Source organism: Schistocerca piceifrons, chromosome 3 (assembly GCF_021461385.2).
Source record: "Schistocerca piceifrons isolate TAMUIC-IGC-003096 chromosome 3, iqSchPice1.1, whole genome shotgun sequence".
Lineage (NCBI taxonomy): Eukaryota > Metazoa > Arthropoda > Insecta > Orthoptera > Acrididae > Schistocerca > Schistocerca piceifrons.
The window spans coordinates 735,200,850-735,345,028 of record NC_060140.1 but is presented as its reverse complement, the minus strand read 5'-3'; the positions used below and the strand labels follow the sequence as shown (position 1 = coordinate 735,345,028).

Below are 144,179 nucleotides of genomic sequence, written 5' to 3'. Positions count from 1 at the left end.
AAAAAAAGTCAAGCCATAAGTTTAAAATGCATTCAACAATATAACATAATCAGCTTTCAAGGAACTCTTCAACAGAATGGAGTGACCCATGAGGAAACTCTTCAGTTTCGATTTGAAAGGCGTGGGTTACTGCTAAGATTTTTGAATTCTTGTAGTAGCTTACTGAAAATGGATGCAGCAGTATACTGCACAGCTTTCTGCACAAGAGTTAAGGAAGGCCGATCCAAATGCAGGTAGGATTTATACAGAGTGTTAACTGAGTGAAAGCTGATAATTCTTGGGAATAAGCTCGCATTGTTAACAAGAAATGACAGTAGAGAATACAGATATTGAGAGGCCAATGTCAAAATACCCAGACTAATGAACAGGGGTCAACAAGAGATTTGTGAACGTATGCTACTTATTGCCTGAACTATCCATTTCTGAGGCACAGATATTTTTCTTGAATGGGAAGAATTACCCCGAAGTATAACACCATATGACATAAGCAAATGAAAATAAGCAAAGCAGACTAATTTTCATGTCAAATGATCACTTATGTCAAATACTGTTGTAACAGTAAAAATGGGAGCATTAAGTCCTCGAATAAGATCCTGAATGTTGGCTTTCCGTGACAGTTTACTTTCTATCTGAATACCTAGAAATTTGAACTGTTCGTTGTCGTCATCATATGCCCATTCTGTGAAATTAAAACATTGTGTTTTATTGAATTGTGTGTCAGAAACTGTAAAAAATGAGTCTTACTGTGATTTGCTGTTTATTTTCTATACACCATGAGCCTATGTCACGAGCTGCACTATTTGAAACAGAGCCATTGTTGCACACAGCATCCATCACTACCAAGCTAGTGTCATCAGGAAACAGAAATATTTTAGAATTACCCATAATTCTAGAGGGCATATCATTTATATAAATAAGGAACAAGAGTGGCCCCAGCACTGATCCCTGGGGCACCTCTCATTTGACCATACCCTACACAGACACCACATCACAGCCATTCTCATTCATTGTGAATAATGAACTTTTGCTGTCTGTTGTTAAAGTAAGAGGTGAATCAGTTGTGAGCTACTCCACGTATTCCGTAATGGCCCAACTTCTGGAGCAATACTTTGCAATCAAGCCTTAGTTAAATCAAAAAATATGATTAGTGTTCAAAACTTTTGGTTAATCCATCCAGTACCTCCCATAGAAAAGAGAATGTAGCATTTTCAGTTGTTAAACGACCTCTAAAGCCAAACTGTGCATTTGACAGCAAATTATGTGATATAAAATGATCAATTATCCTTACACACACAGCCTCTTCCCTGTAGAAACTAAATTATTTAATTCATGAGCAATGCCCCGAAGATGACTGTTAAATACTGTACATATATCTGACTGACAAGTAACAGAAATATTTTTACTAGGAAGAGACTATATTGTTGACCTTGTGCTACTGACCAGATATTCCTTCACAACTGACCATATGGTTTTAATTTTATCCTACGAATTAGCTATTCTCTTTGTGTACCACATACTCTTTGCCTTCCTTATAACATTTTTAAGCACCTTACGATACTGTTTGTAATGTGCCACTGGAGTTTGATTGTGACTACTAATATTTTGATGTAATGCCTGCTTTGTTCTACACAATATTCTTATCCCACGAGTCAGCCATCTAGGGTGCATCTTACTGCTGATACCCTGTTTAGAATGTTCTAATGGAAAGCAACTCTCAAAGAGCATGAGAAATGTGTTAAGGAAAGCATTATATTTGTCGTCTATGTTATTGGCACTATAAATATCCTGCCACTCTTGTTCCTTAACGAGATTTAATAAACTCTCTATTGCTGTTGCCTTAGATTTCCTATGTAGTTTGTAATTATATTTGTGTGCAAAAGCCTTTCAGTGTTAAAACTTGTGCATCATGGGCTGAAAGGCCATTCACCTTTTTACTAACAGAACGCATATTTAGTCATAAAGAATGAATAAAAATATTGTCTGTGGCTGTGCTGCTGTTCCCCTGCACCCTAGTTGGAGAAACAGTCTGCATCAGATCATATGAGTTTAGGAGATCTACCAACATCCTTTTTCTTGCACAATTATATACAAAATTTACATTGAAGTCACCACATATAACTAATTTCTGGTACTTCCTATAAAGTGAACCAAGAACCCGCTCTAGCTTGAGCAGAAATTATCTGAAGTCAAGAGTTAGGGGACCTATAAATGAGAACAATTAGAAGTTTCACTAAATTCAACTGTCTCTGCACAACATTCAAACACCTGTCCAGTGCAGTGCCATGGTACGCCTATGGACTCAAGCAGAATACTGTTTTTTATGTACATAGCTACTCCCCCACATTGCAAGGAACTCCTTGAAAAACAGCCAGCTATTCTGTATCCTGGTAAAGGAAGCCTCTGAAATGTGAAATTATTTAAGTGATGCTCCGATATACCAGTAATGTCAGTCATTGTCTATAAGCAGTTCACCAGAAGAAATACGTTCATTGCTTCTCTTCTTGGATACCTGATAAAGAGAATCCAGGAATTTTAACAGGTCAGCCTCATCATAAGTCTGTACGGCAAAGGTGTGCTCAATGTATCTAAACCAAACCAGGGACTGAAGACAATGATCCCAGGAAAACCCCCTACAAGCAACCCATGAAAAGGTTGGCGTAGGAAGGAGACATTCTGGTTCCCATGGCCATACCCCTGATCTGTTTGTATGTATGCCCCTCAAAGGTGAAGTAATTGTTGGTAAGTATAAAGTTGAGGTGAGCTAGAAGGATATCATAGGCTTGGAATCAGGTTGGCATTGACTGAGGAAATGTTCAGCAGCAGAAAAACCTTGTACATGGGGGCTGTTGGTATAGAGGGGGTGGCATCAGTGATATGTGGTGGGAGTGGGACAGGCACAGATTTTAGATGATCTATGAAATGGCTGGTATCTATAGTACAGGAAGTATGTCTCTGTCCCCCCCCCCCCCCCCCCCTGCGGGTTTGGGGGTTAGAATAGGCCTGTGGTGTTCCTGTCTGTCCATATTTCAAAATTCTTCTGAAGAGCGAGCCAATTGGGGAAGGGCGCCTTACATGGTGCATTGTGTCTATCATGCATTGAAACCTTTAGCCAGCTTTCTCGTAGTCACATTGCAGTCATGCTCATTCTCCATCTCTTGGACGAGTGTGATTTCCACCATGCACTGTGCAGTGTTTCTTTCTGCGGAGACAACGACCATGGACTACTTGCCACCTAATATCCAGCACGGTAGCCGGTCCGTTGTGGTAGGGCCACCATGTACCCTGTTGGTTGTAGGCCCCTGACAACACAGGAATCGCTCTACTGATGCCTGTGCTGTTTTCCCCATGTATGCCAATGAGTAGATGCCTATCTCCTTGGGGCATCAGGACTCCCGGCAATGGCCATCCTGCCAGGTGGCCCTTGCTGTGGCTGGATGGTGCCTGTGGGGAGGGCCCTTGGTCGGAGTGGGTGGCATCAGGCCGGATGACCTGCAATGAAGCGTGGTACATCATCTCTTGCTGGTGGCCAGCTGCATTCTCGAGCTCAATTCAACGCTCAGAAATACAATCCAAAATCGTACCCCTCCCTGACCACACCGTGGGAGGAGTGTAAAGGTCAGGATGGCAGTGACACCTATTCTCCCCAGTTCCTAGTTTGTACAAGAGCTGATGGAGAGTCTTTCATGGCAACGAAGCCTCAGTTCTTTGTAGAGCATTTAGAGGACAAGTTTGGGGAGGTGGAAGGCTTGTCCAAAATGCGCTCAGGGTCAGTATTGATAAAAATGGCATCCTCTGCCCAGTCACGAAGGTCACTCGCTTGTGACAAGTTGGGGTATGTTTGTTACCATCACGTCCCATAAGAGTTTAAATATGGTCCAGGGTATTATTTTCCATAGGGACCTTCATTTGCATTCTGATGACGAGCTGTGCGCCAATTTAGAGCAGCGAGGTGTTCATTTCATCCAGCGCATTCATCGGGGTCCGAGGTTGCCACCAGTGCCTTCATCTTGGCCTTCAAGGGTGATACATTACTTGAGAAGGTCAAGGTGATGGTCTACCGCTGTGACGTCGAGTCCTATGTCCCTCCCCCAAATGCGGTGCTTTAAGTGCTGGAAGTTCGGCCATATGTCTTCCTGCTGTACTTCCAGCCTCACATGTCATGATTGCTGACACCCATCACATCCCAATACTCCATGTGCCCCGCCTCTCATCTCAGCCAACTGCAGAGAGCATCATTCACCTTGCTTGCCAGACTGCAGGATACTCAGGAAAGAGTGGAAAATTATGGAATATAAGACCCTGTACTGACTGCCCTACTCTGAGGCTAAGTGGAAGTTTGAACGCCTCCATCCTGTTCGCATGGCTACTAATTACCCCGCCACTACTGCTGTTCTAGCCCCATCAGCTCCACCTCCAGCAGTCGCCTCTCAGAGCCAGAAGTCTACACCTACCCCCCCCCCCCCCCCCCCTCCGATCGTGGTGGGCAGTGCCCTCCCTGTTGCTCCCCGTACCACCTACCTCGGGAGCAGCACCCCCCCCCCCCTTTCCCCCCCAACCATCGGGGACACTGGTCCCCACTTCTAAGCCGGAGAAGTGCAAGTCTTCTTCGACTTCTATCGCTAGGAAGGGATCCCTTGGATCACTCCCTTCCCAGGTTCCTTCTCACGACACAGCAGACACCCGCCAGTGGCTGAAGAAGCCACAGGTCGTTGGTCATAGGGCTTTGCGGTTCTCTTCAGTCCCAGAGACTGAACCAAAAAATCCCTCCTAGCAAGGGCAACCAAAGGAACAGCGTGAGAAATTGAAACTAAAGACCCCTAAAACCAAAGAAATTGCGATGGCACCCACTCTGCCACTTCATACAAGCTCTGCATCTGAGGATGAGGTAGAGTTTCTGGCATCCGCTGAGGACCTAGATCTGCCCAGTCCCTCAGATGTGTTGCCACTCCCATCGGTACTCAGTTGGTGGCAGCAGCTGACCCATCGCCGTAAACTGCCTCCTCGGTCCCTTCATTCCTTCGTTGCCCATGGACAATGTCATCCCCCAGTGGAACTGCAGTGGGCTGGTGTCCCTCCGTGGCTATTGGGGTTACATTGTAAGAACCGGGCAACTTATGAGAGGGTATCTGGTGGCGTCTGCATCTACGTCCTTCACTCTCTTTACAGTGAGTGTCTCCCTCTACAAAAACCTTTAGAGGCTGTCGCTGTTCGGGTGTGATGCTTCAGGCTGTTACTGTCTGCAGTCTGTATCTTCCACCAGATGGTGAAGTCCCACAGCATGTTCTGGCTGTGCTGATAGCCCAATTGCCACCACCTTTTCTGTTACTGGGCAAATTCTACTCCCATAACCCTCTGTGGGGTGGATCAGTGGCAACAGGCCAAGGCAGCATCATTGAGCAAGTGTTGGCACAGCTCAACCTTTCTCTTTTAAATAATGATGCCTTCACACATTTCAGTGTGTTGCCTGGCACATACTCAGCCACCGGTCTTTCGATATGCAGCCGTAGCCTATTACCATCTGTCCAATGGAGTGTGCATAACGACTTGTGTGGTACTGACCACTTTCTGTCACGGCCACATCGTCACTCTTTTGGGCGCCCCTGTCGATGGGCTATGAATAAGGCTGTTCACCTCCATTGCCACTAAGGAGCCTCTTTCCAGTTACGCCATTGATACGGTGGTTCACTCGGTTACCACCGGCATTATTACTGCCGCAGAATCTGCCATTCCCTGTTCTTCTGGGTCCCCTCAGCAGCGGACTGTGCCTTGGTGGTCGCCCGAGATCGCTGAGGCAATTAAAGATCACAGGCGAGCCCTCCAGCATCACAAGCAGCATCCCTCATTGGAACACCTCATAGCCTTTAAACGGCACCTTGCATGAGCCAATCAGCTCATTCGCCGATGCAAGCAGGAGTGCTGATAAAGGTATGTCTCCACCATTGGCCTCCGTACCTCTCCATCACTGGTTTGGGCCAAGATTAGGCGACTCTATGGCTATCGGACCTCTGTCAGTGTCCCTGCGCTATCACAGTCTGTACTGACTCTGACACAATTGCAAACCATTTAGAGGAGCATTTTGCTAAGAGTTCCGCTTCTGCGAATTACCCGCTGGCCTTCTGCTCCCTGAAAGAGCGGTTGGAATGTTGGAGCCTTTCATTTCACATGTGCCACCCTCAATCGTACAATGCTCCATTCAGTGAGTGGGAATTCCAAAGTGCCCTAGCTGCTTGCCCTGATATGGCGCCCGGGCCAGATCGCATCCACTGCCAGATGCTCAAACACCTCTCAGTGGACTGCCTCCTAGACCTTTTCAACTGTATCTGGGTTGAGGGTGAGTTCCCGTCGCAATGGCGAGAAAGCATCATAATCTCTGTGTTGAAACCTGGCAAGAACCCACTGGAGGTGGACAGCTACCGCCCCATTAGCCTCACCAACGTTCTTAGCGAGTTGCTCAAACGCATGGTGAGCCGGAGGTTGAGTTGGCTACTTGAGTCTTAGGGCCTTCTGGCTCCATCTCAGGGTGGGTTCTGTAAGAGCTGCTCTGCCGCCGATACTCTGGTGTGCCTGGAGTCTGCCATCCATATGGCCTTTGCCTGCTGTCAGCCGTCTTTTATCGGCATGCGTAAGGCATACGATACAACATGGCAACACCACGTCTACTCCATGCTTCATGGTTGGGTCTTCGGGGTCCACTTCCGATTTTCATACAAAATTTTCTGTCGCTTCACTCCTTCCACGTGCAAGTTGCTGCCTCTCATAGTTCCTCCCGAGTTCAGGAGAATGGTGTACCGCAAGGATCTGTCTTAAGTGTCTGCTTGGTTTTAATTGCTATTAATCGGCTCGTTGCAGCTGTGGGAACATCTGTCTCAGCTTCCTTGTATGCTGATGACTTCGGCCTTTACTATAGCTCCACTGGCATTGCAGCTACTGAACTGCAGCTGCAGGGCGCTATCCTCAAGGTGCAGCCTTGGACTGTAGTGCATGGCTTTCAGTTTTTGGCTACCAAGACCTGCATTATGCATTTCTGCCGGCGTTGTACTGTTCACCCTTAGCCACTGCTCTATCTTGACGGCAAACCTCTTGCAGTGGTGGAGATGCATCAGTTTTTCGGTTTCGGTTTTTGATACCCGGTTGACTTTGCTCCCTCATATTCAGCAGCTTAAACGAAGGTGGCACCTTAATGCTGTTCGTTGGTTGAGTCAGACCAGCTGGGGTGCCGATCGGTCTACCCTGTTATGGCGGTACCAGGCATTAATTCAGTCCCTTCTGTATAAATGGAAACCTGGCTTATGGTTCGGCATCCTCTTCAGCGTTGTGGTTGCTTGACCTCATCTTTCACAGTGGAATCCGACTCGCCACTGGAGCCTTCCACACCAGCCCTGTCACCAGCATACTTGTGGGGGCTGGTGTCCCTCCATTGCGGATCCGGCGCCAACGATTACTGGCCACTTATGCTATGGATGTTTGTGGCTCACCCGGGCATCCCAATTACTGTCTGCTGTTCCCGAACTCAGTCGTCCATCTTCCGGAATGGCAGCCCTGGTCAGGGTGTAAGATCGCGGTTCACGTCAGGGTCTTCTCTCTGGGCTTGAAGTTTTCCCTCTTCTGCCTCTTTTCTGGCCCCCTGTACATATACCCCCATGGTGTGTGCCCCACCCATGCTTTAGACTCGATCTGGCACAGGGTCCGAAGGACTCAGTCCCTCCTGAGGCCCTCTGCCGTCACTTTCTTTCAATACTTGCCTTGTTTCGAGGATCTGATGTGGTCTATACCAAAGGTTTGATGGTTGCTGGTTGCTTGGGTTATGCTCTTACTCTGGGAGAACATTATGCACAGCACTTATTGCCAGCTGGCTGCAGTGTTTTCACTGCTGAGCTGGTCGCCATCTCTCGCGCCCTAGCGCATATCCGCTCCTGTTCAGGTGAGTCCTTTGTTATCTGTAGAGACTCCCTGAGTGGTTTATGAGCTATCGACCAGTGTTTCCCTCGCTCACATCTGGTGATGGCTATCCAGGAGTCCATCAATACCCTTGCCCATTGCGGCCACTATGTGGTCTTTGTGTGGACACTGGGTCATGTCGGCATCCCAGGAAATGAATGTGTTGACACACTGACCAAACAGGCTGTTGGTGTGCCGGCCTTGGAGATTGGCTTTTCAGTGAGTGACATCAGGTCAATTTTGCAGCAGAAGGTACTTTGCACCTGGGGTGAAGAATGGCGCACCCTGCCTTCATCCAACAAACTTTGGGCTGTCAAGGAGACTACTGGTGCGTGGCGCGCCTCTTTGCATGCCTCCCACAAGGAGTCAGTTGTTCTCTGTCGGTTATGCATTGGCCACACCTGGCTGACGCATGGTCACCTCTTGCGCTATGAGGACCCACCTCTCTGTCACTGTGGAGCAGAGTTGACAATGGTCCACATCTTGTTGGCCTGTCCATTTGTAAATGCATTCAGGCAGATGTTTGCACTGCCTGATATGCTCCCTGCACTTTTATTGGATGGCGCTGCAATGGCAAACCTAGTTTTGAGTTTTATTCATGCAGGGGGCTTTTATCGCTTGATCTAAGGGTTTGTGTCTTTTGTGTTGATTCTGGCCTTTGGCCTACGGTTTTAGATTCTGGTTTTTAGTGTGTTTCTTGGTGGTTGGCTTTTCCTTTCTTGTTTTCATGGTCAGAGAACCACTGTAAATCTCTATGTGCTTTTATTTCCTTGTTTTCTGGTCTTTGTCTGCGTCTTTCTTGTTCTTACGCCTTGTAAGTTTTTATGGTCATGGAACAAGGGGACCAATGGCCATTGTAGTCTGGACCACTTGACCACCACAAACCAACCAACCATAAGTCTCTGTACTATGGGTTGCATGTGTTGATCAACTAAGGCAGATATCTGTTTGGTGGGTGCTCTAAAGTCACTAACAATAGTACGACCAGGGTGATTTGGTTTGTGGATCTTAGGAAGAAGGTAAAAGGGGGGGGGGGGGTGCGTGGTTTGGGTGGGGTAAGAAGTTCTATGGATTGAGGTGTAAGTCCATGTGTTGGGCCTGAGGTCTTTAGAAGGGACTACAGGTCAGTTTGAATAACAGGGACGGGATTTGGGTGGCAGATGCTGTATGTAGAGGTGTCAAACAGCTATCATACACCTTCACTTACATACTCTTGTCGGTCAAGTACCACAGTGGTAGATCCTTTGTCTGCTGGGAGGATAATGATGGAGTCATGAGCTTTTGGGGAACCTAGAATTCTGCAGAGGACAGGTTAGGGTCTTGTTGTACGAACCTTAGGAAAGATTGTGAAGCAATGCTGGGTGTGAGGAATTCTTGGAAGGCTTGTAGGGGATGATTCTGAGGTAGTGGTGGTGGATAAAGTTGGGATCGTGGACATAGCTGTTCAGGGCAGGGTTCAATGTCAGATTTTCTGTTGGAAAGGTTTGGGGATTGGGTTACAAAGTGATATTTCCAGTTGGCTTTACATGTAAAGGAAAGTATGTCCTTCACCAAAGTAGCAAATACAGGTTTAGGGCTTCAAGTGAGACCCTTGGATAATACACATAATTCAGGGGGGAGAGTGCTTTGGGCGAGAGGTTGAGAACATGTTATGGTTGTGACTGGTTCTTGTGATTACGAGATGTTACTGGTTTGGAAGGCAGTGGTGAAGGCTGTAGGATGTTAAGGAAGTTGGCCAAGCTAGGTTTGTAGGGGAGGAGTGGTGGTTGATGATGTGGCTGTTTGGGGAGCAGCAGAGGGACAGGAGATAGCTTAGGAGAAGGTGGTATAGCTTTTTGAGATGAAGCCAGGAATGTTGTTGCAGTCTGAAGTTGGCTTGGCAGATAACATCCAGGGAAACATAAGAGGCAGATAAGTGCATGATCTTGTAGAAGCAGAGAAATCTGGTGGAGTGGAAATTGGCAGATGAGGCATATAGATCACAGATTAGTTGGGTAAGTGCAAGAGATGGCTGTATTTGATACTGTAAAAGAGGATGGTGTAGAGTAGGATTGCATCTAGAAACAGAGACTTTGGGAGTAATTCCAAGAGACAAGCAGATTTCGAGAAACAGAATGTGGGACCTTAATTTGGATAGTGTGAAGCCATGTTTTTGAAGAGAACGGATTCATCATGGCAAGAGAGGACAGTTTGGAGCATTACAAACGGTGGAAGTGGCACAACGAGAGGCAGAGGCTGGAAAAAGATAGAACAGAAGAAAAGCAGGGGAAAATTTGGAAAAATCAGAAAAATTCGCACGAAAATCTTGGGAACAGACAATGATTAACAAGAGGCAATGAATGGACAAGAACTTCTCGCCACAAGAATGGTTTACATGATACAAAAAAGTGATTGTAAACAAAAAAACAAAAACAGATAGGCAAAGTTATGAAAGGAGACGAAATTTTAAAAAGTGGCCAGACAGAAAGAGGAAGTCGCAGGAGATAATGTAAATTATTTCGCTTGGCAAATGAAGTAATGTTGGAGATGGCAGCAGAAGTCGATCAGAGCGGTTAGGCGAAAAGCAAACGCACAAAAACGTGAAAGAACTGCATATAAATAGGGTGGGAAAGAAAATAGCTGTATATGTAAATTCGCAAATAACACTGGGCCCATCTATGTGCACGAAAACTGGTACTAGAAAAGATGTGTGGGCAAAGTGTTAATTTGTGTGGTGCAGGTAAATAAATATTCGGAATACTAGCACAAAAGGTAGAAAACAGACGATAGTTTGAACAAGACAGACAAGAACAAAGACTGATAAGTTGGTTACGTAAGAAGGAATGATGGCCACAAGGGCTAATATAACAACGAAAATAATCAGTTATTGACAATATAGTTTATATGGACAGATCTACCCACCAAGCGGCTGCAGGGGAACACAGATACAAAAGGATTTAACTTTCACAAGCTTTCGGAGCCAGTGGTGGCTCCTTTTGGCAGAAGAGTTGAAGGGGAAGGAAGAGGGGTGAAAGAAAAGGACTGGAGGTATTTAGGGAAATGGGTACAGTTTAGAAAAATCACCCAGTAATCCGGGTCAGGGGAGAGGGTTTTCAGATCTCGTCCAGTGCAGCCCCCCACAATCAGTCTTTCCTTCTCATCCTGTCCACTAATTCTCCCCTGACCCGGGGTTCTGGGTGATTTCTAAACTGTACCCCTTTTCCCTAAACCTCTGTAGTCCTTTTTTTTTCACCCCTCTTCCTTCCTCTTCAGCTCTTCTGACAGAACAAGGAACTACTGGCTCCGAAAGCTTGTGTAAGCTAAATCCTTTTGTGTACGTTTTCCCCTGCCCCGCTTGGTGAGTAGATTTTTTAAAATGTTTTGTGTGTAACAAGTGTGGGCATAAAATGTATCAATGTCGAGAAAAGCCTCAAAGGCCATGCGGGGAAAGAAAGAGAAACTAACAGGGTTGGACATAAAGCAGTCACATTACCATGGCAAAATGGGCAAAAATTAATCATAGATAGTGAAGCAAAGAACAAAATTATGACGGCCTATTGCTATGAGTTAAGAAAAAAATTATTGTTATTAATGGATACTAGGGCGCATATAAGCTTCATAAAAGAAGAGAGACTCATGAGGAAGTTTGTAATTAACAGGAAAAATATCCATAGACTGAAGAGTGTGTTACAACGTACAGTAGACACATTGGGAACTGCAGAGTACCAGAGTGCCAGTGAAGCTCGAATACCATGCCATAAGAGGATCAGAGATTCCATATGTTGGAGGAAGGGACTTTCTGAGGAAATGCGTGGTTTTGATTAATTACAATGAGGAGGTAATTAGAATATATGGGTAGATTATATAGTGCCGAGGTTTCACACGCGTGCGGATCGCTTCCTTCTGATGTCACACGTCCCCCACTACCACACCAGCTGACTGCGCACGTATGCGCGGAACTACGAACACGCCGCACGCGACAGTGCATTCGCGTAAAAAACACCGCCCTGCTAGCATGTGGCTTAGTTTCTTATTACGACATTTGATAATATTAAGCTCTGTGCAACACATCATGTTGAGCAATACTGAATCTTTGTTGGCTGTTTGTACACCTACAGAAAAATAACAATAACGCTGGGTTTGAAACTGCATTACACCAACAATATCATGCTTCTCACATCGTCACTCGTAAAATTCTTACAACATTTAAGCTGAGATATAGAAACAGACTTGAAAGTAGTCTACAGCATGCAGTATGATTTGGAATAAGTGATTCCAACTACATGTGTAACAAGCAAATTTTATATTCTGGAACTACTGTACAAAATTTGCAATAACTACAATTCTCAACAAAACATAGGACAAATACAACAAAATTATCACCATTAATTTAATTATTTTTGGTTCACTGTAGACATAATAAAGTACATATCCGGCACAAACTGACGGTACACGGACAAACGCAAACAGTTTCTCATATTTTCGTCACTCAGATTGCCACGTAATCCTGACTCATTTAGTTTCATAATCGAAATAAACCTTTCGCACACGTATGCCGATCCAAACACTGATATAACTTTTGCAGCCTCATTGTGGAGACGGGGATACTCTTCCCGAGAAAAACCTTCGTAAAATTCCTGGACATTTAAATGGGAATTACACTGCAGATTGATCAATTCCATTTGCAAATGCACTGGAGTTCTTTCAACTGAAACGGCAAAGGGTCTAGAAAATTGTTCCAAAAACAGATATCAGACTAGCAGTGTCCTGAAAACGTTTAGAAAATTGTGCCTGTAGTTCCTCCAACACAGAAACGAATTTGTCAGAAGTTGCGTTCTCTCTGACTTCAGAGAGCATAGCGCAATGGGCGGTATTCATTTTCAAGAGATGTTCCTACCACAATGCGAGTTTCTTATTAAATGCATCCACTTTTTTCATCAGATCAGAAATAAGCTGCTACTCACCTTGCAAAGTCTTATTGAGAGCGTTCAAGTGTGCAGTCAGATCAACTAAACGGACGAGGTCTGCAATCCATTTTGGATCTTCTAATTTTGGCTCTGCCTTTCCTTTTTCCTTCGGGAACTCAACAATAGCGAGTCTTAAATTGAAAAATCTTTCGAGGTATGATCCTCAACTTAACCAACGTATTTCCCAGTGGTAAATAACATCCCCATACTCTTCGTTCAGTTCCATAAGAAACTGTTGAAAGTGACGGTGTACTAAGCCATGCGACTTCAAAAAATGTACTATGGTGACCAACTTCATCACGTGCTCCAAATTTGCATACTTAGCACAAAGAGCTTCTTGGTGTACAAAACAATGAATTCCGTACAAATATTCTGTCAATCGTCCTAGTTTTTTATGCAACAATGCTACAAGCCCATTTTGAACACCTCGAATTGCTGGCGCTCCATCCGTGGTAACTGAAACTAACATTTTCCAATTCAGGCCAACGGCTTCAACTGCCTCTTCAACTGCTTTTAGCAAGTCAGTACCCCTCGTTGTGTCTTTCATTGGTACTAAATCTAATAGTTCTTCCGTCATGTGCACATTTGTGTCGACTCCACCAACATAAATCGCTAGTTGTGCTGTGTCCAAAGTGTCGGTCGACTCGTCCAAAGCAATCGAGAATGCAATAAACTTGCAAGCACTATCAATTAACTGCCTGTAGACATCTGCTGCTATACCAGCTATGCGGCGAGCTATTGTCTGTCTGGAAAGACTAATTTCACTAAACATCTTTACTTCCAGTGGCGTCAAGAGTTCCGCCACCTCAACAATACACTCGTTGATGAAATCACCATCACTGAAAGGCTTATTCGCTCTTGCAATTTTGATCGCTATTTTGTAGCTTGCTCTTAAAGACAGGTCGCTACGTTCGGTTGCAGGCTAAAAAAAGGAAACAAAAATTGAGTGAACTCTAAATTCGAATTCTAAGGACAAATATGTACAAATACAAACATCAGAAACTCAAAGATTTGTAAGTGGTACTCGCGTTTGGTCCGTCTCGCTGCATAACACTACATCTTCTTAAATCCGCCAACTTGTTTGATCTATCAACCCAACTAAATCATTAAGTCCTTTGTGTGTGGTGTTATAATGCCGTTCTATTGCAAATTTGCGGTGCCCGGAAAGTATGCGACTGCATAATAGACATTGAGAATTTTCATCCTTCTCTCCAAAAAAATATTGCAATTCCCATTCAGCTCTGAAGGCTCGTGACGTTGTCACTACCCTGCCTCTTTGTGAGCGTGTGTTCCATTGCAACAACCACTGTACAGTACTTATAAACTTCCTACGAATCGCTAACAAATAATGAGGAATAAACATGGCTGCCACTACGAATCAACTAATGCACACTATGCCGGATGGGAAGATGTTGCATCGCACAGCTAGTCTAATGTCGCGCCATGCCGCGAAAGACCGAGGAAAGCCGAGTAGTGGCAAGGTAGACCGAGCCCTGGATGGCACGCGTGCAGCACATCTGTACATGCGTGCAGTTTGGCACGCCGTGGCCGTCCCTGGGGTAGAGTATTCCTTTGTTGGCTGCCAGAACATGAGGCAACAAAGAGACAAATGGGATCACAAAACGTAACAAGACAGAGGGACGCACATTGGAAAATAAGGACACAATAAGGCAAATTGTGAAAGGAGACAATGTGATAGTCCATACTGAGAAGATTTAAAGGGACAGGGTACTATTGGTGAAAGAAACAAGCTGAGATCGAATGAGGTGACGCACAGTCAGGAAAGTGAAAGTAGCTACAAAAGTGGAATCATCAGACCAAGAGAGGAGAAAGTTATGAGAATTAGAATAGAAAGACACAAGACGATTTCAGAATAATGAGAGATTATAGTGCTGAAACAATAAGCAATATAAGGCATATTTGTTCGTGAAGTATAAGTACAACACATGTAAGGAGAGTGCATTATTAGTGTATTAAATACCAGAGAGAAAGAGTGTGACTTGAGCTCCATACAATGAGCAATTGAAACGCTATGCAATGAAGCTACAGTGTGAAGGGTACTAGAGGAACCAGAACAGGCGTAGAAGTATAAGAACGTCATCACTCAAGTTTGGGGAAACTTGCAAACATGAATTGCAGAAGTTGTGCAATGAATATTGTGATGCACTTCATTTGGAAGGGGACAGGTTGTCATTTACAGAAACTGTAAAGCGTACCCTTCCAGCACTACTGGAGCACAAAGGCAAGGTTTCAGTGTTGGACCCTAAAGACACAAACAGAGATTATGGGAACAAATGGAGCAAATGCTGGCTGATGATGTAATTGTGGAGAGTCAAGATGCTTGGATCGCCTGGTTCTTCTAATTCCAAAGGGAATTGGTGTCACTTGGCAAATAAAGTATAGATTGGTAACAGATTACAGAAAAGTAAATGAGATTTCCGTAGGGGAATCCCAAACATATCAGAGATACTGGGCCAGTTAGGGAAGGGCCAAGTATTTTTCCACATTGGACTTACCAAGTAGCTACCATCGCATATTAATAGGATCCCAGGATGGAGAAAATAGTTTTCAGCGTGTAAAGGGACACAATCCTACAGCAATTAAACATTTGTAAATGGTATTTAGCTAACACATTTCGTATTGTTTACTAGTTACATAGACGCGATGTAGGCCTAAATTTTCTGAGTTATAAAGTCTAAAAACCTGACCAAACACTCTTGATAATGTCAATTCTCTAAAAGCAAAGTAATTACAAATTCATTCTTCTGTCATTGTATTTCTACTTCAGTACAAAAACAGCAACCACCGCACATGAGACCTTTGTGTCGTTTTTTGTTTACACACAGCCAATCTCGCATCCTTGACAAATTTAAAACATTCCTTAAACTTAATTATTCTTTCGAAACTGACTATGAGTGACAAATGTGGGAGCTGTTATAGGGTCGTGAGTAGAGGGATTTGTTGCCAACCTTGTAGGAAGTATTTTCACTGGGGGGGGGGGGGGGGGGGAGGGGGGATGCATTGGGGAGAATGTTGGTAGAACAGAGGAGACTCTCTCCTGGAACTGCAAAGTATGCAGTAGGAACATTTTGATTGGGGAACAGGAAAGGAAAATATGTGTCCTTCAGGCACAGCTGGAGGAAGCAAGGAAGGAACTGATAAGGATCAAGGGAGACAGGAGGAGGAGGGTGGTTGGAAACTGGCAGCGGGTAGGAGAATAGGAAGAAAGAGAATGTGATCTGATAGTTTTATCAACACCAAAAACAGGTATCTACAACTGCCAGAGTTAAGTGGAGGAGAGTCTCAGCTAGAACGAGGAGCAGCACACTTCAACTAAGGCCAAGAATCCTAGGAATGTACAAAGTGTTAAGAAGAAGAAAGTGCTGGTGCTAGGTAGTAGCCATAGGTGAGGTGTAGGCTCGCAGTTCCAGGAAAGTTCAGTGGCAGCGTACGAGGCCACCAGTATCTTCAAGCCAAATGCAGTGCTAAGTCATATGATAGAGGACTTAGGGTCTTTATGTAAGGACTTTACAAAAGAGGACCCTGTACTGATAGTGGGTGGAGTGGGAAACTGTATGGACAGGGATGGGGCTATTGGCATAAGTGGTGACCAGGGCAGGATAGCTTCCCTGACTCATGGCACCAATGGCTGTTCGTTGAGCTATTCTGACATCATGATCGACCCTACCTTGATGGAGCTGTGAGGTGAATCAATGTGGGGTTAGGGATGACTCTGAGGACAACCAATGTTGCTCTGGTGCCTGTTGGGACTGTCAACAGATGTAGTTTCATTAGGAATGACCTACACCTAAGCAAGACTGGGAAGGGAAGATTGGTACAGCTGATTCATGAAAGTATAGGGGGGGGGGGGGGGGTGGATGTCGGACAACACATAGTCAAATTCCTGTTGTCATGGGTAGGAAAAGTAGGTCTTTTTCAGGATAAATCCAGACAACAGGTTCCCCTGCCTAAAGAGTATCTACAGCAGTTTAAAAAATACTGAAACAATCACTCACAAGACAGATTTTAACACTTCAAATATCACACATACTAGATATCACGAAGAAAAACAAACCATTGGAAAGAGTAACATGGGGCATTACACAGACTTTACAATCCTCCATCAAAACATGTAATCAATAAAAAATAAAATACAACTATTAGAAGTTGAGCTCCAATCTTTGACCTGCACAGTAGTTTGTGTTACTGAGCACTAGCGTAGAGACACAGAAATTCAACATGTAGTGTTATCATTGCATGAAAGCGCAAACTCTTACTGCAGAACTGCTTCAAGGGGTGAAGGATCATGCATTTATATCAGAGAGGGAACACAGCTCAAATCGGGACATGACCTCAGTATAGTAAGTGAAGACAAACACTTTGAAATAGCAGCCATTGAATTAACAGGATTAGATATCACCAAGAAATTAACCATTTTGCGCATGTATAGATCTCCCAGTGTAGTGTGGACACTTTTTTCAATAAATTAGCAGAAGTTAGAGATAAAGTGTCAAGTACAAAGGTCAACATAATTCCGTGTGTTGACATTAACATCAACACTAATATCATAAATATCCTTCAAAATTTTGGCATGTCCCTATTTGTCAATAGTGAAAGAAGGGTTACTGCAATGACTGCATCAATAATTAACCATGTAAGCAGGGAAAAATGTGTTGTAGCTGTAAAAGATCTTGGACTATCAGGTCATCTCTTTCAAATAACAACAAAGCTGGGATTACTGTATAAGGAAACCAATGTGAATATGAAATTCTCTAAATTCTCCACATTTCCAAAAGTATACATCTCTGTATCAACATCTCTCAAAAACAGATGGATAACAGTAGGTATTAAGAAGGCCTCGCAAACACTTAAGAACCTCAGTTCCACGAAAAAGATTTGCAATGACCCAGAATTATTAAAATTCTATCATAGATACAAAAAGATCTATAGAGGGTGCTGATTGCTGGAAATAGTCATTTAATGACAAAATAATATATAATACAGAGAATAAAAGCAAATCAGTATAGGAGAGGCAAACAAATTCAGAATAACATACTGCTGAGGGAGGGGGTAAGGTAATAAATGATCCACAACACTTAACAAACTACGTAAATGAGCATTTTTCAAGTATTGCAGTGAAGTTACAGCAAAAATTCCCCAAAACAAATACAACACCTGTAAATAATGTTGCACTAAATACAATGATGTTACTTCCAACCACAGAGAATGAAATCAATAAAACTGTTCAAAAACTAAAAAATAAAAAGTGAGTAGGCTTAGATGAAGCGCCAATGTCTGTACTGAAATACTGCATAAGGATTATACAAAGCCCCTTAATAAGTAATAAATAAATGACTCCTTCACATCAGGGATATTTCCAGAGCTGTTAAGACAGGCAAGAGTTGTACCTTTGCTTAAGAAAGGTAATGCAGAAGACAGAAAATTCCCAGCCCATTTTCCTGCTGTCACCATTCTCAAAAATAATTGAAGCAATTACAAAAGACAGTGTGATGAATTACTTGAATAAATGCAGTCTTTTAAGTGAATCACAGTTTGGTTTTCAAAGTGGCAAAAATATGAAGTCAGCCACAGTAGAATTCACAGAAGTTGTACTTGATGCTCTTATGAAGATGAGGCTGTCACAGGCATATTTTTGGATCTTTCTAAGGCCTTTGATACAGTCAGCCACAAGATTCTATTAAACAAATAAGAAATGTTAGGAGTAAGAGGGGTAGCTAATAACCGTTTTCGATCATACGTAGCAGATAGAGTACAAAGAGTAAAAATAACACATACTTCAAATAGATTTAAACATTTAGTAAACCACTTATCAGAACCAAAATACGTTAATATAGGGGTTCTGCAAGATAGCATATTAGGACCAATACTATTCCTGATATACATCAATGACTTTCTCAGTAGTGTTACTCATGGTGAAAAAATTCTCTTTGCTGATGACAGCAATATTATAGTCACTGAGAAACCAAGAGGACTCCTTGCAGGGAAAGCAAATGAAACTCTCAAGGAAGTTTATGATTGGTCAATAAGCAATAAAGTGACATTGAACATAAAGAAAACTGATGCCATTAATTTCAGTTTGGAGAGGGAAAAATGACAATATTAAATTAAATGTAGATGGCACCTTTATAGACTGTGTAACAAATGCAAAATTTTTAGGAATGAATACTGATCCTCAGTTGAAGTGGTGTGAACGCACAAAGGTACTTGCAAACAGAATGTCATCAGCTTGTTATGCCCTTAGAATTGTATCATCAGTGTGTAACATGCAGTGTCTTTTAGTTGCATATTATTCATATGTACACTCAATTCTTAGCTATAGTATTCTTTTTAGGGAACAAATACACAAAATATGAACACAATTTTCAGACTCCAGAAAAGAGCCATAAAAATAATAACCAAAAATACTACTCAAGCTCATTGTAAAGATCTGCTCAAAACACTGGGGATTTTAACAGCTCCAGTCAGTTCTATACATCAAAAATAACATTGGTAATTGCTGCACAAATAGCTCTGTCCATGACCATGCAACAAGAGCTAGATTTAACTTAACATTTACCAAGAAGAAATAAATATAAAACTCAAAATATCATTTTCTACCAAGGAATAAAAATATACAATAAATTATCTAAAGAGATTAAAGACATTGCAAAAATACACTTATTTGAGAAGGCAGCTAAAAAGTACCTGTTATGCAATACATTTTATACATTGAAGGATTACTTAGATAAAACAGTTGGGGGTTTGATAAAAAAGATATACAAATAAATAATACTGATGATTATAAAACATCCACTATTCCACTCAGCACCTTCACATTATTTTTTCCTTCTTTTTTCCTTTGTAGAAATACTTACAATACTTACCCCCAAGCTATGCATAGCCTCTTCCTCTTTCTGAGCTCAACATCTCACACATTATAGAGGAATTCTGACTCAGTTTTTTTGTTTTTTTTTGTTTGTTTGTGTGTGTGTGTGTGTGTGTGTGTGTGTGTGTGTGTGTGTAAATACTTTGACATGCTCTTCATCCTTGTAAAAAGAGATCTACGGATGAATAAAGCTCCTCCTACTACCACCACCACCACCACCACCACCACCACCACCACCTTTTTTTAATGGAAATAAACGATGCCAAAAAGTATTATCGAGTCTTATATAGGTTAAAATTATCTCAGCTGTTTAACTAAAAAGAATTTCATATGATTTTGTATACAATGCATTATAATTCAGGCTAAAATATACAAAAAGAAATGAATTTATTACAATCTATATGTGTTAACTCTGTATATACAGTTAGAATTTCTCTTATTTTAGAAACATTCGAAATTATGAAATATCTGGCACACTTAAAATTCCTATTATTACTTTACACAATCTGAAGATATTTATTAAATTTTTTTTCTGGATTCATTTACAAAATAATGATATAACATGGTGAAGGTTATTCTTTTGTCAAGAAAGTTTGTAAACCATTTCGTTTTGTAAACCATTTAGTTTTGTAAACTCTTTGGAATACAGTTAATACTGCAGGAGTGGTGGGCATTCCTCTGATGGAATCAAATGTGTCTTTATGTTTGGCAATAACAATTTAAATTTCTGTTTTATGGAAATGGAGATTCTAAAGTCAGTATGATATAGAAGACTGTGACATAATAAAAAACAAGTGCAAACAGAAGCATGCAACAGGCTTACTTAAAAGTTATGTAGTCATCTGAAACGCAAAAAAGTTAAAAAAAATTTCAGCCTGAAGAATCTATCCCTAGATGTAACAAATTGCAACCAACAATGAGAAAAGTAAGAAATTTATTTGTATAAGTAAATCTTATGCCTCTTGATGCTTTTGAAACAAATCAGTTTTTATGAAGAGATTGAAAATGTGTTGGCTATGTGTGGGAGGGTAAGATTGCAATTGTGGGCATCGTCTGGGATCAGTTGACTGCTAATGAAGTTTTGTGTGTTACAGAAGAAGAAGGGACAGTGATTTGTGTCATTTGCAGTTTACATATAAATGAAGTCACGAACATGTGAAGAAAGAAGACTGAGGACTGCCCAACGACATTGTATCAACCGTGACAAGACACTACCATCAATGACGGACTCGATCAATTGAAAGAGGACTTTACAATTAGACAAGTGACATCAAAAATAAAAGAAAACATAAGTACAAACAGTTTGTGAAATTAATTTTTTTTTTGGTGGACTGGTATGATTGGTAGGAACACGAATAGATGAGGGTAGTAGTGATGTAGAAGTGAAAGACGTAGGACCCAACAAGGACATGTTTGGACCAAGTGAAAGTGTAGTCAGCAAAGAAACAGTAAAAACCAATATTTTGCAGTTAATTTTGGCAAAACTCGAGGAAATGAACACAGATAACAGCAAATTTAGTCAAGTTAATGAGCAGTTAACTTTAATAAGAATGGACAATGCTGGCAACTTCATTCACAATTAAATGATATAAAAACTGAAAAAATAATAAAATGAACAGGGTGCAACACCAAATTGTCCAACTAAGTAATCATGTTCTGGAGCTAGAAAAATGGTTTTTCAGGTGGATTAAAAAGTGTGAATCAAAAAGTCAATTTTTAGAAAATAAATTATTTTGGAAAAGAGCTAGTTGCATAATCCGCAAATCAGGATAAGAATGTTAATGACATCAGAGTTGAACAAAGAATGTTAATGACATCAGAGTTGAACAAAAGACTGTAGTGGAAAGAATGGAACAGAACTTTAGTATTTTAGATCAAAAAAACTTAAAAATTTTGAAGACAGTATGCAGACTAATGTAAATGTTCTAGATAAAAAAAAATCAGAAGTTCAGGAAAATTGTGTTCATAAAAGTCTGTATTCAAACAATGGTATTGCATGGTCCAACATTCCAATCAAAAGTTCTCCATCAGACAATTTACATCCTGTGGTTTTTCTCCACCACTGTAGAGATAGTTTTGTGTTGGGCATGAGTGACAGTCATAAAATTAAATTTGTTAAAAGATGTCTTGAAGGCGAAGCTCTGTCTTGTGTCTTGGGTAAATTTAAATTTAAGTCAGTGGGAAACGTATCAAAGTTTTGAAAAAAGTTTTTTTTTAAACTAAGTTTTGGTCAGAAGCTGAACAGGGGAGAATTAAAAGTGAATTTCTGATTCATCCTAATTATAGGGATTGGGATGGTACTCTGAAAGAGCTTTGTAAGAATCATGTTAAGAAACTAATACGCCTTGACAAGCCATTTGATGAAATAAAATTGATTGATGCACTCAAATTGAGATTACCAGAGAGATTGCAGTGGTATTTAGTGCATGGGCCTGATGATTGTCTTGAACGGTATGTTGACAGGCCGGATAGAGCAGTAGAAAGAAGCATGTACCATAATAATTGAAATGATAGAGATCACAATGGTAATAACTACAGAAACAGAGACAGTGGTAACTTCTATCAGGGTCAAAATGGTAATAGAGACAGAAATTTTGAACATCAGCAGAATAGGAATAATGGGGATAAGTATGGGCAGTTTAATAGGCAAAATAATCATGGAGGTAACTATTCAGGAAATGGCAGTGCACTTAAATGAAGGTCCACAGTTTTGGAGTGAGGAAACAAGTACCGGACCCCCAATTTGCACTTGCAATTAGACAACAATAACAGTGTTAATAATGTGGCACATTTATCTGAGGCTGAACAGAAGGAATATCAGGTTTCTCATTTATGTTTTGATCAAAAGTTTTGAGGTATTATGCTTAATTATGGTGATGTAGGTATTAATGACAAACCGGAATGTGAGAATAATGAGAATTTTGATGTAACATGCATGAATGATTTCTTCTCTTGGTCAGAAAACAATGCTACTGATGCGTGTAAAACAGATGATGACTGTATTGGACCTGAATTTTTTGATGTAGGTGTGAATGAGAGCTGTGAAGTAACTGACGTTGGTAAGTCTGAGACTAGTAGCTCATTGCAAATGAATGTAAATGAAGTGTGTGACTTTGATGGTGATGAGACTTGCAGTGTTGATTATGTTGTTGATAAAGTAATTTTGGAAAAAATATGAAGATGCTGGTGAGTATCGGGTATTGTGTAGTTTAAGAATAATGATGTTTCAGTTATATGTGAATGCAGTTAAGGTAAGTGATGTACTGATGATTTAAGTGAGAGTCATGTAATACCAGTCCAGTCAAGAAGTTTTTCATTGATGTCATGCAGAGTAATGATACATACAGTAAAGGTGAGTTATCTGTAAGCCTAGAGAATAAAGGTAAAAAAGTTTTTTGAAGTTTGTTTTGGACCAGATTGATGATAACATAGATAAATGTGCATTCTGGAGAAAGTTAGCTGTACTTCATAAAAATTTGTATCCAAATTGGTGGAATGAAGTGAAATAAGATCTTAACAGGAAGTGTACTTTTGACAGTAATATATTTTGTGTTCCTGTGTAATATGTGATGTTAGTTGTGCTATAGAACCCATTCAGTGTGTTCAATCTTTACCTGAGAACATGAGTAACCAAAGTAATGCTATGATACTAATAAAGTTGATAAAACCCTGCAAAAACAGTGTGGATGTAGCATTTGATGAAATACTAAGGGATCTTTTACCTGGAGTGTCTAATAACAGAGGAAATGATTCAGATTTTGGGTGTTCTTAAAGTAAGATTGAGATTTACCAATTGGAAGCAAACTGTTTGATTGATACAAGTAGCATATATGAAAAATTTAGGGGCAAATTCCAGTATAGTAAGAATTTTGTGAAATTGCCCATCGTAGGTGTAAAGATAAGAGGAGCTACCGGTAAACAAAGCAACTATGTAAAATGTCAAGTACTGTTAACATTTAGTGTGAAGGACAAGACCTTTCAACATGGCTGCATAATGATCCCAAGTCTAGCAGAAAATATGCAGTGTCTGTAGATTTATAAAACCATGTAATTCTGTTTTGTTTGCCATGAATGCAGTATGTAAGATGTAATTTTTAAAGTTCTATCTTATCTATTGAATGAGTTAAAATATGTCATACACTATATTATTATGTTTTGTAATACATTTGTGCTTTTGAATTTGATTCATATATAGCATGAGACTAAATGAGTAGACTGAAATGGCACATTGTTCATAATATGTACTGTAAAAATTAGGAGTAGTATCTTAGCATATCTGTGTGTAATATCTTATTAGTCCATTTCTTTTTATTGTATTTAATCCTGTTTATCAACATTTCATATGTGAACAATTTTTAACCGGACATGACATATATCCCACATATCTGATTGGAAAATGAATGTGGAGGGCATATTTTATATGATGTGAAGAAGGTATTGAACAGCATGTTTAGTACATAAAACAATGTGTCAGGATATGATGTGAATGCTAGACAGAAAGTTACCTATCCATTGAAGCACATGATGATAACTCTGGGGAGGAAACTTCCCACAGTGCTGTATGGCTGTGCCCTGCTGGACCAGTCGATTTACAAGAGATTATAGCTGCTGGGTTATGTACTCAAGCATCTGTCAACTATATCTGTGTTGTGACTGAGATGTGTAAATTGTTAGCAAAGATTGCTAAAGACAGTGTTATTTCACAGAAATGTATGTTTTTTCATGTAGGAGGATTGACTTCCCAATACATTATGTAACTTTAAATTAGTATGTATTTTTTTCATCAGTTGTAAATGAATCTTCTAGGTCTCCATGTACATAGGTTAGTTTTATGCACAATTAGCAAATAGCGTAGAAAACATCTACTAGTATAGACAATATAACAAGCTGTAGACATGTCTGCTTTCATACACTGATTTTGGTTTTTAAGCTACTCTATTATGTCATGTTTACCTGTATTTATCCCCAGTATTGCAATATTGTATCTGATTGGAACTTGCGTTCTGGGCAGATTCATGCTTAACTCTGTTTTGGGTATCTGTGGTTACTGACTCACTGACTGGCTCTCTCTCTCTCTCTCTCTCTCTCTCTCTCTCTCTCTCTCTCTGTCTGTCTGTCTGTCTCTCTGTGTGTGTGTGTGCGCCTGCGTGCGTGCTCAAGGTGAGCATACAACCATTGATTAATGCTAGACGCTTCCTATAATTACTCTTTATGTATGATTGAACTTATTGATAAATGATGGTGAAGTTTATTAATTTTGTTGAGTCAAAACATTTTTGCTGGTCTGTATCTGGTGTGGTTTTGATTCATGAGTCGGTCCCCACATTGTAAGCTTAGGCACTAATATTTTTTCAATGTTTTCTACTTTCATAAGTCATCATATCCTTAAATACTCTAGTTTATGTGGCTGATTGATTTTGTGTTACATTTCTATTCATGATTGAGTATATTTTACTGGTCTGTTGATTAGATTAGTTTTTCGTTCCATAGGTCCGTGCTGAGGAGATCCTCGTGGATGTGGAACATGTCAATTTTTCTTAAGCTGAAATAACAATACTAATAGTATGAATATATACAATAGATCATTTGTTTCTATTAAAAAAATCATCAATGGAGTAGAAGGAGTTGGCCACTAGTAAGTCTTTCAGGCTCCTTTTAAACTGATCTTTATTTGTAACATAAATTTTTTATGTTTGCTGGCAAATTATTGAAGATGAGTGTTCCTGAGTAGTGGACCCCTTTTTGAACTAAAGTAAGTGCTTTTAAGTCCTTGCGCAGATCATATTTGTTCCTGGTATTATATGTATGAACTGAGCTGTTGGTTGGAAAAGAGATATGTCATTCATTAAGGAGTAAATGTACTGAGAGGCAGTAGTTAGTATACCCAGTTCTTTGAAGAGGTTTCTACAGGACGTCTGTGAATTTACTCCACAAATAATACATACTGCACACTTTTGGACTCTGAAAACTTTTGTTTGACTTGAAGAGTTACGCCAAAATGTTATACCATATGACATTATGGAATGAAAGTAGGCAAAGTATGCAAGCTTTTTCATTTTTATGTCGTCTATGTTTGCTAACACTCGAATCGCAAATACAGATTTGTTAAGGCGTTTCTGCAGTTCTGTGGTGTCCTCCTTCCAACTGCATTTATTATCAAGTTGTAATCCCAGGAATTTAAGACTGTCAACCTCTTCTATCTGCTCTTCTTCATACTTTATGCATATGCTGGTAGGAAACCTCTTACAGGTTCTGAATTGCATATAGTGAGTCTTTTCGAAGTTTAACGTCAGTGAGTTGGCTTTAAACCATTTATTAATATCCATGAAAATATCATTAGCACATCTTTCTAGAACTACACTCGACATACTATTTATTGCAATACTTGTGCCATCTGCAAACAGAACGAACTCTGCTTCTGGCAGTGTAACTGGTGAGAGATCATTAATGTACACAAGAAAAAGCAATGGCCCTAAGATCGATCCTTGTGGGACACCACATGTAATTTCTTTCCATTCTGATGACGACTGATCACTTAATTCACTATTCCCTTGCAGTGACACCCTTTGTTCCCGGTTAGCGAGGTATGACTTGAACCATTTTGCAGCACTGCCCATGGCACTATAGAAGATTTATTTAAAAGGATGTTGTGGTCCAAACAATTGAATGCCTTTGACAAATGACAGAAAATACCTGCTGCTTGCAACTTGTTATTTAATGAATTACGTACATTTTCATTGTAGGTGTAAATAGCCTTCTCGATATCAGAACCCTTCAGAAATCCAAACTGTGTTCTTGATAATATGTTATTTGTGGTCATATGTTGAGAAGCTGTCTTTACATTACTTTTTCTAAAATTTTTGAGAATGCTGGCAAAAGTGAAATCGGTCTGTAGTTCTTGGTCGACAGATAGATTGTAAATTGTAGAGTAGATCTTTTTCTTATGTTTTCTGTAATATGTATCAGATACTTCTACACTTCTGTCTTCTAATTTTTGGCATCATTTTATACACCATTTGGAAAATCTTATAGTCTATCACAAAATATTGTAAACGCAGTTTCCAAATTTTGTAAGGGGGATACTGTAAAGGGTCACCATCCTATAGCATTAACTCTTTTTAACAGAAATAATCGATACCAAAAGGTAGTTTCGGATCTTGTCAAGGTTAAAATTATCTCAGCTGTTTAACTTAAGGAATTTCATATGATTGTGTGTACGATGCATTATTCAGGCTAAAATGTATAAAAAGAAATTAATTTATTACAGTTGATATGTATTAACTCCGTATGTAGACTTAAAATTACTCTTCTTTTAGAAACATTTGAAATTACGAAATATCTGGCACACTTAAAATTCCTATTATTAATTTACACAATCTGACGGTATTTATTAAATTCATTTCTGGATTCATTTACAAAATAATGATATAACTTGGTGGAGATTCTTTTTTTGTCAAAAAAGTTTGTTAACTCTTTTGTTTTGTAAACTCCTTTGAATGTAGTTAGTACTTCAGAAGGAGTAGTGGGCATGCCTCTGATGGAATTGGACATGCTTTTGTGTTTTGGAAATAACAATGTAAATTTCTGTTTTATGGAAGTGGAGATCATAAAGTCAGTGTGATATAGAAGAATGTGACATAGTAAAAAAAAGTGCAAACAGAAGTCATGCAACAGACTTACTTAAAATTTATCTGATCATCTCAAACCCATAAAATTTCAGGCTGAAGAATCCAACCCTAGACGTGATGAACTGCAGCCAACAATGAGAAAATGAAGGTAGGTAAAAAAGTTATTTGGACATCTTATGCCTCTCGATGCTTTCGAAACAAATCAGTTTTTATGAATGGACTGAAAATGTGCTGTTGATATGTGGGAGGGTAAGATTACAAGTGCCAACTGTCAGCATTACAAATGCAAGAGAATGACGGTTGGTTTGAAAGGGACACCCAGTACATTTCAATGAGTGATGAACATTTCATTAAAAGGGTTACAAGGCACGAAATGTTCAGTATATTTAGATGATGTTATCTGCTGTGAAAGTTCCATGATAGAGCATAATGAGAAATTGCGAGAAATTTTGATAGACCAAGGGAACACCAACTGAAGTCGCAACCATACAAATGCAAATTTCTATGAAAGGAAGTGATGTTTTTGGGCATACAATAACACAGTGGGGTGGGGCTGGATGAGCAGAATGTAGAAAAGATTTCCAGTGCCAAGAACTGGAACTGAGGTGGAAAGCTATGTCCAGTTAGTAGGATACGATCACACTTTTATAAAAGGCTTTAGCAAGATTGAAGCACCCTTGCATAAACTCTTAAAGTCAATGAAAGTTGTAAGTGGGGAGGCCAACAGCAGAATGCATTTTAACAATTGTGAGAGACATTAATTTATTCCTCCACATTGTAGAATCTGAGTTTTGAATAACCTTTCATTATACCCATGGACTCAAGTGGTGGGGCCATTGGGACAGTACTGTCACAAGGAAAAATTGGAAGAGATGTACCAATAGTTAATGCGTTGAGATTCCTAAATAAAGTGAACAAGAATTATTTAGCCATAGAGTTAGTGTGTATGGCATTAGATTGGGCTAGAAAGCAATTTTGACCATATGTATATGGAAGAATATTCACAATTGTGGCAGATCAGGAGCCTTTAACTTGGATTTTTAGTTGGAAGGACATGTCCTCACAGTTTTTAAAATAGAGACTAAAACTTGAGGAGAATTCATATGAGATTATATAAGCCAGGTAGATTGAACAGCAATACAGATGCATTTAGTGAATGCAGAAATTGACAAAGAAGCGTAAAGAGAGGAGATTCCAGAACAAAAAAGAACAATAACAGAACAAAGAATTAGATGAGAATATGGTAGTAACTGAGTGACGAGCAGAAAGCAGTGATTATGAAACAAATACATGATGATCCATTGGGTGGTCACCAAGGGGTACACTGCTGGAGCATTTAAAAGAATATAGCACATGGAAGGGAATGTACAGGGGCATCGAAGAGTACACCAGAACAAATGAAAAATGGCAACACAATAAGATACTCAGTGTGAAACAAAAATGCCATTGACAATTGCAGATATGGCCACAACTGTTATAATGGACAACTGTTCTTGGCAAATGCAATGTTGATATAATCAGCACATTTGATGTAATGTCGTAGGGCAACAGATATATCCTAACCTTCCAGGATGATCTGAATAAGTTTCCAGTAACCACTTCACTAGAGAAGCAAGATGCGGATACAATAGCAGATAAATTCATTGAGATGATTATTTTATTGTATGGCATTCCTTCAGTAGTATTGATGCACCAAAGATTGAACTTTCTGAGTAAAGTGTTTAAGAGATTGAGTAAATTAATAAGAATTACAACTTCTTTCCACTCCCAGATGAATGGAGCATTAGAAAGGAAACATCAAACAATAATGAAATATTTGATACACGAGGATCACAGCAACTAGGATATGTGAATCCCTTACAGTATTTTTGTTTTTAACACTGCACCACATACCAGCACAGGGTATATCTTCTTTGAGTTGATGTTCGAAAGAACAGCAAATGTACGAAGGTCATTACAGAAAGAGAGCCACAATGGGGTACAAGTATGACAGTTACATAAATCAGTTCAAAGCCAGAATGCATGAAGCACATAGAAGAGTGAGAGAGGAAAGAAGAGGCCAAAGAAGCAAGCAAGGCTCATTATAAGACAGAGCATCCAAGGACATTTCAGATAGGTGACCAAGTGTCACTACACAATGAGACAGTACAACATAAATCAAAGAAGTTAGATTCCCATTTCAGAGGAGCATATGAGGCGGTCAAAGTAGAACTGCCAAACGCAGTATTAAAGACGAATAAGAATCAATGGTTAAAGGTGTGTGAATATATTGTCATCATGAAGGTGAAGTCAAAATCACTAGTACAACTTGGAAACTGGTAACCTATGTTAATCTTAAGACATTGGATTGGGAATTTCAGCAGTATCAATATATACTATACTGTCTGTATCAAAATACATATACAACAGCTTTTCCTAGCTTATCTAACATATCATACAATGTGAGTCTTGCATTTGATATTGTGAATGCTGCTATAAAATTATTTTAACGTTGCCATTTTCCTTGAAATTGTATTTCAGCTGGACCATATTATCAATAACAAAATTTATATCTATATTATCTAATCAATCATCCAATCAAAAATTGTGGTAAATCTTCCACATACTCAGTTTTACTCATATTTTGCTGCTGTCCAAATTTTCCCTATAATGAATTCAGGCATACCTTTTCCTGGGTTTACTTTTATTTTCTTTAGATCTAAAGTTAATACCTATTTTTTCTTTTACATATTTTATATATATCTTATTTGTTTTAAACTTACATTTACTTGTTTCCAATTTTATTTTCATAAAGCCTTTCACATAATTTTTAAACATGTTGCTTTTATTTCTATTATTCCACATATGCGAATCAGGTCACTTAGCTCCCGTAATAACCTGAACACCACTTGTATGAAACTCATATTTATTCTAACTGCACAATTACACATATACACACATAAACAACCCTCGCGACCGTCACCGGTCGAAACGTAAACACAATTGCACAAAGGCGCGCGCAGAGTTGGCCGTCCTTGTCAATCTAAGTGATAACTGCCGCCTCCTCTGCGCCCGTTGGTACTGCAAACGTGCGTAGGAGTGTAACCTGTGTGGCTGAATCGTCCAATGTGTGGGGGAAACGTGCAGGACGAACAGTGTCCCATCTCATAGATGCAGAGACAGGTCCTCAACCAGAAAAGGTGACACGTCGACGTGGAAAACGGCGATGCTGGTGTCGTCGGTCTGTGTTGGCCGGTCGACGGAAACACTAAGGTGAGGGGAGGGAGGGGTGAAACCTTCACACACGACCTTTCCTGCAGCCTCTGAGCTGGGGGGAGAACACGAACCACTGGTGTCACACGCATCATCACACGCATTGTCACACGTGTCCCGGGTACCAGAGAGTGGGTTCCGTGCGTTTGAGGTATTAGAGATGAAAGGTGGCATGAGAGTATGGTCGGGGTGGAAGTTGTATTCAGAAGTTGCCTCGTTGTTGAGGCGCCAAGCTGGTTTAAGGAATGAGATGGACACTGTTTGTATTTCACCATTGCACAGAATGTCAAAAGTCTGCAGCAAGCGGTTATCACTTTGTGTGGGCCTGAGTGGGGTGCATGTAGTGCGGGTCGTACCGTATCATCGCGCAGTATCACATAATCGCAAATGTATAGGTCTTTGTGCACGAAGACACGAGAGACCGTGTGTGCTCATATGGGCGGGGGGCATACATTCGCGGCAAAGTGTCAGACGCATTCTATAAGTGTTGGAAGTTCTGACTGGGGGGGAGGATCGGAACCCTCGACGAACTGTGCTGGGAGGACGAGGGGTTCCCCATACAACAATTCCGCTAGGGAGGCTTGCAAATCGACTTTGTAAGCTGAACGGACACCAAGTAGTATCCAGGGGAGGGCTTTGGACCAAGATCTGTTGTGGTACATCAACGTTGTTTTTAATGTGCGGTGCCAGCACTTGACCAACCCATTGCTTTGCGGGTGGTAGGCGGTTGTACGTAATTTGTTTGCACCACATAGATCACATAATTTGCCAAAGAGCACAGCTTCAAATTGTTGTCCTTGGTCTGTCATGACCGAAGATGGGGGGGCAACAGAACTGCACGATCCAGGAGGTGATGAAGGCCCATGCGACGGAGTCGGTGGTAATGACTTGTTATTGGAATCGCCTCCACCCACCGACTAACACGGTCAATGATAGATAAAATGTATCGGGAAACCTCGGAAGGAGGGAGCGGTCTGACCAGGTCAAGATGGACGTGACGGAACCTGCCTTTCAGTACCTCAAACAAGCCCAGTGGTGGGTATGCGTGACAGCCGACCTTAGCGCGTTGGCAAGGTATGCATGCCCGTGTCCAGTTTTTGCAGTCTGCTCTAACCCCAGTCCATACGAATCGCTCTGAGATGTGTGGTAGCCCGAATACTGGGATGTGCTAGGTCATGGATAGTGGCAAATAACTTACGGCGCAAGGAAGCCGGTACTAGGGGGCAGGCAGTACCTGTGGAGATGTCAAAGAGGACTGGTAAGGCCGAACCTGGAATTCGGCGGGGCACAATTGAGAGCGAGGTGGACTCGCTATTCAGTAACTGTTGAATGTTGTCATCCGCTTGTTGCTGGGCAGCTAGGTCATTGAAGTCCCAAGAAAAGGAGATCGTACTGACCCGTGACATGTAGTCAGCAACGACGTTGTCCGCACCCCTGATATAATGGACGTCTGTTGTGAATTGACATATTAGGTCCACGTGTCTGAAATTGCGGGGGGGAAGGTTGATTGTGGGATTATGCACAGCGTCCGCCAACGGTTTGTGGTCTGTATATATGGTCACTGACCTACTCTCAATGTCCTCTCAGAAATGCTGAACTGCCTCGTAAATAGCAAAGAGTTCTCGGTCGGAAGTGGACCACTTATGCTGGGAGGCTGACAACTTCTGCGAGAAGAAATGTAGCGGTTGTGCAGAGCCTGCCACCTTCTGCAGGAGCACAGTGCCAATAGCAGTGTTTCTTGCGTCAGCTGTGATTGATATTGGAGCATCAGATATCGGGTGCGCGAGCATTACAGCGTTCGCTAGTGCCATTTTTATTGTGTCGAACATGCGTCGCATGTCATCCCCCCACGGGACCTTGCGGAGCCCTGAAGTATTCTTTTTGATGAGTGTGTTGGTCAACAGAGCGTGTAGGGCTGCGGCGTGTGGGATGTACTGCCGGAAAAAATTTATCATCCCTAAAAAACGATGTACGTTGCGGTAAGTCTCGGGCAGGGGGAGGTCACATATAAATGCGACTCTGTCTGACGTGGGACGGGTCTCTTCTGCGGAAACAGTATAGCCCAAAAATGTCACACTAGCCGACCGCAATTGAGATTTATCGTCGTTGATTTGGCCTCCATTCTCGGTGAGAACACTAAGGACTGTTGATAGGTGCTGTTCATGGTCCTCAAGGGTAGTTGATGAAATGAGGATGTTGTCTAAATATTCGTAACAGTATGGGAGTGAGAAAAGTATGGAGTCGATAAACCGTTGCCAAGTCTGTGCGGCGTTTTTGAGGCTGTACAGCATGTAACAGTATTCATACAGTCTGAAAGGGGTGATAATTGCTGTTTTAGGGATGTCGTACTGGTACATGGGGATCTGATGGTACGCTTTTCAGCAATCAAGTACACTGAAAACGCGTGCACCATGGAGTTCTTGGGCGAAATCTTGTATGTTTTGTATAGTGTAGTTGTCTAAAATCGTTCTGGCGTTCAACTGTCGGTAGTCGCCAAACAAACGAAATGAACCGTCCTTCTTGGGCACTAGATGGATAGGCGAGGACCAATTGCTGTTGGATGGACAGACAATACCTGAATCTAACAGCTCCTGTACAGCGATTTTTGCATGCTGTAAATTGGGGCATTAAGGCGTCGAGCCTTGTTGCGTACTGGGGGGCCTTCCGTGGTGTTCAAATGGTGGCAGGTACCATTAGTAATCGCACCTATCACATGCAGGACACCCTGGGGAACCACACTGGGAATAGGTGGGGTAACACACACTACATTAGAGGTAGGAAGTCACTGACCTGCGGGAAAATGCATTTTTGCGGAGGTATCTGCGCCTCGGTGGAGTTCTTGTGGGTGTATCCCCATGGTGTGGAAGTGTCCCCTGCTGCCTCCCGTGTGCATGACAGTTCGGCTGATGTGGCGGTTTTCAGCTGTTGCAGGCGCGCGTTTTCAGCACGAAGGTCGGTGATCTTGAGGCGCTGGGTTGTCAGGTGCGACCAGGCGGCGGAGAGCTCTGTTGTGAGATGGGTGCGTTTGGCTGTCATGGTGGGCAAGGTATCACAGTGTGTGGCAGGGGGCGGGGGAAGGTGGCGAAAATCCCTGGTATCCTGTTGCCGGAAGCGTGATGCAGGAGGGCTGCTGCCTCGAGGTCTGGCGAGAGCCCGAAGTTATGCACGAAATCCATACTGATAATGGGGCAGTCGACATCCGCGATGCAAAAGTCCAGGTGCAGTGTAAATCAGGCGAGAGATTTATTTGGAGTTCGGCTGAACCATGGATGTGAATTGCGGAATTGTTGGCTGCTCACAGTGGCACAGCGGGCATCAATGTCGAAGATGGGGCGCTTGACTTAGGAATGACGGTAGCATCAGCACCCATGTCCACGAGGAAGTAGAGTGTGCTCATCCTGTCGTGGATGTACAGTCTGTCGGCATGGTGGGCAGCCGGGGTGGTCAGTTGATAATGTGTTTGGCGCACTAGACTGCCATTGCGAGCCATGGTGCCTATTCTGACTAGCGCTGCCCGTTTGGGTAGTTGCAGGGTGCGTGACAAGAATGTGCAGCATCGCCGAACGTGATATGATACCAGCATAGTGGGTATGCTGGGTGTTGTGCCTGAGCCAGCGAGCCGGCAACGTCACGTGGCGTATTCAGTTGCACCCGCGTGGAGGTGGGTGGGGCAACCAGTTGAGGAACCGTAACAAGTATGGCCATCTTGCCACCAGGGGCCGTTGCTGCGAGCTAAGTGCCTGGCCTCTGCCAGCCGGCTGGTGAAATGTAGTAGACATCACGGCAATGTTGCCAACATTCGGAGTGTCAAAAAAACAGGAGGACGCGGTCTGGCGATGTTTGATAATGGAATATGCCTGGTCCGCCTGTCGTAGTTTTCCACCAGAGCGACGTTTTGAAATGCCAACAGGTGTAGTTGGAGGTCTGGTGGTAATTTCACAAGACACAATGCCCAGAGTGCTAGGTCGGGGAGTTGCTCCTTGCCCACCTGGGCCCTTAAATGGCGCCAAAGTTGTGAAGGCATACGGTCCCCTATTGGCACGTCGTGAATTATGTAGTGGATGGCTTCTGCTGGAGGGTGCGATAAGCGCACGATGATACGAGCTCTTGTGATGGCATATTTGCGCTGGCTTGGTGGCGAGAGCAATAGGTCACTGACCAGGTCTGGTTCATTGTGGAGGTGGGTAACTAAACAAATGAAACGTGCATTGTCTCCCCACACTCCGTGAATGACCAGAATATTGTCCACTAACACAAACCATGATATAGCATTGTCCTTCTGTAGTTGTGGCAGCTTCGGAAACTGCCCTACAGGTGGCTGCTGTGGTGTTGTGGGAAGATGGCGATAGGGGGGCAGTGGAGGCCTGGAAACTGGTACAGGGTCATGTGTCTGTACAGTAGCGCAATTAGGTCTCTGACCACATGACACACACGGCGCGGGAGCAAACGCGGTAGGCGCGGGCGTCGCAGCTGTTGCAAATGCGGTCGCAAGCTGTTGGTATGTCGGGAGCATAGCGGTATGCGCTTCGGGCGAAAGTACCTGGTCATGTGTCAGGCTGGTATGTAACATATTCATACTGGATGTTGCTGAGCACTGTGGTGAGGGAAGTTCTTGTTTCACCTGCGGTATGAAGTTCGGAAACTGCCACGCATTTGGAAGCACTGCAACATGTGTGGGCCACGGTGCGTGGACTGTACTAGTGGGGTTATATTGTGCACACGGGTTTAACATGTAGTTGGAGCCATTGATGGGTGAATTACCGGCAATTCGTCCATGAATGAAATTGTAGGGAAACTTACGGCGAGCTCCGGGTCACAAATCATGTGGTAGTTCACTGGTGCGTAACAGTGGCAGGAGGTAAGATGAGAAACATGCATACTGTGGTCGTATCGAAAAAGTCCGGGGTCAGCACTAAGGGAGTCAGGTCGCTTAGCTGCCGTAATAACCTGAACACCACTTGGATGAAACTCGTATTTATTCTAACTGCACAATTACACATATACACACATAAACAAGCCTCGCGAGCATCACCGGTCGAAACGTAAACACAACTGCACAAAGGCGCGTGCCAAGACCCACGTCCTAAGAGCCTGTCAGTGCGCAGAGATTCCACTCTGACCACCACACACACTTTGATGTTTAAAATTTTATTTCCTTTTTGTGTAGCATTATGTACTTCTTCAGTTGTCCAAGTTCCAATAAAACATAGTTTTTCACTTTTATCGATCTTCATACATACAGGTAAAACAGGATAATACAACTCTCTAGATGTCACTACTTTACATTTTATAAGAACACACCATTTATTAGAATAATATCTTGGCATGTATATTTTTGTTCGGTGGGCCTACGGAATAGTAATGATAATGTTGTACAGTTGGATAGAGACTACACACATCAATCCATCTTATTTTTGTGTTAACAGTATCTGTTTTAGCTCTTAATTTGATTGCATTTGTATGAACTCCATGAAAAGCATGTCTTGATTCAGTGGTTTAACAACTTCGGGTAACTGTTTTAATTTCTTAAGTTTGTTGTACTCTGCTAGTTAACCCAATCACATTCCCTTATCTCCACTAAATTGCATTTGGTATTCTATATTTCTGCACTTCTTGTCAATGTCTTTTGATACAAGTCATCCATCGATTCCTTATTTTTGTTGTTAATTTTCTTACATTTAAAACATTTTTTACAACCATGCCAAAAACGGCAAGGGTATTGATAAAAAGTTTGGTTGCTTTACAAGGCCATCTACTTTAACTCCACCATTAAGAGCACATTTCATATTATTATTGTGTAAACTCTTCAACAAAGGTATAGGTCCTTTGCTATAACTTTCCTTTTGTTGTCTATCCAGTACAGCAATTTTTAATTCAGGCATATATTTAGATGTGCATGTGTCCATGAAACCTCCAGCAATTGTTAAATAACAGAATGGATACACATTAGCTATTTCTAGCAGTTGTTTTCTTAGTTCCAAATAAACTCTTATATCTACATCAGAATTATAGTATTTACTAATTTTTTCTTAATATTGAATACAGAATTTTCATTAACTTTTGTTGCCATTTGAGAAATATTTGCCTATCTTTAAGTGTCATAGTATCAGCACAATAGTATTTGGTATCAGGAAATGGTCCTATGTAATTTTAATTTTCCTGTGTATTGAATATATGTGAGAGGTAACCTTTCTTTAATTGTTTCAAATCAAATGTTTGTGGAAATTTACTAAGTTTTCCTCATATAAAATTGCTTCTATCTATAATTTTTAGTTCTAAATGCGTTATCTCCAATAACATCAATTTAGCTCCTGTGCAGACATGGGTTCAGAATCAATTGAAAATCGTAATCTTTAGTATAATGAACTATAAGTATATAATTCTGATGATTATCAGCTATCATCCACCTACAAAATTCATCAATTGTCTTAAATTTATAAACAATATCATCATTAAAATTGTGAATTGTTTTAGGTTTTGCTTTGACAGATCCTTCTTCTTTTGCATTCTCATGAGTTATTGAGAACCACACACAAATACTATAAATATTTTGCACAATTTTGTTCATAACAAATCCTTTTCACTTTGTCAAAAGTAAAAATTGTTATTATGTGTCTCATCACAGTTGACGTTCACTTGATTTCAAGTGAGTTTGGTGCCGAATTTGAATTTTGTTTACTATATGTCTCTCTTTCACACTCTTTCTCCACCCCCCCCCCTCTCTCTCTCTCTCTCTCTCTCTCTCTCTCTCTCTCTCTCTCTCTCTCTCTCTCTCTCTCTCTCTCTCTGTGTGTGTGTGTGTGTGTGTGTGTGTGTGTGTGTGTGTGTGTGTGTGTGTGTGTGGGAGGGGGGGGGGGGTTGGTGGGGCTGTGGCTGTGTGTATGCTTGTCAGCTATGTGTTGTATTCTCTGTAAAGTTAATGCTTATTAATGTTCAATGTGTTCAATATCGTGCCTTTGCTTAGTGTAGTACTGTATATTCATTTAAGCTCATTTTCGTTCTGAATGGCTTTCTGTATGTGGAAGTTTTCTTCTATTGTCAGTTTGCGGTGCAGGTTGTGGCTGGGTGTTAGTACTTTTAAATCTGTTTCTATTTTGGTTGGAGGGTAGTCGAGGGCTATTAGGTTATCAGCAGAGGTGCTGTTGGAGCTGCTACTTTTTAGAGCTGTGAGGTGTTCTGAATATCATGTACATTTGCTCTATGTACACCAAGTACTGCATGTGAGTTGGTAAACGCTTGATCTGTTGAATTCATCTCTGGATATTTCCTGTTTTGAGCTTTTTCTGCATTGTTTTGTCAGTCCTCCAGCCTATTTAAAGTCCCTGCTTCTTGCATGTGCTCAATGTCTATGTGCTGTGTTCTTTTATGTTCTGTAAAGTCTAGCATGTATATGGTCTCTTCATTCCTTTTCCATTTACATATTTGTCAGTTTCGTTTCTCTGTCATGTGGGTGACGTAACCCTTTTCCAATGCTATTGTTTTATTGTGCTTAGCTCCTGTGTATAGTTCCACTAGCTTATAAATGTTCTGTTTAATCTGTGGTACTTTAATCTGAGGCTTGCTTGCTTGTGTGCCAGTGGGTGGTTCTTTAGTGTGGGAATGGTGGTGCTGGTGGTTGTCGGTTTCCTAAATATTGTGAAGTCATGAGTTTTATTTGTTTTTTGTATGATGAGATCCAGAAAATTTAGTATGTTATCTGTTTCTGTTCTAATTGGAAGTCAATTTTTGGGTGTAAATTGTTTATTTTATTGTGTAGCTTTCTTGTGTGTAATGTGGTTTGTCAATCAGGCAGGTATTTGTGTATTGCTCTTAGTAACTGACGAGAACGCAAAAGAAACAGGATCTGTCAAAGCAAACCCATGTTTCATCCCCTGTGACGATGTTCGACAAAAAATTGTGACAGTGAGCCTTGTAACACGCAAGCAATTCCTCACAGATGGCCCTTGGTTGCTTTTTATGGTCTCCCGTTATGCACCGAGGAACCCAGCATTCACAGACCATTGATGACCCCAGGTGGTGGTCAGCACTACCTACAGAGAAGTCCATTTGTGCAGCCCTGTGTTTGATTGTGATTTGTTGATCACCTCGATTGAGAGTGTCAGTACGTTCCAACACTGCAGGAGTAACAGCTGTATGCGACCAGCTGGAACGTGGGTGATTGGACAGGTTTACATGACCTTGTTGTGATGGTGAAAGACGCCACACCCAACGACTCACCATTCTTTTGTTCACTGCTTGTCTCCATAGATATTCTACAGGTGCCTATGAAAACCTGTGATGCACTGGTTTTTCGCCAAAAGAAATTGAATGACATTCCTCCGTTTGAACGCACTTTCATTACAGACACCATATTGAAGACTACGTATAGCGCTACCACCTGTGGGAAATTCATGTAACTAAAGGGGTTAAAGTGGGAATATTCCATCATGTTGCACACCAACTCCGCATTTTTGCAACCGAAATTGGCCGAGAAAAAAAAGTGTTTCATTCCTTTCTAAACACCTCTCATATACACCGGGTGCCTTATTAAACCATGGACATGGCGTGAGTTTAGTTTTACTGTGTGTGTTACATGTAAAGATTTATCTCAGTTTGTATGTTTTGAGAATGTAGTCACCGTTTATTGGCGAGGAAGAGGGACGAACCCAATATGAGGCCCGGACATTGAAGCCCTTGTTCCAGCAATGCAGGGTATGCTTGGTTTGCAGGTTACGTGTGACTAACTTAGTGTGTCAATCCAAGCAGAATTGGCCACACTTTCCGACAATGGAAAATTTTCGTTGATTTATAACACTTGAAAAAGTTGTGCTAGAGCTATTATGATACTGAGAAAATTTCGCCACATTGCGAATTGACATATTTAGATAATTTTGTCCGCTTTTGGGACTTCTAGAATTAAACAAGCTGCAGTGCCGAACTTCGAATTCGGTTGAAGGACTTTGAATCTGAAATTTAAAACTTTCCTGGCCTACAGATTCTTTATAAAATTTTGGAAGAACTGTCGGATGTCTGTAACCTACTGCTGAAAACTTTTTTCTGACTGAATAGACAGAAACATTCGTTTAGACTGCAAAGTTTTCAGTGTCCGACGTAGGCTGTAATCGTCATATATGAGGAAAATTTTGCAACCATGCTAATGCCTTAATGTGGAACCGTTTTACGCTGGAAAAAAAATTAGTTCCAATTTTGATCACCAGATGCAAATCTGGCGCTGTGGATGTAGGAAAGACATGTAGAAGTGTTTCCACATGTAATGGATTAAGAACAGGGTTGGGCAGAAAAGATCAAACAAGTGAGAGATGCTGCTTAGACAGTTTGTTTGGTAGGATGTCGACATGATGCTGCATCCGTAAAACGACGTGATAAACAGTTGCTTGTGCCAGGACTGGTGGAATCTGAGCAATGTGCTCCTGTATACTGGCCTTTGGATCAGGTACAGATCGAACATGTCCCTGGTAAATGCGTTCTTTTGGATATCCCCAGAGCCTAAAGTTGCCTGGTTTCAGATCAGGTGATCTTGCACGTCATGCAGCTGGAAAACCTTTGGAAATACCACGTTCGTGGAAGGTTGCATTAAGCAGATGTTTCTCAGGGCGAGCAACGTAAGGTGATGTCCCATCTTGCATGAAAACAGCGGTTTTCACACAGTTACACTCTTCTGAAGCAGGGATCACTTGCCTGTACAAGTTGGTCTCGATTTTAAAGACATGGTGTACAGTAATAGCCGTAGAGCCAATGCTGAGCTGAAAAGAGCCATTCAGTGTGTCATCGACAGCATCGTTCTTCCAATACTACATCAGGCATGCACAATTTCGCTGTTCGTCTGCACCACATCATCCCCAATGAGGGCAGGCATATCAAACATGTCATAAGCTAAATCTGAAAAATCTGTTATGACGTTTATATGTAGAACATAATGTGTGCAGACTGAAGTTTGTAACTAATTTATGTTTGTTTTCATATAGTTCAATAAGTGTCACCCTGCAGCTGTGTGTGTAGGAGACAACAGTACTTTCAGTTGTCTACATCTACATCTACATGGATATTCTGCAAATCACATTTAAGTGCCTCGCAGAGGGTTCATCGAACCACCTTCACAATTTATTATAGAGAAAAACGTAATAAATGACTAAAATAAAATGAATTTTGTGTTATTGCCTAATAACTGAAGCGAAGGTGTAATGCAGTGTAAATACATTCTTCTAGAGATAAGTGTATGGAAATTGAAATATCTGTTGTTTTACAATCTAATAACTTGAGTGAGACATGTAATGCTGCGCTAAGCGCAATGGTTAGCTGAGGGACGCGACGACCGGGCACACGCTTCTGGTCCTTCACCATGGGGAAGGCTGCTCTACTTACTTTGCTCTCTGGCAGCATGCCACAGCATACCTGGAGGACAGCTATGCCTGCAGCGGTCGAAGTGCCAAGGATGGCCCGTAGCAGCAGCAGCAGCAGCCTTTTGGTAGACAAGGAGGAGGTCTCGATCTTTGGGAAGATGCTAACCGAGTACTTTCATTGTAGCCAGCGAGAACGGATAATGCTTTTTGCAAGGTACACATCAAGCTGAAACGAGATAGTTCTGTGTTTGTGAAGCTTCTTGCTTATGAAACACCGACAGTGGCATCTCTCACCACATATGTTGACCAGTACCTCGAGTATGTTACCTGCGTATAACATAAATCCGATTGCATGTTAACTGTGTTGAAAAACTGCCTTCACACCTTACTGACTTAAGTGTCAAATCTGAGTGTACAAGCCATTGTCAGTGATCGTGCTGGTTGGTTTGGGATAGCGTACTTGCCAGACTCATTCATAATCAGACATAACAATACCGAGGATGTCTATGGAATATTTTAAGCAGCGTGCTGTTCAGGTCTTTCTATGGTATAATGTGGACGTATCATTTAGGCTGTGGTTCATATCCTCTTTTAATCATGGAGACAGATTTTCAGCAATTTTCCTGAATCGATTAATAATATTAGGATGCCGTATTTGGTAAACATTTGGCTGGATTTTTCTTTCATCTTTCTATGTCCAAGCCTATATTATCCAAGCCATCTTATGGTGCGTGGCGGAGAATAGTTCTCGTACTATCATAAATTCCCTCCTTCCTTATCCCATTCGTGAACTGCACATGAGGAGAGTTATTGTTGGTAAAGCTCCGTAGGATCTCTGATTTCTCAAATTTTCTCACTGCAGTACTTCTGTGAGACTTGCATGGAATGAAATAATATGTTCCTCGACTCTTCCTGCAACATACGCTCTCTGATACAACAGGAATCCTCTTTGTGGTACACAGCGCCTCTCTTGTAGCGTCTGCCACTGGAGCCTGTTGAGTATATCTCTAAGGTTCAGAGTTCTAGTACCGGTCCGGACCACCCTTTTAATCTGCCAGCAAGTTTCAACTTCCATAAGTCTTTCGCATCACTAAAACAATAGCGTGATGTTACACCTCCTCGATAGATCATCCACAGACTCTCTTTTGTTGATCCAGCCTGGTAATGGTCACAGACTGTCGAACAGTATTAAAAGATCGGTTGAACGAATGTTTTGTAAGCTTGCTCTTTCCTAGATGAATTACATTTCCTTCAGATTCTCCCAATGAATCTCAGGCTGACAGCTGCTTTTCTTGCTGTTGTCTAACGCCGCCTTTCCACTTAACGTTGCTCTAGACGATTATTAGTTATGTTAGGATAGTTATTCTTCCCATTTGTTTGTCGCTAATAATGTGATGAAACAATAGTGGAGCTCTTGATATACCGTGTGATTATAATTAAGGTGCAGATACTCACAGAGATCCAGTCATATGGTAGCAAAACTTTGTACATAAGTGTCAATGCAGAGCGGATTTACACTGGAAATAAATTACTTTCAATTTTGGCTACCAGATGCAAATCTGATAGTGTACAATGTTTGGATGATGGTGTGACATCCACACTGTCATTTGACAAGCCGTAAGATGAGTGAACAGTATGGCTATCGAGAAGAGAGACTGTGCACTACTGACTCTTTTACGTGAACAGCAGCGATTCAAGTGATATTTTGAGAGAGTACCACAGGATGAAGGGTCTGAGGGGAGGCTAAAATTCATCAGATGGCTTAAAGAAGATGATAATGAAATTATAAAACACAGACATGCTTGATGTGGCACGCAGAAGACGAAGGCGTCCTATCCTAGAGGAAGTTGTTGACGATGTTGCTGTTGCCGTAACTGACCAAACTGTATGTGGCTTAGGTAGTGCTGCTGCTCGTGCAATGTCATGAGAATTGTCTACGGCACGGACAGCAGTATACACAGTTTTGCTGTCTATTTTACACTGGTACCCGTACAAGATCCACACAACGCAGCAACTGAAACCTCACGATCCACACTAATGTTCTGAATTTGCTCTTCAGTATTTGATATGGAACGAAGTTGATACCATGTGGCCAGGTGATATTCTATGAAGTGATGAGGCACCTTTTACACTGCAGGGTGCACTGAATATACAGAACTGCCGAGTTTGGGGAACTGTCAAACCACGTGGTATACACGAAGAGCCATTGCACTCGCCGTTTGTGATTGTGTGATGTTGATTCATGAACACCTTTACTTTCGGTCAGTTCGTAATGAAGAAAATACTCACAGATGACTTGTCAGGTATACCGTAACCTCTGCATGTTCTTGAAACCTCCTTATAGAGGCATGTGATTCCTGCTTCTGAAGAGCGCAACTGTGTGGAAACCACTGTTTTCATGCAGGATGGGATATCACCTTATGTCACTTGCCCTGTGAAACATCTGCTTAATACAACCTTCCATGAATGCGTTATCTCTAAGGTTTTCTAGCTGCATGGCGTGCAAGATCACTTGATCTGAATCCATGCAACTTTAGGCTCTGTGGATATCCGGAAGAACGCATTTACTGGGGACATGATCGATCTATACCTGATTCAAAGGCCAGTATATAGGAGCACTTTGCTCAGATTCCAACAGACCTGGTACAAGCAACTGTTTATCACTTCATTTTACGGATGCAGCATCACGTCGATGTCTCCAGTGCTCATACCAAAGAAATTGTGTAAGCACCAGTTAATAATAAAATCAACATTATGCCTCTCTCACTTGTTTGACCTTTTCTACCCACACACCGTTCTTAATCCATTACATGTGGAAACACTTCTACATGTCTTTCTTACATTCACAGGGCCAGATTTGCATCTGGTGATCAAAATTGGAACTAATTTTTTTCCAGTGTAAAACGCTTCCACATTAAGGCATTAGCATCTTAGCGAAGTTTCCCTGCTATATCAAACTCCCTTCTTCTGCACGTTTTTTTCATTTCGATGCAGTCTTTTGGCGTTGCAATACTTTGTCATCGATTAGACATTTCAAACTACCACCACACTACAAGTGTCCTGGAATGTGGGTAAGGTGTCGTGTTGTCGATGTGTTTTGGCTTTGTCTTAGGGATGACCAAACCGGTAGAATATGTTCTACTTCTCTATAAAGTTCAATAAAAATTATTAAGAAAGTGGCTGGAGAATGTCAATAACTGTAGCTGACACTGAAAACTTTGCAGTCCAAACGAATAGCTCTAGTTTTTACAATCTGCACTCATCTACAAGAGCAGACACCTAAAAACCTGATATATGTCAGTTATCCAATCCATTATGCTCTTTGAAGACAGCTAAGCTTAAAACTATATGTGTACAGATTCTATGAGAAAATGTGGACCAGTTTGATGGAGTTGGCATGTCGAAATCCTAATCTGCCTGTAGAAGTCACCACTCAGCTGTATGACACGTGCTATGCGTAAATACATGGGATTATGTATGAACTTGCCATACCAGATGCCGGCACCAAACTATGAGCGTATTTAAGCATATATATTTATCCTTATATGTGTAAGATTTCATAAAGAAAAAATAAAAATGAAATATCAGTACGTGATTCCTTACTCTATAAAATCCACTGAATGCTAATGTAAAAAACGTTAATTGTCACCATCGCTCAGTGGATGAAATAGTCTTGTCACAAGGATTTCACTGTAGCTAACTTGTCCTACAATAACGTTGATAACAAGAACAGGAAAAAAATTGACCCTTCTCTCCAATAACATACATATTTTAATTGTAGGTCCTCCTGACTGTGGGAAGACTGGTGTTCCATCTCTGTTAATGCAACTTTGGGCACTTATACCTTTTTTCGAACACATTATCTCAGCTCCAGTATCCGCTAGTGCAAGATAATCTGCATGGTATTGATAGAGTAATGTACCAGATGTTCAGTGAAAGCAGCGATATTCCATCACCTGAAAAAGTAAATCCAAGGAATGTATTCATATCTGATAATGTCTCACTGAAAATTCAGGATGGGAACCGGAAATATTTCTGTTTTGGTCGCTATATGAAGATCGATCTCCTCTATTGGAACCATACATACTCTAGGATTCTACAGCAGTTGGTAAGCGATAATGCGAACCTTATTATTGCTTTCAAACTGGTCAATATTAATTTAAAACAATTTATCTAGCACGTGTAGAAACTGGCATGACATTCAACGAGTTTATAGCCATATGTTAGGACTTTTGGAATCATGGACAGTATTGGCTTCTAGTAACTGACAAAACAAGAAAACTGATTGATGGACTTACAGACGAAACTTCCAGGAGTTTTTGTTTAAAAGAGAGTGTACCACTATGTAGTTGCATCAGTTTATTGTTTGCAATGGGTAAGTTTGCGAGAATGCCGTGCACTCACTCTGAGGGTGTGATGTGCAGGCCAAATATCCATCTGCATGTTAACACAAAAATTGAAGAATGAAATTGAAGTCTTGGAAGCTCTACTGAATATATCACTGATACTCTTAAACATTGCACTGTGGAAATGCAAGCTTTTAGAGATGTCCTCAAAACAGTAACTGAAAAAGCACTTTAAACTGAAACAGCTAATGAGGAGACAAATGCTAACGAAAGAAATGTATGGAAAGAAAGCACTAAAATCATTCTGAGGGTAATCAATATGGTATATGCAAAGGTTGACAAGGTAGAGCAAGTCTGAGGCGTTTGGAAAGAAACACTGTACATTAACTTTTATATACATGTCAAGAACATGGAAACTCATTAAGCTGTGGGGGCTATTCGTTTTAAACTATGATTGCTAAAATTAAGACAGAACAAGACCATTTTCTCTCTCTGAAATGCTTAGACTAGTAACTGAATATCTTAAATGACTCTCATACATGACAGACGTGGGCAGAAGAGGAGGAGGAGGAGGAAGAAGAAGAAGAAGAAGAAGAAGAAGGAGAAGAGGGATATACTATTAACGATTACATTAACTGTCACAGTGCTAACAAAATAGACAGGACATATGAAGTCAACAAAGATAAACTACATATGTTGGAAAAGCATCCTAAATGCTTAACCAGACATTTAATGCATGTTGGAGAGAAGGAACTTGAACAAACATCTCGTTTAGTGGGTCTTATATTTTTAAAAACTTCGAATCCTAGCGTGTAATTCCCAATAGAGATATGAACATATTTCAGTATATGTTCATATCTCTGAAATATTATTTATGACTAACACACATAGATGAAATGACACCCAGATGGAAGAATAAATAGCCTCAACTACATTAAATACATGAATATTATTAGGCCGTAAATGCATCGACATCCGGCATAAGGGAATGAACAATCGACCTCTGAGGCATGTGTGCTATGATGACTCTAACAAAATCATAGAATTGTAGCGGCAACTTCTGCCACCGAATGTATCAGGATGACCAAATGTAGCTGGAAGAGGTAGAAGGCACTGTATTAAGACTTGTCCATGCTTTCCCAGTGATTTATAGTTTCCAACTACAGTGACCCCGTTCCTCTCAATCTGCGTCACAGAGCCACGCAATGCTGAAGAAGCACCCCAGTGGCCCGTGCAGTGCAATGCTGTGTCGAGCCGGCCTTCTATGCCAGTAGAGTTGCAGCGTCATCAGGACGCTGGCAGTTGGCTCGGTGTGAGCCACAGGTGGCCAGCTGCGTACTTCTCACCGGCATGGCTGAGACTGTGGTGACAACAAGCTCCCGCAATCCGGTATCCGAATCTGCGGCCCTCGCCTCAGGATGCTGCTGGCATGTGTAGGAAGCCAGGACTACTGCCCACGGTAGCGAGCCATGGAGTGGCCCGCCGCTGGCTGGCTACGGACCCTGCATCAGCCTCAGAGGGTGGAACCAGTGACCCACAGTGGACTGGAACGCTGGCGTCCTATCTGCTGCTGCGTGTAACTGGTGGTGCAGCACGCCCCGCTGTCCAGGAGAGCTGCCACACTTGAATCAATCTCGTTAGAAACCCACACCTATTTATACGTGGCTGTGCACCTCTGTTTTGCCATACGCACCACTTAACATCACGTACTCATAACGTGCTGAGTTGGCCAGTGGGCCCCTTCTGCCTGTGATTTGCGTCATGCAAAACCACTGTGTATACTCTTTCAGCAATCTGACGGCCTTGTGGCATCTATTCTATTTTGCATCTGTTGGTATGCGTAACTCACTGCAATCTGGCCAACACCTGGCTGTAACTTGTGCTCAGAATATTGCACAAAACTAACTTTCCATCTCCTAAACAGTGGTGCCACTACAGAATACTTATGGCTACTCATATCATCATCTGGTGCAGGGAATGCTGTTCAGAGGAATGAAATCACACCAATCATTTTAGAGCTTCGAGAAAGGGGCAGTTCTGAATAATTATGGAGACTATTGCCCAAGAGCTCCATAAACTAGTGTGTAGGCATGTTATTATATACACTCCTGGAAATTGAAATAAGAACACCGTGAATTCATTGTCCCAGGAAGGGGAAACTTTATTGACACATTCCTGGGGTCTGATACATCACATGATCACACTGACAGAACCACAGGCACATAGACACAGGCAACAGAACATGCACAATGTCGGCACTAGTACAGTGTATATCCACCTTTCGCAGCAATGCAGGCTGCTATTCTCCCATGGAGACGATCGTAGAGATGCTGGATGTAGTCCTGTGGAACGGCTTGCCATGCCATTTCCACCTGGCGCCTCAGTTGGACCAGCGTTCGTGCTGGACGTGCAGACCGCGTGAGATGACGCTTCATCCAGTCCCAAACATGCTCAATGGGGGACAGATCCGGAGATCTTGCTGGCCAGGGTAGTTGACTTACACCTTCTAGAGCACGTTGGGTGGCACGGGATACATGCGGACGTGCATTGTCCTGTTTGAACAGCAAGTTCCCTTGCCGGTCTAGGAATGGTAGAACGATGGGTTCGATGACGGTTTGGATGTACCGTGCACTATTCAGTGTCCCCTCGACGATCACCAGTGGTCAGTGGTGTACGGCCAGTGTAGGAGATCGCTCCCCACACCATGATGCCGGGTGTTGGCCCTGTGTGCCTCGGTCGTATGCAGTCCTGATTGTGGCGCTCACCTGCACGGCGCCAAACACGCATACGACCATCATTGGCACCAAGGCAGAAGCGACTCTCATCGCTGAGGACGACACGTCTCCATTCATCCCTCCATTCACGCCTGTCGCGACACCACAGGAGGCGGGCTGCACGATGTTGGGGCGTGAGTGGAAGACGGCCTAACGGTGAGCGGGACCGTAGCCCAGCTTCATGGAGACGGTTGCGAATGGTCCTCGCCGATACCCCATGAGCAACAGTGTCCCTAATTTGCTGGGAAGTGGCGGTGCGGTCCCCTACGGCACTGCGTAGGATCCTACGGTCTTGGCGTGCATGCGTGCGTCACTGCGGTCCGGTCCCAGGTCGACGGGCACATGCACCTTCCGCCGACCACTGGCGACAACATCGATGTACTGTGGAGACCTCACGACCCACGTGTTGAGCTATTCGGCGGTACGTCCACCCGGCCTCCCGCATGCCCACTATACGCCCTCGCTCAAAGTCCGTCAACTGCACATACGGTTCACGTCCACGCTGTCGCGGCATGCTACCAGTGTTAAAGACTGCGATGGAGCTCCATATGCCACGGCAAACTGGCTGACACTGACGGCGGCGGTGCACAAATGCTGCGCAGCTAGCGCCATTCGACGGCCAACACCGCGGTTCCTGGTGTGTCCGCTGTGCCGTGCGTGTGATCATTGCTTGTACAGCCCTCTCGCAGTGTCCGGAGCAAGTATGGTGGGTCTGACACACCGGTGTCAATGTGTTCTTTTTTCCATTTCCAGGAGTGTATAATTTGTGTAATTTGTAGCAGACAGATCTCACAGATATGAACCAATATTCCTGAGAAAATAAAAATTCCAAATATGTTTTAATAGTTATAGACACATACTCTAAATTCACCCAGGGCCCTACCTGTGAAGGTGAAGAGTGGTAAGAATGTTGCACATGTATTTGAACAATTTCTGCAGACAGGAACAAATCACAGCCCAGGCAACATTCAGACCAATCATGATGCCAAATTCTACAATTGGTGTCTCAGGGCAGTAATGGATCGATACAGAATACACCCTTCCTGAGCATTCTCCCACATGAAAGTGAGTATTGTGGAACATTTGCATTGAACAATAAAAAACTATACATGTATGCACTTTAATCTTTGAGGATCATGCTGGTGGCTCAATATTACCCTGCAAATAACTGCACAGTATAACTGTTCTTGACACTTTTACACATAAAATTCCAGTATGTAGGTGTCAATAGCTCTTCTCCTCTTAAATGGATTGACCGATTTTGATGAAATTTTTTTTATACTGATGGGGTCATTTGAATGGTTCTTAGCCACAGTTAGCTCTGGTTGATGATGTTCTTGTTGAGCTCTATAAATATTTTCTATATTATGACCAAACTTTTTATATATGTTTTGGATTCCTCGCACAAAAAGCATATAATCACAAATTTTTAGTCTCCTTGCACCTCTCAGTTTTGACTTACACCTCAATACATGAGAAAGTTCAAATGGCTCTGAGCACTATGGGACTTAACATCTTAGGTCATCAGTCCCCTAGAACTTAGAACTAGTTAAACCTAACTAACCTAAGGACATCACACACATCCATGCCCGAGGCAGGATTCGAACCTGCGACCGTAGCAGCCCCGCGGTTCCGGACTGCAGCGCTAGAACCGCACAGCCACCACAGCCGGCTACATGAGAAAGGTCATTGCATATTAGCTTGGCACTGGTTTGACACTGAAATTTCGGATTGTTGGGTTCTGGTATAGTACATGTATTGTAATTGCATGCATACTAAGTGAATTATTTATCAATTAATTTGAAGCAGATGTATCAAAGGAAATGTTATTGAAATAATATATCGTGAAAAAGCAAAATGTCCATTGTTTGAATTACGACTTTTACATGTGTTCATTTAGCACTTTTCATGTAACCTCCTAAATAATTATTTTATTTAGTGTTCAGTTGCCCCATTTCAATGATGATGCAATGTTTATGAAGGACACAATGTGTAAGTATATTCTACTGACTTAAATAATGTGTGGCTCTTTCATAACTGACAGTTTGATTAATCTGTGGAATTGACTTATGTATCAATGTATGAACAATCTCATTGTGCCATAGATTGGCATTATTTTTACAGTTCGATTTTGGATTGCTGAGTTCTGATATATTCTGTGTATTGTAGTTGCAGGAATATTGAGCGAATTACTTATTGATTCGACACTCATACAACAAGTGAAGTGTATTTGAAATAATACTCTGTGAAAATGTGAAAGGTGCATTGACTGATTTTTACACATTTTCGTTTGGCGGCCTTAATACGTAACCTTCTAAATAAAACATGTTATTCAGTATTCATTTGTGCAATTTCGATAATGAAGCAATGTTTATGAAGAGTTAAATGGTTTGTGGAATGTACACAACATGCAATCATATTCTACAAATTAATGTAAAGTAAAATAAATGAAATATGCCCGCATCTCGTGGTCGTGCGGTAGCGTTCTCGCTTCCCACGCCCGGGTTCCCGGGTTCGATTCCCGGCGGGGTCAGGGATTTTCTCTGCCTCGTGATGGCTGGGTGTTGTGTGCTGTCCTTAGGTTAGATAGGTTTAACTAGTTCTAGGGGACTGATGACCATAGATGTTAAGTCCCATAGTGCTCAGAGCCATTTGAGCTAAATGAAATATTCGTTCCACATATATATGTTTTATGTGTTTCTCATATTCATATATTGTGAATGTATGGAAGTATGCAACGAAGAGCACAGACAAATATTGTTCAACATACACAGATCACTCAGGCTGTAAGAAACCTTAGAGCATCAGACCAACACTCAGTGCACAATGCAGATGCACAAGATGGGATGGCAAACATATGTGCAATGGAAAGTCAAGAGCAGTGCAACAATCGCCTTCAAGCAGATGTATTGGGACAAAGGAAGGTGAGTTAACATGCCACTGATGCAAATGGAGCATAGAAACGACAGTGCATGGAAGCACATCGTGCAGTAACACATTCTACATTCGTTTTCTTGTATTTGACTGTGAACCAGACACCGAGTATTCGATGCATTCGGAATTGTTACTGGTGAAATGGACGAAGATTACCAATATTTTCATGCATTAACATTCGAATTAGAAGCACGTGGCAGCTGCTGTGAAGCAGGTGAAGTCGTACTACCAGCTTAGAATTTACCACCCAAATTGTTGAAAGAGCTTTTGGATGGTGCGACTGTCCTTAAGAAGTGTTTTTGCTCAAAATTCACAAATTAGAGTCAGGCTCCAAAATGATGCCTTTTTGAGCAATTAACATTGTTCAGAGCAATGATGATCAAAATTTTGAGTCGATATTCAAAATTGAAGGCCAAGTTTACCGTCAATGGCAGTTCATGATGAGGATCTAAAAGTCCTAGAAATTCATGTTGCATAAAAAGTATACATGGACATAAAATACCATTACAATCACATCAAACACACTAAGGAAAGGGAATTGAGGCATGGCTTTCAAACAGTCACAAACAGTTGGTACGATTATTCAAAACATTGTCAAGCAGTTTGCAGAATGACACTGATGTGCTCATCATCAAAGCAAACAAAGCGCCAACTTGAGAACAAATAAGCTAGTCAATGCACTGACTATACAGGAAGTCGTTGTTATATCTGACGATCAGTTTGAACATCAAGACATTAGAATCCAATGCAGAGACAACACAGTACAGATGACTGCAGACACACGGCACTCATTCGGTGCTCTACAATATCCTCTGTTATTTTGGGAAGGAGAAGATGGATATCTAATTAATATCAAACGGCAGAATCGATTGATAGGAATAAATTTTCAAATGGAAACGGAAATGTCTCATACAACGCTGTTTTCAATATTTATTCAATCATTCATACTTTCTGGGTGTCGAAACCAACAAATTGTTAGCACAGTAAGATATTATTCATACTGGATGGTGATACGAGCCAATCAACACAATCAGATTCTGAAATGTCAGCAGATATTCCAGCAATACATCGAGGACATGTACGTGAAAATCGAGAGCAAGCGATTACATTACAGCTGCTTTAATCAAGCGAAGCTGTGTTCAGAGGAGTATATTTGTTTGAGAGATGCTATTTTCAGTAACGTACATAGAAATTTAAATATCAACGAAATCTGAAATGCGTTCGTACTTCTGTCGACATATATTGGCAGTCCACATCATATGAAAGAATACATACAAGATACTGTGACTTTCGTGCTCGTTTATGGACGACCATATGTATTTATAACGTTCACTTGTAATCCCAAATGAGAAGAAATACAAACTTTGTTATTGCAAGGTCAACCAGCAATACAATACTACGACATTACTGAATATGTGTTCAAGCAAAAACTGAAACCATTGATTACTTTAACAATCAGAGTGCACGTTTTGGACCAGAATGTTGCTCATTGTATTCTATTGAGCTGCAAAAATGAAGTCTGTCGCATGTACACGGTTTGATATTGTTAGCAGACAAAATATGACCAGAAGAAATTTGGTAATGTTATTTGAGCAGAAGTATCAGATAGGTCAACCAATGAAGAACTGTTCCGTTTTGTTACCACAAACATGCCCCGTGTTTCATGCAGTGATCTGAACACGAGAGCACTGTGTATGGACAACTGGAATTGTAGGTAAGCATTTCCCAAAACAGTTTATTAACGACATTAATTCGAACATCGACAGTTATCCATTATATCGTCGTAGGAACAAAGACAATGATGGTCATTCATTTACAAAGTGTATGTCAAACAGTAGCAGTCAGACTGACACTGGCACTCAGTGGGTAGTACCATGTTCATAACTACTGTCAAAAATTACAAAGCTCACCTTGATGTGTAGTTTTGCAGTACTGTTAAATCAGTGAAACACACATCAAATATGTTCATAAGTGCAGCAATACGACAGTATTTGCAGTTCAAAATTTAAATGAAAACGACGAAATGACAGGCTACCAGCTGAGCAGATACATCAGCGGCAACGAATCTGTTTCGTGTATTTTGAGTTGTTACATACACGGTTGATCTGTCATGCATCTGGCTGTCCATCCTGACAATGGCAATGTGTTTGATTCACAGAAGGCAGTGTTCTGTAAAGAGCATTCGATCCACCAAAAACCATGCTGACTAAATTTTTCGAAATAAGCAAAGGAACAGATATTTTCGGTCAATTAGCACGAACAATATTTTATTGTGATGTCCCACGATACTTCACATGGAATGAACTATCATAGAAGTGGAACAGCACAAGTGAGGTAACTCTGTTCAGACATTTCCGGCAAACAGAGGTGAGGTTGTTTCTCTGACGACAAAGTCAAACATTCTGCGACTCACATTCGGGAGGACGACGGTTCAATCCCGCGTCCGGCCCTCCTGATTTAGGTTTTCCGTGATTTCCCTAGATCACTTCAGGCAAATGCCGGGATGGTTCCTTCGAAAGGACACGGCCGATTTCCTTCCCCATCCTTCCCTAATTCGAGCTTGTGCTCCGTCTCTAATGACCTCATTGTCGACGGGACGTTAAACACTAATCTCCTCCTCCTCCTCAAACAGTCTGCAGTGAAGGTATTAACAAACTGGTGTCGTTGGGAGAGATGTGTTTGTAGCAAGGTTGGTTGGTTTAAAGGCGTGAGAAGGGACCAAACTATGAGGTCATCGGTTCCTTGTTCCTAATAAAACAATGCCACAAGTGTGAGAAGAAAACGGACGAAACATATAACACAAAACGGAAAGAAAGGAAAAGCCAGAAGAACGAAGGGATGGCAACAAACACTAAAAGGAACGAACGAGGACCAGAAAACAACAGAGAAACGCTAGAAGCAGAAGAGAGTAAAACATGAAAGCCGATTACAGTACCTGGCCAACCACGAGAATAAAAAGGAGAAGCCAGCCAATCTGCAACATATTAAAACCTCCACCCTAAAAGCACTAGGGTGGAGGACACAGAGGGACTTGCGCTAAAACCTGCATAGAAGTATAAAACCCACTCTCATGGATAAAACGTAAAACTAAAGCTGCTGTGGAGGCATTGTCGCCCAATACTGAAGGCAGGGTGCTGGTAAAGTTAAAAGTCTGCCGCAGAGCGGTTAAAAGTGGGCAGTCCAGCAAGAGGTGGACGACTGTCATTTGGGAGCCTCAGTGACACTGAGGTGGGTCCTCGCGACGGAGCAGGTAACCATGCATTAGCCGCATATGGCCAATGTGGAGCCAGCAGAGGACAACTGATTCCCTGTGAGAGGCTTGCGTGGAAGACTTCCACACATTCATAGTCTCCTTAATGGCACGCAGTTTGTGGTGTGTTGATATGCCATTCCATCTCCCAAAGCCGGAAAACCCTGCGGTGTAGGACAGAATGCAGGTCAGCTTCAGAGATGCCTATCTCCAGAAGCAGTTTCAGCGTCACCTGTTTGGCCAACCTGTCAGCAAGTTTGTTGCCAGGGATTCCAACGTGTCCTGGGGTCCACACAAACACCACGGAATGGCGGGACTGTTCCAGAGCATAGATGGACTCCTGAATGGACGCTACCAGAGGGTGGCGAGGGTAGTAGTGGTCGATAGCTTGTAGGCTGCTCAATGAGTCAGTACACAGGCGAAATGACTCGCCAAGGCATGATCAGATGTACTCAAGAGCACAAGATATGGCTGTCAGTTCTGCAGTGAAAACACTGCAGCCAATTGGCAAGGAGTGCTACTCAGTATATCCTCCATGAATATATACAAAGCCTACGTGACCATCAGCCATTGAGACGTCGGTGTAAACCACTTCAGAGCCCCGGAACATGTCCAGAATCGAGAGGAAGTGACAGCGGAGAGTGGCGGAGTTAACGGAGTCCTTAGGGCCGTGTGAAAGGTCCAGACAAAGCCGCAGCCAAGGCGTACACCATGGAGGTGTATGTGAATGGACCACAAGTAGAGGTGGTAAAGGGAAGGACTCCAGTTGGGGGAGAAGGGACCACACGCGAACCACAATTGTTAGCCCCAATCTGGGCCGCTGATGCAGGAGCTGGACTGCCGCGGGCAGGAAAAGGAGACAGTAATTCGGATGCTCAGGGGAACTATGAATGTGTGCTGTGTAACTGGCGAACAGTTGTGCACCTCTGATCTGCAGTGGAGGAACACCATCCTCCACCGGTACGCTGGTCACTGGACTCGTCCTAAAAGCTCCTGTTGCTAATCGAACCCCACAGTGGTGCACAGGGTCGAGTAAATGTAATGCTGAAGGCGCTGCCGAACCATAAACCACACTCCCACAGTCAATTCGGGATTGGACAAGGGCTCTGTAGAGCTGCAGCAGCGTAGAACGATCTGCAATCCAGTTGATGTTGCTCAGGCAATGGAGGGAATTGAGGTGCTTAAGCTGACAAAGATAAGGGAGCCAAATCAATCGAGTGTCGAAAACCAGTCCTAGGAATTTATATGTCTCCACTACAGTGAGTGGATCGTCATTAAGGTAAAGTGCGGGTTCCGGATGAACAGTACGATGCTGACAGAAGTCCATGACACACGACTTTGTGGCTGAAAACTCGAAGCCATGGGCTAGAGCCCATGACTGCGCCTTCTGGATGGCTCCCTGGAGGCGCTGCTCAGCAACAACAGTACTGGAGCAGCAGTACGAAATGCAGAAGTCGCCTGGATGCAGAGAAGGTGAGACAGAGGGCCTGACAGCTGCTGCTAGACCGTTAATGGCCACTAAAAATAGACACTCAATACAGGGCCCTGTGAGACTCTATTCTCCTGGATATGGATGGAACTATGTGAGTCACCAACTTGGACACGGAAAGTACAGAGCGACAGGAAATTTTGGATGAAAATCGGAAGAGGTCCCTGGTGACCCCACTCATACAATGTGGCAAGGATATGATGTCGTCAAGTCGTGTCGTATGCTTTATGAAAGTCGAAAAAGACAGCAATCAGGTGCTGCCGTCTGGAAAAGGCTGTTCGGATGGCAGACTCGATGGACACAAGAATATCAGTGGTAGAGCGACCCTGGTGGAAGCCGCCCTGACATGGAGCCAGCAAGCCACATGACTTCAGGACCAACCCTACTGCTGTCATACCATACGTTCCAGCAGCTTACAAGGAACGTTGGTGAGGCTGATGGGCCGATAGTTATCCACATCAAGCGGGTTTTTACTGGGTTTGAGCACTGGAATGATGGTGCTCTCCCACCATTGCGATGGAAAGATTCCACCACATCAGAGCTGGTTGAAGATGACGAGAAGATGTCGCTTGTACCCAGATGAAAGATGTTAAATCATCTGGCTGTGGTGCAATCAGGTTCAGGAGCTGTGTTGGGGCAATGGGCAAGAGCACTGAGGAGCTCCCACTCTGTATATGGGGCATTATAGGATTCACTGCAGCATGTAGTGCATGAGAGGACGTTCCCTTCCAGCCGCCGTTTGAGTGTGCGAAAGGCTGGGGGGTAATTCTCCAACACAGAGGCTTGAGCAAAGTGCTCAGCAATCGCGTTTGCGTCAGTACATAACTCGCCATTTATGGTAACACTGGAGACAGCTGTTGGGGCCTGGCACCCGAAAAGACTTTTGATCTTTGCCCAGACTTGGGAAGGTGACTTACAGCACCCAATAGTGGAGACGTATCTCTCTCAACATTCCTTCTTCCATTGTTTGATAAGGTAGCGAACACGGACACAGAGCCATTTAAAGGCTATGAGGTGCTGCAGGGAAGGGTGCCACTTATGCTGCTGTAGAGCTCGCCGACGCTCCTTAATTGCTTCAGCATCTTCCGGTGACCACCAAGGGACTGCCTTACGCCTCGGGCACCCAAAGATTGAGGGATCGCGTTTTCTGCCACAGAAACAGTTGTACTAGTCACCTGCTCAACCATGACATCAATGTTACCATGTGGGGAAGATTCAGTGGTGACACCAGAGGTGAAAGTTCCCTAGTCCACCTTGTTCAAAGCCCATCTGGGCAGGTGTCCATGTGCCTGATGCTGGGGCAGTGACAGGAAGATGTGCTCTCCAGTGGATAGATGGGAGAAGTCCTGGGCAGCAAATTGATAAATCAATGGCCAAGTAACTACCATGAGCCACACTGAAATGTGTGACGGCCCCCGTATTTAAGAGGCAGAGGTCGAATTGCGACAGTAAAGTTCCGACTATCTGCCTCGCCCAGTAAGCATGGTGCCACCCCACAAGGGGTAATGGGCATTCAAATCTCTTGAGAAGTAGGAAAGGTTTAGGGGGTTTAGAGGGTTGATCAGCTAATACATTCAGGGGTACTGCACCATCTGGAGGACGACATACATTGCAGACAGTCATTTCCTGCATCATCCTTATTCTGACAGCCATAGCCTCAAGAGGGGTTTGAAGGGGCACATGTTCACTACAGACGGAATTTAGGACATAAACACAAACTCCAGCTGACACTCGATTATAGTCACTACAGTTCCTGTTATATCCCTTATAGCCACGGAGGGCCGGGGTTCGCATTGCTGGGACCCAGGTTTCCTGGAGGGCAATGCAAGTAGCAGGTATAAAGCTTAACAGTTACTGTAGCTCAGCTAGGCAGTGGAAGAAACCGCCTCAATTCCACTGGAGGATGACATCGTGAGACTGGGAAGGCATGGAACATTCAATGAGGCAGTTTACGCCTCAGAGTCACCTGCTGCCACCGATTTATTGCCTGAACAGTCTATATCCATTGTGTCTGAAGGTCTGGCGAGATCTAGGTCCTGAGCAGACGCCAAAATCTCCACCCCATCCTCAGACACAGAGCTTGTAGGTAGCGGTGGTGCCATCGCAATTTCCTTCGTCTTAGTGGTTTTCTTTTTGGATTTCCCTCGCTGCTCCTTGGGTTTCCCTAGCTAGGAGGACTTCATTGGCTCAGTCTCTGGGACTGAGGATGAGTGTGAAACCCTACGACCAGCTGCTTTTTGGCTCTTCAGCCACTGGCGGATGTCGTCTTTCCCACTAGAAGAAACATGGGAAGGGAATGACCCAAGGGACCCCTTCCTAGCGAGAGAAGCCAAAGAAGACTTACACTTCTCTGGCTAAGAAGTGGGGTTGGACGTCCCCGATGGTTGGGGGAGTGTTGCTCCCAAAGTAGGTGGTGCAGGAGCAACAGGGATGGTGTGGGTGCCACCGCAATTTCCTTGGTCTTAGGTGTCTTCTTTTTGGATTTCTCTTGCTGCTCCTTGGGTTTCCTTGGCTGGCTCAGTCTCCAGGACTGAGGATGAGCGTGAAGCCCTTCGACCAGCAGCTTTTGAGCTCTTCAGCCAGTGGTGGGTGTCATCTTTCCCACAGGCAGAAACTTGGGAAGGGAGTGACCCAAGGGACACTTTCCTATCGAAAGAAGCCGAAGAAAACTTACGCTTCTCCAGCTTAGAATTGGGGACAGACGTCCCTGATGGTTGGGGGGGGGGGGGCGGGGGTTGCTCCCAAAGTAGGTGGTGTGGGAGTAAGAGGGAGAGAAATGCCCCCCCCCCCCCCCACCATCAAGGGGCAGGTGTAGTCTTCTGGCTCTGAGAGGTGACCTGGGTTGGCCGAGCTGATGGTGCCAGAAATGTTGTAGCGACAGCGTAAGACAATGTCATACACACAGGACGCAGGTGTTCAAATTTTCTCTTAGCCTCAGTGTAGGTCATTCGGTCCAGGGTCTTGTACTACATGATTTTCCTTTCTTTCTGGAGAATCCTGCAGTCAGGTGAGCAAGGCGAATGGTGCTCTCTGCAATTGACACAGATGGGAGGCGAGCACATGGAGTATTGGGATGTGATGGGCGTCCACAATGTTGGCATGTGATGCCGGAAGTACAGCAGGAAGACATACGGCCGAACTTCCAGTACTTAAAGCACCGCATCTGGGGAGGGATATAGGGCTTTACATCACACCGGTTGACCATCACCTTGACCTTCGCAGGCAATGTATCACCTCAAAGGCCAAGACAAACGCACTGATAGCAATCTGATTATCCTTCGGACCCTGGTGGACACACCTGACAAAATGTACACCTCGCCACTCTAAATTGGCGCTCAGCTCATTGTCAGATTGCAACAGAAGGTCTCTGTGAAATATGATACCCTGGACCATATTTAAGCTCTTATGGGGCGTGATGGTTACAGAAACATCCTCCAGCTTGTCACAAGTGAGTAACTCCCGTGACTGCGCAGAGGATTCTGTTTTGATCAAGACTGACACAGATCTCATTTTGGACAGGCCCTCCACCTCCCCGAACTTGTCCTCTAAATGCATGCTCAAAAACTGAGGCTTCATCATCATGAAAGATTCCCCATCAGCTCTCGAACATACAAGGCACTGGGGCGAACAAGATCCGCTGCCATCCTTAGCCTAATGTTCCTCCCATGGTGCGGCCAGCGATTTGGGGTCGTACTTCTATGCGTTGAATTGACCTCATGATCGCTTAGAACTGCTGGTGTTTCACCACCAGCAAGAGATGATGGACTACGCTTCATTGTGTGTCATCTGCTATGATGCCACCCACTCTGACCAAGGGCATTCCCCACCAAGCCAACCAGCTGCAGGAAAGGCCACCTGGCAGGATGGCCATTGCTGGAAGTCCCAATGCCCCAGGGGGATAGGCATCTACCCCTTTGCATACGTGGGGCATTAATGGCGCAGGCCTCAGCAGAGTGATTCCTGTGTGGTCAGCGGGCTACAACCAACAGGGTACGTGGTGGCCCCACCACAAAGGACTGGCTACTGTGCTGGATATCAGGTGCAAAGAAGTCCATGGTCATCGTCGATGCAGAAATCGACACTGCATAGTGCAGGGTGGAAAACGCACCCAGGAATGGAGAATGGGCAGGAGTGCAATGCGAGGATGAGGAAGTGGGCTAAAGATCTCAATGCACAATGGACACGATGCACCTTGTAAGGTGCCCTTCCACAATTGGCTCGCTCTTCAGAAAAATTTTGAAGAATGGAGGTCAAACCCTACAGGGGACCATCACATAAAGGTCGAAATGTGTGAAACTCCTATTAGTCACCTCGTACGACAGGCAGGAATACCTCGTGCCTATTCTAATACCTGGACCTGCAAGGGGCTGTGTTTGTGGCCAAGGTGATTCTGTTGAGAAATAAATATGTAGACATGAAGAATAAAGATGTAGAGTATTAACAACGTTTTATTTTATTTGAAAATCTTTATTTTCACATAAAAAATTCGGTGTTATTACTTTTCAATGTGCCCTCACACTTGCGTTCTTACTAGTGCAATGCACGTAAACATCAGCTGAAAAAATCTGAATGGAAAGAAATACGATTGTGTTAGAAATACACAGTCACTTAAATTACTTAACAAATAACAAATATATATTTCGGCACCCTGCACAGCAGGAAATAATTTGTTTCACATGAGTCTCATGTAAAGACAATTTAACATGTGCTAGTTCTCATAAATTGCCCCAGCTGATTTTTCATGTGCAGTTTTGTTTTTGCTACATGCTATAAATATTATTTCTTCAGTCCAAAATGTGAAACTTTCGTCATCAGAATCCATCACAATGTCTTCTGCTTCAGAAAACCGCGTGCTGAATTTCTGCAGTAGCAGGCTGCCTTGTAAAGTAGGTAGACTACGATGGACGCCGCTGCAACCACGAATGCGATGACGTCGAGCAGTAGCAGCTGCCACCAGCTCAGGTCGAGGGCTGCGCTGCGCAGGTGGGGAGCTCCATTGTGACGTATCACGTATTCTATCCACCAGACGGCAGTGTCCAGGGACCTCTCCTGGTGCTCGCGGAATATCGCTGAGAATCGCTTCATGTTCTCCTGGTAGCTGTGAAATAAGGAAGCCAATGATATCAATAGCAAATAATGCTTCGAAGTTCCTACACACAATGAACCAGAATAAATTAATATTTTACAGCATAAGAAAGAAAGTAAATAAATATTTAAACAACTATAATGATACTGACACAAAGAAAAATAGATCTGATTATTTCTCAAACAGTTTTTATCATCATGAGACGAAGAACAGATACCAATGAAATATAAGAATATAACGTTGAAAAGGAATTAGAACTAGCAAAAAGACGCCTCTTCATAAAATTGGTAAAGTATAACCCCTGAGTTAATATTACTACATAGATGACGACTATTTGAATGAGTGAGCGTGTAGGTTTTAACGTCTGCGGTATAAGTTAGTAAGAAAATACAACTTTTGTTTCACTGAAGAGTTTCGATATATTATTTTAGAACAGCAGTGTTGACAGTACAAAGTTCGTCCGAAAACTTCGGTGTATGGTCTCAGAAAATGAAGGAAACAAAATACAGTTACTGGTCTTCAAACAAATCATCATTAGCCACAACACATTTCTGAGATCGGTTGTAAAGCTGTTGAAACTGTCAGCAAACATTCCTTGTGAAATAGCTAGAAGCACTGTGGTCGCAGTTTGTCAGATATTCACAACATCTGCGAAGCGTAAGTCTTTCAGGGTTAATTTAAGGCGGGGAAACAAGATGTGTGCCGGCGGCAAATCTGGAGAATAAGGTGGGTGTAAACCTTCACAACTTCCATTGCGTCTCTAAAGCGATCAAAGCACTCAAACACACACCTTTTGCTGACTGCTTTAACAGCTGACACTTGCACTGGTATCTCAAGAGTCTCCATCGCTGTGTTACCCAAATTAAACCAAAACTGCTTGTTAACGTGTTGCTTCACTTTGCACTTAAATTTGCAATGCTTCGAGTTCTCACGGTGGCTCCGTCAATTTGGTCGCAGTGTGCATCACTGCTTCACTTCCGTGATTTGAACGGCAGGGGCTGGTTGTCGACATGTCTCTGAATGCGTGTTTGGGGACGTATGATCCTAACCAGCTCGGTTTTTAACATATGGGGCATTTCAACGAATTTTTCAAATGCACCTTTTACCTCGTACTTGTCATTTACGTGAAATTTATATTATTCTTGAAGAATCAAGTTAGACAAGATCGCTAACAATTCTTTTTATTACTATGACCGGTTTCGACAGATCTACACTGCCATCATCGGATCTTTAACATTATTCGTTGTACGTGCTTGCTGCAGTACTGAAAGTCACATAGTGATGCTGCGTCAGATAAAACGTGGCAAGAAATATCAGCATGGCATATAATCAAAACATATGAGATGTGATTAATTGTGCCAAGACATCAGAACAACATGTTGTGTGATTTAATTGCATGTTATTTTATTTGTTGGTGTTCCATGCCAGATTTTATTTAACATAACACCATTATGTGACTTTTAGTATTGTTTTGGGGCGATCTGAAAGTTATAATATTCTTGAAGAATCAAGTAATACTGAAAGTCACATAGTGATATTATGTTAAATAAAATGTGGCATTGAACACCAGCATGTCACAAATACTGCAGGTGTAATTGTGGAAAACTACTGATTGCCTAAAAACGGCTGCGCCGGTAGCCGCGCGGTCTATGGCGGCTTGTCACAGTCAGCGCGCCTCTCCCCGTCGGTGGTTCGAGTCCTCCCTCGGGAATGGGTGTATGTCTCGCCCTTAGCGTAAGTTAGTATAAGTTACATTAAGTAGAGTGTAAGCTTAGGGACCGATGACCTCAGCAGTTTGGTCCCATAAGACACCAAAAATTTCCAAATTTCCTAAAACACGTTCCTATATTCTGCTAGCCATTGACAACTGTCTTAGTTTATCAAGTGAAGTGTGATTCCATTGTTCATGACCAAGGTTAATGAATATTATTTTTTTTTTAGTTTTGCGGTTCATTGCTAATCCAACTTGTGTTTACTTATGTGTGTGTAACATATAATTACCAGACGGCATGGTCTTATACGTAAATATTACTCAGTATTAAGTAACCGCATTTTTTTTAACTGTCCGAAATATTTTCAGCTGGTTCTTCAAGTTGCAGCGTCTGCATCTACTCAATTGTGTCAAGAGGTCGAACAGTTACCACATGCTGTCAAACTGCAGTCCATAAATCATCTCCTCATTTCATTGTAACATCTAATCTGACAGGATTTGTGATCAGCATAGTCATTCTGAACTAGCCTTGAGTAAACTTGTGTCGCAGCTGTCGTGTGTTGACTGGTGACAAGCTGTAAACATAAAAGAGGAAACGACAGTACCATCTACTGCAATTTTTTAAAAGAGGAACTTGTATCTTTCCTTCCAGATAAGGCTTCTTTTTGTCATCAGCTTTCTGGCAAGACTGAGGTGGCCCACCACGAATTCCCTACTTGTGCCAGACTCTTCATTTCAGATTAGCATTTGCGCGCAATGTCCTCAGTTATTTGTTGAATGTATTTCAGTCTCTCTACACTTCCCTCTAATACCATGGAAGTTGTTCCCTGATGCCTTAACACCTACCATGCCATACTGTCCCTTCTCGTTAGTGTTTTTAGTGGTTCCTATATATTCCTTCCACACCGATTCTTCGGAGAATCTCCTCATTTCTTAAGTTATCAGATTACGTAATTTTCCAACATTCTTCTGTAGCATCGCATCGCAAATGCTTCCCTTCTCTTCTTTTCCGATTTTTACACAGTCAATGGTTCACTACCGTACAGTGACTTGCTACAAACGCTTCCTCAGATTAGGGCCATTGTCTGATATTGGTATACTTCTCTTGACCATAAATGTCCTCTACGTCTGTGATAATCTGCGCTTCATTCGTGATGCGATATTTTGTTTGAAAGGTAACAGTATTCCACACGTCATCTACTTCATGGTCCCTAGTCGTGATGTTAAGTTTATCGCTGATCTCATTTCGCTACTCATCATTACTTTTGTCTTTATTCGGATTACTCTCAACCCATATTCTATACTCATTAGACTGTTCGTTTCATTCAAAACATTTTGTAATTCTTGTTCGCATTCACTGAGGACAGTAATGTCATCAGCAAATTCAGAAATGAGGTCCTTTCGCCTTGAATTTTAATTCAACACTTGAACCTTTCTTTCATTTCCGTCATTGCTTCTTCGATGTACAGATTGAACAGTACTGGCGAAAGACTACATCCCTGTCTTATAGCCTTTTTAATCCGTGTCCTTCGTTCTCGATCTTCCATTGTTATTGTTCCCTCTTGGCTCTTGCGCATGTTGCATATTACCTGTCTTTCCATATAGTTTACTCCCATTTTTCTCAGAATTTCGAGCATCTTACACTGTTTTACGTTTCAAACGTTTTTTCAGATCCACAAATCCTATGAAGCTGTCTTGATTTTTCTTAAGTCTTGGTACCATTATCTGTCACAACGTAAGACTGCTTTCTGGAGCCCTTAAGTTTTCGAAAGCGAAACTGATTGTCATGTAACAGATCCTCAACCTTCTTTTCCATTCTTCTGCATATTATTGTCCTCAGAAACTTGGAAGTTTGAGCTATTAAGATGATCGTGCGATAGTTCTCCCTCTTTCCTACCGTGCTATCTTCGGGATTGTTTGCATAATATTTTTCGGAAAGTCTGATGGTGTGTCTCCAGTTTCTTACATTCTTCACACCAACTTGAACAGCCGCTTGGTTGTCACTTCCCCTAATGATTTCAGAAATTTCAAAAGAAGGTTTTCTATCCCTTTTGTCTTATTCCGGACGAGAGTTTTAAACTTAAGCCTACTCTTTATAATTATTAAACTGTGATCCTTTTCTGTATCTACTCCTGGATATGCCTTACAATTCGTTGTCTGATTTCGGAATCCGTGTCTGACCACGACAAAATGCAGCTGATATATTCCCGTATTTTTAAGCCTTTTCCAAGTATTCCTCCTGCTCTTGCAATTGTTGAACACTGTTATCGCTATTACCAGCTAAAATTTACTATAAAATTGATTTGCCTTTCTCCTCTCATGTTCCTACTATCAAGCGCATATTCGCCCGTTACTCTTCCTTGTGTTCATTCACACACTGCTGCGTTCTTATCCCTCTTGATTATCAGATTATCATCTCCTCTTACATACTTAATCACTCGTTCATCACACAATTTCTCTACCTCTTCATCTTCTGTTTGTGACTTCAGCCCATATACCGGGGCTGTTGTTGGCTTTGGTTTCCTGTCGATTGCGTTGAGAACAGTCCTATCACTGAACTGTTACGGTAACTCACTCCCTGTCATACCTTCTTATTCTTAACGAATCCCACTTCTGTTATATCAATTTCTACTGCTGTTGATGTTGCACTAAGTTCCTCTGACAAGAAATCCTTACCTAATTTCCATTTCACGTCGCTGACCGCCGCTACGTCCAGACTAAGCCTTTACATGCCCCTTTTCAGATATTCTAACTGTCCTATCATTCCAACTCGTAGTATGTTATCTTTTCGTTGGTTATTCAATCTTTTTCTCATTGTTACTTTTCCCTTGGCAGTTCTTTCTCGGAAATCGGACTTGGGTATCTAATCCGAAATCTTTTGCAAATGGAGAGATCATCATGAGATTTTTTCAATTACACGCGACATATCCTGTGGGCGTATGTTATGTGCCTTCAGTGTAATAGTTTCCATTGTGTTTTGCATCCTCATACCATTAATCATGGTTCATTTGTCCGCCTTTTGGGGGGTTTCGTATCCCGTCGGCAAACTCTGTCTGCGCCTCCACCCTCTTTGACAAGGCCGTTGGCAGACTAGGGTTAGTTATCAGTCCGGGAGAATTCGGCCGCTATTGGTTGTTATTTTTGTTAAAAGTTTAAGCATTGGCTGAGGGTTGAAAGCCGGAATTCACGACGTTTGGTAAGTTATCAAAGACCCTACGTCTCCACCACTCTTTTTTGAGTAACAGTCTATACTTTCCCTTCGTGGCAACTGTTGTCGACAATACTGCAGTTTTTTTGTTTTTTGTACATCTATCAATTGCATTTCCAGTTTTTCCACATTAACTGCACGTTAAGGAGTAATTTCTTTAATAGTGATAGGCCTTAGTCGATTCGATATACTGCTTAACCTGAAAACCGAATAAGAGATTTCTGGATTGGATATGAGTGAGGCAAGTGCGGATGTAGTGTGGATGCGGATCTCATGTTTTTTACACACGCAGACGTCTAATTCTTAATGAGATAAACAAAACTTAGTTTTTAAGTTTGTAAAAGATTACTGAAACAACAGCAGCTTTTCATTATAACGAAAAATTTTTTGTAAGCTGATCATTATATCTAAAATCCAAATGCTTGGAGCTTATTTCGCAGCACGTCAAGATTGCTATTACCTTGTTAATACCACTATTCAGAAATTTTATTTGGGCACCTTAGCTAATAGATTCCCACATTAAGTCCATTATTTTGGTTGCAGAAATGGTTATGTGCTGTGAAGGATATAAATAACAATTAAACCGTCACATTTATGTATGGTGCGTAAGAAATGTTCAAATGTGCGTGAAATCTTATGGGACTTAACTGCTAAGGTCATCAGTCCCTAAGCTTACACACTACTTAACCCAAATTATCCTAAGGACAAACACACACACACCCATGCCCGAAGGAGGACTCGAACCTCCGCCGAGACCAGCCGCACAGTTCATGACTGCAGCGCCTAAGACCGTTCGGCTAATCCCACGTGGTAGTGCGTAAGAGATAGGAAGCTACAACAGTTAACACAAAATTGTGATTGCTGAATATCTTAACTTCAACTTGTTTTCACTCAAGGGATGTGATCCTTAGAGTTAAACACAGTAAGATACAAAGAGCATCTGTCCATATAAAAATGTTTTCCTCTGCAGTAACATAAAGGTTAGTTAGTGAGTGTACGTGAAAAACTAATTTTTCGCTTAAGAATCTTGACACGTATTCTTACCTTTCGTTGCCAAGAACTGTGTGAATGGCTTTCAGAACGGAATCGGTAGTGACATCTCTGAACAGCAAACGGTAGCCTATACCTGCCTGTACCATCTTAGCCACATTGTGCTGCTGGTCCCCCATGAAAGGAATGCCAATGAGAGGCACTGCGAAGTAACTTGCTTCATTCATGCTCTGGAGTCCTCCCTGGGTAATGAACAGACGAATGTTTGGATGTGCTGGAAAAGTAACAACAGACGTAAAAGTTATGACACTGACGAAACTTTACTTGTAATGACTGGTACACTGTACAGAAGCTTACCCAAGACATCCTGCTGGGGCAGCCACTTGGCTATCATGACGTTCTCCGGCTGTCCAGGCAGGCTGTCCACCTCCCATTTCCAGAGCACCCGCTGTGGTAACTGCGCGAAAGCTTCAATGAACGCTCTCCTCTTATGCTCTGGCATCGTACTGCTCCTCACGTTGCTGCCGAGGCTGAAGTAAATCACACCGTTTTCTGCACCATCGAGGAAGCTCTGTACAGCCTGTTAAAAAAATATTACTACAAGCATGTTAAACATTACGATGTACAACGTTTCATTCTATCCAGGAAATAAATTCTTTGACAATGTTTCATAGCAATCGGTAAAACGAAATAATTAGGGAACCATTTAAGATTTGATAATTCCTTTTTAACCCAGATGAATTGTGGAAAAGGTCCTCACTAAATGACGTAATGTCTCTGCTGATATTTACATGAATTACAGAGATATCAGTATCAACTTCGATTTTTGAAATGGAATTTTAATAATTTCTGCCGCTGGTATCGTAAGAAAAGGAGCCAGTGGCATTTCACTCTTAGTTTTGGAGAAATAAGTGTGCTTCGAATTTATCTGTTTTGAACATGAAATCAATCGTTGTCTTGTGCGGAAGCTCCTGTTGTTATAAGGACCTGTAGCTGTAGGCTGATGAGGAGCACCAGTTTAACGTAGCTGAGAGAGTCTGCTTGCAAGAGCGGGACAGCGGAGAAAAGTTAAACTCAAAACTGATGTTAAGCACACTTGGCTACATGTATTTGGACCGACACACCAACTGGAATGTAAATAATGTGACATCAGAGAATGATTCACTAGTTAACTGCGGTAACATTTCTACTCTTGCTTCTTCAAGAGCCTTGGAAGAAAGATGAGCATTCTCTGATGACCAATAAGGCATATTTCTTAGATTCAACTTTCCATGTTTTAAAAGATAGCTTCATAGGTGTGAATAGTAGTGATCAAGTGTGGGTGTGAGGATAAAGGGCCCCTTGTACTTCTTAACTCTAAGATCAAAGGTAAATGTTCTCCACATCTCCAAGGTCAATGTGCCTCATTCTGAGACAACCATGTGACATATCTCCAATGTCCTGGGCCAATGTCCTCCTTGCGATAAGGCGTCCAGTGCTCTCTACAAGTCAGCCACTTGGGCTAGCTTCCTTATCGCCAGTCACTTTTATTAATAACCTATCATGTTACTGTTATAACTTATTACCCAATTATCAAGTTAACTAACGACCTGTCGCATTTATCTCCATTATTTATCAACCAGTTATAATGATTTATTACCCAAAAATTGCGATTTTCCCCCACGACTCCAAAAAAATAGTTACCCCCGCCATTCCTCACTAAACATCAGACTGACTCCTTACTCATGCTCTGTTCACCATAGTGAAAGGATCATCATTAAGCGCTGGCTGCAGCAGAGATCAACCACCAAATTAATATTTATAGCGCATTTAGATATCCTATGTGCTGCTACCCCCTCCCCATTGTTTCCAATTATTTTCTGCGTTCTGTTTTTAAATAATTTGTAACATTGCCTGCACACTGTTGTTAATGATCGGCTCTTTTTGGAGTAACAGTCTACAGTTTCCCTTGGTGGCAACTGTTGCCGCCAATACTGCAAGTTTTTTCGCTTTTTTACGACTCTATCATACCATTTCCAGTTTTTTCACATTAACTTCACCTTAAGGAGTAATATCTTTAATAGCGATAGGCCTTAGTCCATTCGATACACTGCTTCTTTTTCTTAAGACCTGTTGAATATCAACGATTCATATTACAATAAACATGCAAGCTGCACGAATTTTAATAAGTAAAACAGACAATTTACATGTGGAAATATTCCCTTTGAAGGTCGATTGTACTTGTAAAGTGTGCGAAATCTTACATAATTATAATACTTTTTATTTTGCTAGAATTTACGTAGAGGAAGCGTAATTATATTTGTGTATTAAGATAAGCAACCTGCATGCGTGTGTGTGTATTTTGTACTCAATAAATAATAAATAATATTATGGAAGAATCTACTTTTGACATATACAGACATCTTTAATTACACTGTAGGAAATACTACAACCAGCCACAAGTTTTTTTGAAATGATTTTATTGTACCATTACTAATTTCGGGCCTGAGCCCATCGTTGGATGGTAGCGTTGACATCTGTGTCCTAAAATATAACAAAACTTTTGTGATGCATAATTGACAAAACGTTTTACATTTGCATCCTAAAATATACCAGATTTTTTGTGATTACATAGTGTTATACTTATAAGTGTACTTATAAGTAAAACCTTTTGTAAACTATTCACCACATAAACTTTGTACAATTTTGGGACACAAATGTAAAACTTGTAAACAAGTCAACGCTACCATCTGACAGTGGGCTCAGGTCCGAAGCTTGTAATGGTACAATAAAATAATTTCAAAAAACTTTTGGCTGGTTGCAGTATTTCCTACAGCTGCTTTGTTCTCCAACCGAAATGGATAAAATGATACAGATATCTTCTTTCGAAATGTTACGTATCTGTTACCATATTTAGTCATGTTGTGTGTAAGTTAACATGGGAGTTTAAAGTGATACATCATAATTAAAAAATGCCTTATGTCTTCCTTCCTAAAAATGGTATTTGTGCGCGTGTGTGTGTTGTGGTAATTTTATTTGATGTTGGTGTAGCTGATTGCAGTTTTGGAGAGCCGTGGTTCTTATTGTAGCAATTTTTAGCAACTAGGTTCAGTGATATCTATTACTTTCCGATCAATATCCTCGATTATGTTTTCTGGTGATGTGTTATTTTCTCCCTCACCCTAAACTGGTGCTGAAACAGGAAACACCTTGGGTGATTAGAGCAGGCAGTATCATACTGAATTCCCTGTACGTCTTTAGATATCGTTGTTAATTTGAGGACATTGCAGCAATATTAGGCCTAAATAATTTCATTCAGAATGTCTATTTTATTGTGTGTTTGCCTATTATTTTATCGCGACCAGATTAGTATCAATGTCTTAGGCCTAAAATTTGTGTTAAACCACATGTTTTTAGGCATAGAAATACCACTGACACAGTTCATTCTAGAGTTCATAGCGATGTTGTAGTGGACTTACCTAGCATGTTTTCTGTTGTTATAAGCCTGGTAAGGTTAGTGTCAATCTTTTCAGCATAACTTGAAACGTCAACTGTCTGTTTTTTTGGGCATGAAAAAACACTAGTTTGAAAGCCATAGGGATGTTTTAGGCACCAATTTCACGAATACGTGTGTAAAATAACAACGTTATATTTGACCTGTACATTGTGCTACTCGACGTAAAAATAACGATGTTTTGCGCTGCTGATACATTTTTGTAGACATTTGCGAATACTGTGGCGTTTGACAAGCAACATAGATGTGGTAAGCAATTAATTTGAAATTTTGTTGTGTCTTACACTGTAACACAACAGTCAGACCTTGGACATTTTATCAGTGCAGCCATATACTGGCAAAGACAGGCATCAGGTTGCATAAATGAGCAGTTGATTTTAGTTCCCATTTTTGAAGTTTTGTGGAATATCATTTAAAATAAAACTCATGTTTAATGGCTATATGTTACTAATTCATTAATTACATTATATAAACAAATGTTTGTTTTAACTGTGGTGAATATGTGTTGTACTCATTCTAATATCAGATAACAAATGATATATAACTTCCAAGAAAATTCATAGATGCCACTGGCAAGAAAGTCCATTAACGTTTTTTGTAATCAGTAATGGAAACATAGTTGACAATATTTTTGGCAATATTTTTGCAGTTCAGCTATTGTTTTAAGTGTGTGTGTGTTTCCCTATTTTAAATGTGGAAATACTGCAATGTAATTTTTTTGATAAGTACTTTGGTTGCTTTTTGAGCACAGTCAAGATGGGGCTATATTGTAACTGGCTCTTTCCTTTTGATGGTGGCTAAGATACTAGGTTATTATTGGAGAGTAATAGAGGGATGTGACACTTTGTGGAGTGTGTATTTACGCAGTTTTATGTAAATATCACGGAAATTATACACCTAGGCATTTTAATATTTCGCTGTGTTCGGATGAAGAGACAGGAGGATCTTCGGGTTCTTTTTAATTTCCCGTGTTTTTTGAATTCCCTACCATCTGCCATCATTGATTATTAAATATCTCGCCCATGTTTAATTTTTCCGTCATTATATACGTTGTGCTTTCGCCTATTTTGAATTTTCTACCAATCTCCCCATCCGTGAGCTTGCCACTATCAACTGCTGTTGCGTTACTACTGTGGCACCGACTAGCTGCAGAAACTTGAACTGTAGGCTGGCGGACTTGTACGTATACTACTGAGTTGCAACTGTAAAATATCCCGAAGGATAAACTTCGAGGGATTTAACGTGTACTAGCTATAGAGAAGGCAGATGCCGGACTGAGATACAATCTAAGAATCCTAAGGAAATGTAATCCGCCCACCACCAAGATACGTTAAAAAATCTTCGTACAAGTGTGGATTGCTTACCAAGTAGTATTAGGGGATAAAATAGAGAACATCAAATCAAAAGCAGCACGTTTTGTCATGGATTCGTTTTTTAACACTAAGGCGTCATGAAGATGTCCACCCAAATGCAAATACCGATGGTACAACAGAAGTGTTGTGCAACATGAAGAAGTTTACAGTGGAAATTTCCGAGGACGCACAATCTTGAGTTGAGACAGTTACATATTACTTTCTCATCGATCTACATCTACATCTACATCTACATCTATACTCCGCGAGCCACCTTACGGTGTGTGGCGGAGGGTACTTATTGTACCACTATCTGATCCCCCCTTCCCTGTTTCATTCACGAATTGTGCGTGGGAAGAACGACTGCTTGTAAGTCTCCGTATTTGCTCTAATTTCTCGGATCTTTTCGTTGTGATCATTACGCGAGATATATGTGGGAGGTAGTAATATGTTGCCCATCTCTTCCCGGAATGTGCTCTCTCGTAATTTCGATAATAAACCTCTCCGTATAGCGTAACGCCTTTCTTGAAGTGTCCGCCACTGGAGCTTGTTCAGCATCTCCGTAACGCTCTCGCGCTGACTAAATGTCCCCATGACGAATCGCGCTGCTTTTCGCTGGATCATGTCTATCTCTTCTATTAATCCAACCTGGTAAGGGTCCCATACTGATGAGCAATACTCAAGAATCGGACGAACAAGCGTTTTGTAAGCTACTTCTTTCGTCGATGAGTCACATTTTCTTAGAATTCTTCCTATGAATCTCAACCTGGCGCCTGCTTTTCCCACTATTTGTTTTATGTGATCATTCCACTTCAGATCGCTCCGGATAGTAACTCCTAAGTATTTTACGGTCGTTACCGCTTCCAATGATTTACCACCTATGGCATAATCGTACTGGAATGGATTTCTGCCCCTATGTATGCGCATTATATTACATTTAGCTACGTTTAGGGAAAGCTGCCAGCTGTCGCACCATGCATTAATCCTCTGCAGGTCCTCCTGGAGTACGTACGAGTCTTCTGATGTTGCTACTTTCTTGTAGACAACCGTGTCATCTGCAAATAGCCTCACGGAGCTACCGATGTTGTCAACTAAGTCATTTATGTATATTGTAAACAATAAAGGTCCTATCACGCTTCCCTGCGGTACTCCCGAAATTACCTCTACATCTGCAGATTTTGAACCGTTAAGAATGACATGTTGTGTTCTTTCTTCTAGGAAATCCTGAATCCAATCACAAACCTGGTCCGATATTCCGTAAGCTCGTATTTTTTTCACTAAACGTAAGTGCGGAACCGTATCAAATGCCTTCCTGAAGTCCAGGAATACGGCATCAATCTGCTCGCCAGTGTCTACGGCACTGTGAATTTCTTGGGCAAATAGGGCGAGCTGAGTTTCACATGATCTCTGTTTGCGGAATCCATGTTGGTTATGATGAAGGAGATTTGTATTATCTAAGAACGTCATAATACGAGAACACAAAACATGTTCCATTATTCTACAACAGATTGACGTTAGCGAAATAGGCCTGTAATTATTCGCATCTGATTTATGACCCTTCTTGAAAATGGGAACGACCTGCGCTTTCTTCCAGTCGCTAGGTACTTTACGTTCTTCCAGCGATCTACGATAAATTGCTGATAGAAAGGGGGCAAGTTCTTTAGCATAATCACTGTAGAATCTTAAGGGTATCTCGTCTGGTCCGGATGCTTTTCTGCTACTAAGTGATAGCAGTTGTTTTTCAATTCCGATATCGTTTATTTCAATATTTTCCATTTTGGCGTCCGTGCGACGGCTGAAGTCAGGGACCGTGTTACGATTTTCCTTGAGAAGGGCCAGTGGTGGAAGGGCAGAGAAAACTTCGTTCATACAGTTTTTAGGGCCGGCCGGTGTGGCCGAGCGCTTTTAGGCGCTTCAATCTGGAACCGCGCTACCGCTACGGTCGCAGGTTCGAGTCCAGCCTCGGGCATGGACGTGTGTGATGTCCTTAGGTTAGTTAGGTTTAAGTAGTTCTAAGTTCTAGGGGACTGATGACCTCAGATGTTAAGTCCCATAGTGCTCAGAGCCATGTGAACCATTTTTAGGGGTAATCGCACTACCCGTGCACCGTGCGCGATTGGAATAGGATAGGAGGGAAATGATAATAGAACCCTGTGAGCCCTTTGCTGCATACTCTAAGGAGGCCGGCAGACTGTAGAAGTAACTGAAGCTGTTGATGGAAGTGAGATGACGCTAACTTTGTACTTTGGGGCACACACTGTGAGATGCAACGAACTGGGAGGCCTCCTTTACAAGCCTGTGCATGCGGCTGATATACACTCAATCTATCGATCTCCTTGTCTTCGTTCTCCCTAGCGTGTCTACTTAACCAGTTGTTTAATGTGTTCCCAGAGCTGTGATTGTAAAAGCCCTTTCAGTGAACAAAAACAGTTCAAATCGTAAACTGCAAGCTAATCGCAGAAGCCTCGATCAAACACACGCTCTTTAGAAATGTTTTCATATGTGACGTCATGCTTGACCACAGCAGGAGCACAAAATTTTTGTGAACTCTACTGCATAAGTTTGTGTCTGTTGACATCCCGTGCCAGTTCATCAAATGATTAAGTCCGGCAGTATCTCGTACTGTTCTGTAATTTCAGAATTCCAATAAAAATTGTGGCCACTGGACTCGCATTCGGGAGGACGACGGTTCAAACCCGCGTCAGGCCATCCTGATTTAGGCTTTCCCTGATTTCCCTAAATCGCTTCAGGCAAATACCGGGATGGTTCCTTTGAAAGGTCACGGCGGACTTCCTTCCCCATCCTTCCCTAATCCGATGGGACCGATGACCTCGCTGTTTGGTCCCTTCCCCCAAATCAACCAACCAACTAAAACTTCCGCCTCTTCAGTGATCGGCTTCTGCCCAGTTATCTTTACTACTGGTGCTGGTAATTGTAGCTGTTAGCATCCACACAACAGAAATTCTTCATGGGATCCGTAAGAAAGTTTCACTCAATTTGCACTATAGTTGACTTCTAGAGCAACTCTTCCCATCACATTCCATACACTAGACCTGGAATCTGGTCTGGTAATCGTCTTATTGACGCCACTCTCTCTGAGACTGCGTACTCATATCTTGGAGGACGGCATACAGAGTCAAATCTGAACGTTCCAAATACAGAATAATCTTCTGAAATTACGGTAAGGTCAAATACCGTGTTTCCGTTTTTCTTAAAATAAAACCTATTCCAACAGAACTATCAACGCTGTTCAACACTCATAATAATAGTAAAATGAAATGAACTAAATCTTATTAATTGGGTGCTACTTAATACGGAGCTGATGTTAAAAATTTTCGTATTAGCTCCAGTTTTCTAACTGCAGCTATTCCCTTTAATTACATTCTTTTCGCTAAATAATGGGGAGCACTTAAAAGCGGTCTGCGGCACTAACTGAGCATGTCTTAATTCCCACAACAGAGTTTCATCTAGTGATCAAATACATGCTTTAAACATCTTCATCACTTGAACTGTAGTGTTGTGGCCAGTTAAGAGTTTTCAGTAGTTACGAATATCGTAATGATCGTGTTTTGATGCTTTTGCACATAATTATGGCTAAACATCAACATTCTAGCCCACCTAACGACAACGATGTGAAGATTTTGAAACGAATACATAAATGCGGGAAAAACAGTCCACGGAGAAAAGACAGTGCCTGTTTCCTAAATTTTTAAAGAGGAATTTCGATACTTGAAAGATGAAGGTTTGGATTTCGTTGCAAATATGCGAAACGATGAGAACTTCAAGACTGTGTTTTGTAAAGCAAGAAGGGAAGCTATCAGGGCGACCCAGCGTTTACATTGCACTGGCAAGCCGATTCCCCCACAGGAAACAACTAATTCCAAACATAAACTGATAAACTGCAGTTTGTGGAATTGATTAAAGTCAAGTAGTAATGTCTAACAAGATGGTCAGTTGACTAAAATTATAAAGAGCTGAGATCCATAAGGGCCTAAACCACACCGCGGTCGATCCCACATTTAAGTGAATAACAGAGAAACCAATGATACAGCTTTTCGTGAATTTTCATATATATAATGTGGGCCTACAGTACAGATAAACCTGACTCACCATAAGGTCAACGGATTCCAGAAGCATGAATAAATGCTACAATCTCACAATCGATGTGCTTTAGGCCCTTACGAGTCTCAGCGCTTGAAATATATTATGTATGATAAAATTCATAACTTAATATTCTATAACTCATTCAGAAATCCACAAAATAGGTTTACTGTCAGTTCAACTTTAATATATACTACGTCCGATCTAATTTCACTATACAGCGAGTGAATTAACGTATCTGAGGAGCGTGGTATCATCTAGTAGGATTTATGCCGAGAAAATGGCGATAAAAGATGGCCGCAGTGTGCTACCACCTGCTGGCACTAACGTAAACTTCTAGTTGAGTGGCAAAGGCTAGCGTGCACATCGTGAATCGTGCTCATTGTTTAACAAATTCGTATGTATGTCGCGCATGTCATGCGCAAATGCTCCTTAAAACGTGCACGACCGAAGGTGTACTCGTGACTCTGATGCCAAGTTTTACGGGATCTAGAGGAGCAGTAGCGCGGTAGAATTCAGGGCGGTATCTGTAAGATATGTTTAACAGCATTCAGAGAAAAAACCAATAAATCTGCAAGGTGTCGAAAGTTAGGGCGTTCATGTGCTCCTGTGATCTTACACAGCAGTCGCTAGAGGATTCACCCTTTGCCTAGGCACAGCTCGTGGTTTCCATGCTGGGAAAGACTGCGAGGCCGGCCGCGGTGGCCGAGCGGTTCTAGGCGCTACAGTCTGGAACCGCGCGACCACTACGGTTCGAATCCTGCCTTGGGCATGGATGTGTGTGATGTCCTTAGGTTAGTTAGGTTTAAGTAGTTCTAAGTTCTAGGGGACTGATGACTTCAAAAGTTGAGTCCCATAGTGCTCAGAGCCATTTGAACCAAAGACTGCGATATTTATTGAGCGTAAGTAACCTAGACCTCGGGCTACGCGTCACATAATTCTGTCACCAAAACCATGATTTCAGGAGGCAGGGGGTACTATATCACTCTCTAGCCAAACGTTTATCTTCTTCCCGTTTCATGATCAACTACTAAATAATATGAAAATCTAACTCCAACATGAAATCTGTAGGCAGCATATTTATCTCCCACCGTCACATTTCTTGACACTTAACCACAACAAATCATATCAAAGACCCGGTTTCGAGAGATCTTTAATACGATGTATGTTAGTTTCGCTGCATACTCAATGTTTTTGGTATTTTCATTTCTACCCAGGTGGTTATAATTAAACTTCCCTGTTTAACAGGTATAACACAGAAACTAATTACCGTACTAGTACCAAACTTGGTAGTATTAATGTCCTGAGTATGGGGCGCATGATTCCCATGGGCTACAGCGCCACCGTCCATTCCCAAAGATGGCCACAAGGTGTGATCAGTCATCGTGACTCATAGTCTCACACACCTGACCAGTCCCAGCGCTCTTGTTGACGTGTCAGCATGAGCTTGGACAAAAGAGCAGGGCATTATTGATGAAGCTCTATTATCAGAACAACAGTAATGCTGCAGGTACACTTCGAGTATATCGCCGGCTGTGCGGAGCATGATGGAGATGTTCGAATCAACTGGAGAACTGAGCATCGCTCTGGGAAGAGGCCGACGAAGGGTTGCACCACAGGTGGTTGACGAAATCGCTGTTGCTATGGCGCGCAATTCCCGATCGTCAGGCAGTGCGCGTGCTGTGCCAGACAGCTGGACCATTGTAAGGAAGGTGCTTCGAATCATTGTCAAATGGTATCCGTACAAGACCCATATAGTAGAGCAGGTTGCACTACAGGACGCACAATGACGTGTTGACGTCGCTCTCTACTTTCTCGCAAGGGCTGAAGTCGACCAGGGACCTGGACCATCCTATGGACAGACGAAGCTCATTTTTCTCTGTCGGGTGAGGTGAACACACGGAATGGGGATCTTCACCTCCAGCCACTGTGCTTGAAGTTCTTCTGTATGATGAACGTGTCACCGTACGGTGTAGCTTCACGGATATGTTCATAACTGGCCCATTCTTTTTTGAACAGGTTGGCGCTCAAGGACCAAAGACGTGCAAGTGACTGCTTCGCCAGCAAGCCACACCCTCCCTATAGGAGAGAGACATATCGAACTCAACAGTTTTCATACAAGATGGGGCCCCACTGCACATCTCTCCTGAAGTTCGCCTTATTCTCCGACACACGTTTTGAAACCATCGAATTATCAGCCGATCGTATCCAAAAGCTTGATTGGCACGGTCTCCTGATCTCATCTCCTGATCTCACTCCCCGTGATTTCCGGTTGTGAAGGATACCTGAATGACAGAGTTCACCAGGGGATTCACAAATGTGCTGATCTGAAGCGCAGCATATCAGGAGAGACAGGCAGCATAGCTACAGACATGCTTCGTTCTGCTGTGCAGAATGCAGTGCTGCGCTTTCAGACTCTTCTGGACACTGATGGGCGCCACATTGAGCCCCTTTTGTAGCAGTAATGGTACCGGCATGTAGTGGTATGATGTACCGTAGCAGCTCATTAAAAGTGTTTCAACTGAATTGATTCTGCATTTTTTCTCTTCCCCATGTCCTTGACATTAATGCTACCAAGTTTGGTATGCATACGGTAATTAGTTTTCCTGTCATAACGTGTTAAATAGAGGAAGCTTAATTATAACCACCCGCTACTTAAAATGTTTAGGGTTTTGTGTGCTCAACCTGCTGCGTTTATGAGTTCACGTGATGAAATAGTGATATTTCCATGATGTCACAGAAATTGTGTTGCGATTGGCTGACATGAACAATCCAAACAACTGACACGGTAATTTACACTTGGTATTTGTTGTATTTGTACTTGTGTATTACAAAAGTATCAATTTTAAGTGATAAAGCGCAGTTTGGACGTCTGATATGTAAATGAAGAAACAAAAAGTATAGCATTTCTATCAGAGCTACTCTCTTCGTGTGTTTATTGTTGTATGTGAGCGCAGGAAGAGGGCTTCAAAGTATCTTTTGTTGAAGATTGCATCCGGTAACTCATTTAAATGTTAACAATACACTATTTTCCCCATAATTATGATTCCAGATGTGCTATAAGCACAAAAGACACTTAGAACATTTTGAAAAGCCACATACCATTGTAGCGGGTGCCGGCTCGATAAAGTTTTGGAAAGTACATTACATACATTGAATTAATCATCATTTTATCAGGCAGAAGTATTATTATATTAGTTAAGCCGGTCGATTAATAGGGAAAGGGGAGGGGGCAGATAGTAACGTGCCAGATAGCCAAGAGTCTACCGTAAATACAGTTACTCTAACAACTTATCCTTTCGACGTTAAAACTCCACTAGAAATGAATCATTGCATAAACAAACACGTAGGTATGTTAATACTGTTTCACACCTAACAATTACATCTGTCCTGGAGTTTTTAGTAGGATGTCAGAAGCATTCGAGGAAAGTGGAGTGTTATTTTCGATTCATCTCAGTAACATAGTTGTTCTTACCTAGTTACTCTTTCGTAAAACTGCTGTCCTACGTACATCCATAAATGTAAAAACTCAAGGAAAGGATGAGTCACGCGGCGATATCGCTCTAATAGACCAGTAGTTGTTGTGAATAACAGCAAAAACTTTTTCACTCCACGTTTGAGCATTCCGTTCACGAATTGTCAGCGACTCTATTGAGTGGATGTGTGAACCTCTAATGAAATAATTATCATCTGATTTTAAGAAAACCATTTGGAGAAACAAAAATGATTTTTTCACGTCTTACAGTATATCTTATATGGATAAAGAAATGGATTCATCGTCTTAGTTACTGTGCTCCCTTCAAGGAAGTAAGGCATTGCACGATTTCTTAAGATTTTTGCAGAGGTGAAAGCACATTGTGTAGACTTTGCGTATGGTTCGTTTTACGTCATTGACTTCAGTGAATATCGAAATCGTATTTAAATCTGAGAGCAGAACGATATGTGCCAACGTTCTCAAGATATTGGTTATTATATCTACAGAACAGTTAGCACGAATTGTCGGCAACGTACTTCAGTGGATATGCTGAGCGCTGTGAAATACATATCATTTGATTTTAAGAAAACTGTTTGGCGAAAAAATTTCATTCTTTCGCATTTATGCAAATGATAGCATGCGAAGAGGTGCTTATATTGCCGTAATAATTGAAACATTTTTATCTGTCAAGACATAGATGTAATTATAATTTTTTCGATGGAAAGATATAGTTCTGTAACAGATTTTAATATCTAGTCAAAATAGTATACTGTGGCATTGGAGAAATTAATATTTACGATATTCTAAGTGGAATATTCAGCTTTAACCGACATCTGCTTGTTGTTATGTCACAAGATGTAACAACTAAGTAACTAAATGTTTTAATTATTATAGTTTCCACCGAGATCTTTCCTTCATTCATAACCTTTAGAATGCATTATTGCTGCATGTAATGATATCAACTTGCCAGCTAGTCTCCCTAGCGACACTATGGCATTGGTTTTTATTTGGAGGTGTGTGATAGTCTGCTTCAATTTCTTTTACCCTGTGATGCCAGGTACCAGATGTAATTACCTGTCACCGTCTTCATGATTTATTTCTCTGTAGAACCACAACGGGGTTCCATTTTCTCAGTCAAAAAAGAAGATGAAAGGAGCGACACAAATAAGAGAAGAGCAGCCGACGCACACAGGGCGAACGGTGGGAGGCTGCTGAGTGGCCAGTGCGGATGTGCGGCTACCTGGCCGCTAAGTGCTTCGCGCGTTAACGTGTCCAGAGCACACAAAGACCCAAGCCGTTGACAGATTTAACATGTCGGGAGCACAAAGAAGGCGACAACAGGGTGCACATATACACGTCTAGAGCACCTGATACAAGGATCAAAGGCGCGCGTAAGCGCGTCCAGAGCACCCAGGGACAGAAGCAGCAGCGCATATTAACATGTTCAAAGAGCAGTCAAAGGCGTAAGAGACACCAGGCATCACCAGGATTTCTCACTGATGGAAGAAAGATACAGAAGGAAGTGGACTGATGAGACATCGAGTGATGCTTGCTGAATCATGAAAAGGGTGTCAGACCAAACAGGAATGCTGTTAAGGAATTGGATGTTTCTTTACCTGTTATCATGTTTTCTTGTAAGATGCATACCATAAATATCATCTAAGATGAGAGGTAGCTAATGACTTTATACTTAATTTCAGAGATCTGTGAATCAAAAAATCGCAAAGAAACCTCATTTCACTCATCATAACAATCAATTTTTTTAAATTCGTAGAGAGTGTTTAATCTGTAATCATCCTGAACAGACTTCGTCGGTGTAAGTTGAACAAATAAGCGCTGGAATGTTGCTCTGTGGTGAAATCTTGCACCTTAATATTATAAAACGTAAAATAACTGCCTTTAATGGTTTAAAGGACATGGGGTGGACTACTTACCAGAGGAAGTGGCTTCCGCTGTTTCTCTAGATGCAGCCCTGTCAGCTCAATGATATTAGGCAGCAACGGTCGAGGATAGTTCATACTGAAATGATTATTTACGATGAGGAGGCTGAAATTCCTTTCAGTTTCGTACACTGGTGGGTGACCAGGACCAAAATATTTCGTTTGAATCTTCTCTTGCATTGGAACCACTTTGGAGTTCCATATGTATTGAAAGCGTGCTGTTACGTAGGTGCTATACACTCTTTCCCAGAAGGACATGTGGTCGGTGTAGCCCACCATGAAATCAGGGGAATAGGCAGGGTTGTTGGGATTCCCAAAAGAGGAGAGTACAGGAGCGGGCGCGCCCACAGATACAAAGCCTATCATTGGCGGGGATCCCATCTGGTGAATCAGACCATAGTAACATTGGAACATTAAGCTCTCCAGGATAACAACGTCGAAAGACGGCTGGGACCTGCAAAACAAAATTAAGATGTGGACAGTCTTTCGAAGTCTACTTCTGTAGTGGTATTATAAAATGGCATACATTAAATGCCGTGGGAATCTCATACTTACTGAATGAAATGCTGCACCTGCGGGAACTCCAGTTGCATTTCACACACTTTTCCCGTCATAGGAGCCCATAGGTCTATCAGTTCGATTGGACTTAAGTCTGACATTGACACAAAGTCAAATTCTGACCTCACGTAATCGTATGACTTTGACAAGTCTACTTCTGTATAATTCTGGATACTTTCCTACGGACAAAAGACAGAAAAAAGAAGACAAATCAGAAAGACATAAACTGGGAATGTGTCTCATTGTATTATGCTTATATTTGGTTTAAAATACATGTAGGAAGTATATACGTAACATTACAAAGATAACATTTCAAAATCACTGAGTGTGACGTGATCTTTGGTCTAGAAATTGATTTGGTACAACTATTTCCTCAACTCTAACCTGAGGAAGTCTCTTAAACTATTGCAGTCTACATCCTTTTGAACCTATTTACAGTATCGATGTTTTGGTCTCCTGCTTCAGTTTTTACCCCAACATTTCTCTCCACTACAAAATTACCAATTTCTTGACATCGCATGCTGTTTCCTGTGTTGTACCGTCAATTTCTTTTCTCCTCGACTATATTCAGTAACTCTTACTTAGTTATCCGATCTACGCATCTAATCTTCAGCATTCTATCAGAATGCTTATTTTCCACTTTTCACTTACGCAATAGGCTACAGTCCAAGCAATTACTACCAGAACATTCACTTAAATTTACATTCGATGTTAACATTTATCTTCATTAGAAAATTTTTTTTCCCTAGTTGAAGTATGAATTTGACATCCTCGTTATTGCTCCCTCAGTCAGTTATTTTTCTCCTCACGTAGCAAAACTGGACTATTACATTCAGTGTTTCATTATCTTTTCTTACTCCCTCACCATCATCTGATTTAATTAGAGTGCATTTGACGATCCCTATTTTTCTTTCATTGATGTGTGCGTTATAATGTTTTCAAGACAATATCCATGCCATTAAACTGACCTTCCAAGTCCTTCGCTGTCTCTGATGGAATTACAGCGTCACCGAGTGGGGTGGCGCAGTGGTTAGACACTGGACTCGCATTCGGGAGGACGACGGTTCAATCCCGCGTCCGGCCATCCTGATTTAGGTTTTCCGTGATTTCCCTAAATCACTCCAGGCAAATGCCGGGATGGTTCCTCTGAAAGGGCACGGCCGACTTCCTTCCCAATCCTTCCCTAATCCGATGAGACCGATGACCACGCTGTCTGGTCTCCTTCCGCAAACCAACCAACCAACCAACCAATTGCAGCGTCATCAAAGAAGCTAGAAGTTCTTATTCCTTGTCACTAAACCTTAATCCCTTTTAGAAATATCTTCTTGGTTTCTTTATCAGCCTGATGAATGTACAGATTGAATAACATCAGGAATAGGTTACAACCCTGTCTCACCTCTCTTCCCGACTACTGCTTTCCTTTCATAACTTTAAACACTACAAGCTGATTCCTGTAGCAAGTAGTAGATAATGTTTTGCTCCCCATAGTTTATCCATGCTACCTTCAGAATATCTTAGAGTGTACAGCGATTAACTTTAACAAAAGCTTCCTAAGTACCTACAAGCACTAAAATTTAGGTACTCTATCTGCGTCTGCTCTGGTCTGGAATCTCATTGAAAGGAGTAGAATTGTCTTCAGTGACGAGTCCCGCTTCGAACTGAGCCCCGTTTACCGGCGATGGCGTGTCTGGAGAAGCGCCAGACCGCGGTCGGATACCAGCCTGTCTCTCATCTTCCATACGCCGCGACAAACAAGAGTGATGGGCTGGGTTGTCATTTTCTTTCCTACATCTACATCTACGTGGATACTCTGCAAATCACATTTAAGTGCCTGGCAGAGGGTCCCAGCAGGACCCCTTTGGTTGTCATCCCCGGCACCTCTACACCACAGTGGTACGTCGAGGATATGGTACTCCTGATTTTGTTGCTCCTTACGGCAAGCCATCCTGGGCTAACATTTCAGTAGATAAAGCCGCACACTGCGATGGTTTCCACTGCTTGTCTTCGTACTTAGCAAACTCTGCCTTGGCCAGCAAGATCATGGGATCTCTCGCCAATTGAAACGTTTGAAGCATTATGGCCATGGCCCTCCAAACATATCGGGAGTTTGACGACCCAGCGCGCCAATTGGACAAATTTGGCACGGTATCCCTAAGGAGGACATCCGACAACTCCAAGCCGAAAAACTGGTTGCTTGATGGCCAGAGGTGGTCCAATGCATTATTGACTTACATTGCGAAGCTATTTCTCTTGAACAAATCATCCAATTGTTCTGAAATTGTAATCATTTGTTTGTCTGTAGATGTACATCACTTCAACCGATTCCTGTCCCATTCGGTCAGCTACCTGTTTACCTATAGAATACAAGATTGATAATGGTAGAAAAGGTGTAATCTTTCTCTTTTTCCTCTCTTCTTCACACAAACATCATTCAGCCAAGTACAGTCGTTATAACAAAGGATTGTTACTGTTAGCACTGAGAGCCTAGACCGTGAGTCAAAATTAGAAATGTTTCTAATTTAAATGCTCATTTAACTATTCTCAGGTAAATTAAGCTAAATAAGTATAAAATTAAATGGATGTTTATGTATGTTAGTTACCTAAATGTTTTCACGGCAGGCTGGATCGTTGATAGCCCCTTAAGTGGTTCTGTTCTTCAGTCCATCCTGTTCAAGCTTCCTTATCTCCAAATAACTACTGCAACCCACATATATTTGAATCCGTTTATTGTTCTCGAATCTTGGTCTCCCTCTACAATTTTTACCACCAACACCGACACTAAACTGACTACACCTCGATGTTTCTGAATGTGTGGTATCAAGCGATTCCTTCTTTTATTAAAGCTATGCTATAAATTTCTTTTCTTCCCAGTTATATCCAGTACCTTCTCATTAGTTACGTAATCTACCCATCTAATCGTCAGCATTCTTCTGTAGCACCAATTTCAAAAGCTTCTATTCTCTGCTTTTTGAAACTGCTTATCGTCCATGTTTCACTTCCGTAGGAGACTACACTCGAGACAAATCCTTTCAGAAAAGACTTCCTCACACTTCAATAGACGTCAACGAATTTCTCTTCCTCAGAAACACATTTCTTGCCATTTCCAATCTACATTTTATGTCCTCTCTACTTTGGCCATCATCAGTTACTTTACTGCTCATATAGCAAAAATCATCTACTACCTTTATTGACTCATTTCCTAACATAATTTCCTCAACGTCGCCTGATTTAGTTAGACCACATTCCATTACCTTGCTTTTGCTTTTGCTAATGTTCATTTTATATCCTCCTTTCAAGACACTGTCCAAAGTGTTCAACTGTACTTGCTATCTCTGACAGGATTACTCACCAACAAACCTCAAAATATTTATTTCTTCTCCCTGAACTTTAATTTCCTTCTCAATATTTTAGTAACTCAGGAGGTAGCAGCATTGTCCTTAAACGGCAAGTTTTCTTTCAGGTGGTTTTAATGCACACTGCCGGAAAAAATTAGTATACCTCGAAAAACGACGTCGTTTTTGATCCGACGACGGTATATGCCACCTGGGAGATGGTAGACGTAGTAATAATGGTTTCAACGTCGTCCGCCAACATATACTGTAGTGGCATAGCTACCAGAACTCCATTAGTGTCTAGCCTTTAATAGGGATTGCTCACGGCCATAAGGCTCAGTGTGGTGCAATTGTGAAACAAGCAGGCAACCATGTTGCAGAGTCCCATTCATGCTTCCTACAGGCAACTGAGTGAGTTTGGAAGTGGTCAAATTGTGGCCCTCTGCGTGGCGGGATGGGCCTTTCGGAGAATTACCACACAAGCTGCGTGCAGCAGTGTTGGTATCGGTGGTCACGTGAGCATTTCCACATCCGTAGACGAGTTCTGGACGTCCACGCAGCACAGACGCGAGCCAGGATCGTCGTATTGTAAGGGCAGCTGTGGCAGCTCGTATAGGTAACACGGCACAAGTAACAGGGCTTGTCAGTCTAAAAGTGTCAGCACTAACTGTTGGACTGTGGGCACGCACACCTCTAGCCCCTCTTATACTCACGCCACAGCATCGACTTGCACTGCGCGAATGGTGCCGTGAGAGGGTTACTTGGAAGATGGAATGGCGTGCCGTGGACCTCAGCGATGAAAGCAGTTTGTGCCTACACACAACTGATGATCATTTGCGCGTACGACGTAGATTTGGTGAACACTGTCTCGTAGAGTGCATTAGTCCGAGACAGACTGACCCCATTCCGAGGCCTTATGGCCTGGCGTGCGATAACCTACGACTCTCGTTCACTGTGTTTCTGGAAGAGACGCTAACCAGTGCTCGGTACGTTCCGTTCTTGCAACAGGAACGTGATATGTGGTTCCAACAGGATGAAGCTTCCCCTCAAACTGTTCGTGTAACCCAACGTGCTCTTCAAGACGTGCAGAACTTCCCTGGCCAGTACAGCCTCGGATCTTCTGCAATCGAGCACGCATGGGGTATGATAGGACGAGAAGTGACTCGTGCGGCTCGTTCACCAACAACTCTTACAGAACTATTTGAACAGGTCGGCCAGGAGTGGCACAACGTATCCCAGAACAGCATTCTCCATCTGTACAATCGACTGGATGCCAAAGTCAGCGCCTGCATTACCGCTCATGGAAGTTACACCACATACTAGTATTGGTGTTTCAGTATGGGTCGATAAACCTCAGAAACGATAGTGCTATTGATTTGTAAATGTAGTCATATCACGTACTCCATATGCACTATTGCGACAATAAATCTTGAGTGAATTGGAAACCTCCAAAAGGGTGTACCAATTTTTTTTCCCTGGCCGTGTACAATGTTAAGTGATGTTCGCTTACATATGTGAGGGCCTGATTTCGATCCCAGCAAATGTCGGCTGTTTGTCCTCGGTGGGAAGACAGTAAATGGGACCATATCAGAGTCGGGAAGCCAGCTGTGGAACTTCTTTAAAGAAAAGTAACGGGCCCATTTTGAAAAGGCAGTGTTGACATATTGATAAATTTGGCGATATTACTCATTCAGGAGAAACCGCAACATTCATTCTGTAGTACTAAATGGAAGAACGATTTGCAATTGGTAACTCTTTGGTAAGGATTCTACAGAGAGATGTACACTATTCAGCAGTTTCCATTTTCAGTAGGTTTCCTGTGAACCTGAAAAACTTAAATGGCCCCAAGTCCAAATCTAAGTTGAAAGGCTTCCTCGTGTCCTACTACTCCTGTTGTGTACTGGAGTTGAGAACTATTATATGTAATATATTTCTTACTCGGGGTTTATAAATTGTTCAGTTCTTTTGTCTATAACTTTGCTAATCACCATTCTGTAAACTACGACTGAGAGGTTTGGACCAACTTTTCTGGATCCGAAGGGACATGGAAAATAAATAAAAAATAAAATGAGACTGTGGTTCATGGTATGGGTTCCTGTAGTCATGTCCTAGTTCATGAACCACGGGCAACGTATGAGTGGCCAAGTAAGTGGTCCCGACAGTCGGAATACCAGTTACTTTGGAATAAGGCTGGGCATCTCGGACATATTCTGAGTCGTGGTCACCTTTGTGCTCATACGGCAAAGACTACCAAATCCACCAGTTAGTCCCTCAGCCGTTAGGGGTAAAACCCAATGGGACTCGGGGCAAGTAAGGCTAGCAACCTGCTTCTCTGGTACTTTAAATATGATGCTGGCAACAATCAGAGCAAAATGCCTCGGACCTTTGGAGGTGACGGAGTCCCACCTCTAACTGACAAACCAGGGACTCCTAAGATACGACTTGGCAAACAAATGGTAATGAGATGGGGAGCTATTAATATCAATGGGGGCTACTCCTGGAAGAAGGTAGAGCTGCAGAGGCTGCAAGTAAGATGGGGCTGGACGTTTTAGCTGTTAGTGACATTCGGGTAAGGGGCGAGAAAGAAGAAGAAGTGGGAGAATACAAGGTCTACTTGTCAGGAGTCAAAGCAGGAATAGCACAATGGGGTGTAGGGCTTTACATCAGGAAAGAAATGGAACCCAGCGTAGTTGCAATAAGGTATGTAAACGAACGACTGATGTGGATAGATTTGACAGTGTCTAGCAAGAAAATTAGGATTGTGTCAGTATATTCGCATTGTGAAGGGACTGATCAAGATAAGATGGATAGTTTTTATGAGGCACTCAGTGATGTAGTTGTTATAGTAAAGGACAAGAACAGTGTTTTGCTCATGGGTGATTTTAACGCCAGGATTGGAAATCGAACAGAAGGGTATGAAAAGGTTATGGGTAAATTTGGAGAGGATATGGAGGCCAACAGGAACGGGCAGCAACTCTTTGATTTCTGTGCCACTATGGGCTTAGTAATCACAAACTCCTTTTTTAAACATAAGAACATTCACCGGTATACTTGGGAAAGCAGGGGAACCAGATCTGTCATTGACTATATAATAACAGATCAGGAATTCAGGAAGGCTGTGAGGGACACACGTGTATTCAGGGGATTCTTTGATGACACTGATCATTATTTAATCTGCAGTGAAATTGGGATTGCGAGGCCGAAAGTGCAGGAGGTCAGGTCCATATGTAGGAGGATAAGAGTGGAGAAACTTCAGGATAAGGAAATCAGGCACAAGTACATAACAGCGATCTCAGAAAGGTACCAGTTAGTTGAATGTAGTCAATTACAGTCATTGGAAAAGGACTGGACAAGGTACAGGGACACAGTACTAGAAGTGGCTAAAGAATGTCTTGGAACAGTAGTGTGTAAAAGTAGGAGGAAGCAAATAGCTTGGTGGAATGACACAGTCAAGGCAGCCTGTAAAAAGAAAAAGAAGGCGTATAAAAATGGCTACATACTAGAACTCAGGTAGACAGAGAAAGTTATGTTGAAGAAAGAAACAAAGCCAAACAGATAATTGCAGCATCCAAGAAGAAATCTTGGGAAGACTTTGGAAACAGGTTGGAGACATTGGGTCAAGCTGCTGGAAAACCATTCTGGAGTGTAATTAGCAGTCTTCGAAAGGGAGGTAAGAAGGAAATGACAAGTATTTTGGACAGGTCAGGAAAACTGCTGGTGAATCCTGTGGATGCCTTGGGCAGATGGAGGGAATATTTTGAAGAGTTGCTCAATGTAGGTGAAAATACGATCAGTAATGTTTCAGATTTCGAGGTAGAATGGGATAGGAATGATGATGGAAATAGGATCACGTTTGAGGAAGTGGAGAGAATGGTCAATAGATTGCAGTGCAATAAAGCAGCTGGGGTGGATGAAATTAAGTCGGAACTCATCAAGTACAGTGGAATGTCAGGTCTTAAATGGCTACACAGGATAATTGAAATGGCCTGGGAGTCGGGACAGGTTCCATCAGACTGGACAAAAGCAGTAATCACACCAATCTTTAAACATGGAAACAGAAAAGATTGAAACAACTACAGAGGTATCTCTTTAATCAGCGTTGTGGGTAAAATCTTCTCAGGTATTGTTGAAAGGAAAGTGCGAGTATTAGTTGAGGAGCAATTGGATGAAAATCAGTGTGGCTTTAGGCCTCTTAGAGATTGTCAGGACCAGATCTTTAGCTTACGACAAATAATGGAGAAGTGTTATGAGTGGAACAGGGAATTGTGTCTATGCTTTATAGATCTAGAAAAGGAATATGACCGGGTTCCTAGGAGGAAGTTATTGTCTGTTCTACGAGATTATGGAATAGGAGGCAAACTTTTGCAAGCAATTAAAGGTCTTTACATGGATAGTCAGGCAGCAGTTAGAGTTGACGGTAAACTGAGTTCATGGTTCAGAGTAGTTTCAGGGGTAAGACAAGGCTGCAACCTGTCTCCACTGTTGTTCATATTATTAATGGATCATATGTTGAAAACAATAGACTGGCTGGGTGAGATTAAGATATGTGAACACAAAATAAGCAGTCTTGCATATGCGGATGACTTAGTTGTGATGGCAGATTCGATTGAAAGTTTGCAGAGTAATATTTCAGAGCTAGATCAGAAATGTAAGGACTATGGTATGAAGATTAGCATCTCCAAAACGAAAGTAATGTCAGTGGGAAAGAAATATAAACGGATTGAGTGCCAAATAGGAGGAACAAAGTTAGAACAGGTGGATGGTTTCAAGTACTTAGGATGCATATTCTCACAGGATGGCAGCATAGTGAAAGAACTGGAAGCGAGGTGTAGCAAGGCTAATGCAGTTAGCGCTCAGTTACGATCTACTCTCTTCTGCAAGAAGGAAGTCAGTACCAAGACTAAGTTATCTGTGCACCGTTCAATCTTTCGACCAACTTTGTTGTATGGGAGCGAAAGCTGGGTGGATTCAAGGTTACCTTATCAATAAGGTTGAGGTTACGGATATGAAAGTAGCTAGGATGATTGCAGTTACTAGTAGATGGGAACAATGGCAGGAGGGTGTCCACAATGAGGAAATCAAAGAAAAACTGGGAATGAACTCTATAGATGCAGCAGTCAAGGCGAACAGGCTTAGATGGTGGGGTCATGTTACACGCATGGGAGAAGCAAGGTTACCCAAGAGACTCATGGGTTCAGCAGTAGAGGGTAGGAGGAGTCGGGGCAGACCAAGGAGAAGGTACCTGGATTCGGTTAAGAATGATTTTGAAGTAATAGGTTTAACATCAGAAGAGGCACCAATGTTAGCACTGAATAGGGGATCATGGAGGAATTTTATAAGGGGGGCTATGCTCCAGACTGAACGCTGAAAGGCATAATCAGTCTTAAATGATGATGATGATGATGAATGAGACTAACAGCTAAGGCAGTGATGTTCTACGAGAAGTCTCCACAGTCTTCCAATAAGGCCCTACGAGGAAGATGAAGTAGCAGTCAGTGGGCATAGTTGCATATCAAGTCGGTGGGGACTAAAATTCGTGTTTTTCAGTTTTTTACATAATTCATTGGTAATAGTATTTACAACGAGGAAGCTACCTGCACTAAAACCAATCTGGAAAAGTCTTGTTAATAACATAAATTTTGATGAACATATTATGGCATTAATTGAGGTAACTAGCAAAATGTCATAATTTGATGCCAAAAACAAGAAGCTACTCTATTTGACACATAGGTTCAGAGAAGGGCCAGCCGGCGTGGCCGAGCTGTTCTAGGCGCTACAGTCTGGAACCGCGCGACCGCTACGGTCGCAGGTGCGAATCCTGCCTCGGGCATGGATGTGTGTGATGTCCTTAGGTTAGTTAGGTTTAAGTAGTTCTAAGTTCTAGGGGACTCATGACCTCAGAAGTTAAGTCCCATAGTGCTCAGGGACATTTGAACCATTTTTTTTGTTCAGAGAAGCACGCGAGCACTCAGATGTGTTTTCTTAAGCTACGCTTTTCTTCCGATTAGTCAACCAGGTACTTACCCTTAGGGGATCAGTAGTCATTAGTGTGACCTGGTGGCCTCTCTTGACGAGCTCGAGAGCTACCAGTCGGAAAGGGAGCTGGTGGCTGATGGAGGGCGTGGGGATGATGCCCAGAATCCTGGCCGAGTTTGCCATTCGGGCTGCCATAGTCAACAGCAAGAACAGAGTTGCGAAGTTCGTCATTGTGGGTATGTCAACTTATACCTGCAAACACCAGCACAGTTCCAGTGTAATGCTACATAGATGCATACGACAACAAAATACTGTATTAATGATCACAGGAGAGGTAAAGCGTGATGATATCGACAGAAGGCGTATTGTAATTTAGCTTAAGGATATGCACCTTCAGAAAACTGTAAAATTATTTACATTATTTGACACATAGGTTCAGAGAAGGGCCAGCCGGCGTGGCCGAACTGTTCTAGGCGCTACAGTCTGGAACCGCGCGACCGCTACGGTCGCAGGTGCGAATCCTGCCTCGGGCATGGATGTGTGTGATGTCCTTAGGGTGTCCACAATGAGGAAATCAAAGAAAAACTGGGAATGAACTCTATAGATGTAGCAGTCAAGGCGAACAGGCCTTTCCATCAGTAAATGGAGTATGTTCTCAACTGACTCGGTTGTTTTAATCCCCTCCACTGACGGAATGACCCGCTTCCTAATTCCGTATGTATAAAGCCAATACGGACTTGTAGCTGTCACGCCTTTGCGCTTACTGCTACGTATTTTAACCGTAAATAGCTCAGTCCTAATGGTAAGAGATAGTAGTGAATTCACGTTGTTAATCTTTGAATACAGCACAGCTGCCACAAGCTCAGCTCACTTTTACTCCACTCCTACCCTCGCCATTGCACCACATTAATTAGGTGCTACATGGACCTTGCTAAATTCACTTGCGTATACATTTTTGACCGTTACTCGCCAGTATTTACCTAATGATTAGTACACTCCTAACCGGACTATTTCCGAAAGAGCTGTGATGATTGAACGGGTTCGATCCACGGCCTACAGTGCCCTACAGTTCACACGGTAACACTGCCTACCTGACCCACTTAACTTGGTAGTGAGCTTATGTATCCAATCACCACTGCTAGCAGCAGTGGATAATCCTATCAGCACGACGAGAGCAGCAGACTTACCGTCGAATCCTCCTGAAAATACTTGTAACTACGGTCGCCAGCTCTGAAGGAGCAAAAGAATAAATCAATTTTTTGGCTCGTTTCAAAGTGAAACGGCTTGAGTTGAATTTAAACTTAATTCTGAATATTACTATTTCTGATCATTCTAGGTGATTCTACAAAGCAAATACTCTCTCAATTTCTGTGAGTTGGTTTGGTAATTACCACCAAGACAACTTATGCAACTTAGGTTAACAAAATTCTATCCTTCAACTTATTTAATGATTTTGGATATTACTCTTTGGACAATTGATATAGAATTAGTTAAGTGACTTTACTTGAAAGGTTACTCAGAAAAATTTAAGTAACTATAAATAGGTGACTCATTCTGGTGTGACCATTGCTCTTTTCAACATTCTTATACGCTAAAGTATTCTACAACCAAAAGAATTGTAAATGAAAGAGGCGATGGTGGCCTCAGTCTGATTTCACTACACTATGTTTCAGGTTACTACACTTTACAATGAACAACATGCGTCGTAATTTTACTCATTACTATATTCTGTCCTCTGCACTTGCATAAAAGAAAACTGGTATTCTCCTTTTACATGTATATAAAGTTCGACTTAACAATTGCAAGCAGTCTTGCCTTGGGTAGACGTGTCGGTGCTGGTGGTGAGATGCATGTGGCTAACGCAGCTCTTCACGCCTCATGCCCTCAATGGCGGCTGGAACTACGAGCTGTAGCACTCGTATAAGCTACTGCACGTCCGCCATAAAATCTGGGCGCAGGAACTCTTACAATCAGCCCCAGTGGCATAGAGACGGCTTCGACTACCATTCGTCGCGTTCTACTCCACAAACGGCGACGATATTCGCCTCTTCGCTGTTGCACAATCACTTTTGCGTGAGCACAGTTACGCACGTCCGGTCACGTCAACACTCCCCAGGCCATTCCATTGTTCAGTCCCTGTGTCTCCAGCTACCTCTAGCTACGCTCGTATCACCAAGAGTGGGAGCGTTCCCCTACCACCTTTTCACCGAAATCATTTAGTATTTAAGAATATTTATATTTATTACCCTGGAGTTCATACCAGTCATAATAATGTACTACTAGCGCCTTATAACATTAAATCATACAGTAATAACTTATAATTACCAAGAAAAAGAATACATTTGACTCCGAGAGCTTAGTGCATTGTCTGACAGGCAGCGCTAATTCCCAGTTTCGCCAATAGATGGCATCAGGGTGCACTCCCTGGCAGTCTCACACCAGCGCGCCCGTTTCCGACGCGCGGGCTCCAAATTACTGTCAGTCCACCATCATTTCAGTTCCGTTACACATGCCCCACTTATTATTGAAGTATCTAACAGTGATAATTCAATAAGAAGTCTCTCCTATAATGAATCTGAAATTTTCGTTAAGCTTTTTATCAAGGGTTTTCCCTTTCTTACTGATACACCTCGGTACTTATATTACATATTTAAAATTAAACACCAATTCTTTCTATCTTTCCTGCTAAACATTACATAAATGATTTACATATATTCTTTCCAATTTTCTTACTTCTAAACACAGTACACTTTAAACATCTTTTTTTACAAAAATTTTAAATACACTTCTTTTATCTCAGGCAAGTAAAACACACGTTATGCGCCTATGACTTTATAGCCCGTCCTTTTCACTTTACCTCCTCACTTTTCTACCTCTTCCACAACACTTATTTACACATCTATTAAGGCTTTCTTAGAAGCTCAGCCTTTCCCAGTCTGTTTAGTCTCTACTTAAACTAGAAGTTTCATTAGAATACTGCAACATATTTTAGTGAACATTTACCTTTCACCTAGAACAAAAGAAACAAAACTATTTACATATTGGTTTACTTTAATATTTATTTATATATTTATTTTCAATCTGGTAGAATACGTGGTTCATACCTTTTGAGATCCACTATGTTTCTTACTCCCAGGCGTTTGCCTGTTAATGGGTACTCTAAATAATAAGCATTCACATTGGGTATGGACACTATTTTAAATGGTCCATTATATATATATTTAAATTTGCTGATCTCGTTATTAATTTCACTTGACTTTTCATGTGTTTTTACAAGAACGAGATCACATATTTTGAATTTAGGATTCCTTACTTTTTCGTCATGACGACGAATTCTCGCATCTGCTTGTTTTCTCATCTTGTCTTTTACTAAGTTCTTTTTACTATCATAATCTAATTCAACTCTATCTGGAAATTCTAGTAGGTCTTCTACTAGACTTTTACTTCTCGTCTTTTTCAGGATTTCTTCTGGAGTAAATCCAGTGCTCTCGTTTGTTAATGAATTCATGATTTCTTCGAATTCACTCACATACATGCCCCACTTCTTATGGTTACTATGGAAGTACGTCCTAAATAACTGACCTATCTCACGCATATATCTTTCTACCGGATTGCTTGATGGGTGATAAGCTGAGATATGTACCACTTCTAGCTGTTTCTCAGTTATCCCATCCTTCCACATTTTTGAGCAAAACTGAACACCATTATCTGATAGTATTCTCTTTGGCTTCCCTACTTTCACAAAATAATCACACACCATTTTATCATACACAGCTCTGGCAGTAGCTTTTCTTAAGGGATATAGCTTTATATACTTTGAGAAAAGTTCAACTGCTACAAATATGTACACAAAACCCCCCATGGTTTTCGGTAATGGTCCAAAGATATCTACTGCTACTATTTCTAATACTTCATCAGGTTTTATTGATTGCATGGGCCCTTGATTAGTTGCATTTGTTACTTTCGCCTTTTGGCATAGATCACAAGATCTTATCCTCTGTGCTACCCTTCGTGCCATGTTGTTAAAGGTAATGCATTCATCTAACTTATCGGTACACTTCCGTGCACCACAATGGCCATATGCCAAGTGAACATAATCTATCAGCACTTCAGTGTGTTGTTCCGGCCAACGTACTCTCCACTTCCCTGGATTATTTAATCTTTGAAGATACAGTACACCTTTATGTATTTTATATGAAGCCCTTATGTTAGTTGCGTCCGGATTGTCAAACTTGACCTTTACCGACTTGAGTGCATCATCATCACTTTGATATCTTCGCATATTCCGACATATTTCCCTAATTTTTTCTCTTCCTTCCGCTTTTTTGAAGTAATTCACCTCAAAAACATCTTCCCTATTCTTTACACTTTCTAGTGTGTCACATCCTTCTGGTAATCTCGACAAAGCATCCGGTACTGCATGTTCTTTCCCTTTAACTGTATGGACCACAGTCTTATGTCCCCATAAGAAAAGTTGAAATTTCCTAAAACCCCATACTATAGCTAAAGCCTCCTTCTCTGAAACCGTATAGTTTCTTTCGTACTTAGACATGGTTCTACTCGCAAATGCTGTTTGTCTATGAGTTTTTTCCCCATCTATCATTACCTCCTGAAATATGGATACTCCCAATCCATAATCTGAACTATCTGTTGCCACGTGGAATGGTTCACACAGGTCAGGGTGCCATAACTTTATGTTTTTAGCCAAATTGTCTTTTAGCCGGTTGAATGCTGTTTCACATTCCTCAGTCCATATATACACTCCTGGAAATTGAAATAAGAACACCGTGAATTCATTGTCCCAGGAAGGGGAAACTTTATTGACACATTCCTGGGGTCAGATACATCACATGATCACACTGACAGAACCACAGGCACATAGACACAGGCAACAGAGCATGCACAATGTCGGCACTAGTACAGTGTATATCCACCTTTCGCAGCAATGCAAGCTGCTATTCTCCCATGGAGACGATCGTAGAGATGCTGGATGTAGTCCTGTGGAACGGCTTGCCATGCCATTTCCACCTGGCGCCTCAGTTGGACCAGCGTTCGTGCTGGACATGCAGACCGCGTGAGACGACGCTTCATCCAGTCCCAAACATGCTCAATGGGGGACAGATCCGGAGATCTTGCTGGCCAGGGTAGTTGACTTACACCTTCTAGAGCACGTTGGGTGGCACGGGATACATGCGGACGTGCATTGTCCTGTTGGAACAGCAAGTTCCGTTGCCGGTCTAGGAATGGTAGAACAATGGGTTCGATGACGGTTTGTATGTACCGTGCACTATTCAGTGTCCCCTCGACGATCACCAGTGGTGTACGGCCAGTGTAGGAGATCGCTCCCCACACCATGACGCCGGGTGTTGGCCCTGTGTGCCTCGGTCGTATGCAGTCCTGATTGTGGCGCTCACCTGCACGGCGCCAAACACGCATACGACCATCATTGGCACCAAGGCAGAAGCGACTCTCATCGCTGAAGACGACACGTCTCCATTCGTCCCTCCATTCACGCCTGTCGCGACACCACTGGAGGCGGGCTGCACAATGTTGGGGCGTGAGCGGAAGACGGCCTAACGGTGTGCGGGACCGTAGCCCAGCTTCATGGAGACGGTTGCGAATGGTCCTCGCCGATACCCCAGGAGCAACAGTGTCCCTAATTTGCTGGGAAGTGTCGGTGCGGTCCCCTACGGCACTGCGTAGGATCCTACGGTCTTGGCGTGCATCTGTGCGTCGCTGCGGTCCGGTCCCAGGTCGACGGGCACGTGCACCTTCCGCCGACCACTGGCGACAACATCGATATACTGTGGAGACCTCACGCCCCACGTGTTGAGCAATTCGGTGGTACGTCCACCCGGCCTCCCGCATGCCCACTATACGCCCTTGCTCAAAGTCCGTCAACTGCACATACGGTTCATGTCCACGCTGTCGCGGCATGCTACCAGTGTTAAAGACTGCGATGGAGCTCCGTATGCCACGGCAAACTGGCTGACACTGACGGCGGCGGTGCACAAATGCTGCGCAGCTAGCGCCATTCGACAGCCAACACCGCGGTTCCTGGTGTGTCCGCTGTGCCGTGCGTGTGATCATTGCTTGTACAGCCCTCTCGCAGTGTCCGGAGCAAGTATGATGGGTCTGACACACCGGTGTCAATGAGTTCTTTTTTCCATTTCCAGGAGTGTACACACTGTTCTTCTTAAGTAGGTTGTTCAGATGTGGGCTATTGAACACCTGATCATCCACATACTTACGATAAAAGGAACAAAGTCCTATAAACGACTTTAGTTGTTTTTTATTCTTGGGAGCCGGACAATTTCTTATTGCTTTGACTTTATCGGGATCCTTTTCAATTCCCTCTGGTGTTACTATGTGACCTAAAAACTTTATTTCATTCTTCACAAACTCGCATTTTTTCAGGTTCAGGGTCATTCCTCCTTTAATTAAAGCTTTGAACACCCTGTCGCATAACTCCATGTGCTCTTACTATGTCCTTGTAGCAATTAACAGATCATCTACATAAACTGTGATTAGCGAACTAAGTTCACTCCCTAAAATTTTGTCTAAAGCCCAAATGAACACTGAAACGGAAGTATTTAGGCCAAATGGTACCACTGTGAAATGGTAGCATTTGCCATTGAATAAAAATGCCGTGTACTTCCTAGACTCCTCACTTAATGGGATTTGCCAGTATCCTGCAGTTAGGTCTAAACTAGTCATGTACTTTACACCATTAAACTTCTGCAATAAATTATCTATGTTCTCTGGACGATCCAACTCCCTCTTCACTACTTTATTCAGAGTACGAGCATCTATCACTATTCGTACACTTCCGTCCTTCTTACCTACTATCACCAGTGGGTTATTATATGGGCTAGAACTCCGTTCAATGACCCCACATGAAACCATTTTATCTATTTCTTTTTGAACTGCTTCTTTCTTAGACAAGGGTACATTATATGGTGGTTTAATGAAAGGTTCATGCTCCTCTACCTCCATGCAGTACTCATAATTTATCACTCGTCCCAGTTTGTCCGAAAATACCTCCTGATTTTCTTTCAGAATTTGCCATAGATCCTTCCTTTGGGCACCAGATAGTCCTTCCGTTTTATCCACTACATTTCGAAGGAGTGTCTCCTTATTTCCATCTTCAACTATCTGCCTCACCCGAAACCAATCGAATTTTTGACCTATTCCTGAATCATGATCATCTCTAAATTCTACCCATCTCAGCTGGTTCTCTTCCATTACTCTAGATGATTCAAATGGTATTTCTAATACCGCACTATCAACTTTACAAACTATTATCCCTTTGTCACAATCTATAATTACTTTCTGTTTTATTAACCAGTCAATGCCTAAAATGATCTCGGCACTGAGCTCTGGAACTACTAAAAATGCATTCGAAAATAGCTTGTTTTTTATCTTCAATTCCATCATCACTTGATGTTTAACAGGTTTACTACATTTCCCTGTCGCCCCTATCACTTTAACACCTGTTACTGGCATCATGACTACTCCTCGTTGCTCTTTGATCATCTCAAAAAATGCGTGCGAAATAGCACTTATTTGAGCACCCGTATCCAACAATACATATAAATCGTACCCACATACATTAATGGGCAGGATTGTTTGCATCGTATTGTCCTCTTTCATACTTTCTTTATCTTCCCACAATAAATCCTTTTCCACCGCCAAGTCTTGCCATATTATTTTTCCGGTTTTTATACCGACCATTCCATCTGGAGGTTTCTTTCTCCTTTTCATCCTAAATTCTTTCACCACTTTTTCCAATAGTCCTTCGTCTAGGCTCTTTAATGCCATCTCGTTCTCATTCAAATCTGTCATGCCTGAACTCTCGGTTGCGGGATCGGAAACTTCCTCTACTTCTTTTTCTCCCTGGATGCTTTCTGATGATTCTGACGATAATTCCTCCCCCTTAGAAATATGACCTTCTTCGGATTCAAATAATTCTCGCAAATTATAATCCATTTCTCTACTTTCCCTTTGTTGGATAGTGCATTCGCCACTTTTACTTTCATTATTTTCCCCTACTAATGGAATTCCAGTCTCACTCAACTCATTTGCTTCAGTACTACAGGGATCACAACACTCTTTCTCTTGGTTAGATACACTTTCTCTAATTTCTTTAAAAGAATCTTCATCACAGCCATGTACTCTTGCTGTCACTAGGTACACATCATAATCGGTATGGCTCTCTAACACTGTCATATTCGGGTCCAAACTAATCACTTGAGTGGAAGATCTTTCTAATTGTGCTGGCTGGCTTTTGAGCTGATGTACATATTCTGCATACGAGGTAATTTCTGAATCGGCATGCGTCTCTGCACTATGCCCCTTTTTCTTATCCACCCTTCCCTCTTTAATTACTTCTCGATGCGATTCGTCGACTATTCGTACGAACCTTTTACCATAAGTCACATCACTCCTACCTTGCCCCTGCCTCTCTGCACAGTTGCCATCCCTACCGACAAACAACGCCTTCTCTGACTCTTCCATCATCAATTCGTCACTCTGACCTCGAATTGTACTTATTTCATTCACGTGAGCCTTCCCACCCGACCGATATTCTTTTCCTACTTCATTTCCCTTAATAATTCCTCCCTGCTCTCTCTCCTCTGTTTGTATCCCTGCATTATACTTCGCAAAGTTCCGTTTATGTAACTGCTCTTCAGGCGAACGACGCACTATCCTACTATAGTACTGACTACTCCGATCTTCCCTATATTTGGGCCATTTCTTTCTTTCCGCGCGCGTTAGGCCCTTGACCTGCGCGGTATTTAGTTTTCCTGATTTTGATAATGCATCCGGTTTCCCTGATAGTGTCCTCTCCCTCGCTGAGAGTTACCTCCTCGACCTCTTCCTCTCATCATGTTAATTTGCGGTTCATTCCTACCACCTTTTACTATTCCATTCTGATTTCTGAAACCTCGAAACTCTCTAGTTTCACGCCACCTATCTTCATTCTCGATTTTTTCTAAAAATTCATCGAATGTTCGATGAGTGCCTCCTACATAACGCTTTGAATCGTCAGGTAGCTTTTTCCAAAACTCCCCCACTATCTCTGATTCTGATCTACGATCTTTAAGATACTCCAAACGCTTGAACCATCCTTCACAGTATTCTTTCATGAGCCCACGCCCATGTTCTGGCATTCTGGCGACAACGAATTCTCTCCACAACCTATCTCTCTGTTGTGTGCTCCAGAATTCCTCAAGGAACTTTTCTTTGAAGTCTGTAAACTTCAAATTGTCGATATCCAAATTCAATCCCCAATGTTTAGCATGACCTGCTAAAGCGTCTATTACTAAATTAATTTTTTCTTTATCCGACATGTCTGTTGGTAAGACACGTTCACAATTTTTTATAAAATCCATTGGATGCCATCCACCTTGTTTCTTTTGAGGATCGTATTTTTCCTCCCTACTCAGTATTTCTGATTTTTGCATTACCAATGGGATACCACTACAGTTAAGGAACGTCTGATTCTGAACTTGATGACTTAACAACTTTATCTCATTACGCAGTGTATTTTCCTGCTCCTGCACACATGCATCAAAACTCAACATGGTATTGCGCAGTGTTTCAATATCAGCTGCCATTTCTTTAACAATCTCTTTCTTTACAACTGGTACTATCACCTGTAATTTACTTTCAATTATCGGTTCTAATTTTTCACTAACCAAAGGTTCCACTGATTTCTCTATTCTCTGAATTTCGGTATCAAATCTTTTCTCTATTTCTGTGACTTTTCTCTGAACATTTGTTATTTCAGCCCTAATGCTATTTACTGATTTGTTTACCTCTGTGATACGCTGGCTTTGCGTATTCAAAATATCTAAATTGGCTTTTATTTTACCAGATAGGTTTTCATCCAATTGGGATATATGACTAGCCATTTCTGCTTTCAAACTAGCATTCCATTCTCGAATTTGCGCCATCATCCTATTTAACAAACTTGTTAATTCCGTATCCTCTCCCTTGTGACTTGCATCCACAGATACATTGAGTTCACTTTTCACTACCTTTGGTTTCACTTCCCGTTCCTCCTGTCTTGTGGGTGTGGATTCATCTATAAGATTTTCCAACCCTACAACAGTATCTATGGTCCTTAATTCTGGGTCTGACCTTGTAATGATTTCGTCTTGCTTGTTACTATTCGACTCCATCTTATGCTGCTGTATTTCGTGCCTAATAGAAATGTTTATTAAACCAAGTATTACTTGTTTAACTCCTACTATTAAGACTTCCTTTTGCTGCTTTGCAGGTTGTCGCCTTGAACTTACCAATTGTGGTATATTTGTCTACAACAGAATTTTAAATTTAAAATTTTCTTGAAACTACAAGTTTATATAAAACACTTTTATTGCAGCCATTATTCTACAAACATGGTAAGTCCTGTCACGGTCGCCACATGCGACCGAACCGCCAAATCTTTCCATCAGTAAATGGGGTATGTTCTCAACTGACTCGGTTGTTTTAACCCCCTCCACTGACGGAATGACCCGCTTCCTAATTCCGTATGTATAAAGCCAATACGGACTTGTAGCTGTCACGCCTTTGTGCTTACTGCTACGTATTTTAACCGTAAATAGCTCAGTCCTAATGGTAAGAGGTAGTAGTGAATTCACGTTGTTAATCTTTGAATACAGCACAGCTGCCACAAGCTCAGCTCACTTTTACTCCACTCCTACCCTCGCCATTGCACCACATTAATTAGGTGCTACATGGACCTTGCTAAATTCACTTGCGTATACATTTTTGACCGTTACTCGCCAGTATTTACCTAATGATTAGTACGCTCCTAACCGGACTATTTCCGAAAGAGCTGTGATGATTGAACGGGTTCGATCCACGGCCTACAGTGCCCTACAGTTCACACGGTAACACTGCCTACCTGACCCACTTAACTTGGTAGTGAGCTTATGTATCCAATCACCACTGCTAGCAGCAGTGGATAATCCTATCAGCACGACGAGAGCAGCAGACTTACCGTCGAATCCTCCTGAAAATACTTGTAACTACGGTCGCCAGCTCTGAAGGAGCAAAAGAATAAATCAATTTTTTGGCTCGTTTCAAAGTGAAACGGCTTGAGTTGAATTTAAACTTAATTCTGAATATTACTATTTCTGATCATTCTAGGTGATTCTACAAAGCAAATACTCTCTCAATTTCTGTGAGTTGGTTTGGTAATTACCACCAAGACAACTTATGCAACTTAGGTTAACAAAATTCTATCCTTCAACTTATTTAATGATTTTGGATATTACTCTTTGGACAATTGATATAGAATTAGTTAAGTGACTTTACTTGAAAGGTTACTCAGAAAAATTTAAGTAACTATAAATAGGCGACTCATTCTGGTGTGACCATTGCTCTTTTCAACATTCTTATACGCTAAAGTATTCTACAACCAAAAGAATTGTAAATGAAAGAGGCAATGGTGGCCTCAGTCTGATTTCACTACACTATGTTTCAGGTTACTACACTTTACAATGAACAACATGCGTCGTAATTTTACTCATTACTATATTCTGTCCTCTGCACTTGCATAAAAGAAAACTGGTATTCTCCTTTTACATGTATATAAAGTTCGACTTAACAATTGCAAGCAGTCTTGCCTTGGGTAGACGTGTCGGTGCTGGTGGTGAGATGCATGTGGCTAACGCAGCTCTTCACGCCTCATGCCCTCAATGGCGGCTGGAACTACGAGCTGTAGCACTCGTATAAGCTACTGCACGTCCGCCATAAAATCTGGGCGCAGGAACTCTTACAATCAGCCCCAGTGGCATAGAGACGGCTTCGACTACCATTCGTCGCGTTCTACTCCACAAACGGCGACGATATTCGTCTCTTCGCTGTTGCACAATCACTTTTGCGTGAGCACAGTTACGCACGTCCGGTCACGTCAGCACTCCCCAGGCCATTCCATTGTTCAGTCCCTGTGTCTCCAGCTACCTCTAGCTACGCTCGTATCACCAAGAGTGGGAGCGTTCCCCTACCACCTTTTCACCGAAATCATTTAGTATTTAAGAATATTTATATTTATTACCCTGGAGTTCATACCAGTCATAATAATGTACTACTAGCACCTTATAACATTAAATCATACAGTAATAACTTATAATTACCAAGAAAAAGAATACATTTGACTCCGAGAGCTTAGTGCATTGTCTGACAGGCAGCGCTAATTCCCAGTTTCGCCAATAGATGGCATCAGGGTGCACTCCCTGGCAGTCTCACACCAGCGCGCCCGTTTCCGACGCGCGGGCTCCAAATTACTGTCAGCCCACCATCATTTCAGTTCCGTTACAAGTTCTAAGTTCTAGGGGACTCATGACCTCAGAAGTTAAGTCCCATAGTGCTCAGAGACATTTGAACCATTTTTTTGTTCAGAGAAGCATGCGAGCACTCAGATGGGATATGAATCCGCTACCAAGCTCGCAAGCGATGTAGTGATACTCAATGTAGTGATGCTCTTATACGACGTGATGGGTGGGATCAGACTTAGTGACACAGTGATCAAGGATTGAGATCATCTCGACTGCCAGAAATCCAGTGCGTTTAGAATAGGTAGTCACTCACTTACGGTGCAATCTAAGAAAGTATGACATTGTCAGTACTCATACGGACAGTGATTTTGAACAATGTTTGATTGATAATTCACACAGGACAACAGATGTTGAAAAAACAGGTGTTAGCACAATCAAAATAAAAACTGAATGGAAAGTCCAATAGTTTGATGTATGTGTACTTATTTAAGTCGCTTAAAGACCCATACAACCGGTTTCGCAATTTCTAAGTTGCATCTTCTGGTGTATATCTGTACAAAATTTTTTTTTAATTGATGCCTTGATGATGGGGAATTGAAGTTATCTTAGAGATTTTTAAGTACTGAATGAACATACTTAACCATGGAAAACTAGATGCGGAACATTTTTTCCCTTAGTTAAGTCTGCGCATTCAGTACTGTAAGATATCTCAGATACCTTAAGTTATCAAAGCATTAATCTAAAAAATTTCCTGTTGACATGTGCATCAGAAGAGTTGCGGAACAGATTGTATGGATCTCTAAGCGACTTAAATAAATTCACCTAGAGCGACTTTTCTTTGTTTTATATTCTAAAAGTTTTAACTCTCATTTTTTTTTAAAAATTGTTGTACTGTGTGAACTGTCAGTCAGTCACGCATAACTGTTATAACTATGGCTGCCCCAGTTAAAAATAAAATATATCTGTTCGAGCAGTGGATCCAAACCACAGAGAAGATTGCCGTAGCTATGAGGAACAAAGGGAAGGTATCGAATACAAGTTCACAAATACACGCGTCCCAAGGTAGAGACGATGTTACAATGTGCAGTACACTTCTGTGGGCAACACGGCGCATGTCAGCCTAGAGCAGGACGAATGGTTAAAAGCCAGCATTAATGTGTGATTTCAGTGCCTGCACGTCTCGGACGGCCTCTGCGTGTACGACACATCTCACGTGCTTCACAAGTAGAAGCTCAGAGCCCTGGAGACATTCCGTAGAATAGGCAGTATTGACCAATATATTGCCGCTGGAAACGTGTTGCGCGCCATCCTAACGCAGAAGTGGGCTGGAACACTACAAGGTTGGCCGTACTGTCGAAGTTATAGGAACACAGGCAGTTTTCTTGTAATTATGTGTGGCGTGTAAGGCGCAGTTGAGGGACGACCGGTTCTGCTGCGTAGTCGTCATCTATCACCGCCAGTCATGTTAAGCTGGTATAGCGATTTGCCTGACGTACCACTGGGAGTTTGCCAACACGTCTTCTAAGGCTAAGTTCGCCTCACGCCTTGGCAGACGTGAAACAGCAGTACTATGCTAGCGACAGCAGTTCGGTTTCCTTGTTTACTTCATGTGTGCGGAAGACGTAAAATCTAAACTCCTCTCTGCAAAATTAATGACTAATCGTCTCCATGGGGCGGCCGGAATGGCCGAGCGGTTCAAGGCGCTTCAGTCTGGAGCCGAGCGACCGCTACGGTCGCAGGTTCGAATCCTGCCTCGGGCATGGATGTGTGTGATGTCCTTAGTTTAGTTAGGTTTAAGTAGTTCTAAGTTCTAGGGGACTGATGACCTCAGATGTTAAGTCCCATAGTGCTCAGAGCCATTTGAACCATTTTTTCGTCTCCATGGACGGTGGCGATGGCGATAACACAAATAGTGAACTGAATAGCGGTAACAGTCAATTACCAGCTACAGAATTATATGCTATGATAGTACACACTTTAAATACTGTGAACATAGTCGATAACAGCCTGGTGCAAGATGAAGATGTCGAGACGGCAAGACCTGAGGAGAACTCACAGAGCCGGCCGAAGTGGCCGTGCGGTTCTGGCCGCTACAGTCTGGAGCCGAGCGACCGCTACGGTCGCAGGTTCGAATCCTGCCTCGGGCATGGACGTGTGTGATGTCCTTAGGTTAGTTAGGTTTAAGTAGTTCTAAGTTCTAGGGGACTGATGACCTCAGATGTTAAGTCCCATAGTGCTCAGAGCCATTTGAACCAAATACATCAAAAACTACAGTAGACTAAAAGCAGAAAGTTTCTCTGCTTAAGGGGCAAACGCTTTAGCTCAGTTTTTCAGAGTAATAACATACAGGCTTATGTTCGGTCTTTCATGACGGCGTGACGAGGTATCACCCAAGATGGGGACTTTACTGTGTCTGTAGAAGAAAGTTTGGACATAACCAGTGCAACGTACCTGTAGTAAACGCTGCACCAGACCCATTACAGTAGGACATCAAAAAGCCTATCCCAGTACGTTTGCTAACAGTGAAGCCCTCCCCCCCCCCCCCTCCAAAAAAGGAAAAAGAAAGAAAAAATCAGGCTACGTTTCTATTCATGGAGTAAGGCGCCAGGTGAAGCCATTCATACCATCCGTCTTACCAAGCCTGAACTATTTGAGACTTAAACATGGAAGTAATCAGTATCGTAATTGTGGAGGGTTTGATAAGGGTACTGAATATGACTGTGATAAAGACACTCCTCCTACACGTTATATTCGTATGTAAGCAACCTATCAGGACTTTCTGTTAAACATCGGAGGATGGTTCGAAGATGGATGAAGATACAAGACACAGTTCGGCTGCACTACTCCCTTGCTTTGGACTATTATTTAGTGTTGGTCTCCCGTTGTTGAGTATCATCGAGTTACTTTCATCAATGATCTCTGCGATTAATCTGCCAAATCTGTCTTCTCGACGTTAGTCCGACGCAAGATGATGTGCATTGAAGTCCTGCGTTATTAATTTTGAGTTAGTACTGGAACTTACGAGAGTACCCAGATGGACTTTAGTTATATCATTATGTGGGGCCCTGAATACAGAAATTATGTCAAAGTTTCCAGTATCTGAGAGAATGGAGACACCTGCGTATTGAAATTCTGCATGCCTGATTTAAAAATTTTATTTAGGATCTCATGTTTAATTAGAAGCGCTTTTCCTCCATACCAGTCTTCGCTGTCACCGCGCACAATGTTCGAGCTGGATATGGCGATGTAAGTCAGTAGAGCTAAGCGCGTCTCACTGCGTATATTGCTATATGCTGCACGTTCATAAATGAAAGTAATCTGTTTTTATTACTGCCTATAGAACGTACTTTCCATAGCATTATATTGTACGGTAAAACAGCCATTTACCATTGATTTGTCAACTGCCATTAACGTCGGAGCGAGAATCTTATACATGAGATCTTTCAAGTTGCGCTGCTAGACGTTTGCATACACTCACGAAACATGTCGACTGTAGAAATGTATCCTTCCTGCTGTTAGTGCAGCTGAGACATGGCAACGTGACGGGAGATGTTGGCAATTCTGTTGTCGACCGCCGATTTCCTGGTATGGCTCTCAATTGTGTCTAAATCCATCTGAGTTCCCTTAAACAACGATAATACTCAGAATAATTCACATGTGGGTCGTAAGTCAAGTACGGTATTAGTTTGCAGAATCTAAAATGGTCGTTTAGTGTTTAAGCTACAACTGCTCTTATTTTCACGTCACAAGCCTTCAGCCTTAATCAACATTTCAGCAATGAGAAAGTCTGTTACGATTGCAGCATCGCGCTCGCCGTGTGCTCCAGCTCCCGTCTCCCAGTGCGAAGAATGTGGTGAAAGTTAGGCCAAATTTCACTGGATAACAACAAATTTTCGTCTAGTTTTTCTTTTTTATCTTTCTTTGAGCGAGCTGTAACTGCCAAGAACGAAACTGTAGGAAAGCCTCGAACGCGTTACCACTGATGGTCAGTAGGCTGAACAGGCAGCTGGTGACAATTGCCATCTCTACCAGACTGTGGAAAAACTCATTTATTGTTAATGAAATTTGGAAATTTGTGGTAAGGACTATGGGACCAAACTGCTGAGGTCATCGATCCCTAGGCTTACGCAATACTTATTCTAACTTAAACTAACTTACGCTCAGGACAACACACACACCCATGCCCGAGGGATGACTCGAACCACCGACGGGGGAGTCGCGCGAACCGTGACAAAACGCCCTAGACCGCACGGCTACCCCGCACGGCCCTTATTAGTGAATTATTATTGTTATTGCAGAAGGCAGAGGCACCCCACTCTGGTGGACTTACAACAAAAGTTGAAGCTAATGAGTTTATATGTTTTCATCAGTTTTTGTATTGTTAGACACTGGAATTGATCGTTGTTACTTATATCTAACAAACTGTCACCTTTAGTGTGTTACTAAGGTTAAATTAACTTCGCAGGTGAATACATATCATACAGAAATGTTATTGTTGTTCTGGTCTTCAGTCCAGAGACTGGTTTGATGCAGCTCTTCATGCTACTGTATCCTGTGCTAGCTTCTTCATCTCCCAGTACCTACTGCAACCTCCATCCTTCTGAATCTGTTTAGTGTGTTCATCTCTTGATCTCCCTCTACGATTTTTATCCTCCACGCTGCCCTCCAATAGTAAATTGGTGATCCCTTGATGCCTCAGAATATGTCCTACCAAGCGATCCCTTCTTCTAGTCAAGTTGTGCCACAAATTTCTCTCTCACCAATTCTATTCAATACCTCCTCATTAGTTATGTGATCTACCCATCTAATCTTCAGCGTTCTTCTGTAGCACCGCATTTCGAAAGCTTCTATTCTCTTCTTGTCCTAACTATTTATCGTCCATGTTTCACTTCCATACATGGCTACACTCCATACAAATACTTTCTGAAACGACTTCCTGACACTTAAATCTATACTCGATGTTAACAAATTTCTCTTCTTCAGAGATGCTTTCCTTGCCATTGCCAGTCTACATTTTATATCCCCTCTACTTCGACCATCATCAGTTATTTTGCTCCCCAAATAGCAATCCTTTACTAATTTAAGCGTCTCATTTCCTAATCTAATTCCCTCAGCATCACCCGATTTAATTCGACTACATTCCATTATCATCGTTTTGCTTTTGTTGATGTTCATCTTATATCCTCCATTCAAGACACTGTCAATTCTGTTCAAATGCTCTTCCAGGTCCTTTGCTGTCTCTGACAGAATTACAGTGTCATCAGCGAATCTCAAAGTTTTTATTTCTTCTCCATGGATTTTAATTCCTACTCTGAATTTTTCTTTTGTTTCCTTTACTGATTGCTCAATATACAGATTGTGTAACATCGGGGATAAGCTACAACCCTGTCTCACTCCCTTCCCAACCACTGCTTCCCCTTCATGCCCCTTGACTCTTATAACTGCCATCTGGTTTCTATAGAAATTGTAAATAGCCTTTCGCTCCCTGTAATTTACCCCTGCCACCTTTAGAATTTGAAAGAGAGTCTTCCAGTCAACATTGCAAAAACTTTCTCTAAGTCTACAAATGCTACAAACGTAGGTTGGCCTCTCCTTAATCTATTTTCTAAGATAAGTCGTAGGATCAATATTGCCTCACGAGTTCCACCATTTCTACGGAATCCAAACTGATCTTCCCCGAGGTCGGCTTCTACCAGTTTTTCCATTCGTCTGTAAAGAATTCATGTTAGTATTTTCCAGCCGTGGCTTATTAAACTGATCGTTCGGTAATTTTCACATCTGTCAACATTAGCTTTCTTTGGGATTGGAATTATTATATTCTTCTTGAAGTCTGAAGGTGTTTCACCTGTCTCATATATCTTGATCACCAATTGGTAGAGTTTTGTCAGGGCTGGCTCTCCCAAGGCTGTCAGTAGTTTTAATGGAATGTTGTCTATCCCCGGAGCCTTGTTTCGACTTAGGTCTTTCAGTGCTCTGTCAAACTCTTCACGCAGTATCTCCTATTTCATCTTCATCTACATTCTCTGCCCTTTCCATAATACTGTCCTCAAGAACATCGCCCTTGTTTAGACCCTCTGTATACTCCTTCCACCTTTCGGCTTTCCCTTCTTTGCTTAGAAATAGGTTTCCATCAGAGCTCTTGATATTCATATTAGTGGTTCTCGTTTCTCCAAAGGTCTCTTTAATTTTCCTGTGGGCAGTATCTATCTTACCGCTAGTGATATATACCTCTACATCCTTACATTTGTCCTCTAGCCATCCCTGCTTAGCCATTTTGCACTTCCTGTCGATCTCATTTTTGAGACGTTTGTATTGCTTCTTGCCTGCTTCATTTACAGAATTTTTGTATTTTCTCCTTTCATCAATTAAATTCAATATCTCTTCTGTTACCCAAGGATTTCTAGTAGCCCTCGTCTTTTTACCTACTTGATGACTTGCTGCTTTCACTATTTCATCTCTCAAAGCTACCCATTCTTCTTCTTCTTTATTTCTTTCCCCCATTTTTATTGGCAATCGTTCCCTACTGCTCTCCCTGAAACTCTCTACAACCTCTGGTTCTGTCAGTTTATGCAGATCCCATCTCCTTAAATTCCCACCTTTTTGCAGTTTCTTCAGTTTTAATCTACAGTTCATAACCAATAGATTGTGGTCAGAGTCCACATCTGCCCCTGGAAATGTCTTACAATTTAAAACCTGGTTCCCAAATCTCTGTCTTACCAATATATAATCTACCTGAAACCTTCTAGTATCTCCAGGCTTCTTCCATGTGTACAACCTTCTATGATGATTCTTGAACCAAGTGTTAGCTATGGTTAGTGAGCCCCCAGGAAATGTTTCCCTGTTCCGGTAGTATGAATTATATCTCTCAATAATGGCACAGTATTGGTTACTTCATCTAATACACGACGAGAAAGGACAGAGCCGTTTTCCCATAATATGTCACATAAAATTTCCACTCTAGGCAGTCCCAGACATGAAATAAAAGCGATACGTTATGTTTCATTTGCGTTAGTGTTGTATAGACCCTAATGTGTGGTAGTGATTTCCGCCACCAAATTTCATAATGTTAAATGTACATATCGCGCGGTGACTAATCATTAACTCAGGAGATAAGGGTATGTTCGGAACTGTGCAATAAATGGGTTGGGTTGGGTTGTTTGGGGGAGGAGACCAGACAGTGAGGTCATATTTCTCATCGGATTAGGGAGGGACCATCCCGGTATTTGCCTGGAGCGAATTAGGAAAATCACGAAAAACCTAAATCAGGATAGCCGAACGTGGGATTGAACCGTCGTCCTCCCGAATGCGAGTCCAGTGTGCTAGCCACTGCGCCACCTCACTCGGTGTGTGCAATCAATCATCGATCCGCGAAGTATCCGTGACTGGAATAGAAAAGGTAAAAGGTGGCGTTCCTGAACCGTCAAAAAAATGGTTAAAATGGCTGTAAGCACTATGGGACTTAACTTCTGAGGTCATCATTCCCCTAGATCTTAGAACTACTTAAACCTAACTAACCTAAGGATATCACACACATCCATGTCCGACCTGAACCGTCACTTTGACATGTAGTATGCAGTTCTTTATTGTGTAAATAAGCAAGGAAGAGGAGCGGAGGAAAGAGCTATTAGATACGCATGTCACGACACAAAATAAACTATTATTAGAAATGATGACGTAATGGCCTAAGCGTAAGTAAGAGAGCAAATATTTTTTAGCGTCGACAAGAATTAATAACAAATCAGAGGGTGAACAAATAACAAACAACAATGAGGCAAACTACTGAGAGTAACGCAGCACATCGACAGCGCTTCTCCTCGTATTGAAAAAATTTGTGGTCTTATAGTGTCATCTGAGCAATGGTAAATCTCCAGAAATTTCCTTCAGTCTAGAAATGCTCAGTACTTCTTTCGTAGGTGAGCACTGGGCGACTGTATGGATGGAGAGGTGGGTGGCATGAATACACTCCTGAGAACCTCGTTTTCAATGAAACTGTGTCAAATCTGCCTCGTCTACACATTGATATAGAGTCTGAGAAATTTAGTGAACCGGGTGATGTTTCTGTAGTCTCTGGAAGCACGCAGCACAGAGGAGCTCAAAGCAACGATCAAATCTCTGATAACTTACGGAATAAACGCATGGAAACAAGCAGCGCGCGATCTGATGAAATAAAGAGCACTGCAGCTACTTATATGAAGGCGATTTCAGGAGCTGAAGAGAACGATGTTGCACTTGCACCGATGGTGCCAATATGGGCGTCGAAACAGCCTCTGGAGCAACTGGCTGCTGCGTGCACACGTTCAGCCATTTATGTCTTTGCCAGATGACGTACTCGGCGGCGTCAAAATCGCCGTATCATCGGGAAGAAGCACCTTGCTATCACTGGCTGGTGGAATTGTCAGCTCACGCTAGTTTACGCTCAGACATTTATCTTCGCCTGGTTTGGGAATCGTCACCATGACACGGCGAATATTTACAGCTTTCAGTGTAGGGTTACATGACCCATGTTTAGACCACGGACTCTCATCCCGGAAGTTTTAACTCAGAGTTAACTACGTAATTACTACAACGCTGGATGTTATAACTGAAATGAGAAATTAAGATTATTTTAAAATTTGCCGTTTGCTGTTGTTAAAACAGTGACAGCTAAGAAAGTGATCTAGTAGTTTGCTTACAGTGTACCGTTAAGGGTAAAGCTGTGGTGAAGCTTTCATTGGCTGGTAACGTTACTGTTTTCGTAGAAGCTTAACTCCACAACTCTCTCGTTACACTTCTGCTTTTGGTAATCAGGAGCCTTCGCTACAGACTGCTGACTCCTGGTTTACAGAGGTCGTGCTTTCGTCAGTCAAGACATGTGTGAAGATCGATTAAAATATGTTTTTGTCCCGAGATACAGCGGAACAGTTCGCAAACTGACAGAAAGAGATCACGATGGGGTTGTCAGTAAGATAAAGACATTCTTAGGCGTACTGCGGTCTGTTTCTGTATTATGAGAGGTGGCGGTTTTGTTCGTAATATTTGTCACAGAGAGCATCTTTCCAGAGTACATGCGTAGAAGAGCCTCTTTGAATACCAAAGTTCATGTTGTTGCCACATATTCAGGCCCTGTTGAACTGCGGAATAATTTTATTGTACACATTTATATTTTTAGAAGAGTTCTCGGAATAGAGAATGTTAGAACTGGGCCGGTGTGTCAATCGGAATGTCAACAAGGTGTACCGCCATTTAATACACTACTGGCCATTAAAATTGCTACACCCGAAGATGACGCGCTACAGACGCGAAATTTAACCGACAGGAAGAAGATGCTGTGATATGCAAATGATTAGCTTTTCAGAGCATTCACACAAGGTTGACGCCGGTGGCGACACCTACAACGTGCTGAGATGAGGAAAGTTTCCAACCGATTTCTCATACACAAACAGCAGTTGACCTGCGTTGCCTGGTGAAACGTTGTTGTGATGCCTTGGGTAAGGAGGAGAAATACCTACCATTACGTTTCCGACTTTGATAAAGGTCGGATTGTAGCCTATCGCGATTGCGGTTTATCGTATCGCGACTTTGCTGCTCGCATTGGTCGAGATCCAATGACTGTTAGCAGAATATGGAATTGCTGGGTTCAGGAGGGTAATACGGAACGCCGTACTGGATCCCAACGGCCTCGTATCACTAGCAGTCGAGATGACAGGCATCTTATCCGCATGGCTGTAACGTATCGTGCAGCCACGTCTCGATCTCTAAGTCAACAGATGGGGACGTCTGCAAAACAACAACCATCTGCACGAACAGTTCGACGATGTTTGCAGCAGCACGGACTATCAGCTCGGCGGCCATGGCTGCGGTTACCCTTGACGCTGCATCACAGACAGGAGCGCCTGCGATGGTGTACTCAACGACAAACCTGGGTGCACGAATGGCAAAACGTCATTTTTTCGGATGAATCCAGGTTTTGTTCACAGCATCATGATGGTCGCATCCGTGTTTGGTGACATCGAGGTGAACGCACATTCTAAGCGTGTATTCGTCATCGCCATACTGGCGTATCACCCGGGTACCATTGGTTACACGTCTCGGTCACCTCTTGTTCGCATTGACGGCACTTTGAACAGTGGACGTTACACTTCAGATGTGTTACGACCCGTGGCTCTACCCTTCATTCGATCCCTGCGAAACCTTCCATTTCAGCAGGATAATGCACAACGGCATGTTGCAGGTCCTGTACGGGCCTTTCTGGATACAGAAAATGTTCGACTGCTGCCCTGGCCAGCACATTCGCCAGATCTCTCAGCAACTGAAAACGTCTGGTCAATGGTGGCCGAGCAACTGGCTCGTCACAATACGCTAGTCACTACTCTTGATGAACTGTGGTATCGTGTTAAAGCTGCATGGGCAGCTGTACCTGTACACGCCATCCAAGCTCTGTTTGACTCAATGCCTAGGCGTATCAAGGCCGTTATTACGGCCAGAGGTGGTTGTTCTGGGTACTGAATTCTCAGGATCTATGCACCCAAACTGCGTGAAAATGTAATCACATGCCAGTTCTAGTATAATATATTTGTCCAATGAATACCAATTTATCATCTGCATTTCTTCTTGGTATAGCAATTTTAATGGCCAGTAGTGTATCTTATGTTTTGACTATTAGAACATTGTCAGTTTAATCACTTCTTAATATGCATGAACCCAGGAAGGCATCACATCACTCTTTTCCCCTTTCTTTTTAAAGTACTGAATGTTTTATATTCAAATTACAGCACTTGTAAACGACAGTTAATTTCATTGTAGATATACTGATATTTTCTAGTTCTCATTGGGTCAGTCGTTTATGATTAATACACAACTACATCACACACATTCCACACACCACATTTACGTTTTCAAAAGTTTTAATGCACGGTTATCTTGATATGTATTGCAGATTGCGTGATTCGATTATTTGTGAATGGTTTAATGAAGCTTGGCCCCCTCGCATTGCATCTAGCAACATTTGATTATGTAGTATCAAAAGCAGCATGATCTTTTTCAGCTCATTTTGTTACAGATGAGTGTAGTCAAGGTAGGCATGCACTGCGGAATAGAGCTATGTTTCCGTTGTTGCACAGGTAAGTCATATCATTCTTAGAGCCATGATCAGACTTTGTTTAGTGCCTTTAAGGAATGGTGAGTTTTTATTCATTTTTCACAGGTTGGAGATTACCTTAAGCTGTAGTGCTTGTTTATCCTGTATGTCTATCAGTTATAGTTGTTGGGTCAAACATCCTATCGTATTCAGAGCATTGTGTTAAAAAATGTGTTGCTCTGTACTAGTAGCAGTGGATAGGTACACTTTATATTAAACGATTAGTTCAATAATGGTGCAACAATCTTTCACGGCTACGTATGTGAAAGTTGGTTTGGTTTGGTCAACATGCATACCTATGTTGTACAATTAAAATATTGTATAAATGTTCCACATTAGAAGTTTAAATTCAAAAATTAAGTGTGAAGTTAATATAGTTATACAGAAGTCACATCTGGAAGGTCCGACTTGTACGCTTCACAGAGCTTACATAAACCGTATAAAACTTAATAACAGTTCCTTCATCCGTGTTTCGTAGAATTTCGTGTGAGAAAATGGCACTCTGGGTTTCGTACGAGCGATGTTTTATAATTGCTTTTTGATTTGAGTATAGAAGCGTTTTTGCCTCAAGGAAATTTATTGTATTATAACCTAGAACATGCTGAAGAATTCTGCAGTAAACCGACGTTAACGATATTGCTCTGTAACTCTGCTGACCCGTTCTCTTACCCTTCTTATGCACGGTAGCTGCCTGCACTTTTTTCTATTAGAGATAATTCCGCGCTCCTAAGCGAAGACTTTCTTTGAATGATTTTACAATTTTACAGCGGAATCAGGTGGATCTTAAAAATATGTGGTGATTAGGTTGAGATCACTAGGGTGGTTGCGGGCGTTCGGATAACTTCGCAGTCAAATTCAGATTGGTTTAAATGTCTCTGAGCACTATGGGACTTAACATCTGAGACCATCAGTCCCATAGACTTAGAACTATTTAAACCTAACTAACGTAAGGACATCATACACGTCCATGCCCGAGGCAGGATTCGAATGTGCGACCGTAGCAGCAGCACGGTTCTGGACCGAAGCGCCTAGAACCGCTCGGCCACAGCGGCCGGCTTTAACTTCGCAGTCAGACTCAATTTCAATCTCAATAGACATAATATTTTGCCGGTCGCAATAAACGCTCCCCTCTTTTGATGTCTGACCTCCCTTTTATATAAGCGTTCACGCCGCGTTAAAGATTTCGGAGCTCTTTACTTTCAGTTTAACTCATCTCTATTGCTACACGCAGACTCCGTACTAGGGCTGCTGATCGCATAATCTGATTAGGCCACACGTACACAACTTTGGAAGCTGTATCACGCCGTTATGTCACAGATTAGCACGTGTCTTGAAAGCGCGCAGTCACCGTGTGATTTCTTAACTCACAAGGAACTGGCTAAGATAAGAAATTCGTTGTCATTCGTCTTGTGATAACTCTCTTTTGGCGGGAGGTGGGAGGTGGGAGCAGTATGACTCACGACAATGTTGCACCATTCTTATTTTGCTCTAGAAAGAGAATTGTGAAAATACCCAAAATATTTTTATTGCATTGTCCACCGCGAGACAAGATGATTGCTAGGACACACGTTTTTCTTGCTTTCCCAAAAGTAGCACCTGCCCTTACTGAAGTTTCAGTGTTGTGTATTAACACTAATTATCTACTGCAGGAGCTTGGAACGGGTACACGTAGAGACTGTTTGTGCCGTTGATGACGCCAAATGTGAGTGTTTAAGATGATATCGTTGCCAGATGCAGACGATTTCTCGAATGTCCTCATCGAGGCATATACCACTATTAATAGTATATATGCAGACTGAAACGACGAACGAAAATTAATATCAAAGCCGCGTTTCGGATTCGGGTCCCCTGCTCACTACGCATGTGTGCTGACAACTACACCAGTCTGACACAGTGCTTTTGAACAAACGAGTGGACTACCCTAGCATGCCTCCCTCCACAGTCCAAATTCCCACTCACGACTGAGACCACTTGCCATTCCCCCTAAACTCTATAAGAACTGTAGAGACTCTCCAACTGTATTGAAATAACATCTCTGCATCGAATGAAACGGTGTCCTGCCTGAAACTCAGGTACAGACACTTTAATCAAATGAAACTATATGGCTACAGAGACCTTTTCAAGTCTCAACCATTTATGTTTTGTATATGCAGACTGAAGCGACTAATTAAAATTGTACCAAAGCCAGGAATCAAACGGGTGACCTCACTAGGCAGATATACTAACCTCTACGACACCCTGGCACATTGACTTTGCACAATTGCGCTGACAACATTAGCACGACTCCCTCCTCAATCTAAATTCCTATATAAACATCAAAGATGTTGTGGACTTGAAATGGTCTCTGGAACAATATAGATTAATTTGATTAAAGCACTTGCGCGTAGGTTTCAGGCAGGATTCCAGTTTCGTTAGATGCTCAGGTGCTATTCCAATGCAATTAGAGATCCTTTTCAATGCTGTTCGGCAACGGCCTTGCCGCAGTTCCCGTGAGATCACCGTAGTTAAGCACTGTCGGGCGTGGCTGGCACTCGGATTGGTGACCATCCAGCCGCCATGTGCTGTTGCCATTTTTCGGGGTGCACTCAGCCTCGTGATGCCAATTGAGGAGCTACTCGACCGAATAGTAGCGGCTCCGGTCAAAGAAGACCATCATAACCACACGCCCCTCCTATCCGCATCCTCAACTGAGGATAACACGGCGGTCGGATGGTCCCGATGGGCCACTTGTGGCCTGAAGACGGAGTGCTTTTTTTCAATGTTGTTCGAGTTCAGGGTGAATACCAAATGGGCTGAGGTATGAATGGGAATTTGGATCGAGCAGGGAGGCATGCTAGGGAAGTCCATGCGTTTGTGCAAAGCCACTGTGTCAGATTGGTGTAGTTGTTAGCACGCCTGCATAGAGAGCAGGGGACCCGAGTCCGAAACCCGGCTTTGGTACAAATTTTCATTCGTCGATTCAGTCTGAATATATACATCACAGGTGTTTGAGACTTGACAGAAAAATGGAACTTTTTACAGGAGTTGCTAGTTGAGTGATTAGCAACATGTCGGTGGATGCGCTGTTGCTCCCACTGATGGCGACGGATTTAGTCTTGATCTGGATGAAGAAGAATTTATGGTTGCTTCTCCGTTTGACACTGTTGATCCTGGTGCTTATATTTATCCAGAGACAAGATAACGGGATTGGAGAGTAGACAATTCTGAAGGTTGTTCGGGGTTTTCTAGATAGGTGGACAATATGATATGTAATATTAAAATCTGAAGGTTTTTGGTCATGGCCCTGCAGTCGGTCTGTAGGGAGGGGCAGATGATATGTAGTAATAGGAACTCTGTTTGGTGCATCATGTATAGACTGTGGGTATAGAGGGTCGGTAGTTTCGCAGCCAGCGATTAAGAGAGCTCGTTCCCACAACGGGAAGGCATACTCGCAGCAGGCACTGTGTACACAGCAACATGCCTGAGACGGTCCTCCTCCGCCACGTTATGTCATGTGAAGCGATCCCATGGTCCCCGGAGAGGAATAAAGCTGCCCGCACAGTGACAACTAAGTCTAGTATTCATCCCTACACTTCTTCTAGATAAGCATCAGACTCGGAACATGTCTGGTGTTTGACTGACTGGATTTCTCATAACAATACAATGCGCTTGATCCGTACACAGAAGGACTTGAAACGTTTTACACTATTCATCTTTTGCATAACTGCAACCAGTCGGAAGCAATGGTTGTGCACCGAATTCTTAACTTGTAGGACTTCTAACTAATTTTTTGTTCAAATAAAGGAAACGGAAACGCCTTTGCAGTTGGTAGTGTAACGGCGACGGCGTCTGAAGTCCAGATGGAGCGAGCGAATGTATCTCTTTCCGTTCGTGGAAACGCAAAATGGTGCTATCGGCGAGCAGCGAGGTCCACTGTAATTGGAGAACAAAGTCTTGCTCGGAACGCGGCAACGGCTACGACTTCCCTGGTATCGAAGAACAGCGACCTCTTTAATGAGGGTGATGATAGAATTTTATAGTTGACATGCGAATGGACCCGAGAGTACCCCTTGTTGCAATCAGCGATCCTGTAAGATGTCGCCAGGACCTTAGCGCTGGAGAACTACCCAGTACACTTTTTTCTCTTTTTTTGTCTACATCTACACCCATACTCCGCAAGCCACCTGACGGTCTGTGGCGGAGGGTACTTTGAGTACATCGGTTCTCCATTCTATTCCAGTCTCGTATTGTTCGTGGAAAGAAAGATTGTCGGTATGCCTCTATGTGGGCTCTAATCTCTCTGATTTTATCCTCATGGTCTCTTCGCGAGATATACGTAGGAGGGACAATATACTGCTTGACTCCTCGGTGAATGTATCGTCTCGAAACTTCAACAAAAGCCCGTACCGAGCTACTGAGCGTCTCTCCTGCAGAGTCTTCCACTGGAGCTTATCTATCATCTCCGTAACGCTCTCACGATTACTAAATGATCCTCCTGTAACGAAGAGCGCTGCTCTCCGTTGGATCTTCTCTATCTCTTCTATCAACCCTATCTAGTATGGATCCCACACTGGTGAGCAATATTCAAGCAGTGAGCGAACAAGTGTACTGTAACCTACTTTCTATATTTTCGGATTGCATTTCCTTAGGATTCTTCCAATGAATCTCAGTCTGGCATCTGCTTTACCAACGATCAACTTCATATGATCATTCTATTTTAATTCACTTCTAATGCCTACTCCCAGATAATTTATGGAATTAACTGCTTCCAGTTGCTGACCTGCTATATTGTAGCTAAATAATAAAGGATCTTTCTTTCTGTGTATTTGCAGCACATTACACTTGTCTACATTGAGATTCAATTGCCATTCCCTGCACCATGCGTCAATTCGTTGCAGATCCTCCTGCATTTCAGTACAATTTTCCATTGTTACAACCTCTCAATATACTACAGCATCATCCGCAAAAGGCCTCAGTGAACATCCGATGTTATCCACAAGGTCATTTATGTATATCGTGAATAGCAACGGTCATACCACACTCCCCTGCGGCACACCTGAAATCGCTCTTACTTCGGAAGACTTCTCTCCATTGAGAATGACATGCTGCGTTCTGTTATCTAGGAACTCATCAATCAAATCACACAATTGGTCTGATAGTCCATATGTTCTTACTTTGTTCATTAAACGACTGTGGAGAACCGTATCAAACGCCTTGCGGAAGTCAAGAAACACGGCATCTACCTGGGAACCCGTGTCTACGGCCCTCTGAGTCTCGTGGACGAATAGCGCGAGCTGGGTTTCAAACGATCGTCTTTTTCGAAACCCATGCTGATTCCTACAGAGTAGATTTCTAGTCTCCAGAAAAGTCATCATACTCGAACATAATACGTGTTCCAAAATTCTAGAACTGATCGACGTTAGAGATATAGGTCTATAGTTCTGCACATCAGTTCGACGTCCCTTCTTGAAAACGGGTCAGTCTTTATTCTGTTGCGGCCCCCACTAAATGTCCTGCACCAACCTCTTCATCTCAGAGTAGCACTTCCACCAAACGTCATCAGTTATTTGTCGAATGTATTTCACTCTCTGTTTTCCATACAATTTTCACCATCTACAGCTCCCTCTAGTGCAACGTAGGCTATTATCTCGTGTCTTAAGACATGCCCTATCATTCTGTCCCTTCTTCTTATCGGTATTTTACATATGTTTCTTTCTTCGCCGATTCTGAGGAGAACCTCCACATTCCTTATTTTATTAATCCAACATTTCTGTAGCATCATATGTCACAATACGATTGTCTTCTGTTTCGGTTTTTCCATTATGTATAATTCACAACCACACAGTGCTGCACTCCAAACGTACGTTCTCAGAAATTACTTAAATTACTTCAACCACTAAGGTCTGTGTTTGATACCTGTATACTTCTCTTCGCCAGGAATGCCTTCTTTTCCTGGGCTAGTCTCCTCGCTTCGTCCATCGTTGGTTATTTGGGTTCCAAGGTAACGGAATTCTTTAGCTTTGTCTACTTCATGATCAACAGTTTTGATGTCAAGTTTCTCGATATTCTCATTTCTGCTACTTCTCATTTCTCTTGTCTTTTTCCGGTTTCCGTCCAGTTCATATTCTGTACTCATTAGACTGTTCATAGTAACCTACTGTCCTGCAATTTTTCTTCATTTTCACAGAAGACAGCAATGCCAACAGCAAGTCTTATTATTGATGTCGTTCCACCCTTGCTTTTAATTCCACTCTTGAAACTTACTTTCATTTATGTCATTGCTTCATCAGTGTATAGACTGAACAATAGGGGTGACAGACTACATCGCTGATATTACACCCTCTTTAACCTGAGCATTTCATTTTTGATCTTCCTGTCTTACTGTTCCTTTTTGGTTCTTGTACGTATGGTATATTGCCCATTCTTCCCTTTAGTTCTGCTTCTATTTTACTCAGAATTTTGAACGTCTTGCAGCATTTTACATTGTCGAAAGCTTTTTCTACGTCAACAAACCCTATGAGAGTGCCTTAATTTTTCTTCAGTCTTGTTTCAGTTAATGGTTCAAAGTCAGAACTTCCCCTCTGGGGTATTAATCTTTCCTAAGGCGAAACTTATCGTCATCTGCCTGATCCTTAGTTTTATTTCCCATTCTTCTGTATATCATTCTGGTTAGCAGCTACGATGCATAAGCTGTTGAGCTAAATGTGTAGCAGTTTTCGGACTTATCTGCCCTTGATATCTTCGGAATTGCGTGGATGATATTTTTCCGAAAGTCAGATGGTATGTCTCCAGGAACATGGGCTCTACGACCGCCGCTTCATCCAATGATTTTAGAAATTCCGATCTAGCGTAGTCTATCCCTACTGCCTTATTTGATATAAAAGCTTTCATAGCTCTTAAATTTTGACTCTAATACAGTAAAGTTTTCATACATGGTGTAGTGTTCATCCTATTCCAATATGATAGTGTACTTACTCTCTTCCCTGAATGTCGCAGTGTAAGGTTTCTAACTTACACCATTAAGCACAACGTAAATCAAGATCAAAGTTAAAATTTTGGCTTGATCCCCCATTTACGGTGTAAAAAACACTAGAATTTACGAGTTTCGAAGGTCAAGCATTCATCATCAGAATTTTTAAACTAAAATATCTAAAAGCTACCAGGATTCAATAAAAATAAGATTACTTACCATGCAACCGTGTCTTCTTAAACTAGAGTGAATACTTCGTGATTGTAAATGAAGCTGAAGCATATACTTGCCCACAAGCACCGAAATTCAAATCCCGTCAAGAACAGAATGCTAATCGTGCAACTACAAAGTCACTAAACATAGACGGATATTAAAAAAGATCTGTCAAGTACCTTAGTTTGAAATGTAGTGTTTTGTTGGTTTTAAACGCTTAAAATGTTAGACACCTTCAAGGGTAAGTTAACGAAATACACAATTAAAACCAACAATACGCTACGATTTAAATTAAATAACAGTTTAAAACGTTAGTTAATAAATTGGATAGAACAGGTATCCACAAATTCATGCAACACTTGTAATACGATGTACATTGGCCAGACGGCAGATCCTTTAAATTGAGCTGCAAGGAACACAGGAACACTTTTCAGCTTAATAATTTCGAAAAGTCAGCCATAGCCATGCATATTCATGAAAAAGACAACCCTAAGTTGAGAAATAATGAGGATTTCGCAGTTTTGCAGGCACTAGATAAATGTAAGAAACTGGATTTACAACAACTGGAGGTTATTGTACATAGCGTGAAAAACCGTAATACATTAGACGAAGAGCTTACAGGTGCCACAGACAACTTCTTCAAAACAATGGTGTGGGTGTACACATTGAGAAGGCACGCTTGCAAGTGAAGTAACAACATATTTTATTGTTTTTATTTATGTTATGTTCGTCGCTTTTAGAGATTTTTGTATAACAGTTCTGATGAAGGCTCAATCTTCAAAACGCATATATTTAAGTGTTTTTTAGGCTCTAAATAGGTGGTTCAACCGACATTTTAACACTGATTCTGATCTACGCTGTCGTTAATGAGATAAGCTACAGACCACTCAGTGAGATATTTATGGAGGAGAAAGAGTACACTGGCAGATCTGAATATGTTGATCATTAAACCATGCATGAAAACTTTACGGAAATGAGCGCAGTCCGGAACCGCCTCGGGCATGGATGTGTGTGATGTCCTTAGGTTAGTTAGGTTTAAGTAGTTGTAAGTTCTAGGGAACTGATGACCTCAGATGATAAGTCCCATAGTGCTCAGAGCCATTTGAACCATTTTTGATAGCTAAAGCAACACTAAGTGCTCAAAATTGACACTAAACTTGTTTCAAATGAATATCTGCTAAGCTTTGGTGGTATTCTGGTTATCCGAACGATCAGCTCAATGGCATTCATCATTTTGTGTGAAGGTAGTACACCAAATATTTGTAGACGTTTTCTGTTAACGATGGAAAACATTTAATCTTTGTCAACAAAATGGTAACTGCCGACAGCTGACTATAGTGAGACACGTAAGGCTCTTGTACCAATCTGTAATACGTTAAGTGTGGTTTAGTAAAATTGAAATACGTTCCATGTATTCTCCAAAAGTTCGAAGTACAATTTTATTGTGATGATTTGCTACTTCCAGTGTTCCAAAAATACTGCACAATCAAGTGTACATAATCCTAAACTGTGTTGCTATTTTGAATTCAATTCTGGTTACAGTTAATTCTTCTGCAAAACATTTAGTTGTAGTGCGGAGCTCCTGGATCTCGTAGCATGTACTACTATACATGTACAAACTGCCTCTGCTTGCAGTGGCTTGATTCCCTTTGCTGTTATTTCAGTCATTTGCCTGTCGTTGTAAGAGTGGTCAGACAATTTTACATTTCCGCTCTTACGCTGGGAGCATTTGTAAGATACACAAACAGAGTACCCAGAAAAATTTTAAAAATCTACATGTTGGTTGAACTGTATATTAAAGATTTTAATTAAAGCTTTGTTGAATTTTACAATACAGAAAATTGTGGATAGTTTTCGGATATGTATACAGAACACTAAACTTTACTTGACTGGGTTACAGAAAGTGAGCAGTATGTGAGGGGGTTTCTGAAGGGAAGATGTGCGATAAGAGGTTTGGGGAGGACTTCTAACCAAGCTTTTGGAAAAACAGTAAAGACAATGTTGAGCGCTATATTGTTGGACGTGGAAGGATGGGTCGATCACTGCCTTGATTTCTTTGTCAGGTAGGGGAGGACGGTTAAGGTTTCTACAGGGTAGGATACAACAAGTTAGTAGGTGAGAGGCTGGGGGGCTAGGAACGGTAAAGCATAGCATGGTCCAGTGGTTGACAGGGAAAGTACAAATAGGAAATCTGAAGGTGTGCAGTACGGTAGACAAGCGAAGGGAAATTAAGTTCACACAGGATCTGTGTGTGTGTGTGTGTGTGTGTGTGTGTGTGTGTGTGTGTGGAGGGATGGGGGGGGGGGAGGAGGGCAAGGTGGAGTGAGTGGCGTTTTTGAGGATTTGGAGGCAGTAGCTAAAGGTTTGGTTTGATTAAGGTTTTGCACGTGTGAAGTTTGTTGGGGAGCTACAGTTCCCATGTTCGGGCATAACTACTTTTATTCTATTGTGGATTCTATGTTGAGTGATCAGCAGGTGCGATTTCCAGCTTAGTTTGTAATCGAAGATTAGTCTGAGTTGCTTTAGTGTATTGGTTAACTGAAGAGGAAGGTTGTAAATGGTGATGTAGAGACAATGGAAGTGGAAGTTGGTGCTGGCTCGTCTTATAAATATTGCCTATACATTGGGTGTTTTTAGTTTTGTTTACCAAGTAATTGAACTAAAAAATCCAGAAGTAGAATGGCTGCGCCCAAATTGTAATTTATCAGTCGTTCGATATATCATTTGAAATTCTGATACAAACGATTTAAGGAGTAAAAAATAGGTGACGTTCACCATAGCGTACAGGAGATAAATGGTCGATGACAGCACTTATCCTTGGGTTACAGTTGCAGTTGGATAGAAAATCCGAAAGAGGTTATTGTTTATTTTACATAGGATGGACAGTTTGCCATAAAGGACGTAACAGGTGACTGTTAGTGTGGAGCAACAGATTTTGAACAGGAAACCATACTACTCTAAATGAATGGTAAAAGTTATCAGACAAAGGAAGTTGTACTGGCACAGCATATCAATTTACTCATCTGAATGGAACTTACACAACACCGCTACTTTAAAAATCACATTATCAAGACTATTCTACAGATCAAGTTCATACTTCACTTGTATTGTTGCGTAACTTCTTAGTAGATAATAAAACCAAACGTGATTTATTTTTGTTACCATTTTGCGTCATGACGAGAACTTTTCACATTGTCCTCATACTGCGTTCCTGACCATCCTTTGCTTCTAAATATAAATATTTCCTTTGTGATAAGATCTTAAAAAGCATAATCAGAGAAGCACATTTTGTCATCAATGTGTACTCTACCTTGTATCCTACAAAAATAATCACTTTTAGGTTAATGTGAATTCAGTCCTAAAAATGGTCATTGTGAACAAATTCGAGAAGCGGCGTTATTCTAGTGCAGATCTTTTTTCGATTATAGGGGCTGGCAATGTAGCGTGCCATACCAGTGTCCTACAGATGATTCAAAGTGCACAACGAGTCCACGGGTCTTGGGCTGATCTCTAGAGATACCGAAAGCGTTGGGGAAGCAACGTTATTCTTGACTACAAAACCGACTCCTTAAGACAGTGGCATTCGTGGGAACTGGGCCCATGGCGCTCACGTCAGATGCCAGAAGGCACTAAAGAATGTGATTATTTCCCAGTTGAAACGCATGAAAGAAGAGGTTAGTTTCATTATGGAACTGATCTGTGATTCACGCTTTTCCGATCAGGGGATCATTACCTGGGAACAGACAAAACTTATCTGGAAGCTTACAGAAAATAAGACTCTTAACACTGCAAGAAACAAAAATGAGTAACTAATGAAAATATTTACTAGCAACTGTCATTGTACACTTCTTTCTGTGTTCACAAATCTCATTTGACCATTTTAAGAAATAGTACTCTCTTCCTTTAACGTCGCCATAGTACAGTAAAACGCTTTTTTTTTCATATCTTGTAAGTCTGGCTAGTTTTGAAGAATAGTCGTATTTACCATACTCTAGATCAGATATCACGATACAATAAATGTAATGGAGAATGGTATGGTGACTACAGTCATAGTGTCGTAACAGGATTTATAACTTGTCTCCAAGTCGGAGCGAAGTCCTCGAATAAGAAAAATATCTGTGTATGTGGAGTTAAATTCTTATTAGTACCTCACTTCACATAACCACGTTAAATGAGCATGTTGTGTCTTTCGTGGAACACTTTGTTAACAGTAATATCATCGGCAGCTTGAATTTACACCACAAACTCTTACGGTGTTAAAAGACGCAAGAATAGCAGGAGGGAATGTGTGTATTGTGTGACGTCTGTATTGGTAGTGTATTCAACCTCACTCTCTCAGAACATCGCAGAACTGAAGTACACTTTTCATAAGAGCTATCAAGTCAAGAAAACTAAACTCTGTCTTATTGAGCGCTAAATGCGTATGCAAAACATGATATGCCGACGATTCTGTTTATCCGAAGTAGCAAGGTGACGAAAACGTTGAGAGTATCCCACATTCATCACGTTACCGAATCCACATGATCAAGCGAAGCAGCGAGAAAAGACCGAATGTACCCGCCGGATTTCTACACGGATTTTTCCGCCGTACATAAAAGAGGCGAAGGGCAGTTGATGTGCTACGTCGCCCGTCCTTGCTTCTACGAACTTCCTTGAGCATCACACGTCTGTCTGCGAACTGTTATCTTGGCAGATAATAAAATCTAACAATCATCATCTGCTTCATACCGATTAGTATGCAGCGCCTGAGTTCACGCTGTAAGTTAAGTACATCCGTGTGTGGCATATTTCGTAATAGCATTCATTGGCTCATTCCTATTTCAGTAACGGATGCTACATCTGGACACTTAAGGTTGTTGAACTTAAATGCCTTTCAACTAATTATTTCCTACAGCCATAGTTGCGATGACACAACATTAACAATTTCGGCTATCTTCATTTACACAACTGGGGTAGCTGTGGGGAGGAAATACCGAGAAATGTACCTGTATGGCATTACCCTGACCTGTATGAAGAAAGTGGGGGATTAGAATGGGTTAGTAGGAAGGAGTAAGTATCTGAAGTCACTGCAAGCCCGCTTGCTTTAGGAGCCTGCTATTATAAAACTAATTCGTCGCTGCTTGGCCAGTACATAGGGTGAGGTATGAAAATGAACGAGCGTTACACGTTTTTACCGACTTGAGTGGTGACAGATTTTTGATCATTTGGACTAAAGATTTCCACCATAAAAAACTGTTTTCTCCATGCTGTTATCACACTCTCTTTTTGAAAGTCCCATTGACGTTTGTTGAGCAGATATGAAGTGCTTTACCACTGATCTGATGAACTCGACACAAATTGTGCAGTTTTGAAATTTTTCAGTTTTATTTCTTACATGTGTTCCTTGAGTGATCGCAAATAAGCAACGGAGCAACAACAGGTTTGTAATACAGTGTGTTTATAAATGAATATCGGGGTTTTAACGCTTTATAACATTTATTACATTAAACTTGGAGTTATAAATGATATGTCAAAAGAAAGAGCAACTCAAACAGTTTTACCAAGAAACTTATAAATATTCAATGTGAGCACCAATTGTCACACGGAACATATCAAACGTTGATAAGTGTGTCTTCAGTGGTTGTAGCAACAGCTGCTTCAATCCGGTTTCTTAATTCAGGGAGGTCTGCTGGTAGCGGAGGCACGTACACACGATCCTCGGTGAAGGAAAAAATCGCATGGCGTTAGGTCGGGTGAACGTGGAGGCCATGCAAAGGAGCTTATCAACGTTTGGGAAGAACTCGGCTATAGACTCGATGTGTGCCGTGTGACAAATGGTGCTCACATTGAACATTTATAAGGTTCTTGGTAAAACTGAGTTGATCTTTCATTTGACATATCATTTATGTGATTCTTCAGTTTCTCCCGGCGTATTTGTTGCTCGAACAGTCCACGGGTATACTGCCGGTTCATAGTGTCCAACGGGCACAATATTTCAGCGATCAGACATGTCGCCATCGTCAGGTGCGCTGACGAACTGAGCTCCTGAGGGCGGGCGGCCGATTTAAATACCCTCCCCCCCCGGGCCGCTCTCTTCACCGTCCGCGCGGTCGCCAGTCCGTACTTCTTGCTGAGAGTCTTCTTAATTACATTCAACGCCGGGTCCCAAGCCTTGCTGAGATTGTAGCCGCAAACTCGGTTGGTAAGATCTTCCTTGGTGCGAATTTCGATAGCCTCCCTTATAACGCTGTACCAATATTTAGGGGTCTGATCTTGGTACGCTTATAATCCATCTCGTGTTTCTCGGACAAACAGTGCTCTGCTACCGCCGACTTATTTGGATATTTCTGTCGAGTGTGCCTTTGACAACGACCTTCGATGGTGCGTACTGTTTGTCCGATATAAGTCTTCCCACACTCACAAGGAATTTGGTATATGCCGGCCTTCCTCAAACCGAGGTCATCTTTCACACTGCCCAGTAATGCCCGTGTTTTATTGGACGGGCAAAAGACGGTTTTAACTCGGTGTTTTTTGAATATACGGCCGATTTTCCCCGATAGTGCGCCATTGTACGGAATAAAGGCAGTGGCTACCTCTTCTTCCGTGACTTCATCCGTCTTCACAGGCTGTGCTGTGATGGTGGGACGGAGAGCGCGTCTAATCTGCCATTCCGAGTACCCGTTTTTGCAGAACACGGTTTTGAGGTGTTCCAATTCCTGGGGCAGATTCTCTGCGTCTGAGATGCTGCGCGCCCTGTGTACTAGTGTTTTTAGTACTCCATTCCTCTGAGAAGGGTGGTGGCAGCTGTCTGCATGCAGGTACAGGTCTGTGTGCGTTTTCTTCCTGTACACACCGTGGCTCAGGGTACCATCAGCTCTTCTCTTGACCATGACGTCCAGGAATGGTAATCTTCCTTCTGCTTCGGTCTCCATAGTGAATTTGGTGTTTGGATGTATGGAGTTTAGGTGTGTAAGGAAATCCAGGAGCTTATCCCTACCATGGGGCCAGATGATGAACGTGTCATCGACATAACGGAAGAAACAAGTAGGTTTCCAATTGGATGACGCCAATGCTTCCTCCTCGGAGTACTCCATGTACAAATTCGTGACCACCAGCGAGGGTGGGCTGCCCATTGCGACCCCATCCGTTTGCTCATAGTATTCCCCATTAAACAGAAAATACGTTGAGATCAAGAAATGCCTAAAGAGTTCGGTGGTCTTCTCGTCAAATTTCTGTCCAATAAGTTCGACTGACTCTCGTAGAGGGACCCTGGTGAATAGTGAAACCACGTCGAAGCTCAGTAGGATATCAGTGTCTTTCAGTCTGAAGTTGTGGAGACGTTTCACGAAATCCACAAAATTACGGATATGGTGAGGGCATTTACCCACATAGGGGCTAAGTAATTCAGCCAGATATTTTGCCAGCAAGTAAGTAGGTGCCCTAATGTTGCTGACAATCTGGCGCATAGGTACCCCCTCTTTGTGGACGTTAGGGAGTCCATAAAGTCTTGGTGGTACAGGTCCTTGAGGTGACAATTTCTTGGCGTCCCCCTCTGGTAGATCCGCGTCCTTGAGTAGAGCCCTGGTTTTGTTCTCCACCTTCTTCGTGTGGTCAGCGTTGATCTTCCTATAGGAGTCGTCATCTAGCAGGCGCTGCATCTTCTCAATGTAGTCCTTACGGGAAAGAACAACAGTGACATTGCCTTTATCAGCAGGTAAGGTAAAAATCTCAGAGCACTCTCTTAGGTCCCGAATGGCCGCCCTCTCTCTACTGGTAATGTTAGTCTTCGTAGGTTTAGTTCTGGTCAGAGCCCGGCAGGTTTCCCGACGCACTTCTTCTGCTGCTTTAGGTGGTAATCGCGCTGCAACCTGTTCCACTGCACTGACGATGTCCGCGACCGGCGCGAACCTAGGGGTGGGAGCAAAGTTGAGTCCCTTCTCCAGAACCGAAACCGCCTCATGAGACAGCTCCATGTCAGTGAGATTGATCATCGTCTTGCACGGTGCCTCCAGCGATGGTTTATCCGATAGACGTGAGAATTTTGAAATCTGACGTCCAGTGGCCTTTTTATGTGCAGAATCGGCTGTCGTCCAGGTAACACCATCCACCCAGTCCCAGGTCCACGAATTAAAATGATTTAGGCAGTTGAAGATGAAGTTGTATTCAAGGCTGCGGCGAGTAAAGTGCACCCTCTCACGTACCAAGGCAAGGCTGGCCCGTCTCTTAATTCTCTTGGCTGCTGCAGAATCGCTGTGATGCGTGACCTTAGCAAAGTTTGGCACAGTCTGCTCGGTACGACATCTCTTCAGGAATGCAAGAGCACTCAGCACACAGCATCTTCGGTGGCACAGCTTGTCGAGTTTCTTCATGCTGTGATACATCTCCTCCCCGTAAAGGTATATGATGTGATTCTTCAGTTTCTCCCTGAGCGGTTCTAGACGCTACAGTCTGGAGCCGCGCAACCGCTACGGTCGCAGGTTCGAATCCTGCCTCGGGCATGGATGTATGTGATGTCCTTAGGTTAGTTAGGTTTAAGTAGTTCTAAGTTCTAGGGGACTGACCTCAGAAGTTAAGTCCCATAGTGCTCAGAGCCATTTGAACCATTTTGAACTTTCTTCTAGGAGTGCTAGTGATGCAAGGTTCGCAGGAGAGCTTCTGTGAAGTTTGGAAGGTACGAGACGAGATACTGGCAGAACTGAAGCTTTGAGGACGGGTCGCGGTAGCTCAGACGGTAGAGCACTCGCCCACGGAAGGCAAAGGTACCGAGTTCGAGTCCCGGTCCGGCACACAGTTTTAATCTGCCAGGAAGTTTGATGTAACGAGTCTATCACATGCTTCTGTCATGAAATATACACAGGTGAACCACAACATCATTACCACCTGTTAACAGCCTGTTGGTGTACTTTTGAAACCCAATATAGCAGCGATTCTATGTGGCATGGATTAGAAAAGTTCCTGGTAGGTTTTTGGACGTATGTAACCCCTGATGGCAAAGCACAGATCACGCAATCACATTAAATTGCAGACTAGTGGTTTGAGAGCGCGGAGCTGGCGCCCGATAGCGTCACAGGTAAGGCTCGAATCTGGGAAATTTTGTGGCCAAGACATCAACCTTAGCTCAATGCCATGCTCGCCAAGCCAGTGCGGTATGATTCTTGCCTTGTAACAGGGACATTTATTCCTCTCACCATCGGGGAAGTAATCAAGGGTGACAGGACTCTGTTGGTCTATTATAATGTTCACTTAGCCCACAGCTTTCATGGCGCCTTCGATTACTACAACAGGTTTTATGGAAGACCAGATAAGTGTTCTTATAACATAAGACGGTCCTCACCGACGCGCGTCCACGACGAGGTGCACGCTGGAGCTGCCGTTCGCATGAATGACAGCGTATCCTGGTGCAGCAAGGTATGTGATCCATGTGACCAGGTGACACGTTTCCACTTGCTCTCGGAGCAAACTCCATGATCCATTGTCCACTGCAGTCGTAGTTGACAATGTCGTTGGGTCGACGCGGAGGCCGGCCGCGGTGGTCTAGCGGTTCTAGGCCCTCAGTCCGGAACCGCGCGACTGCTACGGTCGCAGGTTCGAATCCTGCCTCGGGCGTGGATGTGTGTGATGTCCTTAGGTTAGTTAGGTTTAAGTAGTTCTAAGTTCTAGGGGACTGATGACCACAGATGTTAAGTCCCATAGTGCTCAGAGCCATTTGAACCATTTTTTTTTCGACGCGGTGAAAGATGGCTACACTGTACCACTGCGCCAGAGATTGCGCCAAAGAGTACTATTAAGCCGCCTCCACAGTGCTTGTGAAGAGGTCGTAGAAGTCAGTGGTTGTCGAGAGTTCGTAGCAGTCAGTGCTTGTCGAGAGCTCGTAGCAGTGTGTGCGTGGGCAGAGCTCGTGGTTGTCGTGAAGTTGGAGCGAGATGTTGTAGTAAGGAGTGTTTGTTCAATGTTTTATCGAGTTATTTGATGGGAGAGATAGCAGATGTTATTGTAATGAGTGCATTTCGTCAATATATATGAAGGTAAAAACCACAATGTTCTTTTATTATTTGTGTATCTGAAATAATGCGTCACTACAGGTTCAGTCAACAAAGCATCTGGATTGTGTTCTTGTATTAGAGTGAATTCTGGTTTTCTTGCGCAATTACAGTTTTTCTAAATTTCTTTTGTCATGTCAGTATAGTTGGTATTTAAAAATTCTTGTCTTGTTGGAGAAGAACCGTGCCAGATGTGGACGTTGAGTCACACTCCCACATACAGAACAGTTACTCTTGTGCTTATTGGTTTGTAGGTTTTATAGTTGCTGGGGACTTAATTAATTAGCTGTGTTTACGAAAATTTTCTTTCATTGTTTGTTGCAGTCAGATTGCGTAATAATACTAGTCAGGGACAACCGTTTACGAGACACTGCGTAATCGGACAGACATACTAAAACTAAAAAATCATTTTCAATCATATATATTTAATTAAGCCCCCATGCACGTGGCGACCGCTGCTTCGGATCGTCCCTTGGAATTGTTCTGATTGTGAAAATAGTAGACCGTAGTATTGTTGTAGTAATTTGTAGTTTATTAATTGTAGTCTATTTTGCATGTGTAGATTTGGTAATTGGCATTCTTCTAATGGTATTTTTCAAAATTTAATTTTTATTGCCTTGTATACGCGTTTGACAAATTAGTGCAATTATTTCAATTGTTCGATTGATCGTGTTTGAGGGAGTCATTGCATTTGAATGGTATTGTTGAGATAAGAGTCACGGTGTGTAATTTTCGTACAGTGACGAATTTTTTTTGTATGTTTTGCAAATGATTACGCGATCGATGAAAAAGGCAAAAATGATGAATAGTGAGAATGACGAAATTGTTGACATGGCGAACTCGCCAACAGAGGAAAACAGTATGGTGGATAATGAGGTGGAAAACAGTGTAATAAGTCGGGAAGACAGTCCGGAACCATTTCAAAATTCTTCTCAATCAGAAAATTTACAGAATATGAGATTAACGATAGAAGATTCTGAAATAGTATCGAACACAGATAGCTTTACAGCTATGACGAAGGAAACTGGTTTTGCGGGAAATGTTAGGGGCGAAAATAATTTTGAAACAGTTACTATGGAGCAGTTGATGAGTGCTATATTAAATGTGGGATCACAGTTACGATCTGAATTAAAAACAGATATGGAAACACAAATAGGAACTATTAAAACCGAGATGGGAACTTTGCGATCTGAAATTAAAACTGATATAGGAACAATTAAAACTGAGATGGGAACAATTAAAACACAGATGGGAACAATGGAAACACGGATGGGAACAATGGAAACTCGGTTAGGATCTGAATTTAAAACAGAGATGGGAACTTTGGAAACACGGATAGATTCACGAATAGGGACATGTTTCAAAAATATGAAAGATGAATTAAAGAAAGAAATCAGGGAAGAAGTACAACCGATTCTGAATTCTCACAATAATAGATTAATCGCAGTAGAAGTCAGACAAAGGGAACAGGATAGAGAACAGGAAGAAAGAGATCGCGTGATAGTACAGAATTTTTCAGAGTTAAATTTACAACGTGCAAAGGATAAGGAAGAAATATTTGAAAGAATCGAGGAATCCGTACCAAATGACAGAATAAATAATCTAACACGACAATATGAACAGTTAACTACCAAATGTGTCAATACTGAAACCCGAGTCGCGACACTTACGGAAGACGTAAACAAACAGAAAGAAAAAATAGGTGACTTATCGGAAAGAGTTGAGGAAATTTCAGATAAATTGACAAATCTTAGTTTACATGGGGACAGAGATTCAGATGATACGGCTCCATTGCCATTTGCAGAAACCGAAGAATACCAGAACATAAATAAGCATGTTGAAAATCAGGGAAAAATTAATGAACGCGTGAAAAAGGAATTTGAGGCATTACGGAAGCAAGTCAAGCAGATCGAAGGCGAAATTGTAGGAAAAGATAGCAGAAGGAACTTAGAATCACAGATAGCAGAGGGGTATGAAGAAAATAATTTGTTTCATTTACGGGATGCAACAAGAGAGCGCCAGGCGCGCGAACTTTACAATAATCGACATTCGGACCGGGACAGACGCGGTAGGTCTTTGTCGCCACGAGGCGAAAACTTTGACTATAAACACTTTTTGACTGTCCGGAAATTTAAGATCTTCCGCAATTCTAAGAATGACATACATCCATGTGCATGGTTAGATCAATTTATGTACGCACTTCCACCAAATTGGCCACTAAGTCACAAACTGGAATTTATGTGTGGATATTTGGAAAACGAACCGGCGACGCGGATGCGTGCACTCATTAGAGATTGCAATAATCTAAATGATTTTTATCATGCATTTCTATCGGCATATTGGTCCGAAAACACGCAAGACAGAGTCAAACACAGTCTTATTATGCAGCGTAATTTCAAACAGTCTGAGTTCCGCACGCCGGCAGAGTACTTTGAAGACATGATTCGAAAGAATCAGTTCTTGTCCAACCCTTATAGCCCGACTGAATTAATTCGCATTTGTTTAACTAAGATGCCACAATCCATAAGACAAATTGCTTTGGCCGGAAGATGTAAAGACGAGATTGAGACTTTTAAGACTTTATTGCAAGAACTTGAATATGACAATGATGACGGGACCTCTTGTAACTTTTTCAGTAACAGTATTTACAATAGATTTTCAGAAAAAGTGATAATGGTCGGAACGGACGTTATAGCGGTAATTTTGAGAATGACAGACGTAACAGACAGGACAACAGATACCAGCCTTATGATAATAACAGACGTTCTAACAGAAATTACACAGACAATAGCGGTAATTCGTACCGGAATGATCAATCATACGGAAACAGTAATCGGTATCATCAGGACAGAAATTATTCATACAGTAATAGAAATTCTTACTACAGAAATAACCAGGGTAGTAGATACAACAATAATTTCAGAAATGACAGTCGAAATTACACAAGAAGTAGTTATGCAGACAGACAGGAAAACAGAAATTTTAATAACAGACACAGCCAAGAATTTGCATCTAACAGACAGGAAGGACCTAATTGGCATCCTCCACGTGACAGAACTTCAGAGAGACAAGTGCAAATCGTAGAAATTGACCCGCGAAGTGACGCGAATACTCAAAGACGTGACGCAAACAATCGACAATGACTTGCAGATTCGGCTTCTGGCAGCAATATAGACGGCTCAGAAAGTAATGACACTACGACTTTACACTACGTACGCCTGGAAGACATGAGAGACATTTTATTAGACGAAAAGGAAAATAATGTAGACGCATTTTTACATCCTGTTATTGAAGTATGTGTGGGTAAGAATAAGTTCACTGCAGTTTTAGATTCTGGGAGCCCATTGAATGTCATTAGTGAATCAGTTTTTCGTATATGTGAAAGAACTATTGCCTGTCCTGTGTTACCTATTTCTAAAACTACAATTCGAGGTGCTATTTCTGGAAAAAGTGTGGAGGTCAGACAACAGACCAATTTAAATTTCATTTGTCAAGGATACGAATTTTCTGCTAATTTTATTATTGTTCCATTACTCAGTACACAAATTATATTAGGTATGGAGTTTCTTAACGCACATAAGGCAATTTTGAACTTTAAAGAAGGAAGTGTAAATTTGACTGTTGCTGGAATGCCGAAATGTTTAAAATTTTTCGAGTGTTTAACAAGATCTGAGTCAGATACAAAATGTTTAAGGTTTCACACTTCTGATGTTTTCGTTGAGCATTATGACGACAATGTGTTTATTCATGATAATGACAATAGATACAGAGACGCGATGGATGATATAATTAATAGCGAAGAATTAATTAATGAAAAGGTTAAGAAAGCTGAAGTGCCAGATGACGTTGCAAGAGAAGAGCTGCACCACATTTTAACTTCACATGCTACAGTGTTTAGTCATCACACAGGAACTATACAAGGCTTACAATATTTATTTAAAGTGAAAGAACACACACCATTTCGCGGGAAAACGTACGCTATTCCTTTGGCTTACAGAGACAAGGTTAAGAATGAACTTCAGTACATGTTAGATCAGGGCATTATTGAGCCTGCAGTCAGTCCTTATACTAGCCCATTACACGTTGTTCTTAAAAAGGATGGATCAATTCGTCTGGTTCTGGATTCCAGACAGATAAATAATATCATCATTCCTGAAACTGACCGCCCACAAAATTTAGATGAACTTCTTCAACATTTCCATGGAATTAAAGTCTTATCCACGATTGATATGCGCGCAAGTTTTTGGCAAATAGAACTCCACCCTGATTGTAGAAAATACACCGCCTTTTTAGCCTTTGGTAACTGTTACCAATTTCGGAAATTACCGTTTGGACTTACTGTATCTTCAGCAGCATTCATTCGTAGCTTAAATGAAATTTTACCTGTTTATCTTCGTGACAATATTACTTCATATGTTGACGACATTCTTATTGCTAAACATTCTTGGAGTAAGCACAACAAAATTTTGGATTCATTATTACGTATTTTTGCAAAAGTTGGCATTACAGTGAACTTGGAAAAATCTGAATTTGGTCGTTCTCAGGTGAAATTTCTCGGTCACATTATTTCTACAGAAGGTATTCTTCCTGATCCAGAGAAATTAGACGCTATTCGTAATTATGCTGTTCCTACTACAAAACGTGATGTTCGTAGTTTCCTTGGTGTCTGTAATTTTCTTCGACGCTTTGTTAAATTGGACGATTTGGCCACACCTCGTTTATGTGAACTATCCGGAAAGAAATCTAATTGGTGTTGGGATGAGGAAGCTCAGTCAGAATTTGAACAGCTTCGTGATGCTTTAGTTGCTGCTCCACTTCTTTCACATCCGGATTTATCTAAAGAATTTTGTTTGGCGACGGACTCATCATACAAGGGCCTAGGTGCACATTTATTTCAAGAGATAGAAAAAACGGCGTTGTAGTCCAGAAAACTATTGCATTTGGAAGTCGTGTTCTCTCTAAATCAGAAAAGAATTATTCGATTACGGAACTTGAAGCTTTGGCTGTTGTTTGGGCTTTCACAAAATTTCGCACATTTTTGTTTGGCAGACATACTAAGGTTTACACCGATCATCGAGCTCTGGAATTTCTTATGTCAACAAAATTAACTCACGGCAGATTGTCACGATGGGCGTTGTACCTACAGGAATTTGACTTTAGTATTGTTTACATACAGGGTTCTTCTAATATTGTTGCCGATGCTTTATCACGTGCACCTATGGGTTTGAAACAAAGTGCTGAAGAGGACTGCAAGGAAAACAATTATTGTTTGATGTATATTCAAGGTGTTGCGTTTGAGAACTTTATTTCGTCTTCGCTCCAGGACATCGCTAAGGAGCAAAATAAGGATCCAATCTGGAAGGACATTAAGGAGAAGTGGAGGAGAAAGGAAAGCGTAGCGATTAGACAGCATTATCTAGTTCGCAATGACATTCTTTTTAAACGAAAATCGGTCGACAACTCCGTTTGGTTAGTTTGTATTCCTGATGAGTGGGTCAATAAATTGATTTGGTATACGCATCTCAGTTATGCACACTTTGGTCCCAGAAAATGCTTTCATAAATTACGAGAAAATTGTTATTTCAGTAATATGGAAAAACGTATTCGATCTGTTCTTGCCAAATGTAAATTATGTCAAATGGCTAAGCCTCCAACGATTTCTCACAGAGCACCGTTGTTTCCCATCATTCCAGCGAAATTAAAGGAGATGGCTGCAGTCGATTTGTTTGGTCCAGTGGTTCGTTCTACTAATGGTTTTGCGTACATTTTCGTAGCAGTGGAACTGACATCAAAATATGTGTGTTTTACACCGTTACGCAAAGCAACAGCTCGTTCAGTATCTAATGCTTTCATCAAACATTTTGTTAAAGAAATTGGTCATGTTGACAAGGTTATATCAGATAATGGATCACAGTTTCGTTCTAAAATTTGGCTTCGTACTCTACAGCGTCGTAAAATTAAACCAATCTTCATTTCACTTTTTCACCCTCAATCTAACGCTTCAGAGAGATGGATGAAGGAAATCAATAAATTGTGCCGTCTTTATTGTCATCAGAATCACAGAACTTGGGATCAGTATCTTCATATTTTTCAAAACATTCTGAATGAACTTCCTAATGACTCAACTTCTTTACCGCCTCTATTGATATTAAAAAATAAAGCACCGACAAATCGCATATCTGAAATCGTTCCTTTTCCGCCTTCACGGAAACTGCGGCATTCTGAAGTTGTCAACCTGGCTCTACGAAATATTGCGTCTGCGGCTGCAAGAAGAGAGAAATCAGCTAAGCGTCCTGGTCGTTTAAAAACTTTTTCAGTTGGTCAAAAGGTATTAATTAAGTCCCACCGTTTGTCTCACAAAGGAAAAGGCTTGTGTCGCAAATTTTTTCTGCTTTATAACGGTCCATATAGAATTCGCAAAATTATACATGATAACACTGTTGAAGTAGAAACTCTTAAATCTCGACGCTCTAAAGGAATACATCATATATCAAACGTTAAAATTTTTGTGGAATGACATACTTGTGAAAAACTAACAGCTGGATGTAAACATGCGGAGAGTACAAGGATACCGCGCTGTGTTTTGGCGGCGGCACATACTCAAAGCAACAGTCAAGTCTGCGCGCCGCACAAGGCAGTCGTTGACCACGAACAATACCTTCCTACGTCACGCGCCTACAGCTGATCGAGCGCTCAGTGCGAATGCACTGACAGCCGTAAACAAACACACAGTCTAATTTCTCCGACTAAATTCTGTATAAAGCTATAAGGACTTGTTGAATTGTGTAATTAACATTCAGTATTTTTCAGGATACGGTTGTATAAAGCATTTAAGAACTACAGGTAAAATGTGTGCGTGTCCGACGTTAAGACGACTCGCTATCGAGAAAATTTCAGAACGAATGTAATTTCCAAGAAGAAACTAATTAACTAAAAAAGGTAACTATTAATTGAGTTCATTTTCAGGTAACAAATTTCCACTTAGGTACGTACTTTAGACGTAATTTGCTGCTCGCGATTACGTGGTTCATGCTTTGTGCTAATTTTATGTTCTATGGATTTACTTGTGAAGCGACGTGCTTGCGTACATTTACTGATTTTGACAATTATTGATTAATGAACTGGGTTGTAACTTGTGTATATTATGCATCGCTTGGCTGCTATGCTTTTTCACTGATGTCATTTTTTAATTATGTGCCTGCTGTGCTTATTTATTTAAATTATAGTTGTAACCTGATTTATTGTGCTGATGTGGTTAGGTATGTAAGTTATACTTTGTGATTTATCTGCTTGCGCCTTCATGTTTACTTATTAAGATGACATATGAACATTTATTTGCGTATGCTGATATAATGATAATGACCTGTTTATTACGTAAGATATATGTTTGCTGCTTTTTGTATGGATTGCATATTTACACATTTCTGTTTTGTTGCCATAACTGCTCTTTAATTTGGTGTATAGCAATGCTGATGTACTGTGTATAAACATAGAGTTTAGGTCACACTATTGGATTAATTATAGATTGTTCGCTTGGCAGAGCCTCGTTGTAGGAATTGTGCTGCATCCACTTGTTGACATTCTGTTCTCCACTGGTATATTTACTCGCTATTGCTTGTTTTGCTTACGCTCAGTGCCTTACATTTTAAGATAAAAAAAAATGAACTGCTATAATTCGACGAACGACATTAGTACAAGAAAGTCATAGAAGTCACATGAGCTGAGGTTTTATGGAAGCTGTATAATTTATGCTAATAAGAAGGAGGCTAACGACATGACATACCAATACTAGGTTTAGACCATTGACAATTATTACACTGCATTTTTCGTGAGCAATTGAAATAGGAAGTGACACTTGACACAAAAAATACTCCACATGTTTGCTTCTGCTATGATTCTTGAAGTGGTGTACACACTGTGAAATATTATGATCATTCACACTCCGTAATCGTACTTAATTACTGAGAGTTATTCGAACTAAGTCTGTTAGAGGTCAGGTATGCATTTCTTTTATTTAATGATGGACAAGGAACCAAAATGTATCTTATAATTTATAATGAGTAGAAAATTTGGGTCACATGGATTACACAGAGGTTGTATGTGGACACTGTGTCTTCGGATTGTATGGGATGCTGAATTGAAGTTGCATTAGGATTTTATCTGTACTTGTTCGAGGAGACTGACTAGAGGAAAGAGTTGTTATGGAAGTGAAATGATATTGGTGCTGAGGTTTATATTTATCGACGTATTATTGAGGTATAGAGATTATATGAAGTTGATGATTATTGGAGTTTTTGTGGACAAGAGGTAAGGTAAATGATATTGATGATAAGACGTATTGAAGAGGTATTATTGAGGTATTATTGAGATTGTGTGAAGCTGATGATTATTGGAGTTTTGGTGGATAAGAGGTAAAGTAAGTGAGATGCATATTTTTTTTTTTTTGTTGTTGGTCTTATGGAACAAGGAGGATGAAGATAGCAGACTAGAACATTAAAATAGAAGGAAGATAGTCTATACACACACTTTGTTAAATAACTAAGCAGTATATACTTTTTTTTTTGAAGAGAGGAAGTAATTGCATATCTTGGCTCACTGACAGTTGTTCAGCAACAGTACATTTTGATCTGGCTTGGCAAACATTGGTCTTGACATGATGACTATGACGTTGACTAACTATTATTGACTGTTATACATTGCTGCCAGTACTACTTGATACACATAATGAACATCAGATTTAGACAGAATTTCATTTACACAATTAACACTATTCAATTACACAGTAGTACTTAATGTGGATGAGAGATGAGTGAGTGTGTTCTGTGTGTTTTCCTTTCCTAATCCTAACCACCTATCTCCTAAATATTATTTTATTTGTTTGTAGTGGCTTGCACTGACACCCATGAATATTATAGGTTTACTGGTATTTGTGTATTGTAATAGTTAATAGGATGATTATCTGATATCATTTGTGTGTTTGTTATGATTTGTATCTTACTGTAAAAGCATTTGTATGTGCATTCAAACTATTGTTCATGCCTGAACTGTCTGATTAGTGAAGATAAATATTCTGAACTGTTACCTGCACTTTTCAACATGATGTGTGACATTTGGTCGTGTTTAATTTCTGCTGATGAACTGTGTGATCAGTGATTGTAAAAAAAATTATGGACTGTTACTTGTACCTTTCCTTCATGATTGGTGCCACTAGGACATGTTTAATTTCTGCTCATAAACTCTGATGAACAGTGTGATCAGTGTTAGTGAATTTTGTGGAACTGCTTCTGCTGAGAAATGTGACTTGTTGCTGTGTGTACCTCTTGAACTTTACTGAGTGCCACTGTTAGAACTGTTTCTACTGAAATGATGTCACTTGTTGGTGTCTGCACCTGCTTAACATTACTGGGTGCCACAGATGGAACTGCTTCTGCTGAAATGATGTCACTTGTTGCTGTCTGCACCTACTCAACATTGCTGGGTGCAACTGATGGACTGCTTCTACTGAAATAATGTCACTTGTTGCTGGGTGTACCTGTTAAACTTTACTGGGTGCATCTGATGGACTGCTTCTACTGAAAAGAAGTCACCTGTTAGTATCTTTTGTTTGTATAAACTAATCATTGAAAGCATTTTATGTGAACTGATTTTTTGTATATTGTGTAAACTATTATGTAAAGTCACATGTATGAAAAGAAGTTGTATTGCTTACTGTATTTCATAATAGGTTAGTAAAAGGTCAGTGCAAAGCCAAAATTTTTAACTAATTATGTGATATTTAGGTATTAATATTATCTTTTATTTTTATCTGTATTTTTGTGGACGAATTTGGTGGTATTTTCACCACCAATGCTGGCAAAAATACCATCAAATTCTGGCCTGTGGAGGAGGGGCATATGAAAGGTGGCTACACTGTACCACTGCGCCAGAAATTGCGCCAAAGAGTACTATTAAGCCGCCTCCACAGTGCTTGTGAAGAGATCGTAGAAGTCAGTGGTTGTCGAGAGTTCGTAGCAGTCAGTGCTTGTCGAGAGCTCGTAGCAGTGTGTGCGTGGGCAGAGCTCGTGGTTGTCGTGAAGTTGGAGCGAGATGTTGTAGTAAGGAGTGTTTGTTCAACGTTTTATCGAGTTATTTGTCGGGAGAGATAGCAGATGTTATTGTAATGAGTGCATTTCGTCAATATATATGAAGGTAAAAACCACAATGTTCTTTTATTATTTGTGTATCTGAAATAATGCGTCACTACAGGTTCAGTCAACAAAGCATCTGGCTTGTGTTCTTGTATTAGAGTGAATTCTGGTTTTCTTGCGCAATTACAGTTTTTCTAAATTTCTTTTGTCATGTCAGTATAGTTGGTATTTAAAAATTCTTGTCTTGTTGGAGAAGAACCGTGCCAGATGTGGACGTTGAGTCACACTCCCACATACAGAACAGTTACTCTTGTGCTTATTGGTTTGTAGGTTTTATAGTTGCTGGGGACTTAATTAATTAGCTGTGTTTACGAAAATTTTCTTTCATTGTTTGTTGCAGTCAGATTGCGTAATAATACTAGTCAGGGCCAACCGATTACGAGACACTGCGTAATCGGACATACAGCTACTAAAATTATTTGCATTATATTTAATTAAGCCCCCATGCAGCGGGGAACAATGGGTGGTGAACAGTGTCCTCTAAAACACTTGTATGTATGTGAACCAGCATTGTAGTCCTTCGTGAGATCTGCCTCATAATTGGACCTATTCCGCTCTACAGAGTGGGCAAGTCTCTGATCTCTATGTTCTGTAATGAGGCGTGGATATGTAACAATTTCTCTCTTGCTCCTGTTCACCGTCCTTCAAAAACTTTCCATAGATGATCACGACAGTATCTCGCTAACGCCGAACCATCTTCGCCGATCCCAACGTATTCGTTCCCAGACGCCAAGCCATAACAATACACTACTGGCCATTAAAATTGCTACACCACGAAGATGACGTGCTACATACGCGAAATTTAACCGACAGGAAGAAGATGCATTAACACAAGGTTGGAGCCGCTGGCGACACCTACAACGTGCTGACATGAAGAAAGTTTCCAACCGATTTCTCATACACAAACAGCAGTTGACCGGCGTTGCCTGGTAAAACGTTGTTGTGATGCCTCGTGTAAGTACCATCACGTTTCCGACTTTTATAAAGGTCGGACTGTAGCCTATCGCGATTGCGGTTAATCGTATCGCGACATTGCTGCTCGCTTTGGTCGAGATATAATGACTGTTTGCAGAATATGGAATCGGTGGGTTCAGGAGGGTAATACAGAACACTGTGCTGGATCCCAACGGCCTCGTATCACTAGCAGTCGAGACGACAGGCATCTTATCCGCATGGCTGTAACGGATCATGCAGCCACGTCTCGATCCCTGAGTCAACAGATGGGGACGTTTGCAAGACAACAACCATCTGCACGAATAGTTCGACGACGTTTGCTGCAGCGTGGACTATCAGCTCGGAGGCCATGGCTGCGGTTACCCTTGACGCCGCATCACAGACAGGAGGGCCTGCGATGGTATACTCAACGACGAACCTGGGTGCACGAATGGCAAAACGTTATTTTTTCGGACGAATCCAGGTTCTGTTTACAGAATCATGATGGTCGCATCCGTGTTTGGCGAGTCGCGGTGAACGCACATTCGAAGCGTGTGTTCGTCATCGCCATACTGGCGTATCACCCGGCGTGATGGTATGGGGTGCCATTGGTTACACGCTGCCTGGGCAGCTGTAGCTGTACACGCCATCCAAGCTCTGTTTGACTCAATGCCCAGGCGTATCAAGGCCGTTATTACGGTCATAGGTGGTTGTTCTGGGTACTGATTTCTCAGGATCTATGCAACCAAATTGCGTGAAAATGTAACCACATTTCAGTTCTAGTATAATATGTTTGTCCAATGAATACCCGTTTATCATCTGCATTTCTTCTTGGTGTAGTAATTTTAATGCCAGTAGTGTACATCCTTTGTCCAAATCATTTACGTCAGTGGGTTTCCCATTTGAGGCCTGTATCGTCGCCAGAATGATTCCCCGTTCCCTGCTTCGTGTACATGAATTACTTACCGCGTCACGTACCTGCAATGTCACGAAGCGGTATTTAATCTTGCGGTGATCAGTGGTCATAATGTTATGGATCATCTGTGTGTTTCAAAAACAGGCCTTCAGTATCTAGAAAACATCAATAATCTTCACTTTGATCTGTGATTATGGACAGAGAAAATAGCGTCACCACCTAACAGCAGAGCAAGTCCTGAATTTTAGAGGAACCGATTTCCATTCTACAGGATGAAAAGATTGTTTCTCGCTAATGATATTACAGCAAGATACTGTTCTAACTGACGTAGGGCAACGATTCAAATCCCCATTAGATTATCGAGATTTAGGTTTTCCGTTGTTTACCGATAATCATTTAACGTAAATCCAGGATGGCTCCTTTGAAAAGGTCATGGCAGACTTTCTTCCCCATCAATGCACAATCTGAGCCTAGATTTCGTCTCCAACATCACCGCATTGATGTGTCCCACGGCATCGCCACCAAAGGAACGTGAAACCCTAATCATCATA

General features: G+C 41.9%; 1 protein-coding gene across 3 annotated transcripts; it reads right to left on the bottom strand.

Annotated features, from left to right (window-relative positions):
• Positions 1 to 60,312: 60,312 nt before the first annotated feature.
• LOC124787813 (UDP-glycosyltransferase UGT5-like) lies at positions 60,313 to 111,548 on the bottom strand. Of its 3 annotated transcripts, XM_047254741.1 has the most exons (7): positions 111,420 to 111,548; positions 91,054 to 91,257; positions 81,695 to 81,876; positions 81,134 to 81,593; positions 67,136 to 67,358; positions 66,833 to 67,052; positions 60,313 to 60,881 (listed from the first exon to the last, which is right to left on the bottom strand). In XM_047254741.1, the coding sequence occupies exons 2-7, from the start codon at positions 91,234 to 91,236 to the stop codon at positions 60,605 to 60,607; spliced, it is 1,545 nt and encodes a 514-aa protein (XP_047110697.1). In that variant the 5' UTR covers positions 91,237 to 91,257; positions 111,420 to 111,548; the 3' UTR covers positions 60,313 to 60,604. The 3 variants fall into 3 exon arrangements, with proteins under 3 accessions (XP_047110697.1, XP_047110699.1, XP_047110698.1); XM_047254743.1 differs by lacking the exon at positions 91,054 to 91,257 and having other exon boundaries at positions 111,420 to 111,513; XM_047254742.1 differs by lacking the exons at positions 91,054 to 91,257; positions 111,420 to 111,548 and adding an exon at positions 84,298 to 84,369.
• Positions 111,549 to 144,179: the final 32,631 nt, after the last annotated feature.

Bases quoted from the DNA above. Each gene is read 5' to 3' on its own strand.
- LOC124787813 (XM_047254741.1), bottom strand. From the start codon at position 91,236: ATGACGAACTTCGCAACTCTGTTCTTGCTGTTGACTATGGCAGCCCGA. The intron at 67,359-81,133 runs GTAAGTAGTCCA...TTTTTTTAACAG, and splicing joins AGCGGAAGCCACTTCCTCTG to GCTGTACAGAGCTTCCTCGA. The intron at 67,053-67,135 runs GTAAGCTTCTGT...TTACTTTTCCAG, and splicing joins GCCCCAGCAGGATGTCTTGG to CACATCCAAACATTCGTCTG.